Below are 144,179 nucleotides of genomic sequence, written 5' to 3' on the forward strand. Positions count from 1 at the left end.
CGAACCAACTTTGGGGCCTCGTATCTCGATGCCACTTGGTGCTAGGAACCCCAAATTTGTGTAAACCCAGTGGAACTAGCACTAAAACATATCCTAGCACCAAGTGGCCCTGAGATACAGGGCCCCAAAGTCGGTTCGGAAAATGTAATTCTCTGCTGCAGAAAAGTGCTTGGCATTTTCCGAACCGACTTAGGGCCCCGTATCTCAGGGCCACTTGGTGCTAGGAACCCCCACACCAAAATTTGGGGTTCTTAGCACCAAGTGGCCCCAAAATACGGGGCCCCAAAGTCAGTCAACTGTGTCCATCTGCAGCAATGTCATTTCGGGACCCTTTGGGTCCAGAGACGTCAAATTTTGGCTGCAGCTAGGGGGCATCTAGGAACCCTTAACTACCGAGTTTGAAGTTCGGGGGACCTATGACTGCAAATGGACATTGCTGACCCTCTTTTCCACTTACAGTAGTTGCGCATTTCTCACCTTAGGCTTATACTCCAGTCAATAAGTTTTCCCAGTTTTTTGTGGTAAAATTAGGTGCCTCGGCTTATATTCGGGTCGGCTTATATGGTAATTGGGTCCCATACAACAATAATCATCTGAAAGCGTTTATTACCCCTCTTCACTGTATTAAACAATGCCTTATTGCTGTTTGTATCTATTTTTGAAAGTTTTGTTCTCACTTTCTGTCCATACACCTACACCCAATGACACAGCATAGGAATAGAGGGTATCTTAGTAGGAACGCTTTATCTAAATCTAAAGGAATATTTTTGGACAGAGTTAGGTTTTAAAACTAAAGATAAAAAACTGGAGTTGACCAATCAATTAATTTTTTCATAAACTGAAGGTGAGATATATGAAGTGCTTATTGGCTGCTTTTTTCCAACATACTTAGGGCTCTTTCACACATGCGGATCCGTTTTCAGACATCCACTTGCTCAGCAGGGATCGATCCATTGATCCCCGCTGAGCCACCGGATGACAAGTCCGTCTCTGCACACTGTGCAGAAACGGACCTGTCAGATCTCCGCTCTCCTCTATGGGGGTATCGGATGAAAACGGACAGCCTGTCTGTTTTCATCCGATCTGCCAGACTGATGGAAAATAGGACATCCGTCTGGATTTAGTGGAGTGGATCTGAGTGGATGTCAGCAGACATGTCACTGCTAACATCCATCGCTCCATAGAGATGTATGTAGCGTCCGTTCAGGTCCGCCTGAAAAACTGATAGGCAGATCTGAATGGTCAGCACGTGTGAAAGGGCCCTAATGTCCTCATACACTGGTTTAGTCCATCTGCAGGGTATTAGAATGCTATAAACATAGAGGAAAAAAGGAAAAGGAAAAACATTTACACAATTTCTGAATAAAAAAGGCCAAAAAAAAGCAACTTCTGTTTAATTTATTTTAACAACTTTTCTAGATCTGATATGGCTTCTCAGATAACCGTTCCATTATTAAACCACCTCTTTCCAATAAGCTCTAAATAATGTCCTTGGAATGTTTCAGTTACCAGTTAGTAAACAGTTGCATTCCTAATGCCCTTGTTGATATATTCTTTCTATCAGTGTAATTAAAAATGATTTATCCTCCTCGCAGTTGCAGACAGTGGAGATGTTAAAGTGAGTCTGTCAGTTTAATAAGCCCATTACCTTTTCAGACCTAGTGCACAGTGAAGATAGCCAGAGCACAGAGACTTATAATATTAAGATTAATTTATTTCTCTATGTTCACAGTGCTATCGCATTCTGCATTTTCAAATTATGTATTCTACAGTCACATCAGTCACTTTCCCCAAGGAGCTTATAGACTTTAATTTTCAACATTGATATCCGTCCCTGCCCCCGAGGAGCTTATGCTTTTTAATGTGCTACTTGTGGTCAAAGCTGGATTTTCTCCTGGGCCCTTAAAGACTGGAGCTTTTATTTTCAGTGCAGCATCCTTGGCTCTGGTAACTTTCAGCACAGGACTATGACAATTTAGTGCAGCCTCTTCTGATGCAGGATGACGTACATAATAAATAAAGGAGGGAGGGGGGAGGTTGCAGAATTACAGAGTAGTTTAGGGGTTAGGGTGCTTAGTTTAAATGCTGTGGTTGATATTAGAGTTTATGGGAATTCAGTTAATCTGAATTCTTGAATCCAAATTGTTCCCTAATTGCTCTCTCTCTCCCTGGAGCCCCCATCCTCCAAACACCTCCGCCCCCCAACTATATTTTGTGTGTTTTTTTTATTTTATTTTTTTATACTTAACCTTTCCAGATATCTTTTGACTGGTTGAGTGATGGGTGAAGTCTTCTTCCTCATCCCCACTCTCCGTTATTGATCCTTAATGAAGCTGAGAGGGATGCTGATGACATCACGGTCACTCTCTACTTCTTTATATTCTGAGTGCTGCGTGCTGCGTGCTGCAGTGAAATTCCCTCAGAGGGCAGGTCCACGAAGCCCTGCACTCACAAAATGTCTTTAGTCTTCTGGTTTGAATAACTCTGAGCGTAAAATTGGGTAAATTAAGGGTCATGTGATAAGTGTTGGAAGGGGAATAAGAAATATTTTTTTTGGGTGGGGGATTAAGTGGTTTTAGTAATAGGGATGGTTAAGTGTTAAGATGTGTTTTCCTGTAAGATACTTTTTTTTGGTTAAGGAGAGTTAGAAAAAAATTCTGACTTGTGCTTCTTTTTCATTCAAAAGCCCTACGCGTAAAGCTACTTGTATTGGTCTGAGGTTGTTGTTTGTAGGCACAACATCTAGGGAAAGGGTTTTCAAACGTTCTAAACAAAGGGCCAGTTAACTGTCCTTTAGGATTTAGGGGGCCAGACTGTGACCAGTGGGATTAGAAAACGCCTTGGCATCAGTGGAAGTAAACAGTGCCTCCTCGTTGGTTTTAATGGTAGGAATAGTGCCCCATTGTTGGTATCAGCAAGAGAAATGTTACTCTCTAGTTGAATATTTAGGGGAGGAATGGTGCCCTATCATAGATGTCTGTGGGAGGAATGGTACCCCATCATTGGTGTCAGTGGATGAAATGGTGCCTCAAGGGCCAGATACAGGCAAGTAAAGGGCTGCAGCTTGGAGACCACTGATCTAGGGTCTACAATATTTTCAGGGTTTACAAAGGAGGAAAGAATTTGAACATTGTACTTATGAAAGCTGCTATGCAGGCTATTTTCAATCCTAACATCTGTATCTCTGAGTTAGTGGGGAATGCTGCTTAGGACCAGTGCAGTCCCACAAGTTTGTAATTGGACTATAGGAGGAAACCCACACAAACATTCAGAGAATAATACAGTACCAACCCCATGTACAAACGTGTTATTGGTGGAATTATACTCAGAAATTCACCTCAAAGGGCAAAGGGTTATTAAACTTACAGACTCTCTTTTATTGACTTTGAATATGGGTGATAAACTTTCCAGACAGCAATCAGAATGGTTTAATCCCAACAATCATGTGTATGAATGTAAAAGATTCACTTTGGCTACCACCTGTTTGCACCCAGTGATGGAGTATTGCTTGTCCTTTGTAGTGTAATATTTTAGCTGTCCTGTCAAGCTTTCAATGTTGTTATTGTCTGGGTAAAACCCTTCCCGTAAGAGCTCATCTAAAAAGCAATTGGCGATATGGCTTTTCTCCAACAAAGTGAAAGGGACAATTTCAGCAATATCCCAAATTCTGTGGTGCTGTTTCAAAGAAGATTGGATAATGCTTTTCAGTTCTTGCGGAACGTTCAAAACATCGCTGGATGAATTTTGCAGGATAAACCTGGTCACCTCATTTCCTCCAATGTTGCTGATTAAGATGTAGATGGCATTGAGATACTCATTGTTTTGGTTTAAGTAAAAGTAACTTTGTAACGTGTCTAAAAGTGGAAGGGGCATATGCTCCATTTCATCAAATATAAAGACAGGGATTTTTTCCTCAATCTCTGCCCGGGTCACCATGTCTGAAATCAAGTCCACTAAACTGTTCTTACAAACCTCAATATCACTATCTTTCGGGCAGTTGTGCATGACATAGTATTGCATAACAAAATCATTGTCCATGACTGCACGAAAGTGCTTGGCCAATGTACGTCCCATGTGGCTCTTACCAACACCACTAGGACCGTTCATTGACATCACTAATGGTTTATTATGACAATGAGTTGCCAGGTAGTCCTTCAGGTGATCCATTATTCCCTCAATGGCATACTTTTGTCCAAATACTTCCCGATGCATTGTTTTCTCAAGTCCATCTAGTTCATATTTTAGCACATTGTCATCCAAGTTCTCAATAGCATTCAAGATTTGGAAGCAAATGATCCCAACTAACAACATTAGGCATCGTTTTGCTTTGCTTTTCTGTTCCACTGGTAAATACCTTTTGGAGTTTCCTGGATAAAGTACCGCTCTGGACTTCTTACGTTTTTTATGACGCTTTAGATTACTTAAGGCAACCTGCTCCAAGGTTGGAGTGTCAAATTTAAAAAAGTTAGGGGTTTCAAAGCTGGAGGGCCTATAGATGGAATGCTCGGTAGACAGCTGCCGACGAAATAGGCAAGATTTATTATTATCCAAAGGTCTCTTGCCAGACAGATCCAAGTGAAGATGGCTTTTTTTAAATGTTCGAATCCTTCTGCGTATTCGAATTGCGGCACGAATAGGAGTGACCAGTGAGAGTTTGTGTTCTGTGGCTGGAGCCTCTGGAATAGGTTCCATATTGTCCATTTTTACAGTTTGTTGACAATTGAGGAGCTAGATGTCCTACAATAAAGGAAAAAAAAGTTTTATTGGAAAACTGTAAAGTAATTTGATTTCCACATTTATGGTTTGAATTGATTTTTCTAGAACCTCAATCCCCACAATATCTTACAAGTTGCTGATATACAATAGGTTGAGCATTCCTCTCACTTATCCAATTTTTTCCAATCTCGGTGAAAGCTAAAGTTTAGTAATTTTTGGGGGGATACAGCATTAAATTAAATAATTACATGTAATAGGTTGTATCCACGTCCTGCAGATGTCTGCTTCTTGTACAAATCCACCCTTCATGCTGCCGTCATAGATGTTGGATATTGCCCTGAGCAGCGATCTTCCAAAGCTGCTTGGGTTAACAGCAGCTACTGCAGAAGTCTGCAGAACATTGGAAACACACCATTGCACATACATTGGAAACACACCATTGTACATAGCTAATATGCTTGGTGCATATCCTCTCAAGAAAATTACTAAACTTTAGCTTTAATGTTACCCTTCAAGAATGAAAAAAATCCCAGATCATCTACCCTACAATACAAAATGGAGTGAATTAGCCCTTGCTTCATGGAAACTTCATCTTTGCCAATCAATATAGTCTATGTCCACTGTTTCTATAATTTAGAAAGAGCTTTAAAGTGGAGTTCCACCCACTTTTACATCTCTTCAGCATCCCTCAACGAATTGGATATTTAAAAAAATTTTTTCTCAGCACCTACTGTATATCTGCTGTATTCATTTTTCTCTTCCTCCTCCCTGGCCGTGGCCCATCGCATCATTTCCTGTTTGCAATGCCTTCTGGGAAGGGGCGGCAACTTCCTCTGGCACTGCCGTTGCTATGGAAACCTGACCTGAAACCTATTACACTGCTTGTGCTGCACTGAGCATGTGCGAGATCTGCAAGGACGAGATCTAGGAAGAAATACAGTCTGGCTTCAGATGCCCACACTTAAGATGGCCACGGCCTGCTGTAAGTTTATAAAATAACAAACTACTGCTATAAACTAACAAAACAGACCTTAGTTTACAGACTAAATTTACTAGAATACATTAAGCTTGTGTAATATATGGGTATTTTTATTTAAAAAGTATAATTTCGGCCAGAACACCACTTTAAGCATTACTTCTCTTAATTTGTAGCTAAGACTTTTTCTTTTAGTTTGTGATAGAATAGCGAATACTTCGAACCTCTGTCAGTTTTTTTTTTTTTTTTGAGAGGTCTTTCAGGGAGATACTACTTTCCTTTTCTGTCTCAGAGACACAAACAGAACTGAAAGGAAAAAATCCTCTCCTAGACAGTTGTCATCAGAATAGGTGTCACCATTGGAAGGTGTCCTCTTACTCCTTGTTTCAAGGATAACCTTACAATTTTAGATTATGTAGTATCACTTTCTCTCTCGGTGACATTAGTCACCAAGAAGAATAGAGAGGGTGAATCCAGGGTCGGATTAACATAAGGGGCTATTGGAGCTAACCCAAAACCCCCCAATTTTTTTTCAGTTAAGACTCATATCTGTTACAGGATGTCATTTCATCTGTGCCTAGTCTTGCCACGAAGAGTTAACCCAGCTCTGAGCAATCCTTTTATCTTTCTTCAGTAAGATAAAAACAGATACACAGAGGAATAGGTGTCCATTTCTTCCCCCTCATGCAGGAGTGTAAGAGAGGCATTCTGTGTACTTCACATTCCCTCCTCCTTTCTTCTCCAGCTCTCCCAGGAGAGCTCCACACCTCCGCATGATTGGGCATGCTGAAGTCATGTGGTGACTTTTCTGGGTTTTAACTGGATGTTAGTGATCATGGGGCATAATCCACAAGACCAGTTCAGTGTAAGAGATATTGATGCCTGGCCAAGGGGAGTGTAGAGGTGGGTAGGGAGTTTTCAAACTTCAATCTTCAGTAATTTGTTCGTTAATCCACCTGCTTGATTACAGTTTTTTTAAAATATAGTAAATTACCTTAAAAACTATAATATAATAATTATTTGTATATTACTTACTTATTATAATTAACCCCTTGCCCCCAGGCCAATTCTGACTCTTCTCTCCTACATGTAAAAATCATAATTTTTTTGCTAGAAAATTACTCAGAACCCTCAGACATTATAAATATTGTTTTAGCAGACACCCTAGTGAATAAAATGGTGGTGGTTGCAACTTTTTATGTTGCACAGTATTTGCGCAGCAATTTTTTCAAACTTTTTTTTGGAAAGAAACTGCTTCATGAATAAAAAAAATTTAAAAAACACTAAAGTTAGCCCGATTTTGTTTTTGTATACTATGAAAGATGATGTTACCCTGAGTAAATAGATACCTAATATGTCAAGCTTTACAATTGCGCACACTTGTGGAATGGCGCCAAACTTCAGTACCTAAAAATCTTCATAGGCGACGATTTTAAATTTTTTACAGGTTACATGTTTAGCGTTACAGAGGAAGTCTAGTGCTAGAATTATTGCTCTCGCTCTAACGTTCACAGCGTATGTAACCTGTGTGTATCTGTCTCTGATACTAGCCAGTGCCTCACCAGCCACTGACCTCACCGCACGTCCCTGACCCAAATCTTAAAACTACATTTGGACAGGGCTGTACGAATTTCGTAGCTGTAATACTTTACTTTGCAGTTTCGACTTTTTTTTTTTTTTGTAATTTCTTTAGCTGCAGCATCTTTAACTCAGGCTGCAGAGTTTGATAGGCAGCACCAACTGCAAGCCAAACTCGCTCGCAGTAGCAGCATGGTCCAACAATGTAAAAATACCATTCAGTAATGTAAAAAAAAAAAACGAGGAGGCGGCAGTAGCACCTCATGAACGCCTGTCAGCTGCTGCTATATCACTCGTTGAAAAGCAATCCACCACAGATCACTTTTCAGAGGGCAGTAAGTATTGTCGCAGATGTGAAAGAAACTTGAAACACATCATCCATTTCACACTCACCACCAACCAGGTCACTCCCCAGTCACTTCACATGTTAGCCATATCCCTTCAACTTATATCACAGATGACCATATCCCAACCTGCAGATGACAGACCCTACTCCAAAGATATCACTCCCAGTTACTCCCCCCACCCGCTGATTAATATCCCTCCATGACCACCTCACATCCCCTGCTGACAGACCTCTCTCCCCAGCCTGTCCCCACACATCCTCTCACCTGCTGACCTGTGGATGGTGGAATCACTCCTGCAGTGTTATTGTGTTCTGCCAGTGGGGAACCTTCCCTACCCACACCATACAATGATCAGTGTTGCTAACTATAGCTGGCAGCACTGATTGTTTTGGAAAAAAGGCTGGTTGTACTCAAGTTGATTAATAGATTGACTTGTGTAAAAACAGCTAACCCATAGATAGATCGACTATGGCTGGTCTCTGCCTAATTGGCTTCATTTCAATCCATGTATGGACTGCTTAACCACTACACAGTTCCTAAACATCCTTCCATAAACCTTTACATTTTTCCTTCCCAGATTCCTTCATCCTCCCCACCTGTACATAGTGCCCGTCGTCATACCCTCCACACTCCTCTCCTGTACATAGTGCCCACTGTCATACCCTCCACACTCCTCTCCTGTACATAGTGCCCGCTGTCATACCCTCCACACTTCTCTCCTGTACATACTGTCCTCTGTCATACCCTCCACACTCCTCTCCTGTTCATACTGCTCAATGTTGTCCCCTCCGCACTCTTTTCTTGTACATACTGCCCACTGGCATACCCTCCACATTCCTCTCCTGTACATAGTGCCCACTGTCAACCCTCCACACTCTTCTGCTGTGCATACTGCCTACTGCCATACCCTGCACACTCATCTCCTATACATAGTGCCCACTGCCATACCCTCCACATTCCTTTCCCTTACCTGCAGATACTTCCCACTTTTATACCATCCATACTCCTCCCCTATGCCTCTTACCCACAAAAACAGTTCTTTAAAATTATATTGGATATCCTCAATGTTACCAGCTCTAGAATGGGCACAATTCTGTTAGTTTAACTAAATGAAAATCTTCTCAGTCCTCATATTTGTTTGTTCTCCCCATTATTAGTACTCATTTAATTTTGTGATTACTATTGTGATGTATAGAGGAACATAGGGGATGTCAGCTACTCTAAATATAACACTGGTAAAAAAAAGTGTCTCTGAAAATATTTTTGAAATGTTGGCAACTATGCACTTGGGCGTTGTCCAAGGCCCACCGAGTCAGTAGGGGGCCCCATGAGAGGCTCCTGGGATCCTGTGATATTAAAGCGGTAGTAAACTTTGCTAACATTACTAATTTTTAGAGGCCCTGAGGTAGGTTATGCCATAATGTACAAGTATGCACAGCATATTAGCACATTAGGGTACACTTACCTGTCAGAGTGAGCCCTCCAGCGCTGTGCTGTGATCAATCCGGCGGGTCCCGGGCACTTTCATCATCACCCGGTCTTCCTTCCGGGTTCTGTTCCTTCGGTCACTTGCCTTGGCCAGGCTGCGTTGATGTCACTCCCACGCATGCTCATGCGCATCCTCTCTCTCTCTCTCTCATCCTCCCTCCCTTACCCCTCACCCCTCTCTCACCCCTTTCTCTCTCTCTCATCCTCCCTCTCTCTATTTAATTTAATTTGTTATAACAAAAAAATTGTTTGCATTTTTATCTATTTATTTCGATTTTTTATAAAAAGCTCCACCAAAATCCTCAGCACCAGGCCCATGATGTTCTTAATCCGGCCCTGGGCGAATCCCCAGCAGTGACACAAACAACTGTAAACCTTGACATGGGATGTAACGCCTTCACCTTTTATATAAAATGTAGTAGTACACTTTAAAGGGTCAATCCATTGAAACAGGAATGAATGCTTTGCCACACGTCCACATTCAAGACAAGAGGAACCAATACAGCAACTGACAAGCTTTATCTCACAATAAGAGAAACACAAGTTAACATTATCCTCTAACATACATGTATAATCTATACGGCATAATGAGTCTTTTGAACATGTCATTTTTTTTCCACAAGTTTTTGGAAAATGTGGAAAAAAAGGAAAACGCATTTTTTTTTTTACACAAAGTTGTCCATTTATAAGATATTTCCAACACATAGCATGTACATAGCAAAAATTACACCCCAAAATACACTCTGCTACTTGTCCCGAGTATAGCGATGCCACATGTGTGAGCGTTTTACACAGCCTGGCCATATACAGAGGCCCAACATGGAGGGAGCATGGTCAGGTGTTCTAAGGACATACATTTTCATCTAATTTGACTACTTATTACACTTTTGTGAGGCACTGATGGGCACTGTAGTGGCGTGGATGTGGCACAGATGAGCACTGATGTGGCATGGATGTGGCACGGATGAGAACTTATGTGGCATGGATGTGGCACGGATGAGTACTGATGTGACATGGATGTAGCACGGATGATCACTGATGTGGCACGGATGAGCACTGATGTGGCATGGATGTAGCACGGATGAGCACTGATGTGGTACGGATGAGCACTGATGTGGCATGGATGTGGCAAAGATGATAACGGATGTGGCATGGATGAGTCATGGATGAGCATGAATGAGCCATAGATGGGGATGGATGAGCCATAAATGGAGCATGGGTGACCCATGGATGGAGCATGGATGAGCCATGGATGGAGCATGGATGAGCCATGGATGGATGAGCCATGGGTGGTTGGATGAGCCATGGATGAGCATGGATGAGTCATGGATGGGGCATGGATGAGTCATGGATGGGGCATGGATGAGTCATGGATGGGGCATGGATGAGCATGGATGAGTCATGGATGGGGCATGGAAGAGTCATGGATGGGGCATGGATGAGTCATGGATGGGGCATGGGTGAGCATGGATGAGTCATGGATGGGGCATGGATGAATCATGGATGGGGCATGGATGAGTCATGGATGGGGCATGGATGAGTCATGGATGGGGCATGGATGAGTCATGGAAGGAGCATAAATGTGGATGAATGATCCATGGATAGATGGATGAGCCAGGGATGGGCACAGATCAGCGCTGTGGGAACTTCAGATCCAGGCCATAGCACTGCTGCACCCGGCTCTGCCCCTCTCCTCACACGCTGTACTGATCGGGAGAGAGAGTAGCCAAACCGGACATGCTCCGGTTTGTATACAAGTGATCACGTGGTAAAGGGCCGCTTTCATTGGCCCTTTACCCCGATCCGTGACACTCTGGGTCTGGGAGAACCGACGGTCACGGAAATTCCTGATTCTGGGAGGCCGTCATATGACGGCCTCCCAGAGTTATCCAACCACGCTGTAGCTGTCATTTGGCTATGGCCTGTCGGCAACTGGTTAAGAAAAATATAAAGTCTCCCATGACATAATAATATAGTAAACTTGGTGTTGAAATATTCACGTTAAGGTCATCACAGAGGACAAGGGGGCACTCTGTACATCTGTTTGCCCCATAACTCTGATACTCCCATATTTTATTTGGCCATTTTCCCAGGAGCTGGTCGTATACAAAATCAAGCAAAAGACAGTTATCTCACTAAACATGCATTGCAAACAATATCTAAATTTTTCAGAAACAGGAAGGAATGCTTTGCCACACGTCCACATTCAAGACAAGAAGAGCCAATACCGCAACTGACAAGCTTTATCTCGCAATAAGAGAAACACAAGTTAACATTATCCTCTAACAGCTTTAGCGTCCATGTGTATGTGACAACATCACTTCCTTTTTTAAGTTCCTGAAGAGGCCAGCAAGAGCTTCAGAGCAGAGACAGGCTGTGGCGTTACATAACTGGAACTGAATAAAAACATCCCACCTTCATATTGTACTTTGCAACCTTTTGTTCTCAAAGAGAACCATACAGGAAAAAGATTAACCACTTAAGGACCGGAAGAATTTGCCCCCTTAATGACCAGAGCACTTTTTACAATTTGGCACTATGCTGCTTTAACTGGTAATTGCGCGGTCATGCAATGCTGTATCCAAACAAAATTTGCGTCCTTTTTTTCCCACAAATAGAGCTTTCTTTTGGTTGTATTTGATCACCTCTGGGATTTTTATTTTTTGCGATATAAACTAAAAAACGTGAAAATTAAAAAAAAAATGATATTTTCTACTTTTTGTTATAAAAAAAAAATCAAATAAACTCAATTTTAGTCATACATTTAGGTCAAAATGTATTCAGCCACTTGTCTTGGGTAAAAAAAAAAAAAATGTCAATAAGCGTATAATTATTGGTTTGTGCAAAAGTTATAGCGTCTACAAACTAGGGTACATTTACTGGAATTTACACAGCTTTTAGTTTATGACTGCCTATCTCATTTTTTGAGGTGCTTAAATGGCAGGACAGTACAAACCCCCCCCCCCCCCCCCCAAATTACCCCATTTTGGAAAGTAGACACCCCAAGGAAATTGCTGAGAGGCAGGTTGAGCCCATTGAATATTTAATTTTTTTGTCATAAGTAATTGAAAAATTATAAAAATTACAAAAAGTTGTCACTGAAATGATATATTGCTCACACATGCCATGGGCATATGTGGAATTACACCCCAAAATACATTCTGCTGCTTCTCCTGAGTACGGGGATATCACATGTGTGAGACTTTTTGGGAGCCTAACCGTGTACAAAACCAATCACCGCCTTTAGGGTTTCTAAGGAAGTAAAATAGTGATTTCACTCCTCACTACCTATCACAGTTTCGGAGGCCCTGAAATGCCAAGATAGCACAACCCCCCCCCAAATTACCCATTTTGGAAAGTAGACACCCCAAGCTATTTGCTGAGAGGCATGTTGAGTCCATGGAATATTTTATATTTTGCCACAAGTCTTGGGAAAATTAAATTATTATTTTTTTTTTTTTACAACCTTTTTTCAATATTCCTGTGTTCAGTCTAATGCTGCGTACACACGAGCGGACTTTACGGCAGACTTTGCCCGGCGGACTTTTCGACAGACTTTACGACGGACTTTCTGAATGAACGGACTTGCCTACACACAATCAAAGTCCGTTGAATTCGTATGTGATGACGTACGACCGGACTAAAATAAGGAAGTTCATAGCCAGTAGCCAATAGCTGCCCTAGCGTGGCTTTTTGTCCGTCGAACTAGCATACAGACGAGCGGACTTTTCGACCGGACTCGATTTCGACGGATTGATTTAAAACATGTTTCAAATCTAAGTCCGTCCAACTTTTGAGCAAACAAAGTCAGCTGGAGCCCACACACGATCGAATTGTCCGACGAAATCCAGTACGCCGGACCAAGTCTGCCGTAAAGTCCGCTCGTGTGTAAGCGGCATTAGACTAAGACTGTTGTTTCCAGTGTTGTTCTAAATGCGTGCTGACAGTCAATACTGTCAACATGAATTGATACTAAGTGCCTCCTCTGTTGTTCCGGCTCCCGTGAACTCAGAGGGAGGTGTCGGGAGTAGCACAGAGAGTGGGAGGTGAAGAAGGAGGGGCCTTCCAATGACAGCACTAATAACAGACTTTGGGAGGGAGCACAGAGCTGGAGCACATGGCTGGATAAGGAGGTGAGATCCAATGATGAGTCTGTCTAAGGTAACAGTGTGATGCAGAGTGCGGGGGTGGAGGGACGGCCTGTCTGATCTCACTGCTAGCCTTAACTAGCACCTAGGAAGATAGTACAAAGTACTACTTGTACTTTGTCTCCTGGGGAACAGAACACATTAAAAAAATGAAATTAGACTTTTTTGGTCTTCATAAAAAATTGCTGGAAACTTGCCTAAAACAGTGCTGTACACAATGGGGGTTATTTACGAAAGGCAAATCCACTTTGCAATACAAGCGCACTGCAAGTGCACTTGAAAGTGCAGTCACTGTAGATCTGAGGGGGACATGCAAGGAAAATAAAAAACAGCATTTTTGCTTGTACATGATTGGATGATAAAATCAGCAGAGCTTCCCCTCATTTCAGATCTTCCCCTCAGATCTACAGCGACTTCACTTCCAAGTGCACTTGTAGTGCAACGTGTATTTGCCTTTCGTAAATAACCCCCATTGTTCTTATACAAGTGGAAGTTCATGTGTACCATATCTTGATCACTGATATTGATCAGTATGTTGGTATCACATGCTAAACAATACAGTTACTGTTTTTCCTTTGAAGGTCACACGGGGAAATGTTTGGGTAATGGGTACACTACAGGTCACTATGATGGTAATAAGGAAATATTATAACAGACCATTAACCACTTGCCATCCAGGCCAATTCTGACATTTCTCTCATATGTGTAAAATTCATATTTTTTTTGCTAGAAAATTACATAGAACCCCAAAACAGCAAAGACCCTAGAGAGTACAATGGCGGTTGTTGCAACTTTTTATCTCGCACAGTATTTGCACAGCAATCTTTCGAACACTTTTTACTGGTTACATGTTTTGAGTTACAGAGGAGGTCTAGAGCTAGAATTATTGCTCTCGCTCTAACGTTCGCGACGATACCTCACATGTGTGGTTTGAACACCATTTTCATATGCACAAGGGACAGGGGTGCTTTACATTTTTTTTTTATTGTTAATTTTACTTTTCTTTTTTCAGTTTGACACTTAAAAAAAAATGTAAAAAAAATGTGATCACTTTTATTCCTATTACAAGAAATGTAAACATCCCTTGTAATAGGAATATGGCATGACAGGTCCTCTCTACAGTGAGATATGGGGTCAATAAGAAATGAAATTAAAAAAAATAAACAATCTCGGCTTCCCAGAGGAGGCGGCGCCATTTGTTTGAATGCAGAGGCAGGGCGTGACGTCATGACATCGCGCCCGGCCTCCGAATGATCATAGAGACTCCGGCGACCATCTGGTCCGCCGGAAATCTCTATGGTAAACAGCCGGGGCCGGTGGATCCATTCTCCGACTTACCGATGGAAGCGGTGAGTCGGCAGAAGCACCGGAGGGCGGTGGGAGGGGGGGGACATCCCCTCTCACTGCCCGTAAGAATGATCAGGCGATGGAACAGCAGCTATGGTCATTCTTATGGTGTAGGGAATCGCTGGCTGAAAAAGACAATATCTGAATGATGCCTGTAGCTGCAGGCATCATTCAGATATACCCGCACAAACTCAAGGATGTCCTATTACGTACCTTGGGCGGGAAGTTGTTAAAGTGGATAGAAACCCATCTTTTTAACATGTTATGTAATGTAACTCTGGGCATTGTTACTGAGATGCAGAACTTTATTTGTCCACAAGATGGCAGTGTCCACCAGTTTGCCTAACTATAACTGGAGCAGTCTGGGAGATGTAGACCACCCTGCACACAGTTGAACAGGAGACCACAACTACAAGGCCCACAAGCACCAGGAAGGGGGAGGTATGGTATATAAACAAAAGCTCAGGAAGGAGACGGGTAGTTGAGGGGAGATGCACCAATTGGGAAGGAATCCATGAGTTGTGCTGTGCTAAACTGAGCTGAGCTGGCCGTGCCAGAGCCAAAGGGCGGACTGCTGTGTTAAGCGCCGAGCCAAGGATCTGGTCAGGGGTGTGAGCAGCCATCATCCAGAATCGCTGTTTTAGTTGCCTTCGGCACTGTCGCCATCGCTGCATCACTGTTAAGGGGGCCCCCCACCACACAGACATCTTACCGTTGCACACTGACTGCTACAGAGCAATCTGGTGAGAGGATCACTGACCCATACAACAACTCTAGCCGATTGCTAACCCAGACCTTAAAGCTGCAGTCATTTTTTTCAACTTTCCATCTATTAAATATTCTGCCCTTGTTGTTTTAACTTTGGATAGTAAAACATTTTTTTTTCTGCTAGTAAATACCTTATACAGCCCACTTCCTGTTTCTTGTCATGCACAGCTCTCTCTCTCACTCTCGTGAGAGTTTGCCAGGAAGGGAGGGAGGATGAGTTATAAGAGGGCCAATGAGAGCTGCAGAGCTGGAGGTGTGCCTCTGTGTAAATCCAGGAAGTGAACAGGCAGCAGCTTTAGCTGCCCATAGTTAAAATGGTTGCAGCCAGACACAGCGGAGGGAGATTTCTGCAGCATATTTGGCAAGTACAGAATCACAGTATATATAAAATAATATGTAAAGTGGTTGGAGGGAAGCTTCAGAATGGCAAAGATGTTTTTATTACAAATTATATGAGCAGACTGCAGCTCCTCTTTAAGGAGAGTTATTGCCCTTATTAACACTTTACCACTAAAGGTTATTCACACCTGCTGCCACTTTCACCTGAGAGCCGCAGCCATCCACACCAGCGACAGGGTCCAAAGTTGTTAGAACCCCAGAGTGTTGACTTTTACTTTGATTTCTCCTGTGCATCCCTACACTCTGCATTTTACCTTAGTACATACATTCTCTTTATCCATTGCCATTTTGAGAACTTGCCTTATTCCTTCTACCAAGGGGCCTACACAAGCTCTGAGCCTAACTCCACTTTTATTTTGCTTTTGCACTTCACCCTCGGAGACAACTTTGCGCACCAATGTTAAAGGGCCCCAACAACACCGGCAGAAGTTTACTTTAAGAACGGCACAGATTGCTACATACCTGAGGGCAGGACTGGGTTGATGTTAATGTCCTAAACTCAAAGGCCTAAGCAGGGGCAATTTATTAAATCAGTGGGCCTGTGTGCAAAATCATTATTATATTTTTAAAACCATGCTATTCTTTTGTGCCACCCAACCTGTGCATTGTCGGGCCTGTTGATCACATTGTGTGACCCTTTTTGCTACCTGATTTTATTATAATCTCTGTTACTGACTTTGGCTGTAACATGCACTTTCTATGAAAAATAAAGGAATAAAAAAAAAAAAATCATAAACTAGTCCCCATTGCTTGATTTAAAAAATATAACATGCTTAGCGCCCCGTGGCAAAGAGTAGGCATTGTTTTTATTGGGGCTGGGGTGTTGTTAGGACTGTAGAAGACATGGGGCGTAATTGGGAACCTTAACTGGTGTTATCAAAGTTGCGAGGCACCCACCCCTGAAAGGGCTGCTGATTTCCCCCGGGTTCCTTCTCCAATTCAGAGCGGCAGCAGCCAGGCGCACACCACCAGTCACTCTTGAGGCTCAGTAAACAGTCTAGGGGTTGCTTTTATTTTTAAATGTATTGTGGATAACTGGGATAGGGCATAGGGAGCTGTGGATAATACTCCAGAAACCCTGAGCTGCAACACTAGATAAGGCACTAGATAAGTATGTAAATGACATGTAATAGCAACACATTTGAATTTGTAATTCAAACATATTGCGAAGTAAAAATAAAAGAAACAAAACTCTTAGCTAGAGATGTTTCTGCACAGCACCGTGACCACAGATTTCCACATCTAACCATCACTGGCTCATATCTGGCTGGTCTTGGTTCAGGGAACATTATATTGTAACACAATTAAGGAGAAAGTAGAGGCTTCAGAAGATGCTGAAGTTTACACAGGGAAGGTATTCTTGCAGAGGGCAGTGGTGGGCTACTCTAGAATCAATTTGCATGCAGTCTGTTCATTTTGTGTTTACATATGAATTAGTTCACTTTAAGAAACCACATTACATGCCAGGGAGAGTAACCAAACATGATGTAAATTTCCTTTATGGTAGGGCACTTATATATTTCCTCTTCACTCTTGACACTAGCGGTTGAGTTATTAAAGGTACAGTGCCTTGAAACAGGTATTCATAATCCTTGAAATTTTCCACATTTTGTCATGTTTCAACCAAAAATGTAAATGTATTTTACTGGGATTTTATGTGATAGACCAACACAAAGTGGCACATAATTGTGAGGTGGAAGGAAAACGATAAATGGGTTTCAATTTTTTTTTTTACAAATAAATATTGGAAAAGTGTGCATTTGTATTCAGCCCCCTTTACTCTGATACCCCTAACTAGAATCTAGTGGAACCAATTGCCTTCAGAAGTCATCTAATTAGTAAATAGAGTCCACCTGTGTGTAATTTAATCTCAGTATAAATACAGCTGTTCTGTGAAGCCCTCAGGGGTTTGTTAGAGAACCTTAGTGAACAAACAGCATCATGAAGGCCAAGGAACACACCAGACAGGTCAGGGATAAAGTTATTTAGAAGCTTAACCGCTTTGTCGACCAGCCGCCGTCATTATACTGCGGCCGGTTGGCACGATCCCACAAACCGTCATAGCTATACGTCTGTCCCTTTAAGCGGGATAGCAGGCATCGCGGGGGTGCCGATGCTCGTGACTGACAGTGGCGATGACCGCCGGCCGCGAGTGATCATGGGCACGAGAGGCAGAACAAGTACGTGTGTGTGTAAACACACAAATCCCTGTTCTGTTCTGTGAGGAGAGACAGATGCTGAGTTCCTAATAGCTAGGAACCACGATCTCTCATTTCCTATAGTCAGTCCCCTCCCTCTACAGTTAGAAACACACCTAGGGAACACAATTAACCCCTTGATCGCCCCCAAGTGTTCCCTGCCAGTGACATTTTTACAGTAATCAGTGCATTTTTATAGCACCGATCGCTGTATAAAAGCCAATGGTCCCAAAAATGTGTCAAAAGTGTCCGATGTGTCCGCCATAATGTCACAGTCCCGATAAAAATCGCAGATCGCCGCCATTACTAGTAAAAAAAGAAATAATAATAAAAATGCTATAAATCAATACCCTATTTGTAGACGCTATAACTTTTGCGCAAACCAATCAATATACACTTATTGCAATTTTTATTACCAAAAATATGTAGAAGAATACATATCGGCCTAAACTGAGAAAAATTTGCTTTTTAAAAAAAAAAAATGGGGATATTTATTATGGCAAAAAATACAAAATATTGTGTTTTTTTCAAAATTGTCGCTCTTTTTTTGTTTATATCGCAACAAATAAAAACCGCAGATATGATCAAATACCACCAAAAGAAAGCTCTATTTGTGGGGAAAAAAGGACGTCAATTTTGTTTGGATGCAGCGATGCATGACTGCGCAATTGTCAGTTAAAGCGACGCAGTGCCGAAACCCAAAAAAATTGCCTGGTCATTCAGCAGCCAAATAATCCGGGGCTGAAGTGGTTAAGCAGGGTTACGTTATAAAAAAATATCCCAAGCTTTGAACATCTCACGGAGTACTGTTCAATTCATCATCAGAAAATGGAAAGAGTATGGCACAACTGCAAACCTACCAAGACATGGCCGTCCACCTAAACTGACAGGCCGGGCAAGGAGAGCATTAATCAGAGAAGCAGCCAAGAGGCCCATGGTAACTCTGGACGAGCTGCAGAGATCCTCAGCTCAGGTGGGAGAATCTGTCCACAGGACAACTATTAGTCGTGCACTCCATAAATTTGACCTTTGGCAAGAAAATAGCCATTGTTTGAAAGAAAGCCATAAGATGTCCCGTTTGCGAGAAACCATGTGGGGGACACAGCAAACATGTGGAAGAAGGTGCTCTGGTCAGATGAGACCAAAATTGAACTTTTTGGCCTAAAAGCAAAACACTGTGTGTGTGTGGCAGAAAACTAACACTGCACATCACCCTGATTACACCATCCCAACTGTGAAACATGGTGGTGGTAGCATCATGTTGTGGAAATGCTTTTCTTCAGCAGGGACAGGGAAGCTGATCAGAGTTGATGGGAAGATGGATAGAGCCAAATACAGGACAATCTTAGAACAAAACCTGTTAGAGTCTGCCAAAGCAAGCAGTCACTTCCAGTGCTATGAGGTCTTCTGTTATGTAAAACGGCAAGGGCAACAATGATGCCAAAGAACTGCGGGTGTTGCCCTCCCCGGATGGGGTAATCCAATCAATACTACAGAAACAAGAAAAAATGGAAGGCGCATGCACCTAGTGCATTACCAGAAAACATTTTTTCAATAAAAAAAATGCATACTCACAAGATGGCAAAAAATTGTAGGCCAAAAAACACACAATGCTGGACAGTGTGGACATGCATGTGGCCTTTTGAAATCACCGAGTATACAGCTAACACGTTTCGGGGGTGCACCCCCTTCCTCAGAGCTAAGTTTAGCTTACGCGAATACCCCATGATGTGAATACGCCACATGTGTGTCCAAACTGTCCAGCAATGTGCGTTTTTTGGCCTACAATTTTTCGCCATCTTATGAGTATCCATTTGTTGTTGAAAATGTTTTTGTGGTAATGCACTACGTGCGTGCCCCTTCCATTTTATCTTGTTTCTGTAGAGTCTGCAAAACACTTAGAACTGGGGCAGAGGTTCACCTTCCAGTAGGACAACGACCTAAACATACAGCCAGAGCTACAATGGAATGGTTTAGATCAAAGCATATTCATGTGTTAGAATGGCCCAATCAAAGTCCAGACCTAAATCTAATTGAGAATCTGTGGCAGGACTTGAAAAATTCTGACTCAGGGGAGCTGAATACAAATGCAGGACACACTTTTCAGATATTTATTTGTAAAAAAACTTGAAAACTATTTATCACTTTCCTTCCACTTCACTTATGTGCCACTTTGTGTTGGTCTATCACATAAAATCCCAATAAAATACGTTTACATTTTTGGTTGTAACATGACAAAATGTGGAACATTTCAAGGGTTATGAATACTTTTTCAAGGTAAATAGGCTGTTCATGTTGCAAGGGAAGTTGCACCTTGCAAGAGAATTTGCTCCAGAGCTTAGAGAATGTGGTAAAGTTTCACTTTGCAAACAATACCCAATCATGTGCAAAGAAGGGTCACCCAATTTGCAGAAAATAGTGAATGCTTTGGTCACTTTGATGGATATTCATACATTTTGGTACTCCGCAAACATTGGAAGATTTTACAGCAAAGAAAAATGCTATTCATTGTGTAAAAAAATGTCATGTTTGTGTGAACAGATAGTCACCTCATTCACTAAACTGTGGCCAAACTTCCCATGTTAAATTTAATTTCCCTTGCAAATTGAACTGTCCGATATATTCAGAATGATTTACTAAAGGCAAATAAGCTGTTCACGTTTCACATGGAGTTGCACTTTGCAAATTTTTCACATAAATTAGTGAATTTGGTGAAATTTTACTTTGCAAAGAATACCCAATCATATGTCAGGAAAATGAAAAAAAAAAAAAAACTGCATTTTTGCTTACACATGATTTCATGATGGAAGTCAGCAGAACTTCACCTCATTAAATAAGCTCTGGGGAAAATACTCATGCAAAATGCAACTTCCCTTGCAAAGTGAACAGTATGCCTTTTGTAAATCGAATGTCAGACACAATGGGGTTGATTTACCAAAGTCAAGTAAACTGTTCACTTTGCAAGGGAATGATCCCCAGAACTTAGCATGTACAGTATTTCACAAAAGTGAGTACACCTCTCACATTTTTGTAAATTTTTTTATTATATTTTTTCATGTGACAACACTGAAGAAATGACACTTTGCTACAATGTAAAGTAGTGAGTGTTCAGCTTGTATAACAGTGTAAATTTGCTGTCCCCTCAAAACAACTCAACACACAGCCATTAATGTCTAAACCGTTGGCAACAAAAGTGAGTACACCCCTAAGTGAAAATGTCCAAATTGGGCCCAAAGTGTCAATATTTTGTGTGGCCACCATTATTTTCCAGCACTGACTTAACCCTCTTGGGCATGGAGTTCACCAGAGCTTCACAGGTTGCCACTGGAGTCCTCTAACCACTCCTCCATGATGACATCACAGAACTGGTGGGTGTTAGAGACCCAATAGATGCTCAAAGGGGTTTAGGTCTGGAGACATGCTTGGTCAGTCCGTCACCTTTACCCTCAGCTTCTTTAGCAAGGCAGTGGTCGTCTTGGAGGTGTTTGTCTTTGTACTCCTCACCTGGTTGCCGCCACACATGCTTGACACCATCTGAACCAAATAAGTTTATCTTGGTCTCATCAGACCACATGACATGGTTCCAGTAATCCATGTCCTTAGTCTGCTTGTCTTCAGCAGACTGTGTGGGGGCTTTCTTGTGCATCATCTTTAGAAAAGGCTTCCTTCTGGGATGACAGCCATGCAGACCATTTTGATGCAGTGTGCAGCGTATGGTCTGAGCACTGACAAGTCCCTTCAACCTCTGCAGCAATGCTGGCAGCACTCATATGTCTATTTTCCAAACACAACCTCTGGATATAACGCTGAGCATGTGCACTCAACTTCTTTGGTCGACCATGACGAGGCCTGTTCTGAGTGGAACCTGTCCTGTTAAATAGCTGTATGGTCTTAGCCACCGTGCTGCAGCTCAGTTTCAGGGTCTTGGAAATCTTATTATAGCCTAGGCCATCTTTACGTAGAGCAACAATTCTTTTTTTCAGATCCTCAGAGAGTTCTTTGCCATGAGGTGCCATGTTGAACTTCCAGTGACCAGTATGAGAGAGTCAGAGCGACAACACCAAATTTACCACACCTGCTCCCAATTCACACCTGAGACCTTGTAACACTAACGAGTCATGAAACTGGGGAGGGAAAATGGCTAATTGGGCCCAATTTGGACATTTTCACTTAGGGGTGTACTCACTTTTGTTGCCAGTGGTTTAGTGGTTTAATGGCTGTGTGTTGAGTTATTTTGAGGGGACAGCAAATTTACACTGTTGTACAAGCTGTACACTCACTACTTTACATTGTAGCAAAGTGTCATTTCTTCAGTGTTGTCACATGAAAAGATATAATAAAATATTTACATAAATGTAAGGGGTGTATAATCTTTAAAAAAAACATTTTTGGATGTTGTCTGCATCTTTTTCCTGCCACATATGTTATTAATGTAGGCTTACTTGTGCATTAAACTAATACTTACTTCCCATTGGCTAGTCAGACTGCTCACTGTATGAAAATTAACCTGTTAATAAATTAGCGATCTGCACTGGATGCAAATGACAGCAACACTTTGAAAAGCAAAAAGGCTCAAACATTTTTGAGAAATATGGTAATTTCCTGAGGTTTCAGCTACTCTGTGGATAATCTGCGTGACTCATTTTTGAACTATATTGCACATTCTTCTTTCACCGTGTAGTGGCCTCTGTGTGCTAAATATTTGCACAAAGTTGTGTATATAGTGTTATTATCTGAAAAGCCTATTTATAAAGGGGTAAAATGGTCAGCTGAGAGCTCATGTTTAATTTCTAGTGCTACACAGCATTCCTTCTCTGTGGAATTCAGGATTTTACTCTCACAGTTTTAAAACAAAACACACCACGTCCACGAGGTACATTTATAACGGACATTACCCCCTCGTGCTTTCATGTTAAACGGGCTAATCCACCCCAGTAATTAATTATTAGGTGATCAATATTCAGCCTTGGGGATGCCAACAGCAAAAAGCCCCTGCTGAAGTTGTCAGATTGACTTTCTCCACCATAGAGTTTCACTCCTCCTGCTGCTTTCTTTTAAATTCAAATGAAAAACCCAACAGGGAGTGTGAGTTCTTCTTGTCAATGGAATCACCAAAATGCCAGGTTGCAGTGGCGCCTGGTGCTCAAAAATTTTGGGGGGGGGCGCAAACAAGCTGTAAAAAAATAATCAAAAAAAAAAATCAATTGCAGCCTCACTGTGCCCATCAAATGCAGCCACTGTGCCCATCAAATGCAACCACTGTGCCCATCAAATGCAGCCACTGTGCCCATTAAATGCAGTCACTATACACATCATATGCAGCCACTGTGCCCATAAAATGCAGTCACTGTGCCCATCATATGCAGCCTCTGTGCCCATAAAATGCAGCCACTGTACCGATCATATCCATCCACTGTGCCCATCATATCCAGCCTCTGTGTCCATAAAATGGAGCCTCTGTGCTCATCATATGCAGCCACTGTGCCCATAAACTTCAGCCTCACCATGCCCATAATATACAGCCTCACCATGCCCATAATATTCAGACTCACTGTGCCCATAATATACAGCCTCACTGTGCCCGTAATATGCAGCCTCACCCATGCCAATCATATGCAGCCTCTCTGTTCCCGTAATATGCAGCCTCACCTGTGCCAATCGTATGCAGCCTCACTGTTCCCGTGATATGCAGCCTCACCCATGCCAATCATATGCGGCCTCACTGTGCCCGTAATATGCAGCCTCACTTTGCCCGTAATATGCAGCCTCACCGTGCCAATCACATGTGCCTCACTGTGCCTGTAATATGCAGCCCCACCCGTGCCAATCATATGCAGCCTCACTTTGCCCGTAATATGCAGCCTCACCCATGCCAATCATATGCGGCCTCAATGTGCCTGTAATATGTAGCCTCACCCGTGCCAATCATATGCAGCCTCACTGTGCCCGTAATATGCACCTCACCTGTGCCAATCATATAAAGCCTCACTGTGCCCGTAATATGCACCTCACCTGTGCCAATCAAATGCAGCCTCACTGTGCCCGTAATATGCAGCAGCCTGTACAGTATGGAGGGACAGATGATGTATACCTGCAGTTAGTGATGATGGAGGAAGGTCTCTATATACAGGAGGGAAGGTGGGTGTATACAGCTATATATACACCCACCATATTAATTCCTGTATATAGAGACCTTCCTCCATCATCACTAACTACAGGTATACATCATCTGTCCCGTATACAGCTATATACATAGTAACAGGACACATGATGTATATCTGCAATGCAGTCACCGTGATGATGGAGGAAGAACCTCCATATACATGATGGAAGATGTGGGTGTATATAGCTGTAAACAGTTGTTAAGGATCACTATCTCTATCTCTCTCAGTCTCTCTGCTCCTCATACCCGGGCCCAGTCTGCACTGGCTGCTCTGGTGGGGAGAGAAGTGGGGAAGTGATTGTAATGCATTGCAACAACAATTCAACAATATTCATCAAGCCATGATGTCCAGCTGAGGCCCGTGAGCGGCACTGAGAAGGACGGTAGCTAAGTAACTTCCGTTCTGTCAGGCCGTGCTGTCCGCATGGTGGGTAAACCGGAAGTGACGCTTCAGCGGTAAGCCCCGCCTACCGTCCTCCAGACACGCCAATCAGGTGCAACAGGGTGGAATGAATGGATGTAGAGTGGGACTAGGAGTGTAAACAGGACGCATGGCCTGAGCCCTGTTTACACTCCAAACACCTGCCAATGAAGCTTTTCAGCTGCAATCGCCTGATTGCAGCATTCAAGCTTCTAGTGGACAGCTCAGTGTTCGGTGACCGAACACTCTTAAACTTTTTTCACTTTTTTTCCCCATGTCCAGCTTTGGGGGGCGGCACCTGAGTGCCCCCTATTGATGAGCTGGCACCGCCAGGATGATTCAAACTGATTGTTCTGACCCAAACAACTGGAGTTACCACAAGGGTGTAGAGAAGCCCAGACATTGGGGTTAACTTACTAAAGGCAAATAGACTGTACACTTTGCAAAGTTGCTTCAGAGCTCCATCATGAGCCGATGACGTCGGCACATGCAAATACAGGGGTTATCTCCTAAACCGTGCAGGTTTAGGAGATATCCAGTGTAGCTACAGGTAAGCCTAATTATAGGCTTGCTTGTAGTAAAAAGTGGTTGTAAAGGGTTTACAACCACTTTAAGCTTTACCTAATTTACTAAGTTCTGCAGCAACTGAACTTTGCAAAGTGTGCAGTCTATTTGCCTTTAGTAAGTCAACATCAGAACACAATATCAGGTAAGCAGAGTCAAGGAAGGCAATGCTCAGAAAGCTGGTCTAATGAGAATTGGTTTTGGGTCAACAGGTATATCACAAGTGCCCAACTTTTAAAAGTAGCTACCTTAAACTTTCAGGAAACCTAAAACTGATATTTTGAGTATAAAATAGCATGGTGGGCTGAGACCTCCTCTTACATGCATTGCCCATATCTCTCTGACATAATTCCTGACTAGGGATGAGCTTGGGTGCATTTGAACCCTAGTCCGAACCCAAGTAAGCAAGTCCGCCAGGAAGCTGTCAGCTGTCCTGGTCCAATTGTCTGTGCTGGGGCATTCAACTGCCCACAGCTGCATGTATACAAGGGGCATATATACTTGCAGCTGTGAGGCAGGGAATGCCTCGGCCACAGGTGCTTGGCCAAGTACCGGTGACAGCTTCCTGATGGGCAGGGTGCACCACACCTAGGCACCGCAAGATAAGGCAGAGGGGGGGCGCCGAGGCTCAAGTGGCAGTTTGCTCGGGGTGCCGCACATTAAGGGGTGTCATTCCGGCACGCCCCTTTCAGAGTTCTCTCCTCCAGCCTCCTCTCCTCAGAGCATGCAGAACAGTGATCTCCCGATTAGTTACGGTGCTTGGGTCTGAAATGTACGGCACCTGCTGTAACAAAGTCCCGCCTCTTGGACCAGCTCCTGTGATAGACGGCACACTGATCCAATGCCGGGAAATTGAATCAGTGTGACGTGTATCATAGTAACCGGTCTAGGAGATAGGACTTTGTTACAGAGCAATTCAAATTCAAGCTCCGTGACACAGCAGGATTTGGCCGCTCTGTGTGATCCAGGCACTGGTAGGCTGCATTTGATGGGCATTGATAAGGTTGCATTTGATGGGCACTGATTAGGCTGTATTTGATGGGCACTGATTAGGCTGCATTTGATGGGCACTGATAAGATGACCACACCCGTGTGGAAGAGCCAGAAATATTTTTGCACCCAGGCGTCTGTGACCCTAGGATCGGCCCTGCTGGGGGGCTTGCTCACTTGGGTTTGGACCAGGATCAGAACATGCCCAAGCTCATCCCTATTTATGAATCTGTTCCTGGCTGCCTAGGAACTTCTGTGTGTTCCTACTCCTTGTGTCTCCCAGCGGGTTGAATGAAAAAAAACCTTACAGATTACCGTACATCTCCCCACTGAGCTTTTGTGTTCTGAAAGGGGACTGTCCCACGCCAATGGCTGAGAGCACTGATTGGACAGGGAGGAGTGAGTTTGGGGTGGAGGAACGTGACTGGCCTGCACAGAGTCCTGACCTCAACCCCATAGAAGACCTTTGGGATGAATTAGAGCGGAGACTGTGAGTCTTCTCGTCGAACATCAGTGCCTGACCTCACAAATGTGCTTCTGGAAAAATGGTCAAACAATCCCATAGACACCCTCCTTTCTTGTGCATCATCTTTAGAAGAGGCTTCCTTCTGGGCCGACAGCCATGCAGACCAATTTGATGCAGTGTGCAGCGTATGGTCTGAGCACTGACAGGCTGACCCCCGCCCCTTCAACCTCTGCAGAAATGCTGGCAGCACTCATACGTCTATTTCCCAAAGACAACCCCTGGATATGACGCTGAGCACACGCACTCAACTTCTTTGGTCGATCATGGCGAGGAGTGGAACCTGTTCTGGTAAACCGCTGTATGGTCTTGGCCACCATGCTGCAGCTCAGTTTCAGGGTCTTGGCAATATTCTTATAGCCTAGGCCATCTTTATGTAGAGCAACAATTCTTTTTTTCAGATCCTCAGGGAGTTCTTTGCCATTAAGTGCCATGTTGAACTTCCAGTGACCAGTATGAGAACTAGTCACTGGAACACACCTGCTCCCCATTCACACCTGAGACCTTGTAACACTAACAAGTCACATGACATTGGGGAGGGAAAATGGCTAATTGGGCCCAATTTGGACATTTTCACTTAGGAGTGTACACACTTTTGTTGCCAGCGGTTTAGACATTAATGGCTATGTGCTGAGTTATGTTGAGGGGACAGCACATTTACACTGTTATACAATCTGTACACTCACTACTTTTACATTGTAGCAAAGTGTCATTTCTTCAGTGTTGTCACGTGACAAGATACATTAAAATATTTACAAAAATGTAAGGGGTGTACTCACTTTTGTGAGATACTGTATTTGCGGGTAGTTACTTGCATTTTCGATGAAAATGCGTTCACACATTTTCACGTATTCTTGCTTTCTAGTTCTGCACAATATGTAAATGGGCATTTGCAAAAATTGTGCACATTCACGCGCATGAGGTATAAATTACTTACCGAAAAAGACGATTTTTTACTGAAGAGTGCACAGCGCTTTACGCGCCTGTGTGCATAGGCATATAACAATTAATGGGCTGAAGTTTAGCTCAGTAAAACAAAAAACTGTACTGAGCTTTTTCAATCTGCAGAGTGCAAGAGGCCTCAATGCTGCAAAGGGTGAGGCCAACTCAATATTGAACCCTACGGACTAAGACTGGGATGCCATTAAAGTTCATGTGCGTGTAAAGGCAGGCGTCCCAATACTTTTGGTAATATAGTGTATGTTTGTCCCAAGTATGCTTTGAAAGCTCTTCGCTAGTTTTGACTGTTGCCAATTTCCTTTGAAAAGGTGCTGAGAGAATGTTGAAAATGCTTCCTCGCTGCCAGCAACTGTTGTAATAGGCAGCTGTGAACTGTTTTAGGAAAAAACCTAGCGCAATCTAAAAGCAAGAAAAATAAAACACCCTACCCTATCCCACCCCATTAAATCCAAATCATATTAACAACCGCATGCTTAAGGGATCAAAATCATTTTTCCAGTGTATTGCAAATGAAAATTTCCCCAAGTACAATCCCCAAAAGAGTCACGTCCTCCCTAATATTATCAAAGTGAAATGATAAGGATTTTTACAGAAATCGAATGTATTACCTGAGTTTCCCACGCTCTCGACCAGGTTACCTAATTCCACAGCGATGCATGTCAAAACTGAACGTCTTGCACTTGTCCGGTATCTGCAGTTTAAGGGGGAAGGGAAGTAGGCGGAGAACTAAACTTCCCTTTTTTTTTTTATTATTCAGTTCTGCAAATCCACAGACCCTGCGACCTAATGGGAACATGCATGCTTTGACAGCTATTAGACTAACTAGAATGTTCAATGAAGGGATCTAACCCACTCATAAAAAACTGGACGTACAAGAATAACCACTTTTCTACCACAGCCAAGGTTTCAGGTTTTGTGCCCATGCTAAAATGCTCATTTTAGTCCTGAAAATTTGTTAAAACACCAGACGTTATATATTTTCTGAACGCAGAGACCCTGGAAAATAAAATATTGGTAGTTGTATTTTTTTTTTTAATAACACATGATATTAGTACATGTTTATTAACCGGTATGGCTCCGGAACATTTTTTTTTTTTTTTTTTGTCGCATGTAAAAATCTTAATTTTTGGCAGTAAAATTACTTAAACCCCTCGAACATTATACATTTTCTGAAAGCAGAGGCCCTCTAGAATAAAGAAGTTATAGTTGCAAATTTTTATGTCACGTGATAAAAACACACCATATAATACTCATTTTTGGTATAAAAGATGAGGTTGCATCGAGCAAATAGATACCAAACATTCCATGTCTTAAAATTGCCAAAAACTATAGTGTCCAAAAATCACCATAGATACAGCTCATCAGTATGGAGTTAACGCAGAGCTCTTGTCCTAGAATTACTGTTCTCACACTGACGTTCATGGCGATATGTTACACGTGTGGTGGATAGTGGTTTGCATATGCGTGCACACCCTGGGGTTGCGTTTTCATTTGCGTAGGTGTGCGGGGCAATGGGAGTTTTGGCAATTTTTAAAACAATGTATATTTTATTATAATTTTTTTTAACTTTTTTCTTGCGTGCAATAAGTATTTGACCCCTTTGCAAAACATAACTTAGTACTTGGTGGCAAAACCCTTGGCAATCACAGAGGTCAGACGTTTCTTGTAGTTGGCCACCAGGTTTGCACACATATCAGGAGGGATTTTGTTCCATTCCTCTTTGCAGATCCTCTCCAAGTCATTAAGGTTTGGAGGCTGACATGTGGTAACTCAAACCTTCAGCTCTCTTCACATATTTTCTATGGGTTTAGGGTCTGGAGATTGGCTAGGCCACTCCAGGGCCTTAATGTGCTTCTTCTTCAGCCACTCCTTTGTTGGCTTTGCCATGTGTTTTGGGTCATTGTTATAATGAAATACCTATCCAGAACCCATTTTCAATGCCCTAGCTGAGGGAAGGAGATTCTCACCCAAGATTTAATGGTATATGACCTCGTCCATCGTCCCATTGATGCAGTGAAGTTGCCCTGTCTCCTTAGTAGAAAAACACCCCCAAAGAATAATGTTTTCACCTCTATGTTTGACAATGGGGATGGTGTTCTTGGGGTCATAGGCAGCATTCCTCCTCCTCCAAACGCGACGAGTTGAGTTGATGCCAAAGAGCTTGATTTTGGTCTTACCTAACCACAACACTTTCCCAGTTCTCCCCTTGATTCATTCAGATGTTCATTAGCAAACTTTGGATGGCCTGTACATGTGCTTTCATGAGCATGGGGACCTTGCGGGCCCTGCAGAATTTCAGTCCTTCATGGCGTAGTGCAGTGTTTCTCAATTCCAGTCTTCAAGGCGCACCAACAGGTCATGTTTTCAGGATTTCCCTCAGATGAAACGACTGTGGTAATTACTAAGGCAGTGAAACTGATCAAATCACTTGTGCAAATTAACGGAGAGCCTGAAAACAGGACCTGTTGGTGCACCTAGAGGACTGGAATTGAGAAACACTGGAGTAGTGTGTTACCAATTGTTTTCTTGGTGACTATGGTCCCAGCTGCCTTGAGATCATTGACAATATTCTCCCTTCACAAGATCATTGAAACTCCATGAGGTAAGATTTTGCATGGAGCCCCAGACTGACAGTTATTTTGTGTTTCTTCCATTTGCGAATAATCGCACCAACTGTTGTCACCCTCTCACTAAGCTGCTTCCCGATGGTCTTGTAGCCCATTCCAGCCTTGTGTAGGTCTAAAGTCCTCTTCCCTGACATCCTTGGACAGCTCCTTGGTCTTGGCCATGGTGGAGAGTTAGGAATCTGATTGACTGCTTCTGTGGACAGGTGTCTTTTATACAGGCAACAAGCTGAGATTAGGAGCACTCCCTACAAGGGAGTGCTCCTAAGCTCAGCTCATTTCCTGTATAGAAACCTTACTGATTGATAGGGGATCAAATAGGTATTTCACTCATTAAAATGCAAATCAATTTATAACTTTTTTATATGCGTTTTTCTGGATATTTTTGTTGTTATTCTGTCTCTCACTGTTAAAATAAACCTACCATTAAATTTATAGACTGATCATTTCTTTGTCAGCAAACATACAAAATCAGCAGGGGATCAAATACTTTTTTCCCTCGTTGTATGTGATAGCATTGGGCAGGTGAAAGGTATGCTTTATGGAGACATTAGAGCTCTAATAGACCCCAATGTCTTCTCTGCCCTTCCCACCATCTAACCAAGCACCGATCAGCTTGGCTAGATGTGCCCCCCAACTGTACTGGCCAGGAAATGGCGGATCTGAAACTGGAAGTTTTGAATGTGAGATTGAGGCATGGATTTGCCTCGGTCTCACAGTGATTTCTCTCTCCCCCAGCCAGCAGTTGTGTTCCTGGACTCTGGTAAAAGCGGAAGAGAGCAGGAACTACTGCCATCAGATTGTGATTGAAATGGTAGCCAATCGGCTTATAACTTCATCTTGTTCAATTAATCCTTTACAGTAAAACTTGGAAGTTGATTGGTTTCTACTGTGTTTCCCCGAAAATAAGACCTACTGCGATTTTTGGGGAGGGTTAAGCCCTACCCCAAAATAAGCCCTAGTTTAAAGTGGTTGTAAGATCCTAGAATGCACTGTATTACAGTATTATATAATCTGAACTGTGTATGTTTCTGTAATCTATTTGTGCCAAATACTTTCGGTACAGTGCTGCTCCATGCTCAGCTGACCTCCTGCTGACCTCCCACTGCTCTTCTCCTCTTCTCCCAGCTGTCAGCGGCGGATCTCGGCCCCCCTCTGCAGTGCTAGGAGTGGGGAAGAGAGGTCCGGCGGGTCACAGAAGCGCTGAGCGGTGCTATAAGAAGGTATTTGGCACAAGCAGATTAGGGAAACATACACAGTTTACATTATATAATACTGTAATACAGTGCATTCTTGGATTTTACAAGCACTTTTACTCCATTCCACTGGCCAGTGGGGATTCCTGACAGGCAGGGAGGGAGAGGGGCAGAGAAGATAGCACGTGACAAGACCTACCCCAAAAATAAGCCCTACTGGGTCTTTTGTTGCCAAAATGATTATAAGACCCGGGCTTATTTTCAGGGAAACACAGTATGCAGAGCTGCACCAGATTTTGCACTCTCTTTTTTTAAGTAAATTCCCCTAATAAAGTTCAATTCACAAACTTTAACACAAGGATAGTCATCTTTATTTTAGCCATGTGACTGTAACCTGAAATCTAGTGATTGCAATTTTCCTTCAACCCTTCACTTACGGACCGCCCACCATGGATATACGTCGCTACTTTGACGTTAAATACCATGGCTATGGCAGCAGATATCTGACATATCCATGGTATTTTATTTAAGGGCGGGTGGTCTGCTTTAAGATAAAAGTAGTCTCCATGGCAGGTTCGCAGCAAGATCACTTTTATCGGCGATGGGAGAGGTGCCCCCCCTCCCGCCGCGTTCCGGTTGTCTCCGCCGCCTACCGGAGCCGTCGGTAGTGGCGGAGATGATCCGATGCTTTCCCCTAATGGGCAGGAAGTCGAGTGAGGGAATGATAGCCCCCATTCGACTTTATGCCCTTGGAGGACCAGAGCGATGTCAAACTTCAGTTCCGCCCAACGGCCTTAAAGGGACAATTTTTTTATTTTATTTTTTTATTGCTTTTAACTGTAAATGTGAGATCTGAGGTCTTTTTGACCCCAGATCTCAAATAAAGAGGTCCTATTATGCTTTTTTTATTACAAGGGATGTTTACATTCCTTGTAATAGGAATAAAAGTGATTCAAATTTTTTTTTTAACCACCTGGCATCTGCGCTATGGCCGAATGAGGGCCACAGCGCGGACCTGAATTCCCCTGTGCACACGCGTGCGCCGAGTGCGCTGTGATCACCGAGTCACTGAGACTCGGGTGATCACCGATCTAAGGAAGGGGCTGGTCCCGGCCCCTTACCATGTGATCAGCTGTCAGCCAATGACAGCTGATCACATGATGTAAACAAAAAATCGGTAATCGTTTTTTTTTTCTACTCACGCTGACAGCGTGAGTAGAAAAAAAAGCTGATCACCGGCTCAGATGTCAGGGACATCGGTCCCCAAGTGGAAGAGGCACATTTGCCTCATCAGTGCCATCTAATAGTGCCACCTAACACTGCCCACAATGCCACCTAACAGTGCTCACAGTGCCACCTAACAGTGCCCACAGTGCCACCTAACAGTGCCACCTAACATTGCCCACAGTGCCACCTAACAGTGCCCACAAGTTCTACCTATCAATGCCCACAAGTGCCACCTATCAATGCCCACAAGTGCCAGCAATCAATGCCCACCAGTAGTGCCAATCAGTGTCACCTAGCAGTGCTGCCTATCAGTGTAACTGATCAGTGCCCATCAATGCAGCCTATCAGTGCCCATCCCTGCCGCCTCATCAGCGTACATCAATGAAGGAGAAAAATTACTTGTTTTGAATTTTTTATAACAAAATATAAAAAAATTTAAATTAAAAAAAAAAAAAATTCAGTTTTTTACATTTTTTTAACAAAAAGTAAAAACTGCAGAGGTGATCAAATACCACCAAAAGAAAGCTCTATTTGTGGTGAAAAAATGATAAAAATTTCATTTGGGTACAGTGTTGTATGACCGCGCAATTGTCATTCAAAGCGCGTCAGCGCTGAAAGCTGAAAATTGGTCTGGATAGGAGGGGGGTTTAAGTGCCCAGTAAGCAAGTGGTTAAAGGGACAGTGTAAAAATAAAAAATAAAAAGTAAAATAAATAATAAGATTTTTTTTTTTTTAAAGCGCCCCGTCCCTCCATGCTCACGCGCAGAAGTGAATGCACACGTGAGTCACACGTGAGACCCCCTGTGTCCTGAAATTCGCTTTGACTTCAGTCCTCTACTATAAATCTGGCTCTGAGTCTTCAAAACATTGGGACTAGAACCATTGGTTGGGAAACCCCTGCTATCTACACAGATGCATCCATGTATGTATTAATTTGTGTGCACAAATTTTTTGATGTAAACTTTTTCTTTTTTCTTTATTTTTCTTGCTTCTCTTATATACTTTTCTTTTGTTGATTTATTCTTGTATTTATTTATTAGAAACAAAGTCCACGCATTTCCTGAAGAAGTCGCAAGGCGAAACATGTAGAACGATTGCATGGAAAATTGCATAAAGGAAGTGACTTTTTTAATGTTATTCTCTTTTGAAATAAAAATACATATTTTTTTTACTAAATCTATTGTTATATACCCATTTGTAGTAACAAGCACCCTTAAAGTCCCATACTCCCCAACATGGTCTTTCTTCTCTGTTTACTATTAGGTGGGATGGTGCCCACTATTTGAATCTGTGTGTTGATCACTCTAATCCCCTATCTAAAATCTAGTGGAACCAATTGCCTTCAGCAGTCATTTAATTAGTAAATAGAATACACCTGTGTGTAATTTAATCTCAGTATAAATAAAGCTGTTCTGTGAATCCCTCAGAGGTTTGTTAGAGAACCTTAGTGAACAGACAGCATAATGAAGGCCAATGGATCCCACAATTCAGGTCAGGGATAACGTTGTGGAGAAGTTTAAAGCAGGGTTAGGTTACAAAAAAATGTCTCAAGCTTTAAACATCTCATAGAGCACTGTTCAATCCATCATCCGAAAATGGAAAGAGTATGGCACAACTGCAAACCTACCAAGACATGGCTGTCCACCTAAATTAACAGGCCGGAAGTATGTAAAAGACATGTAATAGCCACACATTTTAGTTTGTAATTCATACATATTGTGAAGTAAAAATAAAAGAAACAAAACTCTTAGCTAGAGATGTTTCTGCACAGCACCGTGACCACAGCTTTCCACATCTACCCATCACTGGCTCATATCTGGCTGGTCTTGGTTCAGGGAACATTATATTGTAACACAATCAAGGAGAAAGTAGAGGCTTCAGAAAATGCTGAAGTTTACACAGGGAAGGTATTCTCGCAGAGGGCAGTGGTGGGCTACTCTAGAATCAATTTGCATGCAGTCTGTTCATTTTGTGTTTACATATGAATTAGTTCACTTTAAGAAACCACATTGCATGCCAGGGAGAGTAACCAAACATGATGTAAATTTCCTTTATGGTAGGGCACTTCTATATTTCCTCTTCACTCTTGACACTAGCAGTTGAGTTATTAAATGCACAGTGCCCTGAAAGAGTATTCATACCCCTTGAAATTTTCCACATTTTGTCATGTTACAACCAAAAATGTAAATGTTTTTTATTGGGATTTTATGTGATAGACCAACACAAAGTGGCACATAATTGTGAAGTGGAAGGAAAATGATACATGGTTTTTATTGTTTTTTTACAAATAAATATTGGAAAAGTGTGGCGTGCATTTGTATTCAGCCCCCTTTACTCTGATACCCCTAACTAGAATCTAGTGGAACCAACTGCCTTCAGAAGTCATCTAATTAGTAAACAGAGTCCACCTATGTGTAATTAAATCTCAGTATAAATACAGCTGTTCTGTGAAGCACTCAGGGGTTTGTTAGAGAACCTTAGTGAACAAACAGCATCATGAAGGCCAAGGAACACACCAGACAGATCAGGGATCTGTTGTGGAGAAGTTTAAAGCAGGGTTAGGCTATAAAAAAATATCCCAAGCTTTGAACATCTTATGGGCAGCACTGTTCAATCCATTATCCGAAAATGGAAAGAATGGCACAACTGCAAACTTACCTGTTTGCATGGCCGTTGCACCTAAACTGACAGGCCGGGCAAGGAGAGCATTAATCAGAGAAGCAGCCAAGAGGCCCATGGTAACTCTGGAGGAGCTGTAGAGATCCACAGCTCAGGTGGGAGAATCTGTCCACAGGACAACTATTAGTCATGCACTCCACAAATCTGGCCTTTATGGAAGAGGGGCAAGAAGAAAGCCATTGTTGAAAGAAAGCCATAAGAAGTCCCGTTTGCAGTTTGTGAGAAGCCATGTGGGGGACACAGCAAACATGTGGAAGAAGGTGCTCTGGTCAGATGAGACCAAAATTGAACTTTTTGGCCTAAAAGCAAAACGCTATGTGTGGCGTAAATCTAACACTGCACATCACTCTGAACACACCATCCCCACTGTGAAACATGGTGGTGACAGCATCATGTTGCTGGGATGCTTTCTTCAGCTGGGACAGGGAAGCTGGTCAAAGTTGATGGCAAGGTGAATGGAGCCAAATACAAGGCAATCTTAGAAGAAAACCTGTTAGAGTCTGAAAAAGACTTCAGACTGGGGCGGAGGTTCACCTTCCAGCAGGACAACAACCCTAAACATACAGCCAGAGCTACAATGGAATGGTTTAGATCAAAGCATATTCATGTGTTAGAATGACCCAGTCAAAGTCCAGACCTAAATCCAATTGAGAATCTGTGCAAGACTTGAAAATTGCTGTTCACAGACGCTCTCCATCCAATCTGACAGAGCTGGAGCTATTTTACAAAGAAGAATGGACAAAAATGTCACTCTCTAGATTTGCAAAGCTGGTAGAGACATCCCCAAAAAGACTTGCTGCTATTATTGCAGCAAGTCTACAAAGTATTGACTCAGGCGGGCTGAATACAAATGCACACCACACTTTTCACATATTTATTTGTAAAAAATTTTGAAAAACATTTATGCCCCGTACACACGGTCGGATTTTCCGATGGAAAATGTCCGATCGGAGCGTGTTGTCGGAAATTCCGACCGTGTGTAGGCTCCATCGGACATTTTCCATCGGATTTTCCGACACACAAAGTTGGGGAGCAGGAGATAAAATTTTCCAACAACAAAATCCGTTGTCGGAAATTCCAATCGTGTGTACACAAATCCGACGGACAAAGTGCCACGCATGCTCAGAATAAATAAAGAGATGAAAGCTATTGGCCACTGCCCCGTTTATAGTCCCGACGTACATGTTTTACGTCACCGCGTTTAGAACGATCGGATTTTCCGACAACTTTGTGTGACCGTGTGTATTCAAGACAAGTTTGAGCCAACATCCGTCAGAAAAAATCCTAGGATTTTGTTGTCGGAATGTCCGAACAAAGTCCGACCGTGTATACGCCCTATTACCATTTTCCTTCCACTTCACAATTATGTGCCCCTTTTTGTTGGTATATCACATACAGTGGGGACGGAAAGTATTCAGACCTCCTTAAATTTTTCACTCTTTGTTATATTGCAGCCATTTGCTAAAATCATTTAAGTTCATTTTTTTCCTCATTAATGTACACACAGCACCCCATATTGACAGAAAAACACAGAATTGTTGACATTTTTGCAGATTTATTAAAAAATAAAAACTGAAATATCACATGGTTCTAAGTATTCAGACCTTTTGCTGTGACACTCATATATTTAACTCAGGTGCTGTCCATTTCTTCTGATCATCCTTGAGATGGTTTTACGCCTTCATTTGAGTCCAGCTGTGTTTGATTATACTGATTGGAGTTGATTAGGAAAGCCACACACATGTCTATATAAGACCTTACAGCTCACAGTGCATGTCAAAGCAAATGAGAATCATGAGGTCAAAGGAACTGCCTGAAGAGCTCAGAGACAGAATCGTGGCAAGGCACAGATCTGGCCAAGGTTACAAAAAAATTCTGCTGCACTTAAGGTTCCTAAGAGCACAGTGGCCTCCATAATCCTTAAATGGAAGACGTTTGGGACGTCCAGAACCCCTCCTAGAGCTGGCCATCAGGCCAAACTGAGCTATCGGGGGAGAAGAGCCTTGGTAAGAGAGGTAAAGAAGAACCCAAAGATCACTGTGGCTGAGCTCCAGAGATGCAGTCGGGAGATGGGAGAAAGTTGTAGAAAGTCAACCATCACTGCAGCCCTCCACCAGTCAGGGCTTTATGGCAGAGTGGCACGACGGAAGCCTCTCCTCAGTGCAAGATGGAGTTTGCTAAAAAACACCCGAGGGACTCCAAGATGGTGAGAAATAAGATTCTCTGGTCTGATGAGACCAAGATAGAACTTTTTGGCCTTAATTCTAGGCGGTATTTGTGGATAAAACCAGGCACTGCTCATCACCTCTCCAATACAGTCCCAAAAGTGAAGCATGGTGGTGGCAGCATCATGCTGTGGGGGTGTTTTTCAGCTGCAGGGACAGGACGACTTGTTGCAATCAAGGGAAAGATGAATGCGGTCAAGTACAGGGATATCCTGGACGAAAACCTTCTTCAGAGTGCTCAGGACCTCAGACTGGGCCGAAGGTTTACCTTCCAACAAGACAATGACCCTAAGCACACAGCTAAAATAATGAAGGAGTGGCTTCACAACAACTCCGTGACTGTTCTTGAATGGCCCAGCCAGAGCCCTGACTTACACCCAATTGAGCATCTCTGGAGAGACCTAAAAATGGCTGCCCACCAACGTTTACCATCCAACCTGACAGAACTGGAGAGGATCCCCAAATCCAGGTGTGAAAAACTTGTTGCATCTTTCCCAAAAAGAGTCATGTCTGTATTAGATCAAAAGGGTGCTTCTACTAAATACTGAGCAAAGGGTCTAGATACTTAGGACCATGTGATATTTCAGTTTTTCTTTTTTAATAAATCTGCAAAAATGTTAACAATTCTGTGTTTTTCTGTCAATATGGGGTGCTGTGTGTACATTAATGAGGAAAAAAATAAATTTAAATGATTTTAGCAAATGGCTGCAATATAATGAGTGAAAAATTTAAGGGAGTCTGAATACTTTCCGTCCCCACTGTAAAATCCCAATAAAATACATTTATGTTTTTGGTTGTAACATGACAAAATGTGGAAAATTTCAAGGGGTGTGAATACTTTTTCAAGGCACTGTATATGTGTGGTCAGCTAAAGACCTTTATGCCCATTACAAGAATTAAGTCATCATGACAGACTGATAATTGAATTGTACCTGATATTCAGGGCAGGGAAAGTTTGATCACCTGACAAGTAAACCTCCCATCAATTTCCAAGTATCATTTGAATAAACACAACCACCTTACTGTCTCCATTGTCAGGTAGATGGGTGTTACCATAACAGAAACTCCTGTTTTTCCTTCTGATTATGCAGTGAGTCATAGGCAGTCCTAAATGGATCCCAGCATATGTTTATTGCCCATGTCTCTATAAATACTTTGCTCATTTATATTTGTACAACAGAAGCACAACTGGGATGGGACAGTATAAACATTAGTGAGCATCAGTGGATAGATGTTGGTAGGCCAATATGTTGAGTTCCTTAACAGCAACATTAACACTGATTACAATAAGCAAAGTTAAAGAGTACATTATTATTGGAATCTAAATGTATAAAGTGTAACAAGTACACAGTGCAAAGACCACTCTACATCTCAGGGCTCGAGAAATGCCAGGTGCCAGGTTGCCATGGTGACTAGAAATTGCGTCCTGGCGCCTGGGCTTTTGTTGGTTCATTCACCTTTGCAGGGATGCGCAATTTATATCACCCGATACCGGGGACATGCAGTTCCAGGCGCCGGGCAGATAGTTTTTTTTTTTCTACATTTGCCACAGCAAGGCTCACTTGTCAGTTGGAAGCATTCAAGCGGCTCCGCTTGCACCTGATTGCTTCCACACATGCGGGTAAAGTGCCCGCGTCCAAATTTACTAGACGTACTCATGGGCATGGACTGATGTCCATATTTTATAATTGTCTCCTATTACCTGCAGCCACTAAAATTACATATAATGTGAAATGGGTGGAACATGCTGGGAAATGGATGATGACGATTGGGGCGATGTACTGGAATCATGTAAACTGGTTTCTTTGAACCCTCTGACAGACTCACCCATTTACTGTATATGTTCTGCATAGATCTTACCTGACCCCCATTCGTCTATCCAAATACCTGCCCTGGATGTGGCAATACTAACGCCAGTGGCGGAACTACCAGGGGTTGCAGCAGTCGCACTTGCTACTGGGGCCTGGTGTTCTGCCACTGTGGAGGGTCCCAAGACCCAGCATCTCCCCTGCACCTCTGGATGTCAGTTCACTATGCAGACTAGGAGTGGGAGGGGGGCGATCGCAAACTCTGTGGTGCTCGCGAGGAACTAGTAGTTCACTTCCCAAGTCTATACAGTGGAGAGGGGAGGGGCCTCTGACCCAGGTAGGTATTGGCTTCAGTGTACAAGCAGATCGACTCATTTGTTTACTGAAGCACATACCTGCCTGGGTCAGTGGCCCCTCCCCTCTCTACTGTATAGATCTGGGAAGTAAACTACTAGCCGCAGGGAGATCCTGTGGCCCGCAGGCACCACAGAGCTACCGATTGCCCCCTCCCACCTCCCTCCACTGCATAGTAAACTGCAACACAAGTAATCGGAGATTCAGGGGAGATGCTGTGGGCACCACAGATTGCCATCAACGTTCAGGTGAGTGGCCATGGGGTGAAAGTGGGGGAGGGAGGGGGGTACAGAGATGTGCTAGGGGTTGAAGGTGCACATCAAGTGGGTACAGAGCAGAGATGTGTTAGGCTCCGTTCACACTGGTGGACCAATCGGGTTCACCTGTCCATTTTTAAGGTGGACCCGATCGGACCATCCATAGATCTCTACGGAGCGGCAGATGTCAGCAGACATCCAATCCGGTCTGCTAAAAACAGACAGATGGGAGATCCATTCCCCATCCATCCAGCAGATCAGATGACAGTCGGATGGAAATGGACAGGTCCCCACTGAGCAAGTGGATCCCGCTGACGGGTGAAGGGCCTTAAGGGTGTGCAGGGTGCCAAGTTCGCTTGCTGCGGTGTACGATGGTGTTCTGAGGGGATACAGAGGGTGCTGGGAGGTCCAGAAGTGTGTGTGGGGGGGTGGGTAAGGAGGTGTGAGGGGTGCAGAAATGTGTGGCAGAGTGCATAGATGTGCTGGGGGTGTTGAGGTGTGCTGGGGACTGCAGAGGATGCTGGGAGGTGCAGAGGTGTATGTGTGTGTGTGTGTGTGGGGGGGGGGGGTCGGAGGTGTGCTGAGGGTTACAAAGGCTTGCTGGCTTATGGAGGCATTCTGGGGGATAAAGAGGATTCTAGTAGGTGCAGAGGTATGTCGGGGGTGCAGAGTGTGCTGGGGGGGGGGGGGGGTACGGAGGACGCTGGGAGCTGCAGAGGTGTGTGTAGGAAGTGCAGTGATGTGCAAAGTGGTGTGCTGGGGGTATGGAGATGTGCTAGGGGCATTCTAGGGGGTGTAATGATGTGCAAAGAGGTATGGCATTGGATTGTTCTTGTAGAAACATGCACATTTTTAATGGCCCATCCCTAATTAAGATACATTCTTTGCCTACAATGGCTGGCTGAACACCATACCTGCCAACCATACCTCCCAACTTTTTGAGATGGGAATGAGGGACACCTATCAGCAAAAGTATGCAGGCATAGGACACACCCCCTGCCACACCCTCCTTAAAGAAGAATTGTACAAAAAACAAGATTGGTTAAACCCACAAGTGCTTTTAATACCACTACTATTAATTTATAATGGCTTTTGGAATTTACAAATGCAGCAATTTAGAAATCAGATAAAAGGTTTAGCGCTGGAAAACACTTTTTGATAGGTAAAAAGTGCATTTATATATGCAACTATATAGATCAGAACAAAATGAGGGACAGAGGGACATTGCTCCAAATCAGGGACAGTCCCTCGAAATCAGGGACTGTTGGGAGCACATGGAACATATGGAACACATGGACCACATAGAAAAATGTGTCCCTGAAATTTTTTTGGAAAGCTTGGCAAAGGTTGGGTAGTGCTGCAAAATACGTAAAAGAGGCCTACTGTGGGACCGCAAAAAATAGCACCGTGATGGGAGTAAAGGGCCCTGGATCAGTGGCAAGGGTCCTAGGAGGGGGACAGGGGGGCCCTTTATGGTATCTTGCACCGGGACCCTGAAGTAACACTACCTTATTTCACCTAATATGGTCCTGTCCTGCTATAGTAGGTTATTGGTCTCAAGTGGTGAAATTCCTCCATGGTTGTATGGACTCTCCACTCATCCTGTGCCCTAAACAATGTATATTGGGCCTCCTTCCTACTTTGGAAGAGGACAAACATCTCCATACTTTCCTTCATGAAACCCTCTTCACAGCCAGGTTGATGATTGCAAGGGTATGGCTTAGGGAGTCCCTACCTTACAAAAAAGTCATATATGTCCACAGAGGGTAACCTGCCAAATACCATATGATTTGGGACAGATAGCTAGAGAATGCTTCTACCTGTTCTAATGACAAACCGGTTGCTTGATAAGCAATTAGGCTATCATTTGTCCACTATGTATGAACATGTGATTACTCCTTGTTCTGTTTTGATGCTGACTGCATTGTAATTCACTTCTTTGTTTCAATAAAGAATTTGTTTTTTGATCAAAGTGCCCCACATCTATTCTCCTCCCCATCTTGTTCCTGACCCACCTGACCCAGAAGCAATATGTATGACGTCACTTTCGGGTCCCCATTGACAGTGTCCCCAGAGACATGCAGGGTCTCAGGGGAAAAAAACAAAAAATTTGAGGCCCCCCAACCCCCACATATAAACACGTACAAATGTAAACGCATGAAAACGTTGATTGCATGTCGCCGCGCACAAACTGGCTGCTAAATTTTTTAGCTGGCTCCTAGATTTAAAGCAAATTTATCAAGCCCTCCCATATCTGCATGTTCATATTTTTTATTGGTTTGATTAGCCTGTGCTGCTAATTTCATTCTTTTGTTCTGTGAAAAAAATATTATCCATTAAAGATGGATTTGGAGGCCTGTTGATGACCAAAAAGGACTAACATGGCGGCACAGGCCCTAGGCTGCTGAACCTGATCAGTGGATCACAGCAGGACATTGCTGGATCTGCTGGGCAGGTGAGTATCTAAATCCAGAATAATGCTGCATAGCAGGTAAGTGGGGATGGAAAGAAATGTGAAAGGAGCAAGTAAAATTCCTCTTTAAAAGCTTGCAATTTTTCTTTAAGATGTAAAAAATAATTGTTTAGATTTTTTGATCTGACTTTCACTTAAACAACCCCAGTTGGTTGCAAGGCAAATTGACAGTTTATCAGGTTTTTTGTTTTTTAAATAAACCCATGTGATCACTCTGATTGACTGATATAGTGATCACATGATCAGAAATCAATGTGTTTCCAAATCATTTATCAGTTTCATTAATGACAGCAGAGTCTCGGAACTAGGAGCTATGCTGCTTAGCCTCTGTCTCCGCATGCTGGTTTACTAACAACCTTTATGGCATTATAGTACTATGATGTTTTCTATGCTGGCTTCCACACATGACCTTTCACTGGAGCCCCCTTCCCATATGCTTGGTATCATAGGACTGCTGGAGAATCAGTGTTAACTGGCCCCCATCCTTGACAATAAAGAACCCAGGATGCACACTAGGAGCATAGGCTAGAGCCAAGTATGAAATTGTGTTATGTGTGCTATTGGGTCTGTGGTTGAGTTCTGGGAATCCCCTGGGTTTAATTAGATATTCTCGTTTTTTGGGGTCATCTATTACTTGAAGGACCCTGGGAAGTTCCACCACTGGTTGAATTTTGCCATATGATGAGCGGTGGCTGTTTGTGCATGTGGCTGGAAGTCCGGACATTTTGATTTTTATGACAACGTTGTCATATTTTAATTGGTGAACATTGTAGGTATATTTTTCTAGTCAATTTTTGTATCATTATTAGAATTGAATTTTATTTGGTCTTGAGATATACAGCATTGTCCTCTGAAACAACTTACCTGGTGAGCGCCTTAAGCCCTAACCTTCCTTTTGCGTGGTATGAATTTATTTTTGAGAACGGAACCATTAACAGTATTTTTCGTGGTAAGTCAATGATCCATAGGGTAATTTGAAGGTATAAGGGGGGTGGGGTGCATCCTCTATTCTTGTGGTTCTTTGTTTTTATTTTTTTATTTTGCGATCAGGGCTCCATCAAGTAGTGTATCTTTTTTTTATTTATCTAGGCTCGTACTAAGGCCAGGGAAGGCAAATATATTATTTGGATTGGGTTCTAGTAGTTAAATGGCTCTGTTTATTTATTTTTTAAACATTCTTAGTATTTTCTGTGATGTCCATTCCTTTTCTCTTTATTATGTTTTTTTTTTTTTGTTTTTTTAAAAAGAATCTTGCAGAGAGAAATATTGCTTGCGATAAAAGCAATTTTTAGGGCATTTTAGGGAGCGCAAATGTGAAAGCACTGGAATGTAAAGGTGTTGTAATAGCCGTGATCTCTAGCATGTAATGTGTCTCCAGCCTGTGACTGTCTCGTGAAGCATTTCCCCCGGTCTTCAACAACAAATATAACATGTCTGCAGTTTTGGACCATCTCTTGTTGCAGGACTGCAGTCTCTGACCATCCCTTGTTTCATGACTGCAGTCTCTAACCATCCCTTATATCATGACTGCAGTCTCTAACCATCCCTTATATCATGACTTCAGTCTCTGACCATCCCTTGTATCATGACTGCAGTCTCTAACCATCCCTTATATCATGACTTCAGTCTCTGACCATCCCTTGTATCATGACTGCAGTCTCTGACCATCCCTTGTATCATGACTGCAGTCTCTGACCATCCCTTGTATCATGACTGCAGTCTCTTTTCATCCCTTGTATCATGACTGCAGTCTCTGACCATCCCTCATATCATGACTGCAGTCTCGTTTCATCCCTCATATCATGACTGCAGTCTCGTTTCATCCCTCGTATCATGACTGCAGCCTCGTTTCATCCCTCGTATCATGACTGGTGTCACGTTTCATCCCTCGTATCATGACTGCAGTCTCTTTTCATCCCTCGTATCATGACTGAAGTCTCTTTCTATCCCTCGTATCATGATTGCAGTCTCTGATTATCCCTTGTATCATGACTGCAGCCTATGACCATCCTTTGTATGGATGGAGGAATCTGCTGGATTTTTTCATTCAGACAGCAGGCTGAACAGAAGAAATCTGTATGTCTGTGTGGTCAGCTGTTGTCTGCATACTTGTTCAGCATGCTTTGTATCATGACTGCAGTCTCTGACCATCCTTTGTATCATGACTGCAGTCTCTTTTCTTCCCTTCGTTTAATGACTGCAGTCTCTTTCCATCTCTCGTTTCATGACGGTAATCTCTGACCATCCCTTGTATCATGACTGCAGTCTCTTTCTATCCCTCGTATCATGACTGCAGTCTCTGACCATCCCTTGTATCATGACTGCAGTCTCTTTCTATCCCTCGTATCATGACTGCAGTCTCTGACCATCCCTTGTATCATGACTGCAGTCTCTGACCATCCCTTGTATCATGACTGCAGTCTCTGACCATCCTGCGTATCATGACTGCGGTCTCTGACCATCTCTTGTAGCATGGTTATATAATGTCTCTGGTTGCATGACTGCTGTGTCTGACAGCTATCTGTAGCATTGCATTCCTCCACCCCAAACTCACTCATCCATGTCTTTATGGACCTTGCTTTGCGCACTTGTCCAAATCATTTGGTGGCGGGGAGTTATGGTGTGGGGTTGTTTTTCAGGGGTTGAGCTTGGTCCCTTAGTTCCAGGGAAGGGTACTCTTAAAGCATCAGTATACCAACATATTTTGGACAATTTCATGCTCCCAACTTTGTGGGAACAGTTTGGGGATGGCCCCTTCTTCTTCCAACATGACTGCGCACCAGTGTACAAAGCAAGGTTCATCGAACTTGACTGGCCTGCACAGAGTCCTGACCTCAACCCGATAGAACATCCAAACACCTGCGTCCTAATACTTTTGACAATATAGTGTATATTTTAAGAAAGTTGACCACCACTGCTCTAGCCCTTCCCTAATCCATCTCTAATCAATACATAACTTCTGACCAACGTTCCACTTTAACGGGTCAAGGTGGAATTACACACAGTGATATAGATCCAGAGTTCCATCTGGAAAAAAAAACTCAATACAGCTAGTTGGGATTTTACTGTAGATGTGAAACACGTGAATTTGAGTTATTCTAACTATAAAAGAATGTGTTACCTCATACTGATTTTTTTCTTCTTTAGGGATCAGATTTGAAATTTGCTGAGCTGAGATCTAGGTAGAGAAATATGGAAAAATGCAGAGGAAGCTGCCACAACAAATTAGCAGGTTTAAAGGAATGCATTAAGGTAAAAAACTCATAGACCTTAAAACCGCTTTAAATTGTCTGAGCTTTGCATATTGAGAATGAAGAGTTAGCAATATTCAATGCATTCTCCAAACCAATAAACAATTTAAAGAAATCCAAAACGAAGAAGATGAAAAAAAGTCCTATCTACGGAAACAGCACTGGGGCAATGAATTCAGTATTTTATGTGTGGAAGGGGGGCACATCTGATAAACACGTCTGAGCTACGTCTGATGCTGAATTTATTTTTGTAATCGACCCGCCTAAGGTAGGAAGTCTGCTCTGCCTGATAAGAGTGGCAACACAGAATTGAAGATATTGACTACCTCAGGAGCTGCAATATTATGGAATATGTACAACGTATTTCTGGACATTTAAAAAAATCCCAAATTCTGCAACACCAACAAGCAGAGTTATATACAGTAAATGCTTCCAGTACCCCACTTCAGTTTAAAGGGTATGTAAGAACAAAAGTTGAGGTGGGGACGTTTTTATTGTTGTCTGTGTCCCTGCTAGAAAGATCTCCCACTCTGTTCTGGTGACCATTGTTCCTGAAATAGAAAGTAAGGGGAACGCCTAAGAAGAGAGGAGAAACCATCTAATGGGGACACTTGTTCTACTGACATGATGGGAACCCCATTTACTTTCTAGGATAATGTTCTAACTCTCGATTGCTATCCAAGACAAGAATTAAAAGGGATATCGCCATGGCATGAGAGAGATAGAAAAGTCAGGTAAGCTGTGGTGTGCTAACAAGGAATATGCTAACAGGAAGAAAGAACAGAGTAACAGCTAAGGCCGCGTACACACAGGCGGACTTTTTGACCGGACTGGTCCGACTGACTTTCCGACAGACCTTTGACGGACTTCCGATGGATTTTTAAACGAACAGACTTGTCTACACACGATCACACCAAAGTCCGACAGATTCGTACGTGATGACATACAACCGGACTAAAATAAGGAAGTTGACAGCCAGTAGCCAATAGCTGCCCTAGCATGGGTTTTCGTCCGTCGGACTAGCATACAGACAAGCGGATTTTTCGACCGGACTCGAGTCCGTCGGAAAGATTTGAAGCATGTTTCAAATCTAAAGTCCGTCAGATTTTCGACTGGAAAAGTCCGCTGAAGCCCACACACATCGGATTGTCCGCTGGACTCGGTCCGTCGGACCAGTCCGGTCGAGAGGACCGCTCGTGTGTACGCTGCATAAGTGGCTAACTAGTCTGCTACTTCTCTTTTCACTGTCCAGTCACAGGCTTGTGGAGTAACAAGGCCTGTGTGCCCCCATGACTTTTTCTCCCTAAATCCCCTTGAGCCCCAGCATGTTTTTTTTTTTTTCATTTCAGTGATGACTCCGCACATCATACCTTTTAGCATTTGTAGTCCACCTTAACATATTGTACATTGTATTTTATCAGACAAATAGGGATTTAATTTGGTAGCAAAAAATACAGTATATACAGTGCCTTGTAAGGGTATTTATACCCCTTGACATTTTCCACATTTTGTCATATTGCAACCAAAAATGTAAATATATTTTATTGAGATTTTATGTGATAGACACAAAACACAAAGTGGCATATAACTTTGAAGTGGAAGGAAAATGAGAAATGGTTTTCAACATTTTTTACAAATAAATATGTGAAAAGTGTGGGGTACATTTGTATTCAGCCCCCCTGAGTCAATACTTTGTAGAACCACCTTTCTCTGCAATTACAGGTGCAAGTCTTTTTGGGGATGTCTCTACCAGCTTTGCACCTCTAGAGTGCGAAATAGCAAAATAGCTTAAGCTCTGTCCCATTGGATTTGATTAAATTCTTGCCACAGATTCTCAATTGGATTTAGTTCTGGACTTTGACTAGGCCATTCTAACACATTAATATGCTTTGATCTAAACCAAGGGTCTCCAAACTTCCTAAACAAAGGACCAGTTTCCTGCCTTTCAGACTTTAGGGGCCAATTGGAGAAAATGCCCCAGCATCGATGGAAGTCCACAATGTCGCAGGCTTAGTGGTCAGTGGGATTTAAAAAATATGGTCAGTAGGAGGAGGAAAAACGTCCCATCATTGGTATTAGTGGTAGGAACAGTGGACCATCATTGATGTCAGTGGGAAGAATAGTACCCCATCTTTGGTGTCAGTGGGAGGAATGATGCCCCATCATTGGTATCAGAGGGAGGAATAGTGCACCACGGTTGGTGTCAGTAAAAGCAATGGTGCCGCATCATTGGTGTCCGTAGGAAGAATAGTGCCTCAAGGGCCGGACAAAGGCAAGCAAAGGGCCACATTCGGCCCTCGGGTCGCAGTGTGGAGACCACTGATCTAAACCATTGCATTGTAGCTCTGACTGTATATTTAGGGTCGTTGTCCAGCTGGAAGGTGAACCTCTGCCCCAGTCTCAAGTTTTGTGCAGACTTTAACAGGTTTCCTTCTAAGATTGCCCTGTATTTGACTCCAACCATCTTCCCATCAATTCTGATCAGCTTCCCTCTCTCTGCTTAAGAAAAGCAACCTGTCAGAGAACTCACACAGCACGCGCTCGTCTCCGTGCAGCAGCTGCCAACCCCCGTTCCGCTAATGCCAGTGCGCATGCGCGGAGTCTTAGATAGAGACGAGTGAGATCCCGAGTGGGCATGCGCAATGGCGCATCCATACGAACGCATGTGCGTTAGTGAGCAGTCGTGCACACACGCGCGCTCCCATGAATCCCGGCGCACGGCGCCCAATATAAACAGAGAGTATCAGTGCTGGATTGTCTTCAGCTTGGCCTTGTCAACCTTTGCCTATTACTGACGTTGCAGTTGAGTCTGTACTTACCTACCTGCCTCCCGCTGAACAAGTCTGGTGATCAGTCTCCATGTCTTCTCCAGAGAGGTTCCTGTATCTCCAAGCTTCAGCCTTCTGCCTGCAGGCACTTGCACCCTTTTGTTGCCATAGCATCCCCTGTCTCCACCACCAGGGGTGCTTGGACCGGGAACAGCACAAGAGGCCACCCTCATCATTTCGGGCTCCGCTGTAAGGTACGTGACACAACCCCACAACATGATGCTGCCACCACCATGTTTCACGGTAGGGATGGTGTGTTCAGGGTGATGTGCAGTATTAGTTTTCTGCCACACATAGCGTTTTGCTTTTAGACCAAAATGTTCAATTTTGGTCTTATCTGACCAGAGCACCTTCTTCCACATGTTTGCTGTGTCCCTCATATGGCTTCTTGCAGACTGCAAATGGAACTTCTTACGGCTTTCTTTCAACAATGGCTTTCTTCTTGCAACTCTTCCATAAAGGCCAGATTTGTGGAGTGCACGACTAATAGTTGCCCTGTGGACAGATTCTCCCACCTGAGCTGTGGATCTCTGCAGCTCCTCCAGAGTGGGTCTCTTGGCTGCTTCTCTGATTAATGTTCTCCATGCCCGGCCTGTCAGTTTAGGTGGACGGCCATGTCTTGGTAGGTTTGCAGTTGTGCCATACTCTTTCCATTTTCAGATGATGGATTGAACCGTACTCCGTGAGATGTTTAAAGCTTGGGATGTTTTTTTTATAACCCAACCCTGCTTTAAACTTCTCCACAACTTTATCCCTGACCTGTCTGGTGTGTCCCTTGGCCTTCATGGTGCTGTTTGTTCACTAAGGTTCTATAACAAACCTCTGAGAGCTTCACAGAACAGTTGTATTTATACTGAGAATAAATTACACACAGGTGGACGCTACTAATTAGGTGACTTCTGAAGGCAATTGGTTCCACTGGATTTTAGTTAAGGGTAGCAGAGTAAAGGGGGCTAAATATAAATGCATGCCACTCTTTTGAGCTTATTTGTAAAACATTTTGAAAACCATTTATTATTTTCTTTGCACTTCACAATTATGTTCCACTTTGTGTTGGTCTATCACATAAACCCCCCCTCCCCCCCCCCCCTCAAATTTACGTTTTTGGTTGTAACATGACAAAATGTGGAAAATTTCAAGGGATATGAATACCTTTTCAAGGCACTGTATATGTATGTAGGAGCCGCTAGTAGTTTTGGGTCCTCTGCTCTGGTCTAGCCCTCTGTAGGACCTCACCCTTGTTGACACCACCAGAATACCTTGTCTGGGAACACCCACAGATGCACAAAAATTATACACACTACCATTTAGAAGATAAGCAAACTGTACTGGCAGATCACAAAATATAACAAAGCAGACTGGCACATGAAATTCAATACACATGAACACAACAGTAATGGTACAATATACTCCAACCAGGATACTTGTAAAGTCAAATCCCTGATTATACTGTAACACAAGGAACGTAAACGGTAGCTCTCCGTATGAGACGTTACACCTCAAATGATCAGTGAGAATTACGAAGAGGTGGAGAATATCACTTGAGAGCTCTCAAACAAAGAGGCTAGGTTTAAGCCTTCTCATTTAAACTCTATATAGATCCCAGTTCTGCCCTCAGGATAGAGTTACACAGGCAAGTCTGTATGATGAACATCTGTCGGTTACTATGGGGCCCTTTAAAACAGTTGGCGCACAATGTGATGTGGATGAATCAAAGGGTGGCCAACAGCAGTATATTATACAGGTTAAATTCAGAGTATATATATATATATATATATATATATATATCTGCTGAATGTAGTGGTCCGTCTGTCACCCTGCCCAGCCAGGCACACACATTTCACTCGCTCAGAGACAGGAAAGCAGTCCCTGCACTTTTTATGTTTATGTTTTATTGAGGGGGATTAAACTTGGATGGGGGATGGGAACTTATTAGATGCCCAGGTGATCAAAAAGTTAAAGTTGGGACTACTATATACATCCACAGTATATACAATCTCCTCTTCTCCTCCTGCACTTCCTTGCTTGCAGAGTATCACACCTCACTCCTCCAGCACATCACTTCTTTGCACTCTCCGGACTAGCTAGCACTGTAGGCCTGACGCTGGCTCAGCCAGGCCTAAAGCAGATGCCCTTTACAGGCTGGGACCGCAAGCCCCTATGGTGTAGCAAGATACAGAAAGTCCAAGTGCTAGCTGTCCTTGTGGCTACTGCCCCCAGCACCACGTCTTCAGACACTGCCAGCCCTCCTGGCTGCAGCTGCCCCTTTCCACTGCCCATGCCATCACCATCCTCCAGACTGGCTCCGCACCCATTCCAGACTGCTGCATCTCAGTCCTCTATGGCATGCCTCCCAGTCCTCCCGATGATGTGTACACTCACCAGCCCTCTTGGCTGTCTTTGTGGAACTCCTGGAGACTTGCCCGGCAGTGTTCTCCCACTGTCCTCTCTTACTCCTCCTGTGCCTCCTGGTCAGGACACCTCTGTAGGTTGTAAGAGGGTCCTGTCCGCACCTGAGCCCAGGCCCCAGGTCACCCCTCCAGACTGGGGACCTCCCTCAAAATCCCTGAAAACCTAACACTCCATCTCCATCTTCCACCTGATCCAACTCCTCCCCAGCTGGGCTGAACCCGGGTATTTAAGGAGGCCTGCCTCCTGCCAATCCAGATTGGGGATCGGTCAGGGCTCCTCAGAACACTCCAAGTGGCTCCACCTCCTCTCTCCACCTCTCTATTCAGAAAATACCAGATGATTCTGGAAAGAAGTGGGAGGTCCCGGTGACACCACCCATGAGTCACCGAGCGCTACTCTAGGTCACTCCCAACCCAGATCACCAAAACACACCCAGGCTTGGCTGCCAGCCAAGCCTGGAAATCAACCTATTCTTAAAAAAAAAACAACCTTCCTCTTCTAGCACACTAGAGGGTGCTACATATATATACTCCTTTGTGGTGACAGGTGCAAAGAGTAGGGCAATTTTTCTCAACTCCAGTCCTCAAGTACCCCCAAGAGGTCATGTTTTCAGGACTTCCCTCAGATGAAACGGCTGTGGTAATTACTAAGGCAGTGAAACTGATCAAATCACTAGTGCAAAATAATGGGAAGCCTGAAAACATGACCTGTTGGGGATACTTGAGGACTAGAGTTGAGAACCACTGGAGTAGGGCAAGCCCAGATGTAGCAGCTGGGGTATAAGAGACTAGGGTGTTATGCGGCAATGACAGTCAGATGGGAATCAAGAACAATATCACCACTCTGGAATCCCAAGGGACCTATGTGTAGTCCTGCTGGCCATGAAGTAGCGATGAATGCAGCAAAATGTGCGATAAGTCTAAGAGAGTAGGTTGTCAAAGGGTGTCAATAGCTTGTTAATGGGTCTGGGCTGAAGAGGGTTAACAGATGATTATAACTGAAATATGGGTCAGTGACCCTCACACTGGATTCCTTTCTCGACAATCCTCCGGTAGCAATAGGGGCACTGTACTGTGGCGGGCCCCTTATCCAGCGGTACAGTGAAAGTGACAGCTGATGTGAAGACATCTCTTACAGTGATTCTGGATGCAGGTGTCCTGAGTCATGGATGCTGTTGCAGTCATTCTCCAGTTCAGCCTCCCTGTTCTAGCGTCCAGCGGATCCAGCACAACATCCAGCTCTCTGGGCACAGCACAGCTTGACACAGCACAGCACAGCTTTCTCTCTCCAGTCATCTCCAGTTGGTCCCACTACCCCTGCTCTTTCCTGGGCTTTTGCTTATATCTGACCCCTCCTACTCCCAGGTGACTATGGGCCATGTAGTTGCGGCCCAGGGATGGTTATAGTTGAGATTCTTCTCTGAGACTACATCTCCCAGACTGCTGTTTTACTGAAAGAGCTTTATTTCCCCTTTCAATGCTACATTACGATGCACGCAGGGGAAAAAAATATTTGTGTATATTGTTAATGTAACATTAATATAATCAGGTTGGCACAGCCACAAATGATCAGGGTGCAAGAGCCATAGAGCCTGGGCACTTTTTTAAAATGGTTCTGGAACAAATAGCTGCTGCCTCTGGACTCAAGCCCAGCTCCAAGCATCGTCCTTTTCATACATTTTCAGTTCCTATTAGCCCTTTACGTGACCTTTCTTAATGAAAACCTGTTAAACTTGCTTTTCATATCTTCCCAGGATGGCATTGCTCCCACTGTACTTGCAGGAATTCAGCAAAGCTGATGTGAAAAAATCCAACATTGTGTCTCCGCACCCTATCTCTGCATTGCCATTCACAATGCACTGCCTGTGATAGGGAGGCATTTGAAGACTAGAACCCAGTGTTTGAAAAGTTTTTAAAACACAACCTTTACAGTTCAAGGGTGGCTGATCTGATTCACCTGTATAAGTGCAGAGACTCAAAGGGGCACTTTGAGTTATTTATTGGTTCAATGGGATGGACTTGTGTCTTTTTTCAACCAGACTAACTATGTAACTTTGCTTCCTAGACCAATCTTCCTCCCTTATAAAACCAATCTAATGGAGAAAATCATTATTAATATCAAAGACAACACACTTACGTCTTATTCCGCGTACACACGAGCTGACTTTTCGACCGGACTGGTCCGACAGACCGAGTCCAGCGGACAATTCGACCATGTGTGGGCTTCTTCGGACCTGCAACGGACTTTTTCTGACGGACTTTAGATGTGGAACATGTTTTGAATCTTTACGTCGGAACTCTGCAGGACCCAGTTCCTATCGAAAAGTCCGTTCGTCTGTACGCTAGTCCGACAGACGAAAACCGTCGCTAGGGCAGCTATTGGCTACTGGCTATCAACTTCCTTATTTTAGTCCGGTCATACGTCATCACGTACAAATCCGTCGGACTTTGGTGTGATCGTGTGTAGGCAAGTCCGTTTGTTCAGAAAGTCCGTCGGAAGTCCACCGAAAGTCCATCGGATAGATCATCGACCAGTCCGGTCGAAAAGTCTGCTCGTGTGTACGTGGCATTAGGGACAGCAGCAGTTTCCTCCTTACTCTGTCTTTAGCCCAGAGGACTACACGAAAAGATACAGGACCCCTGGGCTTGCTGTGTATAAGGCCCACAGGAATGTGAGAACCCTCAACGACACCTCACACTCATCCCAATTTCAGGGAATTTGCATTTCTGAAAGCTTTAATAAAAGACAACCAATAGTACAGGGTCCAAACAATGGCATAACAGTTCTTTCATCAACATCCTCTCCTTAAGATCTTGTTTTTCTGCAATGAGGTGTAGCGGGCACCTACTTTTAAGCAGGTAACCTTTATTGTTAGCTTCTGTTACAGGTAAATTTAGACAGGCTGATGCTATTTGCAGCAAGCCTGTTTTGTTTGATTTCAATGTTTGAGTGACAGGTGGTTTATGTGTTGCTCGGCCAATCATTAATTTGCTTGGTCCAATCATTAATTTGCTTGAGCCAGCCTGGATCCCGGAGGGGAAGTTGGAGGTTTTCCCCTTCGGGGAGCCAATGGAGCTTCACCTTAGCTAGAAGGGTGGAGATCCGGTCCTCATGGAGGAACAGACGACATCTTGCCGCGTGTAGTCGTGGATGTCATAGGCCGCCCCTGCGGGGAGGGAAACGGGCCACAAAGAGATAGAGAAAGCTGAGGATCATTGCGGATGAAGTAGCAGCAAAGCGGAAGGAAAAGGAAAGGTAATGCCAGAGACAGAGGGTTGTTGGTGCACAAGTCAGTGAGATGGGCAGTAACGGCCTATGACTTTGAGTTCAGCATTGCCCCGGGATTCCAATCAGTCAAGCGGGAGGAGTTATTCAGAGTTGGCTCTCCTTTAGCTTAATTTGGAAGTACCATGTTGGTGGGAAGTAGTGGTAAAGAGGTAGCGGTGGAGCTGCAAGCACACATGTAGAGATGTGGGTCGTTCTTTGAAAGTTATCCAGATGAAGAAGTTATTCAGAGTGACTCTTTATCAAATCATTCTCTATCAAATCTACTTCCATCGTCCCTGATTGAAGAGATCATTGAAAAATGATTTCTTGACTGTCCGCAATTGTACTCAGATTTTCCTGTATGATTCATTGAAAGATGACAATGTAACAGAAGAGCATCTCAAAGGAAGTCCTTCTCCCATCCCAGTTTATGTTGATGAATAAAGCATTAAGAAAAAGCATTAAGGACTGTGACTTTTAAATCTATGGGCTGCAAGGGTTGAGTAGTAAACGTGAATTACAGATATAGCAAATATTCAGCCGCTCATTCGGGGGTAAGCACTACAGAGGTGTTTGGCCATCTGTGTTTGAGTCCTTGCCATGGAACTCACAACACTATCCTTTCCCATGATAGCATCAGCCCAAAGCTGGGGCATGCTAAGAAAAAACATATGACTCCTTACCACCACTCTACTGGAACGCTCCATGCCTCTGCTCTTCCTATACACCACATCACTAGCAGGCCACCACCAATATACAGTGGATATAAGAAGTCTACACACCGCTGTTAAAATGTCAGCAGTGTGCCATCCTCGCCCTCCTCCTTCTCCTAGTCTCAGGTGACATTTCTCCTAATCCTGGTCCATTTTCCAACTGCAAGCCACATATCCAATAACCCTCCTTCTCTGGCAACCACCGCAATACACTCAGTTTAATTTCTATCCCCCTGCTTCCTCAAAGCAGCCCACCTACTCGCCATAACTGAAACCTGGCTTCAAAATTTGGACTCAGCTTCTCCTGCTGCCCTCTCCCATGGTGGCCTCTATTGGACTCACTCCCCCAGACCCAACAGACAGAAAGGAAGTGGAGTTGGATTCCTTCTATTCCCACAAAGAACCTTCCAAGTCCTTCCTATCCCTCACTCTCTATCCCTCTCTTCTTTCGAGATGCACTGTATCCGTCTGTTTTCTCCTATTTCTCTGAGGATTGCAGCAATTTATCGGCCTCCTGGACCGGTATTGCTCTTTCTTGATGACTTTGCTGCCTGGTTACCCTACTTTCTCTCCTCTGAAATACCCATGATCATTCTTGGTGACTTCAAAATTCCAGTCAATGTTAACAGCCCAACTACAGCTAAACTTCTCAACGTAACCTCATCTTTTGACCTAACACAATGGACACATACTTCCACTCACTCCAATGGTAATACCCTTGACCTTGTATTCTCCCATCTCTGCAGCCCTGGCAACCTCACAAACACCCCCTTTCCTCCCTCTGATCACAACCTCATTAGTTTCACTGTATCCTTGCCTCCAATCGCCCATCCCTCCAAGCAGCAAACAATTACTTGTAGGAACCTTCACCACCTTAACCCTTCTCTTCTCTATTCTGCTACTGACCACCTATATGACATAATCTCTCCCCTGTCCTGTCCTGACCTGGCCACCTCTGTCTACAACAGTTCGCTCTCATCATCACTAGATGCACTTGTTCCTCTAACCACACTCAGAATCAGGCCCTGACCGTTACAACCCTGGCAAACTGACAACACTAGAAATCTCAAGAGACATTGTCATGTGGCGTAAAACCAAATGCCTGCAAGACTTCACCCTATGCTGCCAAACAATCCTACTTTGTCTCTCTTATTAATACTTTGTCATCCAGTCCCCGTCAGCTCTTCTCAACCTTTAACTTTCTGCTTCGTTCCCCACCCCCTCTACCCACTAACTCACTCACTGCCCAAGAGATTGTCAATCACTTCAAAGACAAGATTGATGCAATTCGTGAGGACATCTCCACTGTGCGTACATCTTCCCCACCAAACATACCTTGCCTAACAGCACATTCAACACTCTCCTCTTTTGAATTGGCTACTACTGAAGAGGTTACAAAACTTTTCTGAGATGCCCACCTAACCAATTGTTCCATGGATCCTGTTCACTCACAACTATTACGGTCACCCTCGTTTTCTATCTTATGCTCCTTCACTCACATCTTCAATCTCTCCCTCTCTAGTGGCACCTTCCCCTCCCCTCTAAAACATGCGCAGATCACTCCCATACTTAAAAAGCCCTCACTGGACCCCACCAATCTGAACAACTTAAGACCCAACTCATTGCTCCCATTCACCTCTAAACTTCTAGAACGCTTAGTGTACAACCGTCTTAGCTCCTACCTCAGTGAAAATAACCTTCTTGACCCATTACAGTCTGGCTTTTGCTTACAGCACTCCACGGAAACTGCCTTACCAAAACTCACTAACGATTTACTAACTGCTAAAACCAACAGCCAATACTCTATACTCCTACTACTTGACCTCTCTGCGGCCTTTGATACTGTTGACCACCCGCTCCTTCTCAATAAACTACATTCCCTTGGCCTCTGAGATTCTGCTCTATCCTGGTTCACTGCCTATCTATCACAGCGCTCCTTCAGTGTCACCTACAACTCTGTCTCCTCCTCTCCATTGCCCCTTTCTGTGGGGGTCCCCCAAGGCTCTGTTCTTGGACCCCTTCTCTTCTCTATCTACACCTCCTCCCTTGGTCACTTGAAAACCACCCACGGCTTCCAATACTACTTATACGCCGATGACACTCAAATCTATCTGTCTACTCCTCACCTCACTCCTTCAGTCTCCTCTTGCATTAATAACTTACTAACTGACATATCAGCATGGATGTCGCACCATTTCCTTAAACTAAATCTCTCTAAAACTGAGCTATTAATATCCCCCCCCCCCTGCGCATGTACCCCCCTCCATGACTTTTCCATCAAAATCAACAATGCAACTATAAGTCCCTCCCCTCACACCAGGGTACTAGGTGTAATCCTAGACTCTGACTTGTCATTTCAGCCCCAAGTCCAATTGCTGTTAAAAGTTTGAAGCATTCACCTCCGTAACATCTCTAAAATTGGCCCCTTTTTAACAAATGAAACCACCAAGCTCCTCATTCACTCCCTCGTTATCTCTCGCCTTAACTATTGCAACTCCCTTCTCATTGGCCTGCCTCTCCATAGGCTATCCCCTCTTCAGTCTATCATGAATGCTGCTGCCAGACTTATCCACCTTACCAACCGCTCAGTGTCTGCCAACCCTCTCCTCCAATCCCTACACTGGCTCCCAATCACCCAGCGAATTAAATTCGAATTACTAACCACAACATACAAAGCCATTCACAACTCTGCCCCAAGTTACATCACCAATCTTGTCTCCAAATATCACCCAAATCGTCCTCTACACTCTTCTCAAGACCTCCTACTGTCATGCTCTCTCGTCTCCTCCTCCCATGCTCATCTCCAGGATTTCTCCAGAGCCTCTCCCATCCTCTGGAACTCGCTACCTTCACTGGTCCGGCTATCCTCTACTCTTGCTACCTTCAGGCGATCCCTGAAAGCTCATCTCTTCAGGAAAGCCTATCACGTCTCCAACTAATCTCCTGCCACTTCCATCAGCTCATTCCCCACAGTTACAACCTTTTGCAACACCTGCCCCACCCTATTAGATTGTAAGCTCTTCTGAGCAGGGCCCTCTTAATCCTCTTGTATTTTAATGTATTGTAACTGTATTGTCGCCTTTTATATTGTAAGGGGTGCTTAAACTGTTGGCGCTATATAAATCCTGTATAATAATAATAATAATAATAAAACACAGAAATAATCTTTACTGTGGAATTTCTGTGAAATGGTAACAACAGTAGAAGTATAGTTCAAGTAGATCAACTGTAGAATAATGACTAAAGATCAAGAGCAATATTGATACTTTCAGGCTACTTTCAGGGGATTCCTTAACAGCGAATTACCTCCAAGAGCAGAGGCAAACACTTTAATAATAACAGATCACAAGATACCAAACGGATTATTCACCACTTTACTCAGATTTGGCTCTCCCCAGGCAGGAGGAGAGCAGAGGAATGACCCTCTCTTATATCAGACCTCTACCTTCTGACACCACATGCCCACAAACTATAAACACTGCACCAAGTTCAGTGGTCAATAGCCTAACTCCCAAGACAGACTACTCCCCTCATGCATCATATATACTGAGCCCTGAGTATGGGTGCGTGTCCGTATGGCACCAGTAACTTCAGTCCCTTTAAAGAAGAAGGCCTTGAGTCTTCGGCTAGCCACTTTAGTTGGTGCATTTTAAACTCCTAATGGGTAGAGTATAAGGGCAGTATGTTGGCAGTGTCTGGATAACAGGACAGACACTGCAATTGCTTAACAGGGCATCCGTGTGACCCAGTTTTTGGGAAGTGTGGGCAAAGTGAACAATGATGTCTGCAGCGCTGTTTGTTTCCTTCAAATGGGCAAGTGCCTGCTCACCAATCCTGCGATCAAGGCCCAAACGAACGTCCTGGAACAGACAGGCTCTTCAGGTAGCCCGACTGGCTACCTCACAACTGGACGCGTCACGCTGTTGGGTCCAGGTGCACCTGGATATGCACCTATCAGGCAGGATGTCCCCCGACCGGCTGTGGATGCCTGGTAGGAACTGTATGCCAACCCAGCAGGCAACACCTCTCCCCAGGTCTGGTCTTTTCCTCTGAATCTTGGTGTCTGGTTCCCCAGCAGACAAGATGGTGTCCTTTCCTTTCTGTAATCCTGAGGGCAGCTGGTCTGTATAGTTCTGTCACCATAGAAAGCTATAGGGCCATTTTGTAATGGGGACTACATGTTGCATTGCTGCAGCAGTTCTGGTTACTGGCTAGCTCTCTAAATTCAGGAGGACCTCCTGCCAATGAGGATGCAGGGGTGGAAGCAGAGTGGGCGGCTGCCTGTGCTCGCATACACTGTCTGTGAAGAGGAGGGGAGGGGGGAGAATCCCCCTATAGAAGCTGACAGACTCCCTCTCCCTCTTAGGAGAGCCTGTGTAAATCCAGTCGGTGGGCCGAGGAAGATGCGGGCCCGCGGTGCACCCGCTATACAGATCTTCCTGTTTTTAGTGATAGGGCCCTTGTTAGTCAATGGAGGGAGGAGCAAGACAATTATTGGAAGACTGCTGCCATGAGTGCTGGACTGGTTGTGTAGTCTTTCTGAGAGGTTATAGTACAGCCAATACCAGTGAAGTGTGGACATTATAAACAGATCTGGTCAGGAGTAAGTAGTTGCCTAGTGGAGGAGGGTCCACTTGCTTGGCAGTGATAGATAAGGTTTCTCTGGGTGCACATGCCTGGTAACCTGGGATCCCATGTCTCATGGGTCTCATAAGTCCAGCAGGAGGCCTCTCCAGGCATGATTCTCTACATGGACTCAGGGGCACAATGTGTGAAGAATCTAACAAAAGCAGGGAACTAGGGGTATGGCTACTGGGGTCACTGACTCACCAAGACTGAAAAATGTAACCGTAGGCCTCAGTACAAGAACTGGCTCAGTCTGCAGAAAGGGGGCGCTACACACAGACAGTTGAGGCCACCTCTCTCTTTTCTCCTCCTGTCAGTTAGTGGGACAGTTTTTTACCTTCATGTAGGGAATGCATGAATGTAAAAAAACTGTTAGATTTGATTTTAGAACCATTTTAAGTTAGATTCAGGTACTTACACTGGTTTCATAAAATAAAAATACCATTATTGATTTTTTTAATGAATACATCATGTTATGATTTTTTAAATATATGCCAGGAATTCACATTCAACTGCTATTGCAGATGAATGGTTTAGAACCATCATGCTGGGAAGCTAAGCACATTTATCGCTGGAATGCCACATAGCACAGACGTAGATCTGTTTCTCTGCTGAAAATTTCCTGCCAAGTCTGACTGTCATTCTGTATTGTTGGTATCATCATTTGTGCTAAAATAGGTTGGACTGCAAACAGTCATATAAAAATAGATTATCATTACAAGAATTTGTCAGTGTGAAAACCACAGGCAGAGATAATTATCAGTGTTATAAAACTGAAAGAAGTGTAAAGGAAATTAACAAATAGGACGGAGAGAAATAAAGGCCTGCCAAATAATTAGAGGTCAAGATAAAGAGAGATGTGCAAAATGCACTAATGTCGGCCATATACAATACATGGCACTTTAGTTGGAACTGCAAGCACTTCAATAAAAAAAAATAACTCAGCTGATCAAAGCAACCTAAACCTAAATATACAGTATTTACAGTGCATCCAGAAAGTATTCACAGTGCTTCACTTTTTCTACAGCCTTATTCCAAAATGGATTTAATGCATTATTTTCCTCAAAATTCTACAAACAATACCCCATAATGACAACATGAAAGAAGTTTGTTTGAAATCTTTGCAAATTTATTAAAAATAAAAAAGGAAAATAATCACATAAATAAGTATTTACAGCCTTTGCCATGACATTCAAATTTGAGCTCAGGCACATCCTGTTACCACGGATCATCCTTGAGATGTTTCTACAACTTGGAATCCACCTGTGGTAAATTCAGTTGGACATGATTTGGAAAGGCACACATCTGTCTATATAAGATCCAACAGTTAACAGTGCATGTCATAGCACAAAGCAAGCCATGAAGTCCAAGGAATTTTTCTGTAGACCTCCGAGACAGGATTGTATCGAGGCACAGATCTGGGGAAGGGTACAGGAACATTTCTGCAGCATTGAAGGTCCCAATGAGCACCAACGCCTCCATCATCCGTAAATGGAAGAAGTTTGGAATTTCTAGAACTCTTTTCTAGGGTGCCCAAACTGAGCGATAGGGGGAGAAGGGCCTTAGTCAGGGAGGTGACCAAGAACACGATGATCACTCTGACAGAACTCCAGTGTTTCTCTGTGGAGAGAGGAGAACCTTCCAGAAGAACAACCATCTGTGCAGCACTCCACCAATCAGGCCTGTATGGTAGAGTGACCAGACGGAAGCCACTCCTCAGTAAAAGGCACGTGACAGCCCGCCTGGACTTTGCCAAAGGGCACCTGAAGGACTCTCAGACAATGAGAAAAAATATTCTCTGGTCTGATGAAACAAAGATTGAACTCTTTGGCCTGAATGGCAAGCATCATGTCTTAAGGAAACCAGGCACCGCTCATCACCTGGCCAATATCATCCCTACAGCGAGGCATAGTGGAGGCAGGATCATGTTGTGGGGATGTTTTTCAAAGGCATGAACTAGAAGACTAGTCAGGATGGAGGAAAAGATGAATGCAGCAATGTACAGAGACATCCTTGATGGAAACCTGCTCCAGAGTGTTCTGGACCTCAGATGGGGCGAGGGTTCATCCTCCAACAAGACATTGACCCTAAGCACACAGCCAAGATAACAAAGGAGTGGCTACAAGACAACTCTGTGAATGTCCTTAAGTGGCCTAGCCAGAGCCCAGACTTAAACCCTATTGAATATCTCTGGAGAGATCTGAAAATGGCTGTGCACCGACACCCCATATCCAACCCGATGGAGCTTGAGAATGGGGGAAACTGCCCATAAATGTGCCAAGCTTGTAGCATCATACTCAAAAAGACTTGAGGCTGTAATTGGTGCCAAAGGTGCTTCAACAAAGTATTGAGCAAAGGATGTGAATACTTATGTACAAGGGATTTTTTTGTTGTTTTTTATTTTTAATAAATTTGCAAAGATTTCAAACAAACTTCTTTCACGTTGTCATTATGGGGTATTGTTTGTAGAATTTTGAGACAAAATAATGAAATAAATCATTTTGGAATAAGGCATAACATAATGTGGAAAAAGTGAAGCGCTGTGAATACTTTCTGGATGCACTGTATATGGAAGGGATAGTAGTAGGTTTCCTTGATGTTTGTAATACCTGGCTGCAAATGGCTCAATGTACAACCAACATACTCCATAGCAGCTAATCAGCAATCATCTTTTACTAAAGGGAAAGGACAAGGAATCCATGTTAAAGCACCAAAATAAAAAAATGTAATATATTGCAGCTTACCAATCACTAGATGTGATGGCTGCATTAGTTTTCTTTTTATAGGATTTTCGCCCCTCTATTTTTACCTGGTGATCTGGCCAATAACACTCCTCCTGTATTAAAGTGCCTCCACTCTGGATGAAGGATCAACAAAACACCTTTGGACAGCAGCATTGTCAGTCTGGGGGGAGGGGAGTGTTAGATGTACTCGCAGATTTAGATACACTAACAAATTGAAGCCAAACTCCAGCTCACACAACAAACAGTTTTTTTTCCCTTTTCGGATAACGGTTTTACATAAATAATGACTGACATAAGGATCCTTGTCAGTGGTAAATAGTTTATCTCAGGCCTCTGCTACATCTGCAGGACAGCTTGTTCTGTTGAAAAGCAACCAACTTACTGGCTTGCTCATCAAGTGAAAATAAAAGAAAAAAAATAAATAAAAAGTAAAATTAATGCAGCTACCACATCATACAATATATTAAATGTTTGCTTTTTGGTTTAATACCGCTTTAAAGATTGTCATCATTAGCCAGATTTTTTGTTACCAGTCTGAGTTCCGCTCATAGCCAGTGAGAGTTGTTAATGGAAAACTGTCACAGTTATTGTATATTGAATTGGGGGTCAATTTTATTTTATGTCCACACATTTTTTAATTGATATGTTGTATCTAAAATATATACATACAAAATTAAAGATTCTTGGCACTCTATGAGCTAGCTAAAGTACAAGTTGCCTGCCTGAAGCTTCCATTTGTCAAGTTTAGAACAGAGCCTTCTGATAATGGAGGGATCACTCCTCTGGGTTTTTTTTTTAATTTTATGAGTAATTTCAGCTTGAGCTATTGAGAACTATGAACGACAGACTTTTTAGAGTAGGTGAGAAGTGAACAGAGTAAAAAAGATGGATTCTGACTCACAAGTGATGTACCGGTTATAGGGAAAAGGAAAGGAAAACCTGAACACTTTAGCGGCGTACAGACATTTTTTTTTTAATGTACACCATAGGATTGTAATAGACCTGGGACACCTTTGGGCACTCCAAAGAGAATAGTAATGCAGCACACATAATGCCCCCTCACCCTCCTGTCAGGCCCTGTTCTGAGCCACATTCCTTTCTAAATAATGTGTCCGGGTTTCAGGTTGACTGAAACCCGGACACATGATTCAAAACCCTGACTGTCCTGGTGAATCCCGGGCAGGTGGCAACCCTACAGGGAAGGTTTTAACCCCATATTCAGTTTTTTTTTTTTTTTTTTTTGCTTTATGAGTCCTGCTGGGGAGATTTCTGTTCACTGCCTGTCTTGAAGATGCAGCAGGACCTAAGAGAAGATCCTTTGAGAAGGGAGCGGGGGGAGTGGCCGAAATGTGCTGTTTGTGTCTATGGATGCCCACAGCCTGGCTCGGGAGAGCGCCCTCGTGTGTGCCCCCCATAGCACACAGCTTGCTATGGGAGCAGATACAGGAGAGGAGAAGCAGATAGCACTGGCAGGGGCTTTACATGATCATTGTAATTTTTTTTCTTTTTGTACAGCCCCTTTCCTTTTAAGGCTTGTATATGAGTGCATTTACCAGACAGGGTGAAAAACAGGCATATTTTGACACCTCAGTGGCACAGATGATGTGCACGGCCCACTGCCAGCAGCCTGTCAAAATCAATGGCAGGCTGAAATACCATTGCGGCTGTAAGCAGAAAGTTTATGGGCATACATCCCTCCTGGGTGCCAAAATGTACCCATTTTTTACAGTGAACTGGCCCATGTGCATGAGATCCTATTAGACTTTGCTTATTCACTTTTACTAAAATAAGGAGTGTAACAAGGGTCCAGGATATTTGAGCTTCCATACCCTTCGGAAGCCATGTAAATCCTTTTTTACCCTTAAAGTGTTACTAAACCCAGGATCTTGCATTCACTATATCTGGTCTCCCACAGTACACAAAACATGGAAAGGCAATTATTTTAGTAAATATAATCTGCTAAATACCTTTTCTCATCAGCAGTATATAGCAGTCTTGTGACTTCTATCAGTTCCTGATAAAGCTTGTAGGAGGAGTTTTCATACTTCACTGAATGTCCTATCACGATCCAGGACCCCTGAGCCTCTGTCTAGACTGTGCTGATCACATGCACTCTCCCAAGAAAAAAAAAAAAATTCTCTAGCAATACACACTAAACTGAGCATGTGCAGCCTGAGTGCAGTAACTCTAATGCCGCGTACACGCGATCGGATTTTCCGACGGGAAATGTTGGATGTGAGCTTGTTGGCGGAAAGTCCGACCGTGTGTATCGGACAATTGTTGTCGGACTTTCCACCAACAAATGTTGGCTAGCAGGTTCTCAAATTTTCCAAATAAGTATAAAAATACTGCGCTATAAATAAAAACAAAAAGGAGCTGCGACTAAAAAGTGTTATACTACACCAAACAAATGTATAAAGAAAGCAAAAAGTTGCGCTAATCAATGAATAGTGCAAAATGATGAGCAAAAGTTTAAAACATAAGTGACAAACAACCCATAACCTAAATGATAATACAGATAAACATCCAAAAATTAAACTAAGGTGCATATATCACACATATCATAGTTATGCACCAGATGTGTGGGTGCAAATACTAAAATGAATAAAAAAATTGTGGCTCAAATTTTCCACCAACAGATGTTTGTTGTCGGACTTTCCGATCGTGTGTACACAAGTCCATCGCACAAAAGTCCACGCATGCTCGGAATCAAGTACGAGCCGGAAGCGCTTGGTCTTGTAAAACTAGCGTCTGTAATGGAGATATCACGTACGTCTTGTACGTCACTGCGTTCGTAATAGTTGGCCAACATTTGTGTGACTGTGTGTATGCAAGACAAGTTGGAGCCAACATCCTTCGAACAAAAATCCACGGCTTTGTTTTTGGAAAGTCTGATCATGTGTACGGGGCATTAGTCTTATCCAGACCTATTTTGGGGTCAATGGAAGAAGAGGCGGATCTGTGCATACAGGTTCAAACAGCCTTTTTACAATGCAGAGGATTAACCCCTTAGGTTCTACAGTGAGTATAACAAGCATGCTTTACTGCATATACAGACTGATTTTACTGTTGTTGGTTTAGTAACACTTTAAAAACCACCCAATGCATTTTGTCAAAATAGAAAACATGTTTCCAAAATCTGGATTTCATTAAAATCAAAACCTTCTATTCCATTCATCCTTGGTTAGCGTTCCTGCAGATTTGTTCCCGGTGATTGACTATAAAACTACTAAGTCATATGAGACCAGCATAACAGCTGGGAAAGAAGAAGGGGTCCGCAGTGGCAACCCCATATTTCATTTAGCATTATTTCATGCAAATAATTCCATGTATAGTATACTGTAATTCATGCTTATATATGATGTACACAGGCCATAGCGAAAGCCATAATTACTAATTGGCTTTAGCTTATGTGAGAAAGCAACATTTTCCTTTTTTATTTATGACAAAAAACAGGAACATTTTTTACTGAATATAAAACTATTTTTTTAGAAGTGCTGACGTGGCCTAAGCTGACTCATGTAAAGTGTAAATGTTAAAATTAAACTGGCGACGTTTTAGGACTTCTGCTTTCAAGGCTGTCTGTGGCCCTGTTGGGGAGACTTCCCTTCATTTTCTGTCCCAATAACAGTTTTCACAGAGACAGAAGGTGATGGGAAATTTCCCAAACTGGGGCCATAGACAGCATTAAACATCTAACAGAGAGGATAACTCTTCTCCACTTTATAGGAAAAAGTTTGGCTGGAGTTCCACTTTAGATCTCTACTGAATGCAGAAATTGTTTTGCAATCTTTAGAGCAGGTATTTACCACTGCTACCAATAAAAAAAGAAAAAAAAAACCTAATAAGAATTAATAGGGTTAAAAAAGCAGGTTAACACATTTTTATCATGAATAAAGTTCTATTTGAAGTGTTCCAGAGAGAACTGACATACCACCACCAGACATACACACTAGACCTGGAGCCAAGCTCAGACAGGGTGGAGGAACTCTCTAATTAATGGTCAGCCGCCTGATGATTCAGATGGATTAAAGTTCCTCCTACATAGCCAGAATTCTTGTAAAAGTTTCTCTGAGAGTTCATGCTTTGAACTAGCAGAGTCAAGTTGACCATACACCAGTGGCGGCTGGTGCTCAAAAATTTTTGGGGGGGAGCAAACAAACTGAAAAATACTGAAAAAATCAATTGCAGCCTCACTCTGCCTAGCAAATGCAGCCAATGTGCCCATCAAATGCAGCCACTGTGCCATCAATTGCAGCCACTGTGCCCATCAAATGCAGCCACTGTGCCATCAATTGCAGCCACTGTGCCCATCAAATGCAGCCACTGTGCCATCAATTGCAGCCACTGTGCCCATCAATTGCAGCCACTGTGCCCATCAATTGCAGCCACTGTGCCCATCAAATGCAGCCACTGTGTCCATCAAATGCAGCCACTGTGCCATCAATTACAGCCACTGTGCCCATCAATTTCAGCCACTGTGCCCATCAATTGCAGCCACTGTGCCCATCAAATGCAGCCACTGTGCCATCAATTGCAGTCACTGTGCCCATCAAATGCAGCCACTGTGCCCATCAAATGCAGCCACTGTGCCATCAATTGCAACAACTGTGCCCATCAAATGCAGCCACTGTGCCATCAATTGCAACCACTGTGCCATCAATTGCAACCACTGTGCACATCAAATGCAGCCACTGTGCCCATCAAATGCAGCCATTGTACCAGTCAAATGCAGCCACTGTGACCCCAGCACACCCCCAACCCCCCCAAGCCTGCTCGTTGTCTGACCGGCACTTACCCCATCTTGGTGGCAGGTCAGGCAGCGGGTGATGGCGGCGAGCTGTGGGACAGGCAGCGGGTCAGGTGGCGGCTCATGTGTCCTCCATGCTTTTCCTTCTGCTAGGCGTCCAATAGGAGCACCTGTCCTTTCAGCCAATCAGGTGATGAGTATCAGACCCACGCTTCCTGATTGGTGGAGAGGTGGTTCAGTGTTAGAAAAGCGAATATTCATTTGCTTTTCTAACACACCTGGGTGGGCTCCAAGCGCAATGCTCTGCTCCGAGTCCACCCTATTTTGAAGCCTATTAGAGCCTATGGCTTTAATCGGGTGCTTCAAAAAAACACCCCCGCCGCTGTAATTTAGGCGCCTGGTGTCCTAAAAGGGGCCGGATGCCTGAATAGGGAGTGGCCGCAGCGGCCATGCATAAATTCATGCTGTGCATGAATCCATCCATTAAGCATATAGGGGGTGGCTGGAGAGAGGGGGCGGTGCCTGGGCACTACTAATGGACGGGCTGCCACTGCCATACACTGTGCAAAGGAAATCTAAGAAGCCCCTGGGTATAAAGAAGAGTAGAGGCACCACATTCTTCCATCTTTCACAGTATTCAAAAACATTTTTAACATGGACTTTTAAGCCGGCCATAGACGATGCGATTTTCGTTCAGTCAATTTGACCATCAACACAGACAGTGATGATAGGGGAATACCTCCCATGAAGCTATTGTGTTCTCCTAGTGAGTGGGGGGAGCCATTCTGGTCAGGAGAACACACAATGATTATTGCTATTAGATTGCTATAGACGCTGGCAATAATCACATAAGAAATATGACAGGCTGATTGTACCCAAGTTGATCTATCGATCAACTTGGGTACAATCAGTGTGCCCACAGATGGTTTGAATCTCAGCCAGTCCCCGCTGAACTGGCCGAGATTTTATCTGTCTATGGCAGCTTTAAGGTTCTACAGAATGATCACACATCATAGCATATTTTAAAATAAGTGGGAACGCATACTTCAACAAAGCTTTTTTAACACATTATAAAAAACAAACATAAAACATCATGAGGAGGACATAAAAACTCACATTGTTCCTCTTTGCTGCATATCTTACCAACCTGTATGATTATTTTTAGTTCACACAGAATGGGACTAGCCCCCCTTATTATAGCAATAAATTGACCTACTTCACTGAAGATACCTCAATGCATTTTTCAGGGTCAATCACCTGTTTCCTCAGGTTGGCATGCAGAGAGGTCATATATTGTGTTGTCTTGTCTGACCCAGCCTGCAGCTCGTTGGAGTAAAAAATAGACTTCAATGGACCTGCATCCAAAAAGTACCATATTTTTACCATGATTTTGACGCAATTTTACAGAGATTTGCGTTTTGCGGTTTGTGTTTTTTTTTCAGCTGAACATTCACTGTATATAACTGGTTGCTAAGGAGGGGGTTGTGAAGCCGGCCGCAGCGTCCTTAACAACCGATGAGTCATCAGCTGTCAGCGGGCTTCCCCGCTGAATGTAAAATAATTCCCAGCTAAAAAAAAACATGAAAATAAACAGCGTGGGGTCCCCCCAGGTCCATACCAGGCCCTTGGGTCTAGTATGGATTCGGAGGGGACCCCCCCAAACCAACATTTTTTTTTAAATGGCGTGGGGTTCCCCCCAAAATCCATACCAGACCCTTATCCGAGCATGCATGCCCCCCCACCCCAGAGCACCTTACCCCCATGTTGATGGGGACAGGGGTCTCTTCCCGACAACCCTTGCCCAGTGGTTGTCGGGGTCTGTGGGCAGGGGGCTTATCGGAATCTGGAAGCCCCCTTTAGTAAGGGGGCCCCCAGATCCTGGCCTCCCCCCTATGTAAATGAGTATGGGATACATTGTACCCCTACCCATTCACCCAAAAAAAGTCCTTTATTAAAAATATCTTCTTCCCTGCTTCTTCCTCTGGTCTTCCTCCATCTTCTCCCGCATCTTCTTCCTCTGGTCTTCCTCCATCTTCTCCCGCATCTTCTTCCTCTGGGCTTCTCCTTCTCCCGCTGCTTCTTCTTCCACTCTTCTTCTTCTTTCCTCTGTCTTCTTTGTCCAATGTTCCTCTTCCTCTGCATCCGCTCCCACCGACGACCCTCCTCCGATGCTGTGTACCGCTAATCTGTCCACGCTGATGTCAAGCATTTCTTAGATAACGACGGGGGATTATGCCCCCTTGTGACGTCACCGCCCGGGACATGATGGGTCCGTGATGTCACAAGGGGACGGGGGTCTCCGGATGATGTAATCCGATTGCCATGCCCCCTCAGTTATCTAAGAAATGCTTGACATCGGCGTGGACAGATCAGCGGGACGCAGCATCGGAGGAGGGTCGTCGGTGGGAGCGGCGGCAGAGGAAGAAGAACACTGGACAAAGAAGACAGAAGAAAAAAGAAGAGCAGAAGAAGAAGCAGCGGGAGAAGGAGAAGCCCAGAGGAGGAAGATGCAGGAGAAGATGGAGGAAGACCAGAGGAAGAAGCGGGGAAGAAGATATTTTAAATAAAAGACTTGTCAAAAACTGTCTACTGTATTTTTTCACACTACACTACTTTTTTTGGGTGAATGGGTAGGGGTACAATGTATTGCAGCGGTAAAGCGTCGCTATTTTTAGCAGTGCTTTGCCGTCGTTTTAGCGGCGCTATTCGGCCGCTAGCCGGCCACTTTTAACCCCTGCTAGCGGCCGAAAAAGGGTTAAAACAGTTTGGCGGCACTGCCCCATTGATTTCAATGGGCAGGGGCGCTTTAGGAGTGGTGAATACACCGCTCTTACAGTGCTACAAAGATGCTGCTTGCAGGACTTTTTCACCGTTCCAGTGTGAAAGCACTAGTGACAGATTCTTAAAGTGGCGACCCTAAGGACTACCTGAATTTGCCACACATGTCAGTAATGTTACTGGCATTGGTGCAAATGCTTGTCTGAATACAGTTCATGTGCCTCTTAGGCCTGGTTCACACCTATGCAGGTTGCAGGTTCATTTTTTGTATTTCAATACACCATTTTTGATCAATTGAAGTTTATGGAACCAAAAAACAGAAAAAGTCCCTGGCCCTTTCCATAAAATGAACAGATGTGAATGTGACCCAGAGGAAACCATGTTAAATGGACTGTAGTGTGTTTCTGCAAAACTGAAAATGCACTAAAAAACGCATAGGTGTGCACCAGGCCTTAAAGTGGTTGTAAACCGCAGATGTTGCAAAAAAAAATTAAAAACCAACAGGGCAATGGCATAATGTGCTAGTATTCATTGCAATGTATTAAATATGTATTTGAAATCAAATCTTTATTATTTTGTGGCAATAACGCTTTGTTATGATGTGGGTTTAGTGACATTTTAACTTGTCCTGCAGTTTAATGATTCAAATCTTTTCAGAATCTCATGCACTGTTTGGGTTTTATTAGTCGTTTAGATTTGTATCTCTCTCAAAACAAAACTAGTAAATTATTAATCATAAACTACGGTATATATCTTTATTCATCATATACTATGTATCTTTATTCATCATATACTATGTATCTTTATTCATTATATACTATGTATCTTTATTCATCATATACTATGTATCTTTATTCATCATATACTATGTATCTTTATTCATCATATACTATGTATCTTTATTCATCATATACTATGTATCTTTATTCATCGTATACTATGTATCTTTATTCATCATATACTATGTATCTTTGCATGAATTTCCTAGTCGAAGGTCCATATCACTCTATTGATGCTATCAGTAAAGAGAGTTTGCCAGTGACAGGATCACTAAAGGATGCTGGGAGGATACATACCAGCTGTGTATGTGTCAGTTGGCCACCTTCCTACTCCAGCTTGCAAGCTATCCAAGATAGCAAAATAAAAGAAAGAACTGCGCTATAGAGTGAAATTGCAAAAAATGAATCATGTGCAATAAATTAGTGTAAACAATAAACCCACATAGATGTGTGAAAAAACACATCAAATCATAATAAATGTAATATAAAGTCCATAGGTGTAGAAGAGGTGAGAGGAATCCTCTAGTAGTTCACCGTGAGAGTCAGGGGAAAAGGTGGAAATGACAAACACACCCTGCACAGTGATCCTTCACCACCAAACATATGTGCTTACCAGATGGAAGGTACAAAAAGGCACGTCTCAGGATAGTATCCAGGTAGGACAGTACACCAACTTATCCAGATAATGCGGATGGTAAACATATAAGCATGGGTCCTGATAACCAGCATACGATCTCCCTCCATGAGCGTAACTCCAATCAAACCATACCCCGAATTAGCCACATAAGGGTAGAAGAGAGGCAGCCATAGCGTAAATCCAATAAGATGTTTTAGTTAAAATAGGTTAAAAACACTTACAAAACTGTAGTTAGAAAAGAGCATTCGCCAAGTCGGCAAGCGAGCGCCCGTTCAGAGATGAGTGCGATGACGTCAGAGCGTCAACCTCCCGATGTATGTTTCGTCCTATCACTGACATCGTCTGGGGAACTCCAATCCAAGATAGCAAGCAATTGTGCTGCAAGTTTGAAAATTACTTGCTGAGCTATTGCTAGACTTGCCAGGGTTCACAAGCTTGTTGCACAATTGCAGCAAGTCCATATTGCGTGACTCCAGATCAACTTTCTTTGCAAACATTCTGCAAGTCTGCTGCAAGTTCTGGTTCAGTTATGTTGTGCAATAGTCATCCCACCACAGGGGTCACTGTGGCTGAATTTTCATGCTGTAGACTTTTCAGAGCTCTTGCTGTAGACTCACCACTGCAACTTTGCTCTTGCTAGAGACTTGCCACGCAAATTTGCTTCAAATTGGAAAAGTGTCAACTAGAACTTGTGCTTGAAGTGCTCTACAAGTGTAGAACTTGCCAGTGAAAATGTGCAGCAAGTTGACAGACTTACAATCAACACTGCCACAAAATTTGTAAAAAGTTATCCTTGCTATCTGGGATATGCATGCAGCTGAGTCCCCAACAGGTGGCAACCCTAGCTGGGAGCCACATGGGGCGATGGTGTGAACCCAGCCTAAAAGTTTTATTTTATTTTAGCTGGCACAAGGGAGGGTTATAACCACTGTCATCGTTTTTTTTTTCACCATCTGTGTCCTATTTCGGAGATTTCCCTTCACTTCCTGTCCCATAACCAAACAGGAACTGAGAGGAATTCCCTGCAAATTAAGGCCCCAGGTCACCAGAACTAGTGTCGCTATTGGAGGTTTCCCCTCTATTACTTTTCTTAGGACAACCCAAAATTTGGGATTTTCTTTACTTTATCTTTTAATGATCCACTCTATCCAAAACTAAAAAAAAAAGTTTTGCCATTAGTTATACTTTTTGCAGGAAAGATTAGAGGAGGAGGGAGGGAACTTTGGTAACCACTTCCCGCCCGGCCTATAGCGGATTGACATCCGGGAAGTGGTTCCGTTATCCTGACTGGGCGTCATATGACGTCCAGCAGGATAACATGCCGCACCCGCGGGGGCATGCATCGCGGCGATCGGTGGAGCGGTGTGTCAGTCTGACATACTGCTCCACCGATCTTGGTAAAGAGCCTCCGGCGGAGGCTCTTTACCACGTGATCAGCCGTGTCCAATCACGGCTGATCATGATGTCAATAGGAAGAGCCGTTGATTGGCTTTTCTTCACTCGCATCTTACAGACGCGAGTAGAGGAGAGCCGATCGGTGGCTCTCCTGGCAGGGGGGGTCTGCGCCGATTGTTTATCAGCACAGCCCCCCCTCAGATCACCACACTGGACCACCAGGGATCGCCACTAGGACCACCAGGGAAGGGGCAACATGTGGATGGCCAGGTATGTACCCCATGGCCATCCACATGTGCCCAATGTGCCCAGTCAGTGCCCAATCTGTGCCAATCAGTGCCCACAAATGGACACTGATTGGCACCATAATATTGCCTAGATGCCCTGCAATGCCAACCTTAGGAGCATCAGTGCCACCAATCAGTGTCATCAGTGCCACCCATCAGTGTCCATCGGTGCCACCTGTCAGTGCCCATCCATGCCCATCAGTGCCCACCTATCAGTGCCCATCCGTGCCACCTATCAGTGCCACCCATAAGTACCCATCAGTGCCACCCATAAGTACCCATCAATGCCACCTACGAGTGCCCATCAGTGCCGCCTATGAGTGCCCATCAGTGCCACCTATGAGTGCCCATCAGTGCCGCATACCAGTGACACCTATCAGTGCCCATCAGTGCCCATCAGTGCCGCTTATCAGTGCCCATCATCAGTGCCACCTCATTGGTGCCACCTCACCGGTGCCCATCAGTGCCGCCGTATCAGTGCCCGTCAGTGCAGCCATATCAGTGCCCATCATTAAAGAAGAAAACGTACTTATTTACAAAAATTTTTAACAGAAACAAAGAAAAACTAGTTTTTTTTCAAAATTTTCGGTCTTTTTTTATTTGTTGCGCAAAAAATAAAAACCGCAGAGGTGATCAAATACCACCAAAAGACCAAAGAAAGCTCTATTTGTGGGAATAAAATGATAAAAAAATTGTTTGAGTACAGTGTTGTATGACCGCGCAATTGTCCTTCAAATTGTGACGGCGCTGAAAGCTGAAAATTGGCTTGGGCAGGAGGTGTCTAAGTGCCTGGTATTGAAATGGTTAAGAATAGTTATAGTTAGGCTTTTCTTCCACTATAAGGGGCAGTTGGAGGGGAATAGTAAAAATGTGGCTCAACCACCTGTTTTTATCACTACTCAACCACAAGTGTAAGTTGAGCCCTTAAAGCGTATAAAAATCTAAACCCAAAAAGAAAAATGTAAAACACTGCAACTGTAGTGGCTGAATTCGTTTTCTTATTTCAGACTTTTTTTTCCTTTCTTTTTAATGAGGTCAAAAGAGCAGGCTGAATGAAAAAATCCGAACCGATTCCCTCATCCACATATTCGAGGTGGATGGGGAATCCTTCCTACTGCACTATTGTATTCTGACAGTGGGACTCCTCCACTGTCAGAATATCCAGATCCCGCCCCACGCCGATGAAGTCCCGCCATAGGACGTAACGCGTACGGGGGAAGGAGCGCATGACGTCACCCGCGGTCATTCGTTAGACACGATCACAAGCCTGTCAGCCGGCACTCGGATCGGAGTGCCGGTCTCTGTGAGTGTTTTATCTACTTGCTTTTCTACTATTCTACTATTCAATAAACTAGCTACGGAGAGCACTATGTTTTGCCTTTTATTTTATATGTACCATTCGTTACTGTACTGAGTGCTGGGAAGTGAAGGAGGAATCACCTACCATACAGATTGATCCATCTATGTTTTTAAGCGGTGTGACCTGTTTCAGGTCGAATATCTGAGGTGAGGGGCCATCCATGCCCGGTGGAGGGATAATAGTCACTATCCAGATATTGATCTCAGCGTGCATATTGTCACTGGTGGTCCCTGTCTTCTGATCCTGTCACTACATTTTTCATATGTTGATTTAAGGACTTTTTTATTTGCGCAGCACTTCTTATATTATTTATGCTTTTGAGGTATTTATATTTTGAATTGACCTTAGTGCCTGCTTGCATTTATCTTGTTGTGTCCATTTACTAGTCAGCGCTGAATTTTATTATTACTACTTTTTATAGAATATCCAGATCAGCACTGCAGCCATTAGCTGCAGCTGCTGATCATGTGGCTTTTGTTCAACAGGGCGGAAGAACAGAAATTAAACGATAGATCGACTTTTGCTCAACTGCAGTGGCCAAACATGCATTGAAATTCAGCTGGTCCCTATGGCTGGACCTTAAAGTAGTACTAAACCGCAGTTGAAGAGGGAAAAAAAAAACCCTGCAAGGAGATGTCATAATGTGCTAGTATGCATCGTATTTTAGGTCATTGTGAGAAACTTACACTATATTACCAAAAGTATTGGGGCGTCTGCCTTTACACGCACATGAACTTTAATGGCATCCCAGTCTTATGCCCCGCACACACGGTCGGACTTTGTTCGGACATTCCGACAACAAAATCCTAGGATTTGACGGATGTTGGCTCAAACTTGTCTTGCATACACACGGTCACACAAAGTTGTTGGAAAATCCAATCCTTCTAAACGCGGTGACGTAAAACACGTACGTCGGGACTATAAACGGGGCAGTAGCCAATAGCTTTCATCTCTTTATTTATTCTGAGCATGCGTGGCACTTTGTCCGTCGGATTTGTGTACACACGATCGGAATTTCCGACAACGGATTTTGTTGTCGGAAAATTTTATCTCCTGCTCTCCAACTTTGTGTGTCGGAAAATCCGATGGAAAATGTGTGATGGAGCCCACACATGGTCGGAATTTCCGACAACAAGGTCCTATCACACATTTTCCATCGGAAAATTCGACCGTGTGTACAGGGCATAAGTCCGTAGGGTTCAATATGGAGTTGGCCCAACCTTTGCAGCTATAACAGCTTCAACTCTTCTGGGAAGGCTGTCCACAAGGTTTAGGAGTGTGTCTATGGGAATGTTTGATCATTCTTCCAGAAGCGCATTTATGAGGACAGGCACTGATGTGGACGTGAAGGCCTGGCTCGCAGTCTTCGCTCGAATTCATCCCAAAGGTGTTCTATCGGGTTGAGGTCAGACCAGTCCATTCCTCCACCTCAAACTCGCTCATCCATGTCTTTATGGACCTTGCTTTGTGCACTGGTCCAAATCATTTGGTGGTGGGGGGTATTATAGCGTGGGGTTGTTTTTCAGGGGTTGGGCTTGGCCTCTTAGTTCCAGTGAAGGGAACTCTTTAGGCATCAACATGCCAAGACATTTTAGACAATTTCATACTCCCAACGTTGTGGGAAGAGTTTGGGGATGGCCCCTTCCTGTTCCAACATGACTGCTCACCAGTGCACACATCAAGACCCATAAAAACATGGATGAGCGAGTTTGGGGTGGAGGAACTTGACTGGCCTGCACAGATTCCTGACCTCAACCCGACAGAACACCTTTGGGATGAATTAGAGCGGAGACTGCGAGCCAGGCCTTCTCGTCCACATCAGTGCCTGACCTCACAAATGCGCTTCTGGAAGAATGGTCAAACGTTCCCATAGACACACTCCTAAACCTTGTGGGCAGCCTTCCAGAAGAGTTGAAGTTGTTATAGTAAATGGAGGGCCAACTCAATGTTGAACCCTACGGACTAAGACTGGGATGCCATTAAAATTCATGTGCGTGTAAAGGCAGGTGTCCCAATACATTTGGTAATATAGTGTTCCTTGAAACAAACCTTCTTCACCTGATCTTCCTTCTGGGTACGTGGCCTCCAGCTACATGAGTGGGTGAGGGCACGATGAGGTCACTTCCGCACATGTGTGTGGGAGTCTCCATTTATACCACAGGCCCCGAAGGTCCAGCACGGTATGTCAGACTTTCAGTAACGTCACCGGCTGCATGCACTCTGAATATTTTCCAAACTGTACAAGATTAAGAGATAGTCACAAAACCTACAAGCAAGCCTTATTTTAGGCTTTCCTGAAGGTATAAGTGGTAAATGAGTTTATGTACATCTTAAACTTTTTTCCATTCTACCCAAAACCCCCCCAAAAAAACTAGTTTTGGACAGAAATACAGTTCATTTTCTACAAATCTTTACATTTATTAAAACAAAAATATGGAAGATCAAAGTTTATAACTATATAAATCACATAAAAAAGAAGCATACATGGAAAGCACATTCAAGACCCGGCCCACTAAAGTCATCGAATTGGTTTCTGAACTGGCTGCATAATTTGGCCATCCCAATAAACTGTGAGATTTTCTAAGCCATCAGATCATTTCACCTTTGCAAGGCGAGTTTAAATACAAACTGGAACGTGAACCCTTCCAATTTCCTTTCACATTTCTGCATTACAAACATTTTTTTATCAGGTTCTACATACCTGGAAGGTCCTAGGATCACAAACTTCAGATCTCTCGGTACTTTTACGGGTCACGCTGAGCCATGTTCGGATGTCGGAGACGGCTGCGGAGGCCTGCGACACCAAAGTGAGCGAGAACTGATCCACCTCTCCCTGTTGCTGCAGACGAGAATGAATGCCTGTAAACAGCTGGGCAGGAAAGAAAGCTCTCTCATATCCACCCCCAACCCCCAGAAGAATGCAGATTTTCCTACAGGCTATAAAACTCAGTCCTTCTCTAGCTCAGGTGTGCAATGTAGTACCAGTCACTAAACTTTTCTCAATGACAGTCAGTAAAGAGGGAAGGGATGATGTTGCTACTTATAGGGATGAACACCTTTTATGCGGAGTTAGGTGTGAGAGAAAAGTCATGCAAGTGTCGATTTCTCTCCTTCAGGGGTCTCAAACTGGCGGCCCTCCAGCTGTTGCGAAACTACAAGTCCCATCATGCCTCTGCCTGCGGGAGTCATGCTTGTAACCGTCAGTCTTGAAATGCCTCGTGGGACTTGTAGTTTCGCTACAGCTGGAGGCCCACCAGTTTGAGACCCCTGGGGGCTCTTTCCCACGGGTGTTGAAAATAGATGCTTACGTTTCTAGCGCTTCCCAACCACCGATCAACGGCACACAAAATGGTTAAAATAAGGAGCAGATGAAGATGTACCCACTGCAGAGTTCAGCAGGCGTTGCCACTTTGCAACCACCTCCATTCACTTCTATACAAACTCGCCAAAAGCATGTGGTAAACGCACTGTAAACACAGATATGGCATTTAGGGCTGGTTCACATCACATGTTCTGCATTCTAGATGTGTGTCTGTATGCACATTTACATGCATTTTTATATGCATTTTGATGTGTTTCGGGGCATGTTTTGCTTTCTTTTTTCTGCATTATAATTAGGGATACAGGAGGTCCCCGAGTTACGAACCTTCGACTTGGGAACAACTCCTACTTACGAATGGGAGGCAGTATCGGCGGGCACATCGAAAAACATCGGAAAACATTGGAAAACAACGTCAGAAACATCGGAAAGCGACGTCTCCGCCATTCTGCGCATGCGTTTCCGACTTACGAACAAATCCGACTTAAGAGCAAACAGGCAGTCCCCAACCCGTTCGTAACTCGGGGACTGCCTGTAAGTGCGTTCCAGTGCCTTTTTGATGCATTCTGGTGCATTTGTGATGCGTTTTGCTGCATTTCAGATGCATGAAAAAAATGCAACATGTTCTACTTTTGTTTAGTGCGCTGAAATGCACTGCACTGGTGTGAACAAGTGGTGGAAAAGAGTGTATATATATATTCCTGCGCTACTATGTTCGAAATGAAAGGTATATAAAAAAAGGTATATAAAAAACTGCTGCAAGCACCGAATAAGGGTCAAACCATACCCGTACGAATATTAAAACAAATGGAGGTTGGTGCTGCGCTGTTTAAAAGAGAACCAAGTAATCAGAGAAAGAATACTGCTAAAGGTAGCAGTACAAATAAATCAACAGTGTAAATAATAACCGCAGTGTGTGGTACAGTGACTGGTAGCAAAGTGCAAAATAGATAAAGTGAAAACACAACAATAATTCGTCTGTAGAAAAAAGAAAAGTGTACTGCAAACGAATAAATAAATGAACAAAAATAGATCAATCATGTAAACAATATCCACAGTGGGTTGTAAAGTGATTGATTTCAAAATGCAAAGTGCAAAATAAATGATGTTGAAACACTAGAATATGTCTTTTGTAAATACGATGAGTGCAAATATAAATGTGCAAATTGCAAAATGAACTGTGCAAAAACCAGCAAACAGTCTCTCAGTGCAGAGTGCAAATAAGTTAGTGCAAAACGACAATACAGTCCTTTCTTCTGTGTGCAAAAAGTGATGGAAAAGAACCTGGGGGTCCTAGTAGATGATCGGCTCAGCAATGACATGCAATGCCAAGCTGCTGCTAACAAAGCAAACAGAATATTGGCATGCATTAAAAAGGGGATCAACTCCAGAGATAAAACGATAATTCTCCCGCTCTACAAGACTCTGGTTCGGCCGCACCTGGAGTATGCTGTCCAGTTCTGGGCACCAGTCCTCAGGAAGGATGTACTGGAAATGGAGAGAGAGTACAAAGAAGGGCAACAAAGCTAATAAAGGGTCTGGAGGATCTTAGTTATGAGGAAAGGTTGGGAGCACTGAACTTATTCTCTCTGGAGAAGAGACACTTGAGAGGGGATATGATTTCAATATACAAATACCATACTGGTGACCCCACAATAGGGATAAAACTTTTTTGCAGAAGGGAGTTTAACAAGACATGTGGCCACTCAATAAAATTAGAAGAAAAGAGGTTTAACCTTAACCACTTGACCACTGGGCACTTAAACCCCCTTCCTAACCAGACCAATTTTCATCTTTCGGTGCTCTCACACTTTGAATGACAATTACTCAGTCATGCAACACTGTACCCATATGAAATTTTTGTCCTTTTTTTCACACAAATAGAGCTTTCCTTTGGTGTTATTTAATCACCGCTGGGTTTTTTATTTTTTGCGCTATAAATCAAAAAAAGACTGAAAGTTCGATAAAAAAAAAAAATTCTTTGTTTCTGTTAAAATGTATTGCAGAGTATTGGCAAGTACTGGCAGAGTATTGGCGAGTATTGGCAGAGTATTGCAGAGTATTGCATAGTATTGGCAGAGTATTGCACAGTGTTGCAGAGTATTGGCAGAGTATTGGCAGAGTATTGGCAGAGTATTGGCGAGTATTGGTAGAGTATAGGCGAGTATTGGCAGAGTATTGCAGAGTATTGCATAGTATTGGCAGAGTATTGCACAGTGTTGCAGAGTATTGCACAATGTTTCAGAGTATTGCACAGTGTTGCAGAGTATTGGCAGAGTATTGCACAGTGTTGCAGAGTATTGCAGAGTATTGCATAGTATTGGCAGAGTATTGCACAGTGTTGCAGAGTATTGCACAATGTTTCAGAGTATTGCACAGTATTGCACAGGGTTGCAGAGTATTGCACAGTGTTGCAGAGTATTGGCAGAGTATTGACACTGAGCAGCGCTGTGGGCACTAAACATCCAGCCTACAGCGTTGCTGCAATCTCTCCCCCTCTCCCCTTGCACTGTACAAATCGGTATAGAGAGGGGAGGGAGGAACCGGCGTCATGACATGACGCCGGTTTGTTTACAAGTGATCGCTCCGTGACGGAACGATCACGTGGTAAACGGCCGCGATCAACGCTATTTACTGTGATCCCGATGTCAATGATGTTCCTGGGTGCGCGCTCCAGGGGGGCGGGCGGGAGCAACATTCTTGAATGATGTCCCACGGACGTGCACCCAGAATAAGCCGACCGTGCTGTAGCCCTCTTTAGGCTATGGCCCGGTTGGCAACGTAGAGGGTTCTTTACTGTAAGAGCGGTAAGGATGTGGAATTCCCTTCCACAGGCGGTGATCTCAGCGGGGAGCACCGATAGTTTCAAAAACCTATTAGATAAGCACCTGAACGACCAAAACATACAGGGATATACAATGTAAGACTGACATATAATCACACACATAGGTTGGACTTGATGGATTTGTGTCTATTTTCAACCTCACCTACTATGTAACTATATGACTATATAACTAGAACCATTGGAATCCATGTTAACCACTTGACCTCGGGAATATTCACCCTATTCGCCATTTTTTGTGATACAGCACTGAGTTACTTTAACTGACAATTGCACTGTTATGCAACACTGTACCCAAATAAAATGTATATCCTTTTTTTTCCTACAAATTGAGGTTTCTTTGGGTGGGGGTGGGAGAAAGAGGGGGTGTGAGAGAGTGGGTGAGAGGGGAGGATAAGAGAGAAAGAGGGGGCCAGGGGGTGAGGGGGGGGTGAGAGGGAGGGTGAGAGGGGAGGATAAAATAGAAAGAGGGGGCTAGGGGGGTGAGAGGGAGGGGTGAGGGAGGGTGAGAGAGAGGGTGAGAGGGGAGGATAAGAGAGAAAGACGGGGCCAGGGGGGTGAGAGAGAGAGGGAGGGGTGAGAGAGAGGGGGGTGAGAGAGGGGGGTGAGAGAGAGAGGGAGGGGTGAGAGAGAGGGGGGTGAGAGAGAGAGGGGGGTCAGAGAGAGGGGGAGGGGTGAGAGAGAGGGGGGTGAGAGAGAAGGAAGGGAGATAGAGGGGGGTGAGAGAGAGGGTGAAAGGGGCGGATAAGTGAGAAAGAGGGAGGGGTGAGAGAGAGGGGAGAGAGAGAAGGGGGGTGTTCAATATACTTGCTACTCACAATTATGGCCCCAGGATGGTCCCCCCTAGGCTCAGGCAGTCAGGATCTACAGCTGCTGTGTCCTCTACAATTAAATCTGCCACCTTCATCAAAAGCCCTTTCATAGCAGTGTGTGCAAGTCAGGGGGTGGAGTGTTGGGTGGGGCAGAGACAGCTGGGATAGGATGGTATTCGGAGAAGATTCAGCCTCCTCCATTCTGTTTGTACATACTGTACTGGGCACTGTCGATTGGATCAGTTTGCACAGTGTAACCTTCCCACTCCCGGCTGGCAAGGGAGATGATGAAGCGGATCCAGTGCTGCAGATATGGATTACTCTAGGTGTGTAGTGCATGACAGGGCACAGTGGATCCCTCTTTCCTCAGGTCCCATTTGTCCTGCACACTTCTGTACACTGGATGGCGCTAGTGCATTGGGTAAATAGGGTGTGCCCAGGCACACCCGGCACCCACCCCCTCGCGCACGCCAATGGCGGTATGTAAGAGAAGAGTGAGGAGGGTATAAAGGCATGCCCAGTGTGGATAAATAGAAACAGCAATTGGTTTTGGGACAACTCTGTACACTCCCTGTACATACTCCTTCAGTTTCCTCCTGCACAAACTTGCTTGTAGCTCGTTACACCTCACTCGACAAGCACATCCCTTGCTGCAGACTGTTACTCCACCACATTACTTGGTTCCCCAGGAGCAGCGAGCACTATTTGTTGGTTAGGTCTGACACTGACTCAGCCAGGCCTCAGCAAATGCCCTTTGCAGGCTGGGACCATGGGCCCCAATGGTGTAGCAGAAAAGGACCTGTGTTAGCTGCCCCCTAACTATGGCTACTGATCCCAGTTCGCCCTCTTCAAGCCATGCCAGCCCTCCTGGGCTGCAGCTGCCTCTTTCCACTGTCCCTTCCACCACAGTCCACTCTTCTGGCTCTGCACCCATCTCAGGACTGCAAGCTCCCAGTCCTCTCAGGCGGTCCTCCCCAGTCCTCCCGACTGTGCATCACTCACCAGCCCTCCTGGCTGCGACCAGTTGTCCTCCCTGGAGTCTCTTAGCAGTGCTCTCTCCTGCTGTCCTCTCCTTGCTCTCTCTTATGCCTCCGGTCCAAGACCTCTTCATGTGTTCCTGAAAGTGGCCCTAACTGCATCCGAGCCCAGGCTCAAAGTCACCCCCCCCCCCAGACTGTGGAGCTCCCTCAAAGGTCCCGACGGCATTCGAGCATCCGCACTCTCTCACTCCAGCTCTTCCTCCCAACAACTCCCACAGCTGGGCTGACCCTGGGTATTTAAGGAGGCCTACCCCCTACCAATCTAGATTGGGGACTGGTCTGGGCTCCTCAAACACTTCAGATGGCTCCACCTCCCCTCCACCTCTCTTCCCAGAAAGCACCAGCAGATTCTGGAAAAAATGGGAGGTCCTAATGACACCTAGTCACCCAGCCCTGCCCTGAGCCACTCCCAGCCCAGAATGAAAACAAACATGCCTAGCTACCAGCCAGGCCTGCTTAAATTTAACTATCCTCTCTAGCACACTACTAGAGGGTGCTACATTATGTTGAACTATGTTAAGTTATTCTTCAGTAAAGCGTTTGAAATATTGCCTTTGCCTGGTCTGAAGTTACTGACATGCAAGTAACTGGCACATAAAGTCTACAGCTCGGATCACTATGCACAGTGGGGTGTGAAGATGACAGTACAAGGGTAATACAGTGTGAAGAAAGTGGTTACCAAGGGTAGGGTAACAAAGGTCTCTCTAGAGTCTAGCAGCCTGTCATAAGCGTGTACATGTGACAGGTGGGATAGCTTCTTGCAGGAGTTGTTGTCGGTCCTCTCTCCGTGAGCAGGTCTGTCTCCCATAGCAACAGAAGCAGATCAGCACCGCAGAAGGTGCCCAACCTGTACACAGCATGGAAGAGGAAGAGTTAAAGCTGAGTTCCACTCGGTTTTGTGTTTATTAAGAGTCAGCAGCTACAAAAAGTTTAGCTGCTGACTTTTAATAAACACACACTCACCTGTCCCGCGATCCAGCGATGCAGCCAACCGAACCTTTGGTTCTCTCCCTCGGTACTCTCCAGCGCCGGCATCACAAGTGTAGGCACCCAGCTGTGACAGCTTGCGGCTTCACAGCTGGGTACACACTGCACATGCACGAGTCACTCTGTGCGTTCTCAATGGTCCTAAGACATGTCCCAGAACATTGCAGGGAGGGAGAGAACTTTCACTCGAGTTACCTAGGCGACCGGAGCAGAAGTGGGAGCTGGGTAACTGTCAAAGCTAGGTACCCACTCCCCCCCAAAAAAATTACATTCCAAATGTGGCATGTTAGGGGGTTAGGAGTCCTTAAAGTGGATGTTCCACTTTTGGGTGAAACGCCGCTTTAAGTGAAGTGCAGCCATGGAATCAGTGAAAAGTGCATGGCAGGGCTCCATACCATTATTGGGAGTGAGGTGGCAGTGATAAGCTGGACAGGTGGAGAGGGCAAGGAGTCTGCATGTCCCTCCTAATTGCTAAGTGACTGTGGTGATGTACATTAACATCGAGAGAGTTTATTAGCGCTCAGTCGTTTGTTCAAGTAAAAGTGACCCATGATTAAGGCAGTGACCCTGTACAAAGTGCCTAGCGTAGCCCAGAAGAACCCACCTGGGGGAGCCTTTCATGTGACCCTTGCTTGGCGCCCAACAAGGAGGGGAACATGGAGGACATGATGACCACCATACAACACCTACTCTACATTTTCCTCTTGCAGGGATTTCCCTCACTTCATTTTATGGTGGCACATCATCTTGTTAGGAGAAATGTTCCTACTGAGGATCAAGGTTGAGGCTCAAGTTCGCTATGATGCAGGGTTCACAATGAACTTTACCAGTGACAATTTCCCGCTGTGTGGGCTGCAAATGTCTTTGATTACTAGAACACAAGTGACCACACAATGTCATTGGTTGCCAGGATACTGGTGGTCACCTGTGTCCTAGCAACCAAGGAAACTATGCAGGCCGGGAGCCTGCTTCCTAGCAATCAATGATGTCACTGGTTGCTAGGACACTGGTGGCCATACAGTCATTGGTTGGTGCACCATACCAACCAACAACATTGGGGTCAAAAAAAAAAAAAGAAAATAACTCGGTCCCCCGCAAAATCATACCAGACCTGTACCCATAGCTCCCAACTGTCCCTGATTTCGAGCGACTGTCCTTGATTTGGAAAAAAAGTCCCTCTGTCCCTCTTTCCTGCCCATTTGTCCCTCATTTTGGTCTGATCTATATAATTGTATATAAAATGCATGTTTTATCTTTCAAAAAGTGTTTCCCAGTGCTAAACCTTTCTTCAAATTTCTAAATTGCTGCATTTGTACATTTCAAAAGCCAATATAAAGGAATAGTAGTGGTTAAAAAAAGCACTTGTGGGTTTAACTAACCATTTTTATGTATAATTCTCCTTTAAGGGGGGCTTGGCAGTGTGTTTTATGCCTACATACTTTTGCTAATAGGTGTCCCTCGTTCCCATCTCAAAAAGTTGGGAGGTATGTGTACCCTATACACTTATCCTAAAAAACCAACAAAAAAAGCATGGATTTTAACAACTTGACCTCTGGAAGGTTTTACCCCCTAATAAGCAGAGCATTTGTTGCTTTTCGGCACTGTGCTACTTTAACTGGCAACTGTGCGGTTATGGAACACCATATGCAAATTACATTTTTAGCATTTTTTTCACACAAATGGAGCTTTCTTTTGATGGCATTTGATCACCACTGGGTCCTTGTTTTTTTTGCGATATAAATGAAAAAAAGACAAAAATAAAAAAAAAACAAAAAAAACAATATTTTCTACTTTCTGTTATTAAACATATCCAATAAAAATAAATAAATAAAATGTATTCAGCTACATGTCTTTGGTAAAAAGAAAACCCCAATAAGTGTATAAAAGAGAGAGCTCTGCATGATGTCATAAGCTTTTTATCAGACAAGAAACAGGAAGTGGGCTGTATAAGGTATTTACTTTCAGAAAAAAAAATGTTTTACATAAATATAAAACAATTCCTATGTGATCAAAAGTAAAAATGCAAACCAATTCCTATGTCATCAAAACTCAAATGCCCCGTACAGACGGTCAGATTTTCTGACGGAAAATGTGTGATAGGACCGTGTGTAGGCTCCATCACACATTTTCCATCGGATTTTCCGACACACAAAGTTTGAGAGCAGGCTATAAAATTTTCCGACAACAAAATCCGTTGTCGGAATTTCTGATCGTGTGTACACAAATCCGACGCACAAAGTGCCACGCATGCTCAGAATAAATAAAGAGATGAAAGCTATTGGCTACTGCCCCGTTTATAGTCCCGACGTACGTGTTTTACGTCACCGCGTTCAGAATTATCGGATTTTCCGACAACTTTGTGTGACCGTGTGTATGCAAGACAAGTTTGAGCCAACATCCGTCGGAAAAAATCCTAGGATTTTGTTGTCGGAATGTCCGATCAATGTCCGACCGTGTGTATGGGGCAATAGGATTGCAAACCAATCCTATGTATCAAAAGTTCATTTAAACACATATAGTGCAAAAAAAAATCCAAATATCTGTTGAAAGTTATTCCCAAATCTTGAATAATATAAAAATCTTGAAATAATGGGAATCTTATGAAAATCTTCTATCAAACATCACACCACCGTGTGAATACACCACCAGCTGAATTAAATGAACTCACCAGAGGTATATTCTGGTAACAAAACCAGCCAGTAAAGCATTTCCCTTTGGGAGTAATATTCAGTATCCGTAGTCGTCTCCTTCTCATGCACATAAAACCATCAATCCATCCATATTTTGGGAGAGAAGAGTTCCCATAGCGTAAAACCGTTTTAAAACATGTTTATTTAAATACTCATTAAAATCACTCACAAGTATATCATGTAGTCTTTTTGAAACCAGGTCAGCTCTAGCCGCAAATTCCGGCCGTGAGCTCCGAGCTGTCAGTGCATGGTGACATCACATCCAAAGCCCCGCCCTATGCGTTTTGTCATCTGACATCTTCCGCCCACCCACTTTAAACGCTTGCCGACCCCGCCACAGTACATTTACTGCAGAAGGTCTGCTCCTACAGTCACAATCATGTACCTGTATGTCACAGCTTTGCTGACATGGAAGACTGTGCTGTCATTCACTGCAGCAGAAGCCGATCAGCGGGTCCCAGCCAATGACTTATGCCCAACACCTGCTGATTGGCTGAGTGATTGACAGAAGAGAGCCATGTTTTGGTAAACAACACAGGGCTCTCTACATACAGCAGTAATGTACGTTTTTTGTTTTCTCCCTGCAAAGTAGGGAGTAAAAAACGGAACATTGCTTAATATAAGCAGCACACAGTACACATACTAAACATTGTTAGGCACACATTTAACCCTATGATTGCCCTAAATGTTAACCCCTTTCCCAGCCAGTGTCATTAGTACAGTTACAGTGTATATTTGTTAGATACCTGGTAGTAGAGCCTGACTGGTAGGAGGAGACCTCTCTTACAGCTCTGGTTCAGGAGCCACTGGAATGGGAACAGTGGTCTCATGAGCACAGCAGGGTAGGAGTGCCTGTGGAAGTTGCAGCAGCTGGTACTGTAGCAGGTTGGTGATCCTCCAGGGATGGCTTGAGCTGCAGATGACAGCGGAGACAGTAGTAGGTCAGCGACCTGATGAGCAGGTGGATGCAGGAGCAGCGGTAACTGGAACTGGATGAGATAAGCCAGATGACACAGCACACACACAGAGCAAGGCAACAGGCAGTAGAGAGGTCAGACAAGCCGGGTCAAGCAGGTAATCAGGCAGGCTTAAGCAGGGTCAAACAACAGGCAAAAGTTGGCAACAGGTAACAGGCAGAAGTCCTTAAGCAGAGTCAGGCAAGTCGGGATAGGAGAGAACAGGATGGTCAATCAGAGCCGGGTCGGTACAGAAGATCAGCAAACAGGTTTCAGGTAACTAAGGCACAGAGCTGCAAACAAAACAGCGCTGCACAAGTGCAGCTGCAATTCTTTAAAAGGCCCCTTGGTGCCAACATTACTAGCGCTAACGCGCCCGTGCGCCCCAGGCGCGTGCTGCCGCACACAAGAATACAGGCGCCGATGTTCAATCTGGCCAGGTGTTCGCCCGTTCTGTGCTGGTGGGTCCCTGACATTGCCCCCTCCCAAGGGGCAGCCTCCAGATGCCTAACAAATCTTCCTTTTCAGGATGGGTAGAAAAAAAAGTATGGATTAACCTTTTGGCGTGGATGTTGCTGTCGGGTTCCCAGGAGTTGTTCTCTGGACCGTACCCCCTTCATTTGATTAGGAATTGTATTTGCCCCCGCCGGCTCAGGAGGTCTGGCTCCTCTATCAGGGAAGAGATCAGGTACTGCAGGTTTTAACAATGATACGTGAAACATTGGGTGAATCTTTAGAGAGTCAGGCAGGGATAGCTTGTAAGAAACTTCATTAATTTTTCTTTTCACTGGAAAAGGTCCCATGAATTTGGGTGCAAGTTTCTTTGATGGACAAGCCAATCTAAGATTATTAGTAGAAAGCCATACCTGATCGCCTAGCCGTAGGTCCAATTCTCCTCTTCTTTTTCGGTCGAAGGCTCTTTTGCTGTCTGCCTGGGCCTTGGACACCGCCTCCTGCAACACCTGGTTATTGCGGTTGAGGAAATCCACCGTATCCTGAACTGCCGGAACTGGAGACTCTGGAAGAAAGTCAGATAAAAATGATAAATGGAAGCCATAATTGGCAAAAAAGGGGGATTGTCCTGTGGCTGAATGGCTAGCATTATTATAAGCGAATTCCGCTAGGGGTAACAGGGACACCCAGTCACCCTGAACAAAGGACGTGAAACATCTAATATACTGTTTTAGAGTCTGATTAGTCCTCTCTGTTTGCCCGTTAGTTTGGGTGTGATAGGCCGATGACAGGGATAGTTCAATTTTCAGAATTTTACACAGGGCCCTCCAAAAATGTGAAGTGAACTGCACTCCCCTGACACTATGTTTGCAGGAACCCCGTGCAATCTAAAGATTTCCTTGATAAATACACGGGCAGTTTCCATAGTGGACGGGGTCCCCTTTAAAGGCAAGAAATGGGCCATTTTAGATAGTCGGTCTATGACCACAAAGATAGCTGTATATCCCTCGGAACATGGAAGCTCAACTATGAAGTCCATGGTGACCATCTTCCATGGTCTATCAGGTACAGGTAGGGGTTTTAGTAGCCCCCAAGCCTGGTTTCTTGTTGTTTTGTTTTGGATGCAGACAGGGCATGAACTGACATATCTCTTGCAAAACTCCTTCAGACCAGGCCACCAGAACATGCGCCGCACAAGTTCAAGGGTCTTGGACTCCAAAGTGCCCTGCCAGTGGGTGATCATGGAGTAGTGTTAATACTCTGACTCGGATGTCTTCTGGGACAAAGATTTGGCTCCCCTTCCATAATAAACCATCTCTGGGCGTTAATGTGACTCCAGGGGGTTTTGAAGAGTCTGTGAATGCTTCCTTGATCTGGGAGAAGAGGTCAGTCTGTAGGAGCAAAAAATTGCCTGCGGGCAGAATAGTGTCGGGAACAGATAGATCCTTGGGGTTGTCATACATGCGCGAAAGCGTGTCTGTTTTCATGTTTTTTAATCCTGGCCGGCAAGTGATGTGAAAACAGAAGCGTGAGAAAAATAGGGCCCAGCGAGCTTGCCAAGGCTTCAGCCGCTTAACAGATCTTAGATATTCTAAGTTTTTGTGGTCAGTGTATATCAATACTGGATGGACAGCGCCCTCTAACAGGTATCTCCATTCTTCCAAGGCAACTTTAATGGCAAGTAACTCCTGCTCACCAACATCATAGTTTATCTCCGCAGGAGAGAGTCTCCGAGAGAAGAACCCCACAGGGTGCATCAGATCCTTACTGCCTTGACACTGTGAGATGACTGCTCCTACAGCTTCTTCAGAAGCGTCTACTTCCAGGGTGTACGGTAGTGATGGATCACGGTGACCGAGGATTGGGGCTGAAGTGAAGAGTCCCTTGAGTACCTCGAAGGCGTCTTGAGCCTCCGGGCCACAATGAAAGCATGAGTTTTGCTTGGTCAGTTGTGTGAGGGGTGTGATTATAGCAGAGAATCCTTTGATAAATTTTCTGTAAAAGTTCACAAAGCCTACAAAACATTGCACCTCCTTCTTATCCAAGGGTACAGGCCAGTCTAGTATAGAGGACACTTTTTGGGGATCCATCCTGATGCCCATTGGAGAGTTTACCAAACCCAGAAACTGGATGTTCCGTTGCTCGAATTCGCACTTCTCCGCCTTCACATACAGTCTGTGCTGACGAAGGCGGTGTAAGAGCTTGCAAACATGCTCTCGGTGATGGTCAGGTGATCCAGAGAAAATTAAAATATCATCCAGGTAGACAATTACAAAAAAGTCCAGAAAGTCTCTAAACACATCGTTGACCAGATGCTGGAAGGTGGCAGGGGCGTTGCAGAGGCCGGAGGGCATGACCAAATACTCGTAGTGGCCAAATCGGATCCGGAAAGCTGACCAGGTTATAGGCCCCCCTCAAATCCAGTTTGGTAAAGATAAGGGCAGATCTTAGCTTCTGGAAGAGTTCTGGTATCAGGAGCAAAACATACTGGTTCTTGACCATTATTTTATTTAGCTCATGATAGTCCACACATGGGCGAAGGGTCTAATCTTTCTTGGTGACAAAGAATATTGCACCTGCTGGGGAGGTCGAAGGGTGGATGAACCCCTTGCCCAAGTTCTCGTTAATGTAGGTTTTCATTGCCTCTTGCTCTTTTTCTGACAAGGGAAAGATAAGCCTGAAGGGAATCTCTGCCCCAGGAAGAAGTTCAATCGGGCAATCATAGGGGCGATGAGGAGCAAGGGAGTCTGCTCCCCATTTACTGAAGACATTGAGGAATTCATGATATGGTTCAGGTATGGACTGGTATAGGTTCTGATCAGTGTCCAAACACAGTAGGGTAGTAGAAGGATCAGAGGATTCAGGTAGGCAATGCTTTTCACAGTATGGGGACAGGAACTTTACTTCTCCAGTAACCCAACTGATGTGGGGGTTGTGAGCCTGGAGCCAGGGTATGCCCAGGATCACTGGAAACAGGTGGAGAGGAGATGGCATCAAGGTTTAGAAGTTCCTTATGTTTGGAAAAAGCGGTGGCAGGCAGAGGAAGGGTCTCCTGGGTCACTCGCTTTGAGCTTATGTGAGAACCATCCCAGGATAAACAGAAAGTCTAGAGGGATGTTTTGTTGGCTGGCAAAGGTGGCATCAATAAAGCATGCTCCGGAGTCAATAATGGCGTTGACTGGGATTGTCTTTTCCCGGAACTTTAATGAGAGAGGGAGAGCAAGATGGGTTGTGTTGGCAGACAAGGTTGAAAGACTGGCAGGAACAGAGGGTAGACACTTACGCATCTTGACAGGGCAGTTGTTCACGTTCCACCACAGTAAAGGCATAGGTTTAACTGACGGCGGCGTGCTCGTTCTTCTGGAGGCAAGGTTGTTCACATCAGCCCTAGCTGCATGGGCTCGGAGGTGTCAGGAACCGAACTGGCAGGATTCAGACAGGGTGGGGTCAGGGTGGGGTCAGGTAACGGGAGGCAGGGACTGGAGCCTTTGCAGTCATCCATACCGGACGGCCTTGTTGAGAGGAACGTTCAGATCAGCGTTCTCAGAGTCGACGGTCAATCTGGATAGCCTCGAGGGTATCAGGTATGCCAACACGGGCAAGCTCATCCTTCAGTCCTTCAGAGAGACCCATGAGGAACTGGTGTTGCAGAGACGCATCATTCCATTCAGTGTCTGCGCTCCAGGGTCTAAGTCCGTGACATAGTCCTTGGCCACTCTGCGGCCTTGCTGGAGCGCAAACAAAGCAGACTCAGCTGTGGCAGTCCACTGGGGGTCCTCATAAAGTTGGGCCATAGCCTCAAAAAAAAGATAGCAGAGAATGAGTCTGAACACAATTCCCCTCGAGTAATCGGTGGGCCCAGGTCTGGGGTTCTCCTTGTAACAGGGAGATCATGAATCCCACCTTTGTAGCTTCTAAAGAAAAGGTCCGAGGTTGAAGGGCAAAATAAAGCTGGCAAGCATTGCGGAAAGCCCGGAACTTTGTTCGGTCCCCAGAGAACCTTTCAGGGATGGGAACTCTAGGTTCAGGTGGGAGCATCATAACTGAAGGATGGGAGACAGACTGTGCAGGTGTGGCAGAGGGTGCAGAAGCCACGTTACCGGAAACAGAGAGATTCTGAACCTGTTCCTCCAGCCTGACATAACCATCTTGTAGGGATTTCATGGCTTGTGTGAGGGCTGCAAGGTGTCTACAGATCTCCTTCATAGCAAAGGTTTCTCCTCCAGGCTCAGTCATGGCTGTTTTTCACTGTTAGGTACCTGGTAGTAGAGCCTGACTGGTAGGAGGAGACCTCTCTTACAACTCTGGTTCAGGAGCCATCGGAATGGGAACAGTGGTCTCGTGAGCACAGCAGGGTAGGAGTGCCTGTGGAAGTTGCAGCAGCTGGTACTGTAGCAGGGTGGTGATCCTCCAGGGATGGCTGGAGCTGCAGATGACAGCAGAGACAGTAATAGGTCAGCAACCTGATGAGCAGGTGGATGCAGGAGCAGCGGTAACTGGAACTGGATGAGATAAGCCAGATGACACAGCACACACACAGAGCAAGGCAGCAGGCAGTAGAGAGGTCAGAAAAGCCGGGTCTAGCAAGTAATCAGGCAGGCAAATTCGGCAGGCTTAAGCAGGGTCAAACAACAGGCAGAAGTTGGCAACAGGTAACAGGCAGAAGTCCTTAAGCAGAGTCAGGCAAGCCGGGATCGGGATAGGAGAGAGCAGGAAGGTCAATCAGAGCCGGGTCGGTACAGAAGATCAGCAAACAGGTTTCAGGTAACTAAGGCACAGGGCTGCAGACAAAACAGCGCTGCACAAGTACAGCTCCAATTCTTTTAAAGGCCCCTTGGCGCCAAACAGCGCTTGCGCGAACGCCCGTTCGCACACGCGCACCCACTGCGCACGCCCTCGCGCCCGAGGCTCGCGCTGGCGCACACAAGAATACAGGTGCCGATATTCAACCTGGCCAGGGGGACGCGTGCGCATGCACGCACGTGTGTTCGTCCGTTCTGTGCTGGTGGGTCCAAGACAATATTATTAGCACTGATCACTATTAGTGCCACTGGTAATGTCACTGACAGTCCCCCCCCCAGCGTCAGTTAGTGTCAGATTGTCCACTGCAATTCCACTATAAGTCACTGATCACTGCCATTACTAGTATAAAAAAAAAATCCAGTATACTCTTACTAGCCACTTTATTAGGCACACCTTGCTAATACTGGGTGTATCTACCTTAGTTTGAAGGCACTATAACTTTCATGCAAACCATCTATACACACTTATTGGGATTTTTTTTTTACCAAAAACATGTAGCAGGATACATTTTGGCCTACATTTATGAACAAACTTGATTTTTTTTTTTTTTTTTTTTATTGGAAATGTGTTATAGCAGAAAATTGTGGGTCTTTTTTCATTTATATCGCAAAAAAAAAAAAAAAAAAAACCCAGTAGTGGTCAAATACCACCAAAAGAAAGCTCTATTTGTGTGAAAAATTTGGAAATTTTTTTTGGGTACAGGATTGCATGACCACTCAATTACCAGTTAAAATAGCGCAGTGCTGGATAGCCAAAAATAGCCTTGTCATGAAGGGGGTAAAACCTTTCGGAGCTCAAGTCGTTAAATAGCATACCCGACCCTCGTCAATTATACAGTCAGGGTCTAGAATAGATTGTTAGGGGTAGCTCAACATGTTTTTGTGGGGTCCCTGCTTACAATTCATGCCAGCTACCCATCTAGGACATACAGTATCTCACAAAAGTGAGTACACCCCTCACATTTTTGTAAATATTTTATTATATCTTTTCATGTGACAACACTGAAGAAATGACACTTTACTACAATGTAAAGTAGTGAGTGTACAGCTTGTATAACAGTGTAAATTTGCTGTCCCCTCAAAATAACTCAACACACAACATTAATATCTAAACCGCTGACAACGAAAGTGAGTACACCCCTAAGTGAAAATTTCTAAATTGGGCCCAATTTCCCACAAGATCTCAGGTGTGTATGGGGAGCAGCTGTGTTAAATTTGGTGTTATCGCTCTCACTCTCTCATACTGGTCACTGGAAGTTCAACATGGCACCTCACGGCAAAGAACTCTGAGGATCTGAACAGTGGTGGCCCGTGCATTGTGGGTACACGGGCAGCGCCCCCCCCCGCCCCCCCTGACACCTCCGCCGCCCTTTCAGGACGCCGGACACATGAAATGCTATGGCGGGGATAGGCGGGGGGTGTGTATTTTGAAGCACATGATTAGAGCCAGAGGCTCTAATAGGCTTCAAAATACGGTGGGCTCAGGTCGCAGAGCACTGCGTCCTGATCCCACCCTGATGTGTGGCATAGCGAATTAATTTTCGCTATCATCACACTAACGTTTCTCCCTGCCAATCAGCCGGCAGGTCAGTGAGACCTGTCTCCTGATTGACCTATTGGCCTACAGTGCCGCCCGGGGGGGGTAGTGAAGTGACAGTCGAGCCAGGGGACGCGCCTGGCTGCATTTGATGGGCACAAGTGGCTGCATATACTGGTCACAAGTGGCTGCATTTGATGAGCACAAGTGGCTGCATATACTGGGTACAAGTGGCTGCATTTGATGGGCACACATGGCTGCATATACTGGGCACAAGTGGCTGCATATGATGGGCACAAGTGGCTGCATATGATGGGCACAAGTGGCTGCATTTGAACGGGCACAAATGGCTGCATATGATGGGCACAAGTGGCTGCATTTGATTGGCACAAGTGGCTGCATATGATGGGCACAAGTGACTGCATTTGATGGGCACAAGTGGCTGCATTTGATGGGCACAAGTGGCTGCAAATGATGGGCACAAGTGGCTGCATATGATGGGCACAAGTGGCTGCATTTGACGGGCACAAATGGCTGCATATGGTGGACACAAGTGGCTGCATTTGATGGGCACAAGTGGCTGCATTTAATGGGCACAGTGGCTGCATTTAATGGGCATAGTGGCTGCATATGATGGACACAGGAGGCTGCACATGATGGGCACAAGTGGCTGCATATGAGGGGCACAAGTGGCTGCATATGAGGGGCACAATGGCTGCATATGATGGGCACAAGTGGCTGCATATGATGGGGCAGAGTGGCTGCAAATGATGGGCACAAGTGACTGCATATGATGGGCACACGTGGCTGCATATGATGAGCACACGTGGCTGCATATGATGGGTACACGTGGCTGCATATTATGGGCAAAAGTGGCTGCATATTATGGGCAAAAGTGGCTGCAGTTGAGGGGTACAAGTGGCTGCATATGATGGGGCACAGTAGCTGTATATGATGGGCACAAGTGGCTGCATATGATGGGGCAAAGTGGCTGCATATGATGGGCACAGTGGCTGCATATTATGGGCACAAGTGGCTGCATATGATGGGCACACGTGGCTGCATATGATGGGCACACGTGGCTGCATATGATCGGCACACGTGGCTGCATATGATGGGCACAAGTGGCTGCATATTATGGGCAAAAGTGGCTGCATATTATGGGCAAAAGTGGCTGCAGTTGAGGGGTACAAGTGGCTGTATATGATGGGGCACAGTAGCTGTATATGATGGGCACAAGTGGCTGCATATGATGGGGCACCGTGGCTGCATATGATGGGCACAGTGGCTGCATATTATGGGCACAAGTGGCTGCATTTAATGGGCACAGTGGCTACATATGATGAGCACAGTGGCTGCATATGATGGGCACAAGAGGCTGCATATGATGTGCACAAGTGGCTGCATATGAGTGGCACAAGTGGCTGCATATGAGGGGCACAATGGCTGCATATGATGGGCACAAGTGGCTGCATATGATGGGCACAAGAGGCTGCATATGATGGGCACAGTGGCTGCATATGAGGGGCACAGTGGCTGCATATGATGGGCACAAGTGGCTGCATATGAGGGGCACAATGGCTGCATATGATGGGCACAATGGCTGCATATGATGGGCACAAGTGGCTGCATATGATGGGGCAGAGTGGCTGCATATGATGGGCACAAGTGACTGCATATGATGAGCACACGTGGCTGCAATTGATGGGCACAGTGGCTGCAATTGATGGGCACAGTGGCTGCAATTGATGGGCACAGTGGCTGCAATTGATGGGCACAATGGCTGCATTTGATGGGCACAGTGGCTGCATTTGATGGGCACAGTGGCTGCATTTGACGGGCACAGTTGACCGGCACAGTGAGGCTGCAATTGATGGAGGGGGGTTCAGTATTTTTCATTTTGTTTGCGCCCCCCCTAAAAATTTTGAGCACCAGCTGCCACTGGATCTGAAAAAAAGAATTTCTGCTCTACCTAAAGATAGCCTCGGCTATAAGAAGATTGGCAAGACCCTGGAACTGAGGTGCAGCACGGTGGCCAAGACCGCAAAACAGGTTCCACTCAGATCAGGCCTCGCCATGGTTGACCAAAGAAGTTGAGTGCACATGCTCAGTGTCATATCCAGAGGCTGCCTTTGGAAAATAGTCGTATGAGTGCTGCCAGCATTGCTGCAGAGGTTGAAGGGGTGGGGGGGTCAGCCTGTCAGTGCTCAGACCATACGCTGCACACTGCATCAAATTGGTCTGCATGGCTGTCGTCCCAGAAGGAAGTTTCTTCTAAAGAAGATGCAGAAGAAAGCCTGCAAACAGTTTGCTGAAGACAAGCAGATTAAGGACATGGATTACTGGAACCATGTCCTGTGGTCTGATGAGACCAAGATAAAAGTATTCGGTTCAGATGGTGTCAAGCGTGTGTGGCAGTAACCAGGTAAGGAGTACAAAGACAAGTGTGTCTTGCCTACAATCAAGTGGTGGGAGTGTCATGGTCTGGGGCTGCATGAGTGCTGCTGACACTGGGGAGCTACAGTTCACTGAGGGAACCCTGAATGCCAACATGTACTGTGACATACTGAAGCAGAGCATGATCCCCTCCCTTCGGAGACTGGGCTGCAGGGCAGTGTTCCTACATAATGACCCCAAACACACCTCCAAGACAACCACTACCTTGCTAAAGAAGCTGAGGGTAAAGGTGATGGACTGGCTAAGCATGTCTCCAGACCTAAACCCTATTGAGCATCTATGGGGCATCCTCAAACGGAAGGTGGAGGAGCGCAAGGTCTCTAACATCCACCAGCTCCATGATGTCGTCATGAAGGAGTGGAAGAGGATTCCAGTGGCAACCTGTGAACTCAGGTGAACTCCATGCCCAAGAGGGTTAAGGCAGTGCTGGAAAGTAATGGTGGCCACACAAAATATTGACACTTTTGGCCCAATTTGGACATTTTCACTTAGGGGGTGTACTCACTTTTGTTGCCAGCAGTTTAGACATTAATGGCTGTGTGTTGAGTTATTTTTAGGGGACAGTAAATTTACACTGTTATACAAGCTGTAAATTCATTACTTTCTTCAGTGTTGTCACATGAAAAAATATAATAAAATATTTACACAAATGTGAGGGGTGTACTCACTTTTGTGAGATACTGTAGGTGTGCGCAGCCTATTGCATTAGGGTGTGCACCCCCAAAGCTCAAACCCATGTGCCTTTCTCTGCAGCCTCAGTTGCACGGGACAGTTAATGAATGGGAAGTGCTCTGTGCTGTGCGGCTTCCTGTTCATTCACAAACTGAAGGACAGTTTACTATGCATCAGTTATGAATGAACACAGTGAGAGAGTGTGTTCATTTAGAAAAGGAAGGGGCCATTAAATGACATATTGACTAGCCCTTTCCCCCGCTCTCCATCCTGAAAGAACCCCCGCTGCAGCCAAGGGGAGAAGAGAGGAGGGAAACCAGCAGTACTGGGGGGGCATTATGGGGTGGAAGCCTGGGCAGTAGGGGGAATCAGCACCACACAGAGAGATTAGGGTGTGCCCAGGTAAGGATGCTGAGGGGAATCTCAACTGCTTTGTTTACAAACAGAAGAAAGTGGATAGAAAATGTCATTTGGGACATTTTTTTTTGTCACTACAGGTGTGCCACTCCACAGGCAGGTATGGGAGCCTCTGCTGCTTCTGTGCCCTGTTATAAGAGGAACAGAGACCAGTGCAACTGCAGGATGGCACAGTGCTGGATCGAATGAGGACACAGGTAAATATATAGGGGGGGCATACAGCTACTTGACATTTTTTACCTTAATGCAGCAAATGCATTTAGGTAAAAAAGTATTGCCCTTATAACCATTTAAGAGGTCAGATGTGAGCAACATTATCAAACTTGGTGTGTCACCACATGTGAGTACCATTGTCCAAAATGTACTACGATACCACATTTTGATTGCACAAAACACTCCGGCTTTATCTTTGTATCTAGCTTGTGTTTTTGTGATTTGCCATTTTTATATAGATACATATGAATAAATTCTTATGAAACCTCGCTATCCATATGTAAAGTAAAACCAAGCTTTAGACATCTTATGAAGTTTTACTTTTACCTTATAGAACCTTTGATGATTACAAAAAATTACTAAAAAGTTATAGGGACATATGAGGCAATCTTTTTTTAAGGGTCTGTTTTTGTAAGAAGAGCCTTTGCCCTATGAAATATAAGAAATAATATCATTAATTATCCCTTATTTATTAATAATTAAATACCAGTCTTAAGTAGTTTTGCCCATAAAGTAAGACCCTTTAATACCAATAATTCAAAAAAAAATATGAACGTTATAATATAATGATTATATCACATGCCAGTTCTAATTTTCATACTACTTAGAGGTGTGGTACTTGGCAGCGGGTTAACTTCATCAACACATATTATGAGCCAGCTTGCTGTAAGTAATTGTGAATTGGCACATTCTTTACAATCCTTGACCTAGTATCACCATATTATATAATGGCAGCACAAACAAACTATCAAAGCTATGCTGGCATTATTTATAGCTAATCCATGTCAATTAGGCTGGGTTCACACCCAATGCGAATTGGATGTGGAGAACATCCAATTCGCAACCCACATCCAATTCGCATGACAGGAGATTGTGACTGGCTCTCTATGGAGCTGGTTCACATATTTCCGTTGTAGCGCTGGAGCAGCTTGCACAGGAATGCTGTGCCTCTTTGGCTCAGTTTCAGGGCCGTATTCAGGCAAAAATTTGGCCCTGATTCGTCCCTGAAACGGAGAATAGGGATGCACCTTCTGCGAGCAGCATCCATTAAAGGTGTGAATTCAGCCTTAATCTTTGACTTTTCTTTTGATACCCCTCCCCCTACCCCCACTGATACTTTCCTTACCTTCATTCCTGGACTACCCTGGTCAGCTGTTGGAGTCCAGAGTAGAAAGGCTTGACTAAGCTCTATGTTGGTCTATGTCAGAGCTTCCACAGAGCCAATGACCTTCCTCCAGCCCTCACCTGACAGTGCTCAAGCCTGGTGATTGGCTACACAGGCCGAACAATTCATCATGGAGGGAAGGGGAAAAGGTCACATGTGCATACATACCAGGAAGTACTGGGTATTTACAAAGACTCCAGGTAAGAGGAGGGACAGGGCAGCATGGTGAAGGTGCATGTAGGGTATCTTATCAGGAGAACCTTCACTATGCCCTGAAAGGGTAAACTGTTCTTTATGAAGCTTATCTTTTGTTTTGGCATCAATAACAATAGAAACCTGCAGAAATTTGTTTCTACATACCTGTATTTGTAACACACAATTCCCAACCCTCTACACAGCCTGCATTTGTATCTGTAAAATAGCCTAACCCTCAAAGTTTGTGCCCTCAAGCCTTCCTAGAACCTGCTTTTATCATCTTCACATTGCAAGAGTCTGGTAGACTGCTATCATATCCTGATCTGATTAATGATCCCTGTGTTGTACATGTTAAATAAATAGAAACCAATACCGAATCCAGCCCACAACTGTACTGCACTACAACCCATATGCATTTTTGTCTAACTTGTCCCACTTGATAAACAGTCAGGCCTTATTTCTGATGAAGAATAGAGCCACGAAAAGGCCTGACATCGCTGGCAACCAAAGAAATCTGCTTAAGAATTTAGCAGCATTAAGGCACATGGTTCTATCTGGCAGATAATTTATGTATATACTGCATGGTCTTTAGTAAAATGTTGAGGCTGATAGAGGCTCACTTGGCTACCCAACAGCTGGGATGGTCAACAATCCAGATCATTTGGGTTTACAGTCAAACCTATAAATGTTGGGTCTGTTGGTGCCTGAGCCCCAGATAGGTTGGATTGTGCATTTCTTCACCTGGTCATTCATACAAACTCAAGGATCAGGCTGTTAAACATTTTTTTTTCAGCCATACATAGTCAAATTTTCAGGAGATCTGGCCACCCAAGAAGGTGACTAGAGTTGAAAAATACGCTAACCAGGAGAAGTGCCATGGAAAAGCACTTGTGGAAAACTGGGATCCTCAACCACAACATCATATCTTCCATGTTGTTGAATATTCAGTTTTCAACAATTGGAAGCCATTTATTCAGAACTGACTTATAAAAAAAATGTCTTTTTCTACAGATAATCATTCTGTGCGGGCACCTTGATATTGGAAGTAAAGAACAGTTGCTTGATTAGTCTTGATTTGCAAGCACATTGACTGTCATACAAAAACGATGGATTGAAGAGATACATATTCTTACTATAGGCTTTGTAGTAAGAAATCAAATGAAAATAGCCGATACAAAGGTACTGAGGGATGGAAGACTTTAAAGCTTTAGGAAGGCTTAACTCCTCTGGATGAACAGACCATTCCTGCAAATTGCATACAGATGATAATCTTAAGTGCCTCCCTGCTCATGCCAAGAACCTCACACTACTGTACTTTGCTAACATGATGCAGAAAACAAGTGTTGTGTAAGCCTTGATAAGCAACCAGATTTCATGGTCCTGCATGGAAATACAATGAGAGAGCATATTTACATTTTTAAGATATAAATAACAAAGTGATATTCGTATAATAATTTGATGATATAATGTATAAATGTTTTACAATTCATGTTTGCATTTATAAAAGTAATTATATGGGGACATGGGGCAGCCACAGTATATATGCTTATTACATCCACAACGCCTGCTTGTTGCTTTCCATTGCTACAGAATGGGTGGGCTTTACTGATGTGGGGGATATGTTCCTTTCTACATGAGCAGAATATGTATTGCTCATCTCCAAAGGCCTGGATTCTTTCCTAAATGTAAATTTAACTGGGTAATAACATTTATAGGTGAAGTTGATCCAGGAAATATCCGATTGTCTCTCGGGGGGTCTGGAAGGATTTTTTCTCCCTCCTGGAGCAAATTGGTACATGCTTTGCTGTTTTTTTTTTTGCCTTCCTCTGGATCAACTGTCGATATAGGTTTATGTACAGTAGCGTATCATCTATGGGTGCAGAGTGTTCACTGCACAAGGGCCTTTGAGGGGGGGGGGGGCCCACTGTGCTCCAACAGACTCACCACTCATAGATGATACATGACAAGTGCTATAGCTGTGGCATAGTCGGTTAAATGTTTCGTGTCCCCTCCCCTGCACACCTTCGTGCTGGCCACGCCCCTTCCTTTTAGCTCCATTTCTTGTTTCCTCCCAGCAATGTGCTCCTCCTCCCTGAGCTCCTCTGTGGGTGGCTGTCGGGTGACTGCTCAGTCTGGTGAGAACTGTGTCCTGCACTGAGCCAGGCTTCCCTTCCCCCCACCTCTGATAACTTACTGATAAGTGTCTCAGCTGCTGCAGAACTTCTTGGAGGGTGGGTCTGCTGGGTGTTGTAGTGCAGGCAGTGATTGGCAGCTGTGGGATTCCCAAATACCCTCCTTCCCCTCCCTTCCTGCATTTCCCCACTCCTACTCTCCACCCTAAACAATAACCACCCCTACTCCCTCTCCACCCTAATCAATAACCCCCTCCCTGCCTCTTCACCCTAAACAATAACCCCCTGCTCCCTGCCTCTAAACCCTAATCAATAACCCCCCTCTCCACCCTAAACAAATAACCCCCCTTTCACCCTAAACAAATTACCCCCCTCCCGGTCTCTCCACACTAAACAATAACCCCCCTCCCCACCCTAAACAAATACCCCCTCCCCGTTACACCCCCTTCAAGCCACACCCACTACTTAAGCACATTTAAACCACGCCCTCTGTTCGCTGCATTGCGCGCCACATTTTATTTCTCTACAGACCTAGGGCCCACTTTTGCTCCTGCACAAGGGCCCTCTGATTTCATGATACGCCCCTGGTTGTGTATATAGGATTGTATAAACATATATATTTTTTTCAGGATATTTTTTCCCTTTCTATTAGTTGAACTAGATGGACTTGTGTCTTTTCAACCTGACTAACTATGTAACTGTAGCGCTGGTAGATTTTTAATCTACCGCTGATAGGTAAATCTAGTGGGTCGCTTGTTATAGGAAGTTGTATTTGCCTCTGTTCCAGTTTGGCTGACGTTGCATGTAGTTCCACACTGTGCCGGTGGGTGTCGTTGTCACCATGGGCCAGTGTTGGAAAAGCAACGTGTTGAAGCGTATGAGTGCTCCTCTGTCCCGGGGACAACTCGGTGGAGGTGGTCCTCCGAGTTGCATTCTGGGAGAGGGTATTTATGGGACAGACGCCATATTTTGGGGTTCGTTTTCAGCCACCTGCTGGCCCTCCTGGCCGACAGGTATGTGTTAAGAGTACCACCTCGTGTGGGTGGGCCCAGAAGCCTGTCTGGGGCCTACCACAGCAGCAAAGGGACGGTCCTGAGCTGTCTGTCTTGAGTGAAGAAACTGGACAACTGAGAAGATCCCAGGGGAGGACCAGGGCTGGACTGGGAATAAAAACCAGCCCTGGAAATAAATTCATACCAGCCCCATAGTATTTTTATACCAGTCCAACCGCATAACGTCTTTATTTTCTTGTTCACAAAAGGGAAAACCATGCATTTTAAAGCACATTTGAAGAGTGTATTATATATAGATAAGAGAGACATGGCTTTTACAAACAGCAGCAATTTTTTCAAGGCAAAAACTTATGCCATTTACTGGCACATTTTTTATTGACACTGCAAAAAAAAGGTGCCGTAAATGGCAGTTTGCAGTGCAAATATCAATATTTAAGCTATAAACTGCTATTAGCAATGTGTTAAGTTAAACAAAAGTCAAAAACCATATTTCTCCATTTACATGAAAGTCAGATTAATATAACCCAACACAGAGTTCCCCCATATATCAGGAGGATTCCCCTTTACAGTGCAAGGGAACTCTGATATAAAGGGGAATATTGCAGATCATGATCTAAGCAGGAACTCTGATATAAAAGGGGGGCACTGGTGACCAGAGACCCCACTTATATCAGAGTCCACTGCATTCCCCTTTACATCAGAGTTCCACCTTGCACTGTAAGGTGGAATCCTGCAGACTATGATGTAAAGGGGAACTCTGGGAATGTGGGGAGGACTCTGGTGACCAGAGAGTACCTTCCGCAGAAAGAAAACACTAAAGTAAGGGGGTTTACTGGTATAAGGGGGAAACCTATATATCAGTGCCCCCTTACAATATTGTATTGACCCCTCCCCCCTCAGGTAGGCCTGGCGGCGCTGTCACTGACCTCCTCTCAGGTGCACCTTACAGGGCTCAGTCAGTCGGCTCCAGCTCGGTGGCTCTGGTTTTATCCCATAGTTTCCTCTCCACAGTCCATACATGTTTGACTTCTCCCATGACCCTCATCCCTGCGGCACTCCCACTGTTGACTCCACTCCAGACTGCAGATGTGATATAAGACAAGAGATGGTCAGAGGCTGCGGATGGTACAGGAGAGGTCAGAGGCTGCGAATGGTACAGGAGAGGTCAGAGGCTGCCGATGGTACAGGGGAGGTCAGAGGCTGCCGATGGTACAGGGGAGGTCAGAGGCTGCCGATGGTACAGGGGAGGTCAGAGGCTGCCGATGGTACAGGGGAGGTCAGAGGCTGCCGATGGTACAGGGGAGGTCAGAGGCTGCCGATGGTACAGGAGAGGTCAGAGGCTGCCGATGGTACAGGGGAGGTCAGAGGCTGCCGATGGTACAGGGGAGGTCAGAGGCTGCCGATGGTACAGGGGAGGTCAGAGGCTGCCGATGGTACAGGGGAGGTCAGAGGCTGCCGATGGTACAGGGGAGGTCAGAGGCTGCCGATGGTACAGGGGAGGTCAGAGGCTGCCGATGGTACAGGGGAGGTCAGAGGCTGCCGATGGTACAGGAGAGGTCAGAGGCTGCCGATGGTACAGGGGAGGTCAGAGGCTGCCGATGGTACAGGGGAGGTCAGAGGCTGCCGATGGTACAGGGGAGGTCAGAGGCTGCCGATGGTACAGGGGAGGTCAGAGGCTGCCGATGGTACAGGAGAGGTCAGAGGCTGCGGATGGTACAGGAGAGGTCAGAGGCTGCGGATGGTACAGGAGAGGTCAGAGGCTGCGGATGGTACAGGGGAGGTCAGAGGCTGCGGATGGTACAGGGGAGGTCAGAGGCTGCGGATGGTACAGGGGAGGTCAGAGGCTGCGGATGGTACAGGGGAGGTCGGAGGCTGCGTATGGTACAGGGGAGGTCAGAGGCTGCGGATGGTACAGGGGTGGTCAGAGGCTGCGGATGGTACAGGGGAGGTCAGAGGCTGCGGATGGTACAGGAGAGGTCAGAGGCTGCCGATGGTACAGGGGAGGTCAGAGGCTGCCGATGGTACAGGGGAGGTCAGAGGCTGCCGATGGTACAGGGGAGGTCAGAGGCTGCCGATGGTACAGGGGAGGTCAGAGGCTGCCGATGGTACAGGGGAGGTCAGAGGCTGCCGATGGTACAGGGGAGGTCAGAGGCTGCCGATGGTACAGGGGAGGTCAGAGGCTGCCGATGGTACAGGAGAGGTCAGAGGCTGCCGATGGTACAGGGGAGGTCAGAGGCTGCCGATGGTACAGGGGAGGTCAGAGGCTGCCGATGGTACAGGGGAGGTCAGAGGCTGCCGATGGTACAGGGGAGGTCAGAGGCTGCCGATGGTACAGGGGAGGTCAGAGGCTGCCGATGGTACAGGGGAGGTCAGAGGCTGCCGATGGTACAGGGGAGGTCAGAGGCTGCCGATGGTACAGGAGAGGTCAGAGGCTGCCGATGGTACAGGGGAGGTCAGAGGCTGCCGATGGTACAGGGGAGGTCAGAGGCTGCCGATGGTACAGGGGAGGTCAGAGGCTGCCGATGGTACAGGGGAGGTCAGAGGCTGCCGATGGTACAGGAGAGGTCAGAGGCTGCGGATGGTACAGGAGAGGTCAGAGGCTGCGGATGGTACAGGAGAGGTCAGAGGCTGCGGATGGTACAGGGGAGGTCAGAGGCTGCGGATGGTACAGGGGAGGTCAGAGGCTGCGGATGGTACAGGGGAGGTCAGAGACTGCGGATGGTACAGGGGAGGTCAGAGGCTGCGTATGGTACAGGGGAGGTCAGAGGCTGCGGATGGTACAGGGGTGGTCAGAGGCTGCGGATGGTACAGGGGAGGTCAGAGGCTGCGGATGGTACAGGGGAGGTCAGAGGCTGCGGATGGTACAGGGGAGGTCAGAGGCTGCGGATGGTAGAGGAGAGGTCAGAGGCTGCGGATGGTACAGGGGAGGTCAGAGGCTGCGGATGGTACAGGGGAGGTCAGAGGCTGTGGAGGGGGGATGACAGGAGGTCAGAGGCTGCAGGGGGGTGACAGGAGGTCAGAGGCTGCGGGGGGGGGGGTGACAGGAGGTCAGAGGCTGCAGGGGGGGGGACAGGAGGTCAGAGGCTGCAGGGGGGGACAGGAGGTCAGAGGCTGCAGGGGGGGGCAGGAGGTCAGAGGCTGCAGGGGGGCAGGAGGTCAGAGGCTGCAGGGGGGGCAGGAGGTCAGAGGCTGCAGGGGGGGACAGGAGGTCAGAGGCTGCAGGGGGGGACAGGAGGTCAGAGGCTGCAGGGGGGGGCAGGAGGTCAGAGGCTGCAGGGGGGGGCAGGAGGTCAGGGGCTGCAGGGGGGAAGGAGGTCAGCGGCTGCAGGGGGGGCAGGAGGTCAGAGGCTGCAGGGGGGGGCAGGAGGTCAGAGGCTGCAGGGGGGGCAGGAGGTCAGAGGCTGCAGGGGGGGCAGGAGGTCAGAGGCTGCAGTGGGGGCAGGAGGTCAGAGCCTGCAGTGGGGGCAGGAGGTCAGAGGCTGCAGTGGGGGCAGGAGGTCAGAGGCTGCAGGGGGGGCAGGAGGTCAGAGGCTGCAGGGGGGGGCAGGAGGTCAGAGGCTGCAGGGGGGGCAGGAGGTCAGAGGCTGCAGGGGGGGCAGGAGGTCAGAGGCTGCAGGGGGGACAGGAGGTCAGAGGCTGCAGGGGGGGGCAGGAGGTCAGAGGCTGCAGGGGGGGGCAGGAGGTCAGAGGCTGCAGGGGGGGCAGGAGGTCAGAGGCTGCAGGGGGGGCAGGAGGTCAGAGGCTGCAGTGGGGGCAGGAGGTCAGAGGCTGTAGTGGGGGCAGGAGGTCAGAGGCTGCAGTGGGGGCAGGAGGTCAGAGGCTGCAGTGGGGGCAGGAGGTCAGAGGCTGCAGGGGGAGTAGGAGGAAGAGGCCACCAGACAAGTACTCGCTGCGGTACTTTTAAAAATGGCGCCGCTCGGCGCCATCGTCACTGCGCATGCGCCCGCATTTCCGAGAATTGCCGAGTGTGTACGGACTTTCCCGAGCACGGCTAGCTCGGGAAAGCCCGTACACACTTCCGAGAATAGCGCTAGCGCATGCGCAGTTGCATGTCAGCCTGGCGGCCCCGCGGCCATGTTTCTTTCAGGCGCCGCTGCCCTCACAGCGGCACCAGGGGCAGCCAGACAGCCGGCCCACTGGGGGATTTCCCGGTATCCCGGTAGGCCAGTCCGGCCCTGGGGAGGACCCGTCATGGAAGGATCATGCAGAGTGCTGGTCTGGAGAGGGGCCTGGTGACTCGGTTGGAGGACGTATCCTGAAGTAGTCTTACTGCATAGTACTGCCGGGTTGGCTTAAAGGTTCAAATACTGTGTCTGACATTCATCGCAAACCAATACATCCTGTGGCAGAGGATCGTACGGGTTTCATTCCAAACAAGTCTGTGGCAGAGACTTTTGTTTGTGCTGCGTACTGGCTGCTAGGCAAGTGAGAGATGTCTATCCAGGCGGGCAAAGATCAGATCCTACAAAAAAAGGGGAGACTATTCAACTACAAATGTTCAATTGCAAAGAATGTTCGGAAGAATACTGAAAGGTATTTGAGCTTCCCTGAAGCTTTCCTTCTGCCTCTTTCCTGCTACTTCTTTTATTTGTTCATTAAAGCACTGGAAAAATATACTTGAGTGTTCAGTGCTTGCATCGTCCGGAGGTAAACTCAACGGAACCCTAGACCCGGTGCCGGTAAAACAGAGGGAAGGAGAGTGAAGGTAGCAGCTCCACCGAGAGTTATTGCTACATAACTATGTATGTAATAAACAGACACAGAGTGGTAAACATATCCACATTACTCTGCAAGAGAGCATGTTGCAGACAAAAGTGCTGAGTTTTGCACACATCAAAGCATGTATAATATGCTGAGAATCGTGGGAGAGAGAGAGAGAACATTCCTTGCCCTGTGCACAGACACCCCTAGCAATGTTCATGCCAGACTACCAAGAACACAGGTTCATCCGATATAAATAGCTTGCAATTTCTCTGTAACTATTGATTGTTTTTCTTTTCTGGTGCTACACAGGAATTATATTGCCCTGTAGTTTTGTTTTTTATCACGTACTCATTGTGAAGCAAATTTACCTTGTGAGAACATTCAGGTGCAAACTGCCCTTCTTGGACTCCAGGGTTGCATACTGCATCTGCAGCAGTGACAATTTGAGGTTAAAGGGAATCAGTCACCACTGGGCATCTGTAATAATCTGAATGTTCAATAAACTGTTATAATAGTGACACCTTACCTCTCAGAGATTACGTTTTATTATTTTTTACTCGTAATCTCTCCCTGTCACTGCAGGAGTGTCAGGCCGAGTATAGGCTGTAAGGTCAACACTAATCGGCTGTAAGACCACTACGTAGGGTGACCACATTTCCAAACTTCCATTCAGGGACACCCCCCCCCCCCCCCAAAAGATGACTTTTGATACTTTTTTTGGGGCAGTGGCGTATTATGCAGACAGGGGCCTGTGTGCAAGATCACAAGTGGGCCCTAGGATCACTTTTCAGAGGGACTACCGCAGGGAGTACAGCAGGTCTATCCCCCCCCTTACATCCTCCAGGGTGCCCCCTTAGACTGTACTAAGGGGCACTCCGAGGGTTGTAAAGGGGCTCTCTGGAGGATGTAAGGGGGCACTCTGGAGGATGTAAGGGGGCTCTCTGGATGATGTAAGGGGGCACTCTGGTGGATGTAAGGGGGCACTCTGGAGTATGTAAGGGGGCATTCTGGTGGATGTAAGGGGGCACTCTGGTGGATGTAAGGGGGCACTCTGGTGGATGTAAAGGGGCACTCTGGAGTATGTAAGGGGGCACTCTGGCAGTACTAACTTAGTCATAGCCTCATTACATCCTCCAGAGTGCCCTCTTAGTGCCTCCTTACATCCTCTGGAGTGCCCCTTACATTCCCCTCCAGAGCGCCTTTTTAGTACCTTCAGAGTGCCCCCTTACATCTTCCTCCACAGTGCCTCCTTAGTACTACTGTTCAAAGATGTCAGTGGGCACTCTGGAAAAAAGTAAAGGGGCACTCTGTAAAAAGTAAAGGGGCACTCTGGAGGCACCATGGAGGTTTTAATGGGACACCCTGGAGGATGTAAGGGGACACTCCAGAGGCAATAAGATAGTTAGTACCTCCAGAGTGCCCCATTCAGAGAGCCCAGCGGAGCAATGGCCATTAATCATGCCATGTCAATGTTAGGAGCAGAGCACACCACCGACCTCACGGCCACCCTATTCCAGTCCTGCTTGCGCTCTCCTTGCCACAGCCCCATGTTATCTGTACCTGTGACTGCAGCTCCTTGTCGGTGTCACTTGCTCTTGGTCTTTGCGGTGAAGTGTAGGGAGGAAGAGTTCCGGGACTGGAGTCTAGATACTTCCTGCTCCTCTGGGGTCAGCCTGACAGCCGTTACCACTCCTGCTTCCTCGCACTGTCATCGCTGGTAACCAGACCCACCGCCTGCCACCCGAGCAGTAGAAGCAGTCGGGTAGGCTGACACACAGTAGGTGGGCTGGTCAGGGACTCGGGAGACTCCCTGCTGCATGCCGCCAGGTGCTGGAGAAGGAGGAGGTGCCAACTGCCGAGGTGGGTGGAGACAGCAGGGCAGCCACGCTCACTGTCTGTGACGTCACGGGTTACTAGACGCCAGGCGGGGCCGGCCCTAGCAACCAATTACGCAAATGTAGTTAACAGGGTGACTAGACTGGCTGTGTCCAGTATTTCATTCCTGGACACAAGTGTTTTGCACAGAGCAGCCCCGATCCTCCTCTTCTGGGGCTTTTGACATTGATCTGTATACCAATGCTACTGGCAGCTTGGGTTTCGGGGCATTTTTTCAGGGGGCGTAGTGTGCAGCGGCGTGGCCAGAGGAATGGCGAGCCACAGGATTTTTGAGCAACCTGGTACTATTGGAACTTTTCCTGATTGTGATGGTGGTAGATATTTGGGGATCTCAGTTTCAGAATCGCTGGGTTTGCTTTCATTGTGATAACATGGGGGTGGTTGTGGTTGTGTCCCGTCTGTCTGCTTCACCTCCACCAGTGGTGAGCTTGCTGCGTTACCTTGTTCTTCATTATTTAAGTTTGAACTGTTTTGTGAAAGCTGTGCATGTCCTGGGAGTGGAGAATTCAATTGCTGACGCTTTGTCTCGTTTCCAGTGGGACAGGTTCCGGAAGCTGGTGCCGGCAACGGATCAGCGAGTGGTTCCTTGTCCTGCACATCTGTGGAAATTGGCATTGGAATAGCTGGTGCCCTGGTGCAACACTTGGTAAGTGAAGGTACCTGGGCAGCGTACTCCTCAGTTTGGAGGGAATGATCCGGCTTGGTAAGTTCCACTGGTGGTTGCTCTTCGGATCAGGACAGGCTTTCCCTGCTGTTGTATGTTATCAGGACGGAGTTCACAGTGGGCGCATCCGTTTCCAAAATGAACCTGGAGGTTGGCTGCTCTAACTTTCCTTTTCAAGCTACAGGGCCTGCATGACATTACAAAAAGACTTCATGGTGCGACAAGCAATGAAAGGGTTTCGGTGTGGGCGTGTGGTACCAGATACCAGGCGCCTGGTGTCATTTGAGTTGCTCCAGGAGCTGGTAGGGACCTTGCCCAGGGTTTGTACCTCCCCTTATGAGGTGCAGCTGTTTATGGCGGCTTTTGCCTTAGCCTTTTCGGGGCCATGCGGATTGAGGAGTTGGTGAGCAAGAACAAGTGTGGCGTGGGTGGATTGATGTTTTCAGATATACAAGTTGCTGCCGACAGTGTTAAGCTCCATATTAGCAGATCAAAAACTGACCAGTTGGGTAAGGGTGTTGCCATGACATTGTTCAAAGTGCTTCTGGAGATGGTGTGTCCAGTTCTAGCTGTACAGCGTTATGTGCAGGTCAGGGAGGGAGTGCAGGGGCCGTTTTTGCGGCATGTGGATTGGATCATCCCTGTCGCGCTTTCAGTTTTTGTCGATTTTTCAAGCGCTGTTTGGTTGAGGCAGAAAGAATAGCTTCCCAGTTTAATACTCATTCCTTTCAAATGAGGGAAGCTATGGAGGCGGCTCGCTAGGGTTTGAGTCAGCAGGTGGTGAGACGTATAGGGAGGTGGGAGTCTGACCGTTTTAAAATTTATATCCGCCCACATATGCTGTAATGCTGTCATTTTTTTTTCTTTCTTTTTTTTCTGGTGATTTTTCTTTTGGCTCTATGTTTTTTCTTTTTCTTTAGTTTTTATTATTACAGGATTTCCTCAGGGCCTTGTGTGGATTTTGGGAGACTCTTACATCTTCTGGGGATGTGATTTGAGCGGATGCACGGCCTGAAGGGAGACAATTTGGCATTCCGCGGAGCGAAGCTTTCTTTAAATGGTTGGGTATTAGGGGCATAATGTGGGGGCGTGTTCTTCCCGAATTCCACTATTATTCTAAAATTGACAGGCCTCCTGATGTTCTGGTGCTCTCCATGGGAGGGAATGACATTGGGTTCGGGCCACAAGGGACCTTGTTAGAGATGTCAAATTTGACATTTTGCGCTTGATGCGTGATTTCCCTGGTGTTTTCATAGTGTGGTTGGACATAGTGGTCCTACATAGTTGGCATCACGCTCGCTCTGTTGAACGCTTGAATAAAGCCAGGATTAAGGCAAACGGGGATAGGACGATTTCTGTCTCATCTTGTGGGCTTGGTGGTTCGGCACCGGGCTCTGGAGGATCTGACTATTCGTTACTGGAGGGATGATGGTGTTCACTTGAATGCCGTGGGCACAGATTTATGTTATTTGGAATTGCAGGAGGGGGTGCAGAAGGCTCTTCAGGTGTGGAGGGACTCGCTTGAGTAAGGTGTCACTCAGGCTCCTGTGTCAGGGGGTCTTTGGGAGGTCAAGGATTAACCAGATTGTTAAAGAACTGGGGGCCCATCTAGGGCATGGCGCTCTCACCTGGTTGGTTGCTGGTGGTTCTTCCAGGAGCTAGGTCCCCTGGGGGAAAGTCAAAATGGTCTTCGAGCCGGATGGGGCGCGACTGAGGGCATGGTCGATAATAGTCAAAAATGTTCTTTAAGGGGACCCAAAGACCCCCTCCTGGTGTTTAAAATTGTTTTGTTTCTGTTATTTATTAATTTGTTAATAAATGGGCTGCTGTGGCCGTTTAAACCCACGTCGCACAGTGTTGTGTCTTTTATTATAAGTTCAAGGACCATAACTTGACGAAACCTATAGTCAAGTGCGACCCGGAGAAGAGAAAATAGATCCAGGGTCGGCATGACTAAGGGAGGAACAGGTCTGAGAAGGGTTAAAGAACTATGTAGTTAGTGGGGTAGGGGCATAGCTTACCTGATTGGTGGCTTAGGGGTCAGATGGTCAGGGTGGAGCCGCAAAGGTTTTTTACACATAAACAATTTTCCAGCTAAAACATTAAACCCGTGCCAGTCACAGTTGTACTGTGAGCACCTCTTGAAACCTTAACTGGACCTAGCCTAAAAGGCCTGTCCTTACAATCAGTTCTAGACATACATAGACTGGTCAAACTTCCACTGAAGGGCATAGCCCATTAAATTAAACATTTATTGCTGGCAAGGTAAAAACTGCCAGGAGACTTCTTTCTGCTTTTCAAAAGGTAAGTGAAGATTTTAACTCGGAGAGGAACTTTTATAGAGTTCAGGCCCAGTCAAGGCTTCTTTTCCCTATGGGATCAAGGAGCCTTTATTCTAGCTTTCTCATACCTATGCCTAATGCCGCATACACACGACTGGACTTTACGGCAGACTTTGTCCGGCGGACTTTTCAACGGACTTTACGACGGACTTTCCAAATGAACGGACTTGCCTACACACGATCAGCCAAAGTCCGACGGATTCGTACGTGATGACGTACGACCAGACTAAAATAAGGAAGTTCATAGACAGTAGCCAATAGCTGCCCTAGCGTTGTTTCTTGTCCGTCGGACTAGCATACAGACGAGCGGTCTTTTCGACCGGACTCGAGTCTATCGGACATATTTGAAACATGTTTCAAATCTAAGTCCGTCAAACTTTTGAGAAAAAAAAGTCCACTGGAGCCCACACACGATCGGATTGTCTGGCAGACTCTGGTCCGCCTGACCAAGTATGCCGGAAAGTCCGCTCGTGTGTACGCGGCATAAGTCTTTGAGTTTGTCCTACTCCTATTGATGGATGGAGTTAGAGCTACAGCACATCTTTACAGACTGCTTACTCCATACTGGTGGGGAGATTATTGTCTGTGCACCGGGCTCTATGAGCTAGCTAATGGAAATAGTGTTTGATGCTGATACTTTACAATGCTGTTGTGTCCAGACCTTACACCATGTTCTGCTATAAAAAGTTGTTAAAATTAGATTACAGGGCCATTAAGAAGTTGATGTGTATGGTTTATTTTTGAACAATAAGGATATTGTTTAGTGTCACTTTAACAGTGTTTTTGGTTTCAACAGAGTGGCATTAGTCCCGTGATCCTGGATGCCATTGCCGGGTCACTGACTGCCCTGTTATCTTTATTAATGCCAAGCAAGAAATTCAAGTGGGAAAAAGTAAAGCAGAGAATTTCTCTGCAGACTTCTAAAGCTGATCTGTCTAGCTCTCCACCTGCATGTGATCAGATTTCCCCACATCCTCCCTGAGCCTCAACTTATATAAACATTGGCCTGCACAGGGAGAAAAGTTTGAGCTTTCTTTTAAAAGTTTTTATAAATTTCTTGGATCCAGCCAATAAACAGCTGGTATTGGGCTCACTACAAATTCCACATTAAAGAGGAGCTGCAGTCTGCTCACATAATTTGTAATAAAAACATCTTTGTCAATCCAAAGCTTCCCTCCAACCACTTTGCATATGATTTTATTTATACTGTGAATTCTGTACTTGCTAAATATGTTGCAGAAATCTCCCTCTACTGAGTCTGGCTGCATCCATTTTAACTGTGGGCAGCTGAAGCTGCTGCCTGTTCACTTCCTGGATTTACACAGACACACAGAGGCACACTTCTAGCTCTGCAGATTTAATTGGCCCTCTTATGAATCCTCCCCCCTCCCTTCCTGGCAAACTCTCACAAGAGTGAGAGAGAGAGCTGTGCATGATGTCATAAGCCTAGGCCAGTGAGGTTCGCCATCACTGGCCTAGGCTAATGACCAGACAAGGAACAGGAAGTGGGCTGTATAAGATATTTACTGGCAGAAAAAAAAATTTTACTAGCTAAAGTTAAAACAACAAGGGCAGAAGATTTAATAGATGGAAAGTTAAAAAAATGACTGAAGTTCCGCTTTATTGGGTTTAAATAGTATACTGTATTATTAGTTACATGAATTTTACAAACATTATTTCCATATGAGTTCAATGGGCGAAATGGAGAGAGAGAGAGATGTTAATCTTGGAACTCATGTATTTGAAACAATATATATTAAAGTGGGACTTCACCCGTAAAGGGAAATTACACTTTTCTGCCTCCTCCCTTCCAAATTTTGAACCCCCTTTTTTTTTTTCGAGGGGGGAATGCACCCGCTCCCATTTCCACCTGGATTGCCTAGGTGATCAGTGCGAAAATTTAGCCCACTTCTCCTGTCTGTCTGCAGCCTCACAGGTCCCAGGAGGCTACGGGACCATTCACATGGCTCGCCCCTGCACAGTGGGCAGCCGGTTGTGAAGCCGCAAGGAGGCACAGCCAGCTTTCCTTAGTAGTCATGCTGGCATCTAGGGTTGCCACCTCATCCCTCTAAACCCCAACACACCAAGTGAGTTTGATTACCACTTTAATCAGCTTCAGAACCTGTGTAATTAATATGTGTTCAGTTTTAAAGGGATGAGGTGGCAACCGTACTGGCACCAGGGACCCAAAGACTGGTGAAGAACCGGCCTGGGTGGGGGCAGTGCTGGATGCCTGAACAGGTAAGTGTCAGCAGTAAATGTCAGCAGCTACAGTGTTTGAATTTCCGGGTAGGGGGCACCCTCACGCGCCTGTCGCTCCAGCTGTGCTGTCATTCGCTACAGCACAAGCTGATCAGTGAGTCCTGGGCAATGATATGTGTCCGGAACCTGCCGATCGGCTGAGCAAATGACAGCTCTCTTCAGACAGCAGTGATGAGTCGTTCTTTTTTCTCCCTACAAAGCAGAGAGTAAAAATTGCCGCATTGCTTAGTAAAAGCAGCACACAGCACACACAGCAAACATTATTGGGCACACAGTTAACCCTTCAATTGCCCTTAAATGTTAACCTCTTCCCAGCCAGTGCTATTAGTACAGTGACAATGTATATTATTATTAGCACTGATCACTGTATTAGTGTCGCTGGTGATGTCAGTTAGTCAGTTTCCCCTCAGCGTCAGTTAAGCCCCGTATACACGATCATAATATCATACAAAAAATACCGCTTTCGACACGATCGTATGATAGATAAACTGATCATTAGTACACAGCTTTCCTCTGAAACTTTCCAAAGTAACAAACACAAAAAACTAAAAAATGTCCAGATTGTACAATTTCTGTTTAATCAGTACAGTTTTCATCCAAAAATAAAAGACAAATACAATACAACACTTCCAAATTTTTATTCTGGCTTAAAATAATTTTGGTATTTTAGTAACCTATTCATTTTCGAATATATGAGATTAGCATGCAAAAATTAGCATGCAAAATAACGGACGATCAATTCGTCCAATAATCTCATTGTGTGTACCAGGCTTCAGTGTATTGCTAGCATTAGAATCTCTATCAATGTTTTATTGAAGCTTGACTCCCAACTGTAAAGATATTACTCACCTCCTATGTGATCATTGAGATAGGGGAACTCAACCCAATGGGGACAGAGACAGCATTATAATAATGACCGATAATCTGTTTTCTCCCATTATCCCAAACAAAAGAAAATGGTCTGGCTGAAGTTGGGCTTTAGCATGAATGAATAAAAAAAATAAAATAAAAGAACAATAATAAACTGCCGCATATACAGTACATTTAGTGGCAGTCTCAGCATGTCCATACCTGAGCACACTGTACAGACGCTGCCTTTGTAATAACAATGTGTCCAGTGGGCGGGGCAATGAGAGTTTAAAGAATTTCAATGATGATATCATTTTCCGGCCTAAAATAGCATCACACGTCAGTAAAATGTGTCAGTGAAAACTGAGGTCACCCCAGTACTGCAATAACAAATGCATTATATTATCTCAGTGTGGTCCTTAGACAGGAGTTATATACAGTAGACCATTATGAGCAGTATTTCTCTAGTATCCGGTATTATAACGGCCTGAGATGTGACTAGATTCACGATATACACTTATCGGCCACTTTATTAGGTACAAATGTTCAACTGCTTGGAAACACAAATTGCTAATCAGCCAATCACATGGCAGCAACTCAATGCATTTAGGTGTATCACCCTGGTGGTTAGGCAGGGTTGCTCCTAAATTTACCTGCCAGGTATAGCTGCCTTGGCTAATTGTTGAGGATCAATTGATTTCACTCTAATGCCGCGTACACACGACTGGACTTTACGGCAGACTTTGCCCGGCGGACTTTACGACGGACTTTCCGAATGAACCAGGGGCGGATCCAGAGCCTAGTCTCGGGAGGGGCACTGCCAGAAAATATATTTTTTGGGGTACATCTATCGGGGAAATGGCTGGTGTTGGCGCTTCAATCATCACGGCACCATGGTTGTTATGGTGTCAGGATGATTGAAGCACATTATTACTATAATTACATTGTTATAAAAAATTAAATAGTTTAACTCACCATAATGCAGAATCAGTGGGAGCCCCGAGTGTGTCACTTGCCATGTCACCTGTCACCAGATGCAGATTGTCACTTGCCACGTCGCCTGCCACATGTTGCGGATTGTCACTTGCCATGTCACCTGTCACCAGATGCAGATTGTCACTTGCCACGTCGCCTGCCATGTTGCGGATTGTCACTTGCCATGTCACTTGCCACGTCGCCTGCCACGTTGCGGATTGTCACTTGCCATGTCACTTGCCACGTTGCCTGCCACGTTGCGGATTGTCACTTGCCATGTCACTTGCCACGTCGCCTGCCACATGTTGCGGATTGTCACTTGCCACGTCACCTGTCACCAGATGCAGATTGTCACTTGCCACGTCGCCTGCCACATATTGTGGATTGTCACTTGCCACGTCGCCTGTCACCAGATGCAGATTGTCACTTGCCACGTTGCCTGCCACCAGATGAAGATTGTCACTTGCCACGTCGCCTGCCACATGTTGCGGATTGTCACTTGCCACGTCGCCTGCCACATGTTGCGGATTGTCACTTGCCACATCGCCTGTCACTTGCCACCTGCTAAGGTGGTCTCTTGTGTCCCAGAGACAGGCAGCAGAGAGATGGTGTAATCTCTCTGCTGCCGCAGCTGCCTGCATGGAGGGGGGGAAGTTGAACTGCAGGGATGCAGGGCGGGCGCCGGGCGGTGAGAGATGATGTCATCTCTCTGCTCCCCTGCCCGCCGGCTCCCTGATTGGCCAGCAGGCAGCAGCCCGCCCACATTGAGCGGCACATGTCAGCAGCGGCTCTCTCACTTATGGAGCCGCCCAGCGGCTCCCTCAGTCACGGAGCCGCCCAGCGGCTCCCTCAGTCACGGAGCCGCCCGGCTCCTCTTTCATTCACGGAGCCTCCCGGCTCCTCTCTCATTCACGGAGCCGCCCGGCGGCTCTTTCACTCACGGAGCTGCCCAGCGGCTCTGTCACTCACTCATGGAGCCGCCTGGCGGCTCTCTCACTTACGGAGCCGCCCGCCGGCATGCTCTCTCTCGCACCCTGCTCTCTGTCACCCGCATTTCTCGGAGGGGGCAGTTGCCCCGTTGCCCCCCCCCCGGATCCGCCGCTGGAATGAACGGACTTGCCTACACACAATCAACCATAGTCCGACGGATTCGTACGTGATGACGTACGACCGGACTAAAACAAGGAAGTTCATAGCCAGTAGCCAATAGCTGTCCTAGCCTCGGTTTTTGTCCGTCGGACTAGCACACAGACGAGCAGACTATAATAAAATGATAAAACAAAGTCCGCTGGAGCCCGCACACGATCGAATTGTCCGACGAAATCCGGTACGCCGGACCAAGTATGCCATAAAGTCCGATTGTGTGTACGCGGCATAAGTCTGTAATTGCTGCACTCCTCTCTTTTGACGCTAGGCGGCCGGGTACTTGGTGGCATTAGATATGAGAAGGGTAATGCAAGGTCAGATTATGGGTATATGGGGTATCCTACATAGGCATCTAGACATGAAGACTGAGCATCAGAATGGGGAAGAAAGGGGATTTAAATGACTTTGAATGTGGCATGGTTGTTGGTGCCAGACGGGCTGGTCTGTGTATTTAAAAAACTGCGGATCTGCTGGGATTTTCACGCACAACCATCTCTAGGGTTTACAGAAAAGGGTCTGAAAAAGAGAAAATATCCAGTGAGCGGCAGTTGTGTGGACGAAAATGTCTTGTTGACGTCAGAGGTCAGGGGAGAATGGTCAGATTGGTTCCAGATGATAGAAAGGCAATAGTAACCCAACTAACCATTCCTTACATCCTTACAACCAAGGTATGCAGAATATGATCTCTGAATGCAGAACACACAGAACCTTGAAGCAGATGGGCTGCAGCAGCAGAAGCCCACACTTCAGGAAACTAAAGCTACAATTCGCACGGGGTCACCACAATTGGATAATAGAAGACTAGAAAAACATTGCCTGGTCTGAGGAGTCTCGATTTCAGCTGCAACATTCAGATGGTAGAATTTGGCATAAACATGAAAGCATGGATCCATCCTGCCTTGTATCAATGGTTCAGGCTGCTAGTGGTGGTGTAATGGTGTGGGGGATATTTCCTTGGCATACTTTGGGCCCCTTAGTACCAATTGAGTATTATTGAGCATTATTTAAATGCCACGGCCTACCTGAGTATTGTTGCTGACCATGTCCATCCCTTTATGACTACAGTGTACTCATCTTCTGATGGCTACTTCCAGCAGGATAATGCACCATGTCACAAAGCTCAAATCATCTCACCACTGGACAATGAGGTCTCTCTACTCCAATGGCCTCCACAGTCACCAGATCTCAATCTAATAGAACACCTTTGGGATGTGGTGGAATTGGAGATTTGCATCATGGATGTGCAGCTGACAAATCTGCAGCAACTGTGTGATGCTATCATGTCAATACGGACCAAAATCTCTGAGGAATGTTTCCAACACCTTGTTGAATCTATGCCATGAAGAATTAAAGCAGTTCTGCAGGCAAAAGGGGGTCCAAACCGGTACTAGCAATCTGTACCTCATAAAGTGGTCGGTGAGTGTATGTCATAAGATTTGGACCATGTGAAAAACAGTGGACTGTGTAAGCACCTCTGGCAGTGTCATGTTTTGTCCCAACCAAACCAAAGTGTGTCTATGGGAATGTTTGACCATTCTTTCAGAAGTGCATTTGTGAGGTCAGGCATTGATGTGGACAAGAAGGCCTAGCTTGTCATCCCTACTCTAATTCATTCCAAAGGTGTTCTGTCGGGTTGAGGTCAGGATTCTGTGCAGGCCAGTCAAGTTCCTCCACCCCAAACTCACTCATCCATGTCTGTATGGACCTTGCTTTGTGCACTGGTCCAAATCATTTGGTGGAGGGGGGATTATGGTGTGGGGTTGTTTTTCAGGGGTTGGGTTTGGCCCCTTAGTTCCTGTGAAGGGAACTCTTAAGACGTCATCATACCAAGACATTTTTGACAATTTCATGCTCCTAACTTTGTGTGAACAGTTTGGGGATGGTTCCTTCCTGTTCTAACATGACGGCACACCAGTGCACAAACAAGGTCCATAAAGACATGGATGAGCGAGTTTGGGGCGGAAGAACTTGACTGGCCTGAACAGAGTCCTGACCTCATCCTGATAGAACACCTTTGAGAGGAATTAGAGCGCAGACTGCAAGCCAGGCCTTTTCGTCCAACATCAGTCCCTGACCTCACAAATGCTCTTCTGGAAGAATGGTCAAACATTCCCATAGACACTCCTAAACCTTGTGGACAGCCTTCCCAGAAGAGTTGAAGCTGTTATAGCTGCAAAGGGTGGGCCAACTCAATATAGAACCCTACGGACTAAGACTGGGATGCCATTAAAGTTTATATGTGTGTAAAGGCAGGCGTCACAATACTTTTGGTAATATAGTATAGTAAACCCTTGTACTTCAAGAATAGATTTTTTTTTTCTTCTAATTCCTGGTTACTAACTGCAACCAGAAACACCATCTGGATATCGTATTTGATGTGGATTACATTGCTTGTCAATGTGACTGATGTGGAATTATAATGAGAAGCATTAATTAAAACTAACATTTGTGTTTTTCATTTTATTTCAATTAAATGACTTTTTCAAAGTGACTTTGTTTTTATTTCAATGTACTGTAATTCAGTAGTAATTCAATGTGGGAATGGATAAGGGTTTCTAATGTACTATCCCCCTGGGAAGGGGTACTTATCTGGAGGCCCCCTTATTAAAAGGGAACTTTCAGATTCCACAATGTATCCCCTCCTTTCTCAGGTTTACATTTACTTGAATGAACAGAGACACTTTAAAAAAAAAGTTTTTCTTTTTTTTTTTGTCATCAATTAATCAAATTTTAAGTGTTGTTTTAATTTGTTATTGCGCAGACTGTTGAATGAAATGAGGCACTAATGGCTGCAATGGTGGAAAAGAACAAGAAGTGATAGATAATTTACTTCTCTATACTCACAATATACTTCCTCTTTCTATAAATAGGCACAATGTTAACCTCGCCAAGCCTGAGACACAATAAACATTGCTGTACATTTGCTTTCTATCGTAAAAGACTAACCATCCACATCCACAAACTAACATCCTTCTGTAGATTTCTATAAAGACAAGCTTTTCCATGTTTTATTATGTGTCTCTGCCCCTCCCACAAGACCACAATAAAGAGGTCTCTTAGCCAGACTCCACAGTTACGTATCATACATTATGGAGATCCCTCTGTTGGTGTGACACTATCCTTTGGTAATGGCCGATGAATTGGTGCATACCGTATATCTGACTAATAGAACACCAAGGAGATTTAAAGAGCTCCATGTTTGGGTGGAGATCACCTTTTAAGTAATTCTAAAGGCAAAAATGTTATTCTTAAAAATAACAAACATGTTATGCTTAAAATGTATATGTTCTCAATTCAAAGAAATATTGAATCATTACTGTGCAATTCCAACAAAAAGTATTATGCAACTAATATGCACAATATGTTAGATCTGGGGTCTCCAAACTATGGTCCTCTAGTTGTTCAGGAACTACAATTCCCATCATGCCTATTTATGTCTGTGAATGTCATACTTTTACAATGCCTCATGGGATGTGTAGTTCCACAACAGCTGGAGGGCCATAGTTTGGAGATCCCTGTGCTAGATCATAACATACAGTAAGTGCTTAGTCCAAAAAATCTTGTGCAACTCCTGTGTAGTCCAATCAAACAAAATTCATAAAATGTGTAGGAAAGTTCATAGGATGTGAAGAGAAATACTTGTGCTTTAGCACCAAAAAACGCCCCTCTTAATATTATTTCACCTTGTGCTCATGTAAAACAATCCACACTCACCGGAATCCAATGGCCCCTTTGTTGTATAACAAGAGAAGTCAACTGCACTTATGTTGTCACCTCAGGACCTATTCAGATCTTCTAGTTGGCATCATCCATGGATATCCATTCTTTAATGGTGCTTGGATCCAGACGCAGTTGCTTCTGAAAACGTCATGTATTGATGACAAAATGCATTAAGAGGATGTTCCAGTGCAACATTTCCTGTCCAGGTGGAGCGCACACCGAGAGCTAGGCGGCTTCCACAAACATTTGTATTACCGGAACGAGGATTTTATATGATATGAATATGGATCCAGGCACCATTAAGGAAAGGATATCCATGAGTGATGCCAGCTAGGAGATCTGAATAGGTCCTGAGGTGACCACATAAGTGCAGTTGACTTCTTTTGTTATACAACAAGACGTTCATTTGATTCCGGTGAGCAGGCCCGGACTGGCCATGGGGCACACCAGGCATCTGACCGTTGGACTGGGGCAGCCAGGCCACATGTCAAAAGGCAGCTGGGCTGCTCCTTAAGACCACACCACTCACCCAGACTCACTACAGCTGGCTGCCCATTTAATTCACGGCATGGCTTTTGGGGCGGGGGGGCGGAGACTATAGGTCAGCTGACTGTTAAGGGGAGGAGCTGGGGAGGGGACCCTATCGGCACATGCAGGGACAGGTAAAGTGAGTGCTACTAATTTAAAAGCAAGAAGCACTGGACTAGGAAAAGGTTTCTGGAGGGAGCTCAGGGGAGATCTTTGGAGATGGGGTCTCTGGAAGGGGGCTGATGGTTTCTCCAGCAGGCTAGATTTTGCAGAGGCAATGTGGAGCCTGAAAGGCACTGTTGGGGCTTAGGGCACTCTGGGACACTGTTGGGGGCACTGTAGGAGGTAGGTCAGGACTGTGGGGACTGAGGGCTTTTAGGGAGGGTTTGGGGTAGTGTGAAATGTTGAGGGGGCACTGAGGCTCGCACGCACATGCGAACATGTATGTAGGTAATTTTAGACTGGTAACTTGTAAAACAAATAAAGCGTTGCCTATGGAGATTTTTAGGTACCATAATTTGGTGCCGTTCTAATGGCGGATGCAATTTTAAAGTGTGACATGTTTGGTATCTATTTACTCGGCATAACATCATTGTTTATATTTTACCAAAATATATATAGTGTTTTTGTGCATTAACATTCATTTAAGTGTATTTTTTTCAAAAAAATTTGCGTTTGAAAAACCAAAACCGCTGCGCAATTATTGTGTGACTTAAAAATGTGCAACACCCACCATTTTATTCTGTATATAATGTTTGGGGGTGCTAAGTAGTTTTCTAGCAAAAAAATTATGCTTTTATCCATGTAGGAGAGGTATGCCAGAATTGGCCTGAACTGGAAGGGGACAAGCTGACAGTAGGAGACAGTTTACTTGACCAGGCTGTTGCTGGTCTTTCATTGTCCAATCAGAAGTGACTGAAGTAGGCTTAATATAACTAAAAGAGAGAAACTGGTAGTTGTCATTATTTGTAATTTGCTTTAAAAAAAAAAAAAAAAAAATGGGCTGCTCAGTCTAAAATGCCCAGGCCTATTTTTTCCCAGTCTGGGCCTGCCTGTGAGTGAGGATTGTTTTACATGAGCACAAGGTGGAATAAATGTCATTTTTTGGTGTTAAAGCACAAGTATTTTCTTGTTCTTTTCACATCCTATGAACTTTTCTTCACATTTTATATTTTTTTTTGTTTGGACTACACAGGAGTTGCACAGTATTTTTTGGACTGAGCATTTATGTTATGATCTAGCACATTGTACATATTAGTTGCATAATAATTCTTGTTCAGATTGCACAGTAATGATTCAATATTTCGTTAAAATGGGCACATATATATTTTAAATCTATTTTTATTTGATTGTAATGGCCAGCGCTGTCTGGTGTTTATATTATTTCGAGTTCAAGCCAGAGGGTAACAGATAGCAGCTGCAATTTTAAATCATAAGCTGTTTACATTGGCAGGGGTGTTCTTTTCGTATATACATTATCTCACATTTTTGTAAATATTTTATTATTCCTTTTCATGTGACAACACTGAAGAAATGACACTTTGCTACAATGTAAAGTAGTGAGTGTACAGCTCGTATAACAGTGTAAATTTGCTGTCCCCTCAAAATAACTCAACACACAGCCATTATTGTCTAAACCACTGGCAACAAAAGTGAGTACACCCCTAAGTGAAAAGGCCCAATTAGCCATTTTCCCTCTTCGGTGTCTTGTGACTCGTTAGTGTTACAAGGTCTCAGGTGTGAATGGGAAGCAGGTGTGTTAAATTTGGTGTTATCGCTCTCACTCTCTCATACTGGTCACTGGAAGTTCAACGTGGCACCTCATGGCAAAGAACTCTCTGAGGATCTGAAAAAAAGAATTGTTGCTCTACATAAAGATGGCCTAGGCTATAAGAAGATTGCCAAGAACCTGAAACTGAGCTGCAGCACGGTGGCCAAGACCATACAGTGGTTTAAAAGGACAGGTTCCACCCAGAACAGGCCTCGCCATGGTCAACCAAATAAGTTGATGTGCATGTGCTCAGCGTCATATCCAGAGGTTGTCTTTGGTAAATAGACTATGGGTGCTGCCAGCATTGCTGCAGAGGTTGAAGGGGTGGGGGTAAGCCTGTCAGTGCTCAGACCATACACCGCACACTGCATCAAATTGGTCTGCATGGCTGTCATCCCAGAAGGAAGCCTCTTCTAAAGATGATGCACAAGAAAGCACGCAAACAGTTTCCTGAAGCCAAGCAGACTAAGGACATGGATTACTGTAACCAAATGTCTGATGAGACCAAGATAAATTTGGTCCAGATGGTGTCAAGCGTGTGTGGCGGCAACCAGGTGAGGAGTACAAAGACAAGTGTGTCTTGTCTACAGTCAAGCATGGTGGTGGGAGTGTCTCCTGATTGCCTGACTGACTTTGATTGACAGCGGTGGGAGCCAATGCTCTGTCTCAGCCAATCAGAAGGGAGAGTCTCCGACGGCCGAGACACTCGTGAACATTGCTGGAGAGAGATGGGGCTCAGGTAAGCATTAAGGGGGGCCGAGAGGGGCTACTGCACACAGAAGGCTTTTTAGCTTAATGCATAGAATGCATTTGGATAAAAAACCTTCTGACTTTACAACCACTTTAAGGTAAAAAACCATCAGCCTTTAGAACCACTTTAAAAAAATGCCCAGGTGCACACCCACAGAGACATTCATAAACGTGTAGAGGCAGTAGCGGGTCTTGCAGTGGAGGTATATCAAATCAACAGCATTTTATTATAACGTTCTGATGAAGCTCAGTACATCTTTCTCAAGCTCCCACCACCCATCGTCTTGTGTTGTTAGGACACAGGTGGCCGCCTCCGCCTAGAATTCTTTGTTGCTAGGATGCAGGCAGCTGTTGCTAAGTAGGGTCCTTTGTTGCTTCGACACAGGCAGCTCTTCTTCTCCAATAAAGTACATTTGCATTGTAAGCATTTAAATATTAGCATACTTATTTACATGCATACAGTGTACATGATAACCGATACGTAGGACCATAGATGCAAATTCTTCTGTTTGATCTGAATGCAGTGCAAGTTTACTGAACTTTATACAGTATAGGAGTGTGCATGGGGCCATAGCAAGCCACACACCTGCCTTCAGATCCATAAAAGAAAAAAAGAACGGATGTGGGCTTGTGCATTGACCATTTTGAGGTGGAACGGATGAGATAAAATAAAGATCTGTTTAGTAGATCATACAGTATGTCTGTAGATAATGTGCGCTACAGCTGGATCTTACAGCCAGTAAAAAGATCAACCAAAGCATATAACCTGTCATTATGTAAGATTGCAGCTGAGCAGCCTATAACAATAATAGCACAGTCTATGTAGCGCTGTGACTAAGCCAACTGCATGGTCTTGAGATCTACTGCCCTCTACTGGTCAACAAATGTTTTTTCATACCTTTCTCAAAGGAGCCCCATACTAAGACAAACAGGTAGGCTGCCATTGCCGACCTACCTAAATAAAAACTTAGCACTTATCTTAAAGAAATCACAAGGCAATGTTTTAGAATGGCAATCTATAAACAGATACTTATACAAAATTGCAGATTTTTTTATTCTTTGCATAACCTCATTCAGTCCAATGCATTTTGTAGCTCATTTAAATGAGTATGCTGTCAAAACCCAATGCAGGGAAATGCTCTGCACAGGTCCGCTTACATTCTGGTGTGAACCGGCCCTTAGGGACTATCAAGGTGTTGGCCCTGGGCATCACTAAACCTCTGCCCACCAAAGGTGTCTGTGATGTGCATACAGGAAACAATGTACTGTAGATACTCCGAAATGAATAGCTGTGTTTTATTATAGACTGTACACTCCAATGTCTGATCATATAACAGCTTGACGCAATGTAAGTTTGCATATTCCACACCCGAGAGATCCTTGGGGAAGTTGACAATTACTGTAATAGTCAGTGCAACTGCAGTGATAGCCATCTGGATCCTGTGCTGCCCCACTACACACTAACCATAGGGGGTCACCCTCTCTGCCCTACCGCCATTCTTGGAACGTCTTCTACTTTTTCAATGATACAAGCCACTTTCTGATTGGGCAAGGTGGAGAGGAAGGGTAATGTCGCAATCTCCAGGTCATCCAGTCAGAACACCTTGTATTCATTGAAAAAAAACACAAGGTGTTCTGTGTGGTGGTGGTGCCAGGAGGAGCACTCCATCAGTATGCAGTGGAGAACAGGAAGATCATGGCTATCTCTGTAGTAGCATCGACTACTACTATTATTGTCAACTTCCCTAGAGATTGCTCAGGTATTAGATATACATACTTACACTGTGCCAGGCTGGACAGTATACAATAAAAGCTTTATAAAAAGGAGGAGGTGATATACCAAACATACAGAATTCTTATTCGGTTCACATTGGCATCATCCTATACCTATACAGTGCCTTGAAAAAATATTCATACCCTTTGAAATTTTCCATATTTTGTCGTGTTACAACCAAAAACGTAAATAATATTGTTTTGGGATTTGATGTGATAGACTAACACAAAGTGGCACATAATTGTGAAGTGGAAGGAAAATGATAAATGGTTTTCAAAATTCATTACAAATAAATATGTGAAAAGTGTGGTGTGCATTTGTCTTCAGCCTCCATTACTCTGATACCCCTAAAATCTAGCGTAACCAATTGCCTTCAGAAGTCACCTAATTAGTAAATAGAGTCCACCTGTGTGTCATTTAATCTCAGTATAAATACAGCTGTTCATTGAAGCCCTCAGAGGTTTGTTAGAGAACCTTAGTGAACAAATAGCATCATGAAGGCCAAGGAACACACCAGACAGGTCAGGATAAAGTTGTGGAGAAGTTTAAAGCAGGGTTAGGTTAGAAAAAATATCCCAAGCTTTGAACATCTCACGGAGCACTGATCAATCCATCATCTGAAAATGGAAAGAGTATGGTTCAACTGCAAATCTACCAAGACATGGCCGTCCACCTAAACTGACAGGCCGGGCAAGGAGAGTATTAATCAGAGAAGCAGCCAAGAGGCCAATGGTAACTCTGGAGGAGCTGCAGAGATCCACAGCTCAGGTGGGAGAATCTGTCCACAGGACAACTATTAGTCGCTCACTCCACAAATCTGAATTAAAATTAGAATAGTTGCATGCTACTATGCAAAAAATAATTGGAGAATAAAAATAAACCCTAGATTGCTGCAGCTGTCACCAATGTGCTCCCACAGATAACAGTAAAAGAAATAAAATGTGGCAGTGCTGCAATATATAAACAATATAAATAAACAACACAGCTATCTGTGCAATGTGTGTATAATGAAGATAGAAAATAAAAAGTCCAAATAAAGTGAAAACGTGAAAAAATCTTCAACGAATGTATAGAAAATGTATGTGATGTCTCTTCAAAGAACCTCCATATCCAGAGTGCTACCACCACCACATGCAATGCTCGCTTCCTCATTTACACAACCCTGCAGGGGGTCAAACACGCCTTGCACTTTGTGCAAACACTCCCTCCAAAGGATCCTCAGGGATCTTTTAATGGCTCAAGGAAGAAAAGGGAATCTATGACTGGTGTATGTTCCATCAACTGTGCTACTTCAAGCCTTAATCCACATTTATGACCAGTAGACTCCACAAATCTAGCCTTTATGGAACAGTGGCAAGAAGAAAGCCATTCTTGAAAGAAAGCCATAAAAATTTCCATTTGTAGTTTGCCAGAAGCCATGTGGGGGACACAGCAAACATGGAAGAAAGTGCTCTGGTCAGATGAGATCAAAACTGAACTTTTTGGCCTAAAAGCAAAACGCTATGTGGCAGAAAACTGGTGGCAGCATCATGTTGTTGGAATGCTTTTCTTCAACATTTACAGGGAAGCTGGTCAGAGTTGATGGAAAGATGGATGGACCCAAATACAGGGCAATCTTAGACGAAAACCTGTTATGCCGCGTACATACGATCGGAAATTCGGCCAGCAAAAGACTGATGAGAGCTTTTGGTCGGAAAATGCGACCGTGTGTATGCTCCATCGGACTTTTGCTGGCTGAATTCCAGCCAGCAAAAGACTGGGAGCATGTTCTCAATTTTTCGATCGGAAAAAGTTCCTATCCGAAAATGCAATCGTCTGTAGCAATTCCGACGCATGCTCGGAAACAATTTGACGCATGCTCGGAAGCATTGAACTTCATTTTCTCGGCCCGTCGTAGTGTTGTATGTCACCGCATTCTTAATGGTCGAAAGTTCAGCGAACTTTTGTGTGACCGTGTGTATGCAAGGCAAGCTTGAGCGGAATCCCATCGGAAAAGCCATCATATATTTATCCGACCAAAATCCTGATCGTGTGTATGCGGCATTAGAGTCTGCAAAAGACTTGAGACGGGGCAGGACAGCGACCCTAAACATACAGCCAGAGCTACAATGGAATGGTTTAGATCAAAGCATATTCATGTGTTAGAATGACCCAGTCAAAGTCCAGACCTAAATCCCATTGAGAATCTGTGGCAAGACTTGAAAATTGCTGTTCACAGATGCTCTCCATCCAGTCTGACAGAGCTTGAGGGATTTTGCAAAGAAGAATGGGCAAAAATGTCACTCTCTAGATGTGCAAAGCTGGTAGAGACATCCCTAAAAAGACTTGCAGCTGTAATTGCAGTGAACGGTGGTTCTACAAAGTATTGACTCAGGGGGGCTGAATACAAATGCACCCCACACTTTTCACATATTTCTTTGTAAAAAATTTGGAAAACCATTTCTCATTTTCCTTCCACTTCACAATTATGTGCCACTTTGTGTTGGTCTATCACATAAAATCCCAATAAAATACACTTACGTTTTTGGTTGTAACATAACAAAATGTGGAAAATGTCAAGGGGTATGAATACTTTTTCAAGGCACTGTACTGTATGTGGAAAAGGAAATTCTATAGGGAGAGGGACTTTATGTATGTAAAAAAAAAAGCCATACATGGAGTTTAATAAAACATATAAACATCCATGTTATGTCAGTGTTAGTATACCCCCTAATATATATTAAAAAAAATACACCAATGCCGTTCATTGGATGACTTTTAGGGTCCCCCAAACACTCTTCTATTACCAGCGTGTCCCTTTAAATCAGTATATGTGTAAAATACAAAAATCAATAAATAAAAAAACAATATCAATACAAAAATATTAAAAAAAGCCGTAGTCCTTCAGTGCTCTGTGCACCATATATTACAGAAAAAAAGCCAACAGTGCAATATATCACTGCTTTCTTCCATCCAGTGTGAACCATCCAACCATACATAATCTCCCTGCACTCCCGCACTCACCAGAGAATGTTGACCCCCTGATATAAAGCATAATAGTCAACCTCACTTCTGGACATCACTCTCCCAGGACCAATGGGCGGAACGCATTGGGGAAACCAGTGACATCACTTCCGGCCTGTGGAGCGGCTCTTCTGGACATACATTGTTATTCATAATACAAGTGAGTGCAATTGAGTGAGTGAGATTCCTTTTATTTAATAATAACATTTTACTACACTATGGTGGGTTTTCCCTTTTGTCCCCCTATTGTTCATCTGAGGGTTCAAGCCATTTGTGTACAATACTGACTGGTGGTGACGATTAAAGGAGTAACCAGGATACAGATACAGGAGGACTACGGAGAACACTGGAGTGACCCGGGTGGGTGATATGCAGAATCGAGCTTGACTCTTGTGCTGTATAGCAGGGGGGGTCAATATTCTCTGGTGAGTGCGGGAGTGCAGGGAGATCACGTATGGTTGCATGGTTCTCACTGGATGGAAGAATGCAATGATATATTGCACTGTTGGATTTTTTTTGTAATACAGTGCCTTGCAAAAGTATTCATACCCCTTGAAATTTTTCACATTTTGTCATGTTACAACCAAAAAAGGTAAATGTATTGTATTGGTATTTTATAATTGTGGAAGGAAACTGATAAATGGTTTTCCAAATTTTTTACAAATAAATGTGTGGCTTGCATTTGTATTCTGTCATATAGAACCACTTTTCGCTGCAATTACAGCTGCAATCTTTTTCGGTATGTCTCTACCAGCTTTGCACATCTAGAGAATATTGCCCTGTATTTGGCTTTGTCCATCTTCCCATCAACTCTGACCAGCTTCCTTGTCCCTGCTGAAGAAAAGCATCCCCACAAAATAATGATGCCACCACCATGTTTCACAGTGGGGATGGTGTGTGTTCAGGGTGATGTGCAGTTTTAGTTTTCCGCCACACATTGCATTTTGCTTTTAGGGCAAAAGGTCAATTTTGGTCTCATCTGACCAGAGCACCTTCTTCCACATGTTTTCTGTGTCTCCCACATGGCTTCTCGCAAACTGCAAACAGGACTTCTTATGGCTTTCTTTCAACAATGTCTTTCTTCTTGTCACTCTTCCATAAAGGCCAGATTTGTGGAGTGCACGACTAATAGTTGTCCTGTGGACAGATTCTCCCACCTGAGCTGTGGATCTCTGCAGCTCCTCCAGAGTTACCATGGGCCTCTTGGCTGCTTCTCTGATTAGTGCTCTCCTTGCCCGGACTGTCAGTTTAGGTGGACGGCCATGTCTTGGTAGGTTTGCAGTTGTGCCATACTCTTTCCATTTTTGGAAATGGATGGATTGAACAGTGCTCTGTGAGATGTTCAAAGCTTGGGATATTTTTTTTATAGCCTAACCCTGCTTTAAACTTCTCCACAACTTTATACCTGACCTGTCTGGTGTGTTCTTTGACCTTCAAGATGCTGTTTGTTCACTAAGGTTCTATAACAAAACCTTTGAGGAGTGCACAGAACAGCTGTATATATACTGAGATTAAATTATACACAAGTGGACTCTATTTACTAATTATTTGACCTCTGAAGGCAATTGGTTCCACTAGATTTTAGTTAAGCTTAGTTAAGTTAGATTTTAGTAAAGGGGGCTGAATACAAATGAACACCACACTTTTCAGATATTTATTTTGTAAAAAAATTGGAAAACCATTTATCATTTTGCTTCCACTTCACAATTATGTGCCACTTTGTGCTGGTCGATCACATAAAACCCCAATAAAATGCATTTAGGTTTTTGGTTGTAACATGACAAAATGTGGAAAGTTTCAAGGGGTATAAATACTTTTTCAAGGCACTGTATATGGTGCAAAGAGCACTGGAGGACTGAAATATATTTTTTTATTTAATATTTGTATTGATATTCTTTTTAATTTAGTGATTTTCACACATATTTTGATTTAAAGGGACAGAGCTAGAAGGTACATACAAGGAGTTTCACATTCTCTTAGACTTGTATGGGTATACAAAACCCGTCTTAATGTGAATAAAATCCCTTCGGCACACGCTCTTCAGTTGAACTCTTTCACATACATATATACAACAATGTTAAAAGTCCATAGTTCATCTTTAAAAGCAATTTGGCGTTCCACACTGCATATGCCAGTGTTCCCTATTCAGGTTATAATTAACTCTCATTCTATATTGACACTAGATGCCTAAAAATATACACCACAACAGAAACTGATTAACGTGCGCCGCTAATCCCATTTCAAAACAAATGTCTTTGAAAAAGATCATTGATAATACCTGACTCATGCCCATTAAATAACATAGCAACAGAGTATTTGTCACTGCAAATATTTATGTGTTTAGTACTCTAGGACTTGTCACTCCATACTAGAAGATTCCAGAGTGGATTGCGTTAGCGTGTGTGTCGGTGAATGGAAAAAATGATTCATGTATACCTTAAGCTGAATTGTTTATCTACTTCAGGATCGCCCACTGCACTTATACTGTGGTAGGGTGGACCCACTGCGCCAAATCACATACATAATATGGACGTTATATGGAGCTAGATAGGCTGGAATGAAGAGATGAAGATATGGAATTGAAATAAAAAAGTCACTTTAAAAAGTCCCATAGAGTCCACACTAGTCAATGGTAATAAATGAGGTTCAAACATGGCTGCGGCTCTCCTTTAGAGAATTGGATAACACTTTTGGATCTGTATTGAAAAAAGAACATAGGAAGCGCCACCATCTAAGTGTAGATTAGTAGATAGGAAACAAACTAAATTTAAAAATGCACTCATTTTTATTTGGAAGATAAAGGCATGCAAGCAGGGCCCGCTGATAGGGGGGTACCACCAGGCCTCCTGTAGGGGGGCTGTACACACAGAGGGGCCTGGACAACAGGGGGGGGTCGCGGGACGGGAGGATAATTACAGAATGATGCACAGTGTCTGTGACTCTCTCTCCACCAGCTGAAAGCCTGTTTCCCCCCTCTCCCTCCCACTGGTTTTTAGCTGCTAGAGGGAGAGACATAGACACAGTGCATCATTTTGTAATTATCCTCCCGTCCCGCCGCACCGACCCCCCCTGTTGTCCAGGCCCCTCTGTGTGTACAGCCCCCCTACAGGAGGCCCGGTCATACCCCCCTATCAGTGGGCCCTGCTTGTCTGCCTTTATCTTCCAAATAAAAATGAGTGCATTTTTAAATTTAGTTTGTTTCCTATCTGCTAATCTATACTTAGATGGTGGTGCTTCCTATGTTTTTTTTTCAATACAGATCCAAGAGTGTTATCCAATCCTCTAAAGGAGAGCCGCAGCCATGTTTGAGCCTCATTTATTACCATTGACTATTGACTATCCTTCTGTCCCATCACACTGCTTCCGCTCCTCGGGCTGCCCACATCTGATTCCCCCGTGTGCCCAGGCCGCCCCCCCCCCTCATCCCACTATAGCGCTGATGACTTTGCTCTCCTTCCAGTTGCTGAGGGTACACAGGTGGATGGAGAGTGGGGGAAGGGGCCTCTAAATGTGTAATTTACTGGTCCCTTCCTATCCTGCATTGGGCACAGTGAATGAAGGTCACAGATCACCCCTTGGTCAGTTTATAAATGATCATAGTAGACTGTGTTTACTTTGCTTTGGTTTATGAATGAACGGGATCGTCTGTCACAAAGGTGAGATGTCAGGGGTCTATTTAGACCCCTGATATTTCATCCAAACACCCCCCAACAGCATTGTAAAAAAAAAAAAACATTGTAAAAAAATAGTTAAAAAAATTTAATAAAAATTATAAAATAATAAAAAATTATTAAAAAATAATAACAATAAATTATTTCTTTGATTTCTAACGCCAGCCCTGCATACAAGCATCTATGTGAAAAGACTGCAGAGCTTGGCAGGGTCGAGGCTGGATCGGCAGAGCTGAGTCTGGAAGCAGCTGGGAAGATATGTGGATCAGGCTGTGAAGTCAGCTTAGGAGCAGCTTGGCAGATTTGGCTGAAGTGGTGTGGGGCACAACGCAGATGACAAGCTGGAGCTGAGCTGGAGATGCAGCGAGGATCCAAAGGATGATATAGGGGTGTGGTTACGCGTTTCAGTGTCTCTTTGTCAAACCGTTTCATATACATGATTTGGTATTTCCGAGTAGGGAGCACACACCCGCCGATCCAGCTGTGGTGTCATTCGCTTTAGCATAAGCCAATCAGCAGGTCCCATGCAATGATTTATGACTGGGACCCACTGATTGGCTGAACAAATGACAGAAGAGAGCCCTGTGTTGGTAAACAACACAGGGCTCTCTACAGAGTGCAGTGATGTGGCTATTTTTTCTCAGGGAGATAAAACAATCACTCTGCTTAGTACAAGCAGCACACTTTACACACATTTAGGCACACAGTTAATCCTTTAAATGCCCCAGATGTTAACCCCTTCCCAGCCATTGTCATTAGTACAGTGACAGTGTATATTATTATAGCACTGAACACTGTATTAGTGTCTGATGCACTATCACAGTCCCACTATAAGTCACTGGTCACCAACATTAGTAGTATAAAAAAAAAATACTGTAACTATACCATAGTTTGTATTCGCTATAACTTTCACACAAACCAATTACTATACACTTATTGGGATTTTTTTTTTTACCAATGACATGTAACAGAATATATTTTGGCCAAAACTTATGAAGAAATTAGATTTTTTTAATTTATTGTTTTGGATATGTTTTATAGCAGAAAGTTAAAAAAATGTTTTTATAGTTTGTTTTTTGGGGTTTTTTTTTTTTCAATATTTTCGGGCTTTTTTTTGTTGATATAATAAAAGGTAAAGAAGGGCTTGGACTTTTTTTGGTGTCCCATTGAGGAGAATTTCCTTCACTTCCTGTCCTGGAGACACAGACAAGAAGTGGAAGAAATCTCTTCAAAGTGAGGGACACCCACTCCCAGTTGTCATCACAGGTTTCTCTTTTGGATTATTTCCTGTTTCAATGACAACTAGGCCCATTTACATCACATTAATGGGCTGCATTGCTTAACCCCAATAAAATGACAAGTTGAAATGCACTGTTTCCAAAAGGGCCAGTTCCAAGTAATGGTTTGCTGGGTGAAAATGGAACATGCTGCATTTAATTGTAGCGCCGCACATTGCAACATGTCATAGCGTGCTGCGGTGCACGTTAAAATAAACTAAATATTGTACAATATGTAAAGCGCTGCGTAAATTGTCGTCGCTATATAAATACCTGTAATAAATAGTAATTTGGCTTCTGCTGTGGGAAAAATATAAGTATGTTACGGCTAAAAAAAAAAAAAAAAAAAGCGCACATCAAAGCAATTCCGCTCAAGTGCTTTTATACCATGTCAAAGTTTGTATTACATATCACTTTATCACAGTAGTCACCAGGATGAACAGAAAGGTTAAATATCCCCAGCAGTATACAGACGCAATACAAACCTAATAGTGCTCTTTCAAATAGGCAGTAAGTTTACCATCCTCTAAAAAGTGATCCATGTTGAATCGCTTTTCAGAGAGCAGTATAGCAGTGGCTAGCAGGTGATCAGGAGGCATGACTGCCATGTCCTCATATGTTTTTTTAACTTTTTTTTTTTTTGGCAAATGGCAATTTTACATTGCAGGACTGTGCCACAACTTCAAGCCAAGCATTTTGCTTTCAGTTGTGATGAAGCCCCATCAATCTCAATGAATGAGTTTGACAGGCAGTGCCACGTGTCAAACTTTGCAGTCCGAGTGAATAATGCCATAGCCACAAAGTATTGCAACCACGGCATGTGCATAGGGGTAAAATCGCAGTGCAGCGGTCTGTTTTTGCTGCACCTCAGCCGCCAGTGTGAAAGAACCCACAGGGGTTCTTATCCGTCCCAATTCTATCTACAACTAAATACAATGGATTTATAGGTCCTTTAATTCTAAAATGTAGGATTTAAACTTTTTTTTTTTGTAAGAAAAGAAAATTTGGGTTTAGGTATATAAAAAAAAAAAAAATAGAAATCAAGTATTCCCATTTATGGATATGGAAGTATGGAAGAGCCCTGGGGCCATCATAAAAAAAAAAAAAACTGAATTCTGACTTTGAAACTCAGAATTCTGAGATTGAAATTCAGAATTGTAAGTTTAAAAAAAAATACAGAATTCTGAGATTCAAAGTCAGAATTCTGAGATTCAAAGTCAGAATTCTGAGTTTCAAAGTCAGAATTCTGAGATTAAAAGTCAGAATTCTGAGATTCAAAGTCAGAATTCTGAGATTAAAAGTCAGAATTCTGAGATTAAAAGTCAGAATTCTGAGTTTCAAAGTCAGGGCTCTTCCATACCCATTCCTCAGTTGCCAGCATTTACACCCCAACCATTATATTATGTAACTCATTATATGAGTTATAATATGTAGCATACCAGCTGTGTGAACTTTTCACAATCATATTCCACTTATAGATCTATAGCTGCTCCCTCTAGTGGCCAACTGTAAATCTAGCAGTACAACCAGCGTCCTTGTAATTGGAATTTTTATGTGTCAGCTGGGCTGGAAAAGTTTTGCCCTGCAACACACTCACTTTCGATATAACTCTTCGGACAGAGCTGGCCATCTACATGAACAATCAGCATGATATGAAAAATGAACACAAATTTTAACCCTTTGAGGACTAAAGGCTGCTTGCCACTTATGGACCAGAACAATTTTTACAGTTTTTGGGTGTAAAAATTGCATAATATCATATGTAAAACAAATACCTTGTCATTACATATAATAAGTAGTTAAAAATAAACGCATAGACATTGTGAAACTTTGAGTCATTTTACAAGTAGTGTCACTATGGCTCAAAAATTCCAATTGAATTTTATGGTTTGTCTTGTCCATAAACATTAAAGTGCAACTAAAGGCAAAACATTTTTTTTTTGGACAAGATGGCAAGGGATAAGAACACCTAATAGGTTTCTATGGCTGTCTGTATCCCTATTAGGGAGATCCACCCTCTCTATTTGTCCTGTGTACCATTATCATTGAAAGTGTAAGTAAAAGGAAATCCCAAATTTTGGGTTGTCCCCACAAAAGTAATAGAAGGGAAATCTTCCAATGGGGACACTCTGCTTTATTGTGTAGTGGTTACCCTGGGAGGGGCCCCTGATAACAGACAGGTCCTCCCTAAGTAGTACAGAGGCTGCCAACCACAAGCACATTTCCACGCACACCGACAATACAGGCTCAGCCTAGGGCAGTGATGGCGAACCTTGGCACCCCAAATGTTTTGGAACTACATTTCCCATGATGCTCATGCACTCAGTGCTCATGCACTCTGCAGTTGTGCACCATGGCAAATGTAGTTCCAAAACATCTGGGGTGCCAATGTTTGCCGTCATTGTACTAGGGGATGTCTTTTTAGAATCTATTGCTAAAGAACAGGAGAGGGTTTTGGGGTGACATGATACCCCAAAATGTTATTAGCAATCAATGGGAGGACAAACTTCTTAGTTATTAGTAGAAAACAGGAGCAGCACACACTAAAACCTAAAATTATGTCCCAGGAAGTGTTTGCTACCCAGCATCCACAGGTAGAATCTCAGTGAGGGAGATAAAAGATCCTTCTCCAGACCAGGACTTCAATAACAGTGCCCTCCAGTAAAAAGTCAATTAGCAATCTCCTCCAGGCTCCTGCTGAGGCCCAGTCTGCAATCTCTAGTCTCAGTAGCTTTCTCCAAGGGGCAGCAGCCCCAGGAGAACTGGAAACCTCACTGGAAAGGAAAGAACTCTCTTGAAAGGCCTCCAAAATGTTTATCACCTCCCCAGCTACCTTCTGGACACTTCTTTCTAGGGATTGGCTGGAGCGTGATAAATATTCATGTGGTAGTTTGACTCTCCCTGCTCTATATTCTGGAAGCTTCTTCCAGAAGCAGGTGAGCGAAATCAAACACCCCAGCTTGGAAACCCTGACCAAACCAAAGCAATCAATCACTGCTCCACTCACTACAGTGAAGCCAAAAACTGGATTTAGCCTATCAGACTAACTAATAGAGGATGCTAGAAGTAGTATAGAAAAATCATTGGGTTAAGATGATTGTAAACCCTTACATACTCAGCAGCAAAGTAACTGGCTTTAGGTGATACACAGAGATGAAAACAAAAATCCTCCTACGTAAGTTGTACCTGTTTATCTGCAGTCTTCCCTTCTCTGCATCTGTTCAAAGTCCAGAATTTAGAAAGTTTGTGTGAGCTGTCAGAAAGAATTGGAAGAGAGCTGAAATTACACACCACAGAGCTCAGAGAGGAGAGCTCTGAGAGCTGATTTGAGGTAAGGGACACACCCCCTTCACACAGGACCAGAGCTGAAGCCGTCAATCAGCTGGAGCTCCCTCCAGAAATGACTAATGCAGATAGCAGAGGAATGGAGAAGCAGACAGAAATGACACTTAGTGCTCTTAATTGTGGCAAGTACACACTATAGAGGGATATACTTTGTTCATATTTCATGTCTGAGGTTTACAACCACTTTAAAATAACAAAATCTACAAATCATGTTAACATTCAGATTGAATCCATAATTTTTTTTATCCCTTTTCACTTTCAAATGATTTACTTGAATTATGGAGGCCATATTCGCTTAGAAAAATTATGGATTTATGGAATAAACAATACATAGTTGAAAACCCAATCAATCTGCCACACACAGGGAAGTAAGTTTTGATCGATAGTTGAAAGATACAATTGAAAGTTATGAATCATATCTCTGAATCCATGTTTCCACCATGCAAACTCATAGTCGAATTAAACTAAATAGGATCTACTTCATGACCAATGCATCTCAGTGCTGTCAATCGATGTAAAACGATCGATAATTTTCAACCCTGGCCAATCAACTAAAGTTGAATGCAATAAGTGTAGCGCTATAAAATTTAGAAAACGTCCAATGTAAAAGCCGTTAAACCAACAGTTCCAAAAGTATATAATAGGGATAGGTCATCTGTATATATATCAGTAGGTAGTCTTCAGGAACCAAACACTTCAAGCGGGGATATATGACATCCAAAATGAAGACTGACACACCCCCACCGAAAGATGAAAAGGCTTACCAGATGGGATGGACCCAAAGGGGCATACGCCGAGTTGGGTCAGATAAAGCTTGGGTGGTGAGTGGCTGTAGGTGGCCTGGAGAGGCAATGTTTGTGGATTGTCCCACAAGTTGCTGTATCCCTCAAAGCGGAGCCAGAACCTGGAGGGGTGAGGTATATGGAGCGAACCACACGTTGTTGTATCCCTCGAGGCGATGTTTAAAAGCCAAATGTTGATGGTAACAAGTAGAAAAAAAGAAGAAATGACCACATAGTGTGAATCCGTATAAAAAATGAAATTTATTTAAAATAAAGATATACACTCACATGTAAATCCATATAAAACAGCGCTGTAGAAAAAGTGGCGACAGTGGGGTCTTAACTGACGCGTTTCGTCTTCATAGACGTTGTCTATGAAGTTAATCAAGTCTGATCAAAACAGTCTAAATGGGAAGAGAAATTATGGCCATTCAATTGTATCATAGTTTTGAAAAGTACATAATAGATCGGATAATAGAATTGAAGCATGTATTAAGGACCGCCCTATAGCAGAAATACTTCTAAAGGGCGTCCCTCTTGCGCAGAATCATATATATATATATATATATATATATATATATATATATATACTTGATCCTGCACTTCGGCCTAGGGCCGCTTCTGCCTTGATTACTAATAGCAGAAGCCGATCTGCAGGTGTCTGGCACTATGTCCGCCGGCAGTCCCGCTTTAAGTTGCTGATCGCCGCCATTACTGGTATAAAAAAAAAGAAAAAAAAATCCAGTATATACAGTGCCTTAAAAAAGTATTCATACCCCTTGAAATTTTCGACATTTTGTCATGTTACAACCAAAAATGCATTTTATCGGAATTTTATGTGATAGACCAACACAAAGTGGCACATAATTGTGAAGTGGAAGGAAAATAAGTGTTTTTTTACATTTTTTTACAAATAAATATGTGAAAAGTGTGACGTGCATTTGTATTCAGCCCCCTTTACTCTGATACCTATAACTAAAATCTAGTGGAACCAATTGCCTTCAGAAGTCACCTAATTAGTAAACAGAGTCCATCTGTGTGTAATTTAAAGCGGAGTTCCACCCAAAAGTGAAACTTCCGCTTTAGGGCCTCCTCCCCGGCTCCTGTTTGTGAAACTGAGCTTTTTTGGGGGGGGGGGGGGAGCAGGTACCCAAATTTGACAGGTACCTGCCCCTATTTCCGCTTCAGTCGCCTAGGCGACCAGAAGTAGAAGCACTCCCTCCCGAAGTCTTCTGGGGCATATGACAGGTCCTAGAAAACCTCGGGGCCAGTCACAGAACGCAGTGCCGCTGGCGCATGCACAGTGGGCACCCGGCTGTGCAGCCGCAAGCTGTCACAGCCGGGTGCCCATAGTAGAGATTCCGGCGCCGCCGAGTGAGGACATGGGGAGAACATGGCTGCGGTGAGTACACCGCTGGATCATGGGACAGGTGAGTGGCTGTTTATTAAAAATCAGCAGCTACACTTTTGGTACCTGCTGACTTTTAATAAACAAACAAATGACTGGAACTCCGCTTTAATCTCAGTATTAATACAGCTGTTCTGTGAAGCCCTCAGAGGATTGTTAGAGAACCTTAGTAAACTCTTAGTAACTTTGGAGGAGCTGCAGAGATCCACAGCTCAGGTGGGAGAATCTGTCCACAGGACATCAATTAGTCATGCACTCCACAAATCTGGCCTTTATGGAAGAGTGGCAAGAAGAAAGCCACTGTTGAAAGAAAGCCATAAAAATTTCCATTTGCAGTTTGCAAGAAGCCATGTGGGGGACACAGCAAATGTGGAAGAAAGTGCTGATCAGGTGTCAGATGAGATCAAAATTAAACTTTTTGACCTAAAAGCAAAACGCTGTGTGTGGTGGAAAACTAACACTGCACCCTGCACCCTGAACACACCATCCCCACTGTGAAACATGTTGGTGGCAGCATCATGTTGTGGGGATGCTTTTCTTCAGCAGGAACAGGGAAGCTGGTCAGAGTTGATGGGAAGATGGATGGAGCCAAATACAGGGCAATCCTAGAAGAAAATCTGTTAAGAGTCTGAAAAGGACTTGAGACTGGGACAGAGGTTCACCTTCCACCAGGACAACAACCCTAAACATATAGCAAGAACTACAATGGAATGGTTTAGATTAGATCAAAGCATATTCATGTGTTAGAATAGCCCAATCAAAGTCCAGACCTAAATCCAATTGAGAATCTGTGGCAAGACTTGAAAATTACTGTTCACAGACGCTCTCCATCCAATCGGACAGAGCTTGAGCTATTTTGCAAAGAATGGGCAAAAATGTCACTCTCTAGATGTGTAAAGCTGGTAGAGACAATGCCAAAAAGACTTGCAGCTGTAATTACAGAGAAAGGTGCTTCTACAAAGTATTGACTCAGGGGGGCTGAATATAAATGCACACCACACTTTTCACATATTTATTTGTAAAAAATTTGGAAAACCATTTATCATTTTCCTTCCACTTATGTGTCACTTTGTGTTGGTCTATCACATAAAATCCCAATAAAATACATTTACGTTTTTGGTTGTAACATGACAAAATGTGGAAAATCTCAAGGGGTATGGATACTTTGAATACTGTACCATAGTTTGTAGACGCTATAACTTTTGCACAAACCAATCAATATACGTTTATTGGAATTTTTTTTACCAAAAATATGTAGCAGAATACATATTGGCCTAAATTTATGAAGAAATTCGATCTTTTTTTTTGTATTGGGTAGGTTTTATAGCAGAAAGTGAAAAATATAGGTTTTTTTTTCAAGATTGTCGGCCATTTTTTGCTTATAGCACAAACATTTTTAAATGCAGAGGTGACCAAATACTATCAAAAGAAAGCTCTATTTGTGGGACATAAATTGTATTTGGGTTGCATGACCGTGCAATTAACGCAGAGCCGTATAGCAAAAAATGGCCTGATCATGAAAGGAGGTCAAGTGGTTAAAAAGAAGATGGCAGTGATCAGATGGGTTACACAATTCCCATCATGATGAAATGATCAATTAGAAAATGATTTGTTTTTCTTTTTGTTTTCTTTTTTTTTCTAATAAACTATTTGATTGGAAATTCAAAAAAATCTTTTGTTTGTTTAATGCTGGTGCTTTTTTTGTTGGGTTTTTTGCTTTAACAAAAGTTACAAACATAGACACACCTCTGGCGTTGTCCGTAGTTGTGATGAGTACATAAGTAGAAGAGCATAGTAGTGGTGTAACAATGCTTTCCAATACACAAGTATCCTAAAACCATAAAATATCCCTCTACAAAGCAATACTGGATCAGAGGGATTTACCATTGATGCTGCAGAAAACGGAAAATTGTATACTCACCTTTCCCTAATTTTCCTTTCCTGGTGCATCTTCATGGCAGCATACATATGGGTTGTGACTCCACCTCCACAACCTGATAGGACTGGTTAACTATAAATCAAAGGCAGACCCGGCTCACAGCATTCTCTGTAACTCTCACCATTTGGGTGGGCATCTGTATGCTGCCATGAAGATGCACCAGGAAAGGAAAATTACGGAAAGGTGAGTATACAATTTTCCGTTTTCCTGGTGCATCATATACATACATATGGGGACTAACTCGCCATATAGGAGGGTGCAAGAAAAATTTTGTAATCATCAGTAGCGCAAGCATGAACCATGAATTCTCCAAATTTTACTGTCGCAAGCCGGGTTCACCTATTAAAGTGTAATGAAAGGTGTCCTGGGAGGACCATATTGTTGACTTGCAAATAGCCTCAGGAGACACTCAGCGCTGAGCTGTCCACAGAGCTGGCACTGCCCTAGTTAAATGTGCTCTTAAGACCTCCAAAACAGGACGGCCTTGAAGAGTAGGCTCTTTTAATTGTCTTAACAATCTAGGAGGTGACTGAACATGTTGATGCTGACTGACCCTGCCTTAAGCCACGCTGGAACCAAGAACATATTTCAGCTTTCCTGAATGAAAAGGTAGCTGCCAAGCAGGTTGCCAGCGTTAGCTCAACATCTAGGGGGATGTGGTTCTCTCACTTAACCAAGAAAGACGGCAAATTGACTTCCTGGTTAAATTGGAAGGAGAAAGACACCCCATGGATAAAAGCAGTCTGGAGTTTTAGGACTATTCTGTCTGGGTAGAACGTTAAGTGAGGCTCCTTGAGTACAAAGCCTGCAGTTCTGACATCCTTTTTCACAGAGGTTGTAGCAACCAGAAATACTGTCTTTAGGGTTTGCAGAGTGTAGTCAATTCTGTAGGATAGAAATGAGGCCTTGATAGAAATGAGAACCATAAGCAAGTTCCACATAGGGACCAATGGTTTCCTGGGAGGTCTATGACTTCATGCAAGCCTTTTAAGAATTGCATCACTAAAGGGTTAAGGACTTAAACCCTTGCAAGTGCAGACAAGGCTGAACTTTGAGCTTTAAACATGTTTGAACCTAGGCCCCTGTTCAGCCCCAGTTGTAAGAACTGTAGAACCTTGGCTGGTTTAGGTAATAAAGGACTCCAAGCTTTTGCTGTGTGGGATCTGCATTATTTTCCCATATTCTTTGGTAAATCTTATTCATGAAGACCTCTCTGGTTTGACACAAGGTATGCACTACCACTGCCTCTCCACTTCCATGCCATCAAAAGTAGTCTCTTGGAGCTGGATGGCAAAACTGTCCATAAGAGAGCAAATCTGTCATCATAGGAAGCGGCAGTGGTGATTCAATGCTTAAGAGTAGGAGAGAGAGACACTAGAGCCTCCTAAGCCAAAATGGTTTATTTGCAATTATTGATACAGGAAGCTCCACTGACAGCCTAAGAATTCTACCCTTCCACTGCTGTCTAGGCACAGTACAAATCTTGCTCCTCTTGCTAAAAGGAGTGAACAGAAGTGCTTTGAACACTACTCAGTTCAAGAAAATTCAATACTATTCCTCATAAGCTTAACATCCCATGACTTTGAGCAGCCTGCTCTTTGAAATGCATTCCCCCAACCTTTCTAGCTAGGGTCTGGTGTGATAATGTTCCATCTGAAAACAATTGGTCAGCTACGAAGAACCAAGGATACTCCGGCACTGTTCTGCTGGAAGAGACTTCACTCCCAAAGCACCTTTGGCTTTATCTATCAGAGGACGGAAATTCCCTTGTGGAAGTTCTACTGAATTTTTCCCGTCGCTATTGCAGACAGTAAGACCTTTGTGAAAGCCCTGGGGGAGATGTACAGACCGAAGGAAGAAGGACTCAAACTGGTAGAGGAATTGAGGATGAATTGGGAAGTAGTTGTCTGATAAACGTACAGGAAAATCCAGTCTACCAGATTTATGAATATAATTGATTGGAGGTTTTCCATCTTGCACAACTAACCTGGTTTTTATTTTTTATTTATTTATTTTGCTAGGAACAGAGGTGAACCGAATCCTCATCTCCTTTGGGTAACCAGAACCTTCACGATTGTTCCTTTTTTTTTTTTAATCCAGCTACAAACTGGACCAGAATTTTTTACTTTTCCATCAACTCTGGTAGCCTGACTGACTGGAACAGATTGAAAGGTGGACTTCCCACCTGTCAATGTTATATGATCATTATGCTCATTGAATTATGCCCCTGCATGGGTGAGTTTGTCATGATGTTATAATTTTTCAATAAAAATTGTACCAGAAAGAGGGACCTCCCTTAAACTTCCAATGTCACGCCAATATAGCTGATATGGCCCACTGATCCTAAAGGTTTTCCATCAAGGTGTGTGCGTAAAGCTTCGCACAGGCACCCCCTGGATTAGTGCACCCTTCAAAGGACTTCCACTGTTCTCCTAAGACAGGAGCCTTAGATCGTTAAGGCTTCAATAATGAAGATTGGGTACTTCTCCAGTTCGTTTACTAATCTTTTCCCCGGTCCGTAGGATTTTGCCTCCTGGTATCTACTTGGGAGTCGCCACCTGTATGCTGGACCTTCTGGAATTTTCTGTTTTTTTCTCAGATGATATTCACCCTGACCTGCTAATGGTCACCCTTGAGATGGCTGTATCCTGTCTACTCCCAAATAGATTGGATCTGTGTTCTGGTGTCTTGCACCATTTTTTTTTTTTGGTGGGATCCACCAACCATGGCTTCAGCCATAATGCACTCCTTGTCGTGTCCGCGGGGAACACCGCTCTTGAAAAACATCAATTGAAGTCTGACACATCCACCACAGAGTATGCCGCCAATTTCAGCTCTGACAAAGCTGTTACCACCTTGTCTCTTCACTTCTTCCAGACGGGGTTATTTATTACTTAAGCCCCGGACCATTTGGCTGGCCGAAGACCAGAGCACTTTTTATGATTCAGCACTGCGTCGCTTTAACTGATAATTGCGCAGTCGTGCAACGTGGCTCCTAAACAAAATTGACGTCCTGCTTGTATGACTGGTTCACCGATTTTCCCAGAAGTCTGCACCAAGATAAAAGTCAGATCTTTTGGCATCCACTGCAATAAAAATTTCATTTTTGATGTGATTCCTTATTGGGAGTATCTTGTCTAAAGGGATGCAGACCCTGCCACTTTCCTCAGAGTTCTGCAGGTGCAGCAGCTGGTTGATAATTATGCAACCACTCCCATCAGACCCACTCAGCACACGGGCTGATTATTGCTGGTGTGCCAGCACCTGCAGATGCTACAGTATGTAGGAGCACTTCAGATCTAGATCTAATTTTCGTACTAAAGCCTCCTTGAATGTGACATGTTTTGCCAGCTACATTCCTGATGCATCCACCATCGGAGGAGACTGCAGCAGGTTGACCTTTAGCTTTTTCAGG

At 44.5% G+C, this 144,179-nt stretch overlaps 1 protein-coding gene across 2 annotated transcripts; it reads right to left on the reverse strand.

Annotated features, from left to right (window-relative positions):
• Positions 1 to 1,377: 1,377 nt before the first annotated feature.
• TOR4A (torsin family 4 member A) lies at positions 1,378 to 77,135 on the reverse strand. 2 transcript variants are annotated; one of them, XM_073600051.1, is made up of 2 exons: positions 76,958 to 77,135; positions 1,378 to 4,737 (listed from the first exon to the last, which is right to left on the reverse strand). In XM_073600051.1, exon 2 carries the CDS (start codon positions 4,699 to 4,701, stop codon positions 3,442 to 3,444), a length of 1,260 nt encoding a protein of 419 aa, XP_073456152.1. In that variant the 5' UTR covers positions 4,702 to 4,737; positions 76,958 to 77,135; the 3' UTR covers positions 1,378 to 3,441. The 2 variants fall into 2 exon arrangements, with proteins under 2 accessions (XP_073456152.1, XP_073456151.1); XM_073600050.1 differs by lacking the exon at positions 76,958 to 77,135 and adding an exon at positions 28,195 to 28,993.
• Positions 77,136 to 144,179: the final 67,044 nt, after the last annotated feature.

The sequence above is a fragment of the Aquarana catesbeiana genome, linkage group LG09 (genome assembly GCF_042186555.1).
Source record: "Aquarana catesbeiana isolate 2022-GZ linkage group LG09, ASM4218655v1, whole genome shotgun sequence".
NCBI classification, from domain to species: Eukaryota; Metazoa; Chordata; class Amphibia; order Anura; family Ranidae; genus Aquarana; species Aquarana catesbeiana.

Coding starts and splice junctions, on each gene's coding strand:
- TOR4A (XM_073600051.1), bottom strand. CDS start 4,701: ATGGACAATATGGAACCTATTCCAGAGGCTCCAGCCACAGAACACAAA.